Source organism: Tenrec ecaudatus, chromosome 18 (assembly GCF_050624435.1).
Source record: "Tenrec ecaudatus isolate mTenEca1 chromosome 18, mTenEca1.hap1, whole genome shotgun sequence".
NCBI lineage: Eukaryota > Metazoa > Chordata > Mammalia > Afrosoricida > Tenrecidae > Tenrec > Tenrec ecaudatus.
Genome location: NC_134547.1, coordinates 8,726,886 through 8,842,702, shown reverse-complemented (window position 1 = coordinate 8,842,702; position 115,817 = coordinate 8,726,886). Strand labels below are relative to the sequence as shown.

Here is a 115,817-nt window from a genome sequence, read left to right as displayed (position 1 = left end):
CCGTTCCAGCAGCGCTTCCAGACTGAAGAGAACGAAGGAGGATTTCGTCTGTCCGCGCGTTGGAGGAGGGAAGATGCTGAAGACCTTGGGCCTGTACCTGAAACATGATCAGACGCTGATCACGAACAGGAGCAGAACATTTGTCAGAGCAGCCGGAGGATGGGGAGACGCTAAAAAGAACAAACACCGGGTGCAGCAATGGGCTCAAGCCTCAGCGACTGTGAGGGTGGTGCAGGACCGGGCAGGGCTTTGTCTGACGGTGGGTTGGATTTGACTCGATGGTACCTAACAGAGCTCTCAGGGAAGGCTTTCTGTCAGTTCTGAGGAAAAGCCTTTGTCTCCTTTCAACATGTGGGGGCTCCTTGGAGATTCCCGTGTGTCTCGGGATCTGTCTTACCTTGGGTCTAGGAGGTGCTCAGCACACTGAACCTGGATCCACGCCCCCACTGTGCTCCAGGCTCCTCCTCCTGCGTGGCACTGTGTCCCCTCCCTCTCCACTTGTGGTAGACAAGGCTGGCTAGAGGAACAAATGCAGAGAGATTCATATGTGAGCGAGTGGACTTTATATCAAGACGTCATTGGACACCAGTAAAGCATCCCAGTCCAGATCAAACCCCTAAGTCTGATATTAGCCCATATGTCCTATACTAGTCAATAAATTCCTCTTCAGACTCATGCAGCACCTGTAATAATGCTGAATGCAGGAAGATCACAGGCAGGCCGGTGGGTGGAAAGTCTTGTGGATCCAGTGGCGGTGGGCGCATCTCCAGGGCTCTGGCTGCCATCGATGAGCGTGGCTGCGTGTGGCTTGTCAACAGGAAGGTGAAGCAGAGACAGAGTGAGAGAGTGGTCCGCCTCTTCCGGTGGCAGAAACAAGAGAGAAGTTCACAGAATCCTCATCAGACGGCCACGCCCACAAGGAAGCCTTCTATGAACTGATTGCCAGGCTAGATTCCACCCCTTCCTTCCTGTCTCAGGTTGACGTGAAATTGTGTAACCATCACTCACGCGAGCAGAGCTGTGCGCTGAGCCAGCTGTGGCTTCCCACCCTCATCCCTCACAACGGATCGAGTGATCACGTGATGGGATGGTTGATATCCTTACTCGGTCCAGTCCTTGTATAACAGGGACCCTGGACCAAACTATTGTTCACAGGAAGTCCTGGTTAAGTGTGGCTGATGGGGGTGCCCCATAAAGAAGCAGAAGACTGATGTGATGCCTCAGTGCCTGAACGACTCGGCCACCAACAGTGACCTATTAAAGAGCTAGGAGAACCCCCTCCAGCCAAGAAACTCAACTCCAACCAGGACAACCCCACCCTGCAGGCCCTCCTCTCCTCTCCCACTGGAGCCTTCTGCTTCTGAGCCCTCTCGCTGTTCACCGGGAGATCGCCCAGGACTCACCCGGGGTCCCAAGGCTGCTGGGGCTGGAGAAGCCCACCTTGCCGCCCCTGAAGAGGCATGTGCTGCACCCCCCACCCCATCCCTTTGACCTCTGATCTGACGGACATTTCTATACAGAAAATAAAAACAATTCCCTGTCCCCCCAAAAAAAATGTGGCTGAACCATCAGATCTTCTTTCACCTGCACACCTGTGGGGGGCCAGCAGCAAGTGCCAGAGCTGTGGCTTAGCAAGGACGTATTGATAACAGCAGCAAACAAGGACTTTCATTGAAATATTGTGACAGGGGCGTTACCCTGTCCTGAGGTGCCTTTGAGTCAGTTCAGGTTATACCGCCCCCTGTAGGACAGAACAGAAAGGCCTCACTCACTGACAGATCACATCAAAAGGGAGGATTAAATCATTAAAAAAAAATTCATGTGGAGGGAGGGTGGGTTGGAAAGGGGGAACCAATTACAATGATCTACATATCACCTCTTCCCTGCAGGACGGACAACAGAAAAGTGGGTGTAGGGAGACGTCGGACAGAGCAAGATATGACAAAATAATTTATAAATTATCAAGGGTTAATTAGGGAGGAGAGAGTGGGGAGGGAGGGAAAAAAAGAGCTGATGCCAGGGCCTTAAGTGGAGAGCAAATGTTTTGAGAATGAGGAGGGTAATGAATGTACAAATGTGCTTTACACAATTGATGTATGTATGGATTGTGATAAGAGTTGTACGAGCCCCTAATGATTTAAAAATTCATATGACAAAATAATTTATAAATTATCAATGATTTATGGGGGAGAGGGGAGTGGAGAGGGAGGGGGGAAACGAGCTGATACCAAGAGCTCAAATAGAAAGCAAATGTTTTGAGAATGATGGCAACAAATGTACAAAAGTGCTTGACACGATGGATGGATGGATGGATGGATGGATTGTGATAAGAGTTGTACGAGCCCCAATAAAATGTTTTTTTTTTAAAAGAATTCACTGCCCTGTGTCAGTGCCAACTCATAGTAACCCTATAGGGCCTGGTAGAACTGCCCCCTGTGGGTTTCTAAGACGAACACTTCACTGGAGTAGCAAGCCCATCTTGCTCCCAGGTCATCGCATAACTGACGCGGCAAAAAGAGCCTTGAGTGGAACGCATCCTGGGACCCCAGTGTCCCTGCACGGAGACCCTCCCAGACCAGTGGTTCTCAACCTTCCTAATGCTGCAACCCTTTGAGACAGGTCCTCGTGTGGTGGTGAGCCCGTATGTGGGTGAATCTGCATGTGGGCGGACCTGCCTGGAGACGGATAGAGGAGCAGCGGGGTGTCGGAAATACAGTCATAGGTGACCCCTGTGAAAGGGTCGTTTGACCCCCAGGTTGAGAAACCGCTGTCCTAGACCCAGGGGACGGTTGATACCAAAAACCTTCCTTGAGAGAAAGCAGAGAGAGAGAGAGAGAGAGCCTGGGGCTCACACCCTGGGTTTGGACGTCTAACCTCAACTGAGAAGATGCTTCTGCTGGTTGGGTTGAAACCATCTACTTGTGGTACTTTGTAGAGGAATAGGCCAGCATCCCACAACTAAGGTTTGGTAGGTGCAATTGTACGGATGAGATATATAAATATTATAATAAAGTCACAGAGAGCATGAGAGATAGAAGAGAGATTGAAATAAAGGAGTCAGACACTTTTCATGGTAGCACGCTCCCCTCAGCCCCACTTGGTGGTCCATGTGGAGAGAGGGTGAGGGGAAGAAGGACAAGGGGAAAGGGACCAGGGGAGCGAGGACAGTGGGTGAGGGGGGAGAGGGAGCCGACAAGAGGCCAAGGAGGTCTTTATTGCTAACCAAGGCTTATATACCTTTGGGGGGCTTGCAAACCCCCTAATTACAGGTAAAGACATATATCACAGGAAGGGGCTGCACTGTAGGTTATACAGTAATGAGAGGGGGACAATCGAGGGACACACATGCAATAGGAAGGGGAGGGATTGGGGGTATACATGTGACAAGAAGAGCGATTCCTAGATTCAAGATGGCAGCCTAACTTTGGATGTCACTGAGCAGGTTTGACCTGTTCTCTGAATCTCTCTAGAAACCATTATCAGTAGGGTGTAAATCCCACCTACAGGGGTTTACCAGATGGATGGTCCCAAGCCTTAAGAGAGAAGTAGCCCATTGTCCTTAACAGCAGGGAGTGGACCCCTCTTGTGGTGGGACCAGACAATAGTCTGGCAACTGACTGCCTTCAGGGAGGATCTCTAAGCATCTGATCTCCCACCATGTGCTGGCCAATAGCCTCTAATATTTGACATGTCTTTGGAGACAAAGCCTGGGGAAGACTCTAATCCCGCAGTCCTTCATGCCTCACAGCACAAGAGGACTGTTGAATAAGAATCTCAGCCCTAGTGACCATCATCGTCCTCAGTTTACGGATGAGACAATCCTTCTCCCAGGTCCCACAGCCAGTCACTAGCCGAGCTGGGATTTGAACGCAGGGAACCTAGATCCAAAGTTCAAGATGCTCACCCCCAAACCAAGTCAAGTCCAAGATGCTCACCCCCAAACCAAGTCAAGTCCAAGATGCTCACCCCAAACCAACTCAAGCCACAGAAAGACGCTTCGTGCCACCCCGCGTACATGGCGCGTTGAGAATAGGTGACATCAGAGAGAACAGTGTCCACTTATGGTTTTGGAAGGTGGGGGGCAGGGGGTAGGAGAGTCATTGCTTAGGGGACAGTGAGAGAGCTGCTGTTACCATCAGTTACCCTGAAGTCAACCTTGCTTCCTGGTCATCCCATGTGGGTCAGGAGAACTGTGTCCTATTAACTTTTCCAGTGGTTGAGTTTGGGGGTGCAGATGACCGTGGCCTCTCTTCTGAGGCTCCTCTGGGTGGATTCGAACCAATTTTTTGGTTCGTGGTCAAAGCACTGGCACCATTGGCACCCCACCCCAGCGTCTCCAGAGCTGCTGTTACGGACAATGGGAAACTGGAAACGGATAGCCACCGTGGTTGTGTGGGTCCTGGTTTTAGGAGCCATTGAGTTAGCTCCAGCTCATGGTGACCCTGTATGTGACAGACAACCCGTGCCACGCACAGGCCTGCGCCACCCCTGCACCTGAGCCCATCATTGCGCACCTGTGTCAACCACCTCCCTGAGGGCTTGCTTCCTTTTCTGTGCCACTCCACTTCCCCAAACATGTCCTTCTCCAGGGGCTGGTCTCTCCCGACAACCTGTCAGTGATAGTTTTTTTGGTGCCAACAGGACTCCTGGAGAGACATGTGGGCGGTGTTTAGCCTGTCAGGGAGGTTGCAGCTTGATCAGAGGACGACTGAGCTAAATGGCGCTGGTGCCTGGGATCGCTAATCTGTCTCTAACATATACTGTGTGAGGGAGTTAGTTTATTGTGCCAACCTGGCCAATAAACACATGTGGGACTAATTGAAGGGCAGAGGGATAAATGGCTCGGTGAACCTCGCCTTTCTAGTTCTCGGGGCTCTTGCTTTCTGATGGTCGGACCAGGGTGCAGCTGCCTTAGCCAGTTCCCTGCTTCAGCTGGCAAGGCTCCCTTCCTGCAAGGCATCCCTGAGAAGAAGCTGCATGGACCTACCCCGAAGCAGCCCTGGGTGCTGGAGCAGCTGTGTGGAGACCCCTGCCAGCGCTGAGATGCTTAACATTCACTGACTCAGCTTGCCCCCTGCAGTCGGCATCATTGCGTCTGTTTTGTGAGATGGAGTACTTTGTGGATTGGTGTCGGACATATGGGTTAATGCGTTAATGTTGGACTTGTGGGCTTGGGCAGCACTGGGTTGGGATGTTTTCTTGATGCATGCTTAAACTTTATATAAAATGCTCTCTTATACATGAGCTTCTGTAAATTTTTCTCTAAAGTACCCAGACTAATAATACACTGCACTACCTGTGGGCCAAGCCAACCCGTGGTCATGCTGCATCGTTGTTTCTTGATCGAGACCTCCTGGCTATGCTGCTGCTGCCGCCACCCTACTGACCTCTGCTACACAGTCACATGTCATCTTCCTGCTGTTGCCGCCCATCTTGCCGTGTCTGTCGCCTGTGGGCCAAGTCTGCTCATCTTGACTGCAAGCAGACTTCCACCTCCGGCCAGGCACTTCGCTGTCTGCTTCCTTGACCTTGGATCAGCAGTCGGCTTGAGTAGGAGAGACCTTCAGGACATTAACTGTCCCATAAAAGTGAGGTGGACCCCTCTAGACTGCTGTGTGGACTGAGTAGCTGTTGTATTCCTTCTTGCTATATATAAGCCAATCAATCTATCTATAAAATCCTCAGTGTCCTGTTTTCTTTCTCCAGAGAACACTGCCTAACACAGCGTCCAAAGTACGTAAGACGAAGTCTCACCATCCTTGCTTCTAAGGAGCACGCTGGTGGTACTTCTTCCAAGACAGATCGGCTTGTCCTTTATTTTGGAAAGCCCTGTTACTTTCAGTAGTCTTCTCCAGCTCCACAATTCACATCCACCGAGTCTTTGCGCTTCCTTATTCAACACCCAACTTTCACATGCACGTGAGGCAATTGATTCAGAGGAAGCCGTGGAGCAAGGAAGATCATGGCTGATGTCAGATGGATCTTGGCTGAAAACAGGTAACACCAAGAAAGATATTTACTTATGTCTTTTTTTTAAATCATTTGACTGGGGGCTTGTACAATTCTTATCACAATCCATACCTCCATCCATTGTGTCCAGTGCATTTGTACATTGTCGCCCTCATCATTCTCAAAACATCTGCTTTCACCTCAAGCCCGTATCAGTTCTTCATTTCCCCCCTCCTTCCCCATCCCCTCCTCCTGTATACTTGTGTTTTACCGACTATGCCAAGGCATTTGGCTGTGCGGATCATAGCAAACTGTGGGTACCCTTGAGAAGAATGGGGATCCCATATGCATGGGGGAGGGAGATGAATGGCAACTATGATACTCTCTCTGTCCATTGACCAGTCAGGCACCCTCAGAAAGGAGAGCAGAGAGTGTTGTTTTGGGGGCACAGACTACACGCTCCAAGAATGTGGGTCAACCAAGAAGTTAATGAAAAAATGCTCTCCCCTCTTTGCACCCTATGCCTTGCTCGGCTGACCATTTCTAGTTACCTTTGATTTCCTGAGTGTTTTCAAACACCTGAAGGTGCGTCTGCCCTCACCTCCTCCCACCTCTGTTTTGTGCTCCACCGCCCATGGGATGAGATCCTTGGCCTTGTTGGCGACTGGCCTCGTTGGCCTCTCTGGGTTTGTTTCTCCCGCCCCTCCACCCCACCCCCCATGCTGTGCTCCAGCCTCACAGCTTCTAAATGGATCCAACTCTCTCCTTCCTCCTTGGCTCCAGGACCTATTTCTTCTATGTCATAGGCCCTCTCCCTGACTTCTAGAACCAACCAAGACCCCTTGAGTTGACTCAGGCTCACGGCGACCCCGGCTGTGAGAAACCACCATGTCAATCGCTCTCAATATGCAGGAGGAGGAAGTGGATCGTGTGGCTGTGGGAAACTGAGAACCTGGATGAACATGTAAGCAGCCTAATCTTGACATGCGTGACCACAGGGCCTGGGAGACCGGCTCTAGTGAGAGAAGAGAAAAGAAAAGACTTTCACGGTGCTGAGATAAGAGATGAAACCTAATAACCTTCCTCCGGATAACAAAAGTTCTCGCCACTGATACCAAGGGCTCAAGTAGAAAGAAAATGTTTTGAGATTGATGAGGGCAACCTGTGTACCAATGTGCTTGGCCCAATGGATGGATGGATGGATTGTGATAAGAGCTGTAAGAACCCCCAATAAAATGATTGCAAAAAAAGAAAGAAAGAGTTCTCTCCACCACTGCCCTCCTTTAAGATGGCAATGGAAAGCTGTCTTTTATGGGGTGCTTGGCTCACCCCTACGGAGCTGAACGATTCCTATCTTTCAAAGCAGTCAAGCTCCAGGGGTCCCTACCATGCTAGGAGTCAACTTTCTCTTTGTCACTTAGTTGCCGGCTGCTTAGAGTGAAGTCCAGATACACTGTCTCCAGGAACTAGGTTCTACGAGAGTGGTCCTCAACCTTCCTCATGCCTCGAACCCTTTCAGACAGTTCCTCATGTGGTCGTGACCCCAAAACCATAAATTTCTTTCCGCGGCTATTTTCACCACTGTCATTTTGCTACTGTGATGATACGGGTGACCCCTGTGAAAGGATCGTTCAACAACCACCCCCCCAAGGGGGTCGTGACCCACAGGTTGAGAACCCCCGCTCTAGGACATGAGAAGCTGCCTCCTACACGGGTCTGGTTTCTCACACAGACCGTCAAGAGGACGCTAATCTCTGAAAGTATCCGATGCTGCCGTTCACTCTCCTGCCAGACACTTCCTCTGAGGAGTTCTGAAGGAACTCAGAATCTCTCAGGTTCACACTGTGCAGCCATCTGTGTGTGGGTACCTGGTCAAAGCTTGCGAGCCTCGCAGCTATACATGCTCTCCGTGAAATGAACGAGCTCTCTGCCTCTTGATTCCGACATTGGGAGGAGGAGCCCCAATCGCCCCGTCTTTTGGTCCTATTTATTCTCCTTAATGGAACAAGTGGCTCCGAAGGACCCCTTCAATTGTGGGGGCTGGATCCCACAAGTGGCTCTCTTCAGAAGCTGCCTCCTTTACCTTGAGACCAGAAGAACTAGATGGTGCCCCGTGACCATGACCAAGATGGTTTGTTTGGTTTGGGTTTTCTAAATCAAAGGTTCTGTAGAAGAATCCTGATCAAAGGAGGGAGAACAAGGAAAATAATTTTTCAACTGCTCATGGAATCCAGACATCCTGGAGCCACCGATCCTGGTGATAGTCTTTAAACCTTCAACCAACAAACTATCTTCTATAAACCAGACACGGGTTTAGCTAAGTCAGTAGAGACAGCCTGCCTTGAACATTTAAAGCACTTTTGAAGAGTTATGGGATCAGCAAATGACAACAGCAAATCGAAAGGTTGACTAGGACACCTAGTGGGCAGTGAGCTGACCTAACAAATGGAGAAGAACAATAGAGAAAATGGGGGGGGGGTGTTTGAGAATGGCTGGCAAAGTCTAGCATGTAGGCCATGGTACGTGGACAAACTTGAACTACTGCCTGTTTGGCTGTACACGTTATCAATAACCATTTTAAAAAAAATCTTTCACACAAAAAAATCTTTCGACCCATGGCACTACAGGGGACAGCACCGGAGACACAGTGTGGGAATTGCACCTGACCTGATCCCCCCACACCGAGGCAAAGCACTGGGGGAGTGCCGCGGAACAGCAAGGGAATGGAGCGGCAAGGTCCCCAGGGAATGCTGAAAGTGGACTTTGGGGCCAGGGCGTGGTGCCCCAACAGACTGGACTGGAAAACGCTCCTCAAGGCCAACAAACGATCCTTGAATTAACAAACAAAAAAATCTTTCAGGTGGCATTTTTTTTCATCATCTCACCTGTCCATCATCTTTCCTGACCCTCCCCCAGCTCCAGGTTAGTTTGGGAGCTCTTGTTTCTGTCGCTTTCCACTTGTGATTCACCTCTGGGTCTCCCGCATGACCCAGCACAGGGCCAGTATGGCAATTACATCATCTCCTGTCATAGTCAATGAGGCCTCCCTGTTGGCATGGCCTTCTCCTGAAGATTCTGGGAACTCCTGTGTTCCTCCCTGGAGGTGGGACACATACTCTCTCTGCTTCATCTTCCTGCTGACAAGCCACATGGAGCTATGCTGATGGAGCTCTGGAGCTGGAGGAGCCACGTGGAGACCCACACCAGCGCTGAGATGCTTCTACTGGATCCACAAGATATTCCACCCACTGGCCTGTGATCTTCCTGCATTCAGCAAGCGTCATTGCATGTGTTGTGTGTTGCCTGAGTCTAAAGAGGAATTCATAGACATGGGCTAATTTTGGACTTGATCTGAACTAGGCTGAGTTGTTTTCTCAATATACAATTGCTCTTTTATATAAAGCTCTTTCTTATACACGTATGAATATTCGAAATTGTGTCTCTAGTCAACCCACACTAACATACTTTCTTATTTTCTTCTTTTTCTTTCTTATTTACCATCCAAATTTCACAAGCATATGAGGTCATTGGAGATACCGTGGCTAAGTTCAGACGCACCTTAGTCCTCAACGTAACAACCTTGCTTTTCAACACCTTAAAGAAGTCAGAGATCATGTGCAGAGTGAAGGTGTGCTCTCCCATGTTCACGGCAGCACAGTTCACAGTAGCGAGAAACTAGAAGCAGCCCAGTGATGAGCACTAACCACATAGTGGGAAGGGATGCTAAACAGTGGGTGTAGGGAACCTCGGGGGGCAATGGGCCAGTTTTTATTTTCCCGGGTAGACACTACGACATTTATTCTACCCAACCTTCATGAACCACGCCACCGACTAAGAGTCATGATGATCATGGACGCTGGCCTTGCAGGCAGCAGGGCACAAGGCAGAGGCTACTCCAGGACTTAACACAGAGGCCCGGCTGAGTGAACCGACCCCTGCCTCGAAGCTGCCTGCACCCTTGCACTGAGGGCTGGGGTACTTGGACGGGAGAGGAAGAAGAGAGTGGCTCCCCCAGGACTGTGGACGTGGTGGTCACTGAATCCAGCGGGGATCCAGAGGACCCAGGATCATCATACACACCGAGCTTTGGTGCCCACCTTGCAGTGGCAAGACAGGTTCTGATCCGTTGAGCAGGGATCTGCATTTGGAAGAAGTGATCCAAGAAGGTCCCCTTCCCCCACCGGCATCAATCCCTCTACTTGGGGTCAACAGAGCCCAAGAGTTATGTAGGTCAAAAACTCGTGGGTTCTGGCACAAGGTGGAACGGGATCGGCATTGACTCCTCAGAGCGACAGGAACTGCAGTGCTGTGCATTTGGGAAATCTGATGACAGTAAAAGTGCAATCGATTCATACTCCAGGGTGATGATTGACAGTAGGGGTCTTTGCTTTCCTGCTTATAGCTGGTTTCTTTCTTTTTCTTTCTTTCTTTCTTTCTTTCTTTCTTTCTTTCTCTTTGTGTGTGTCGTCTGTTCGTTTGGTTGCTGCTTGGCGTATGGCTGCTCTTGATGCAGTGGGTCTTATGGGGTTTTGATTTTGTCACATTACGGTCGCCAGAGTACACCTGACCCGTGCAAACCCCATGGACAAGCAGATGGAGTCTGGGCTCCCACTCGATTCTAGCCCCGATTCACGAACAGTTCCGATAACATGACCCCGCTCCATACTCACCTTCATGAAATGATTACTGAAGATAAGGGTCTTACACCAAAGTGTGGTGAAGATAGTAGATGGTGCCCGGCTGTCAGGTCTTAAAGGCTTGCAATCAAACAAGCAGCCACCCAAGGGAGGAGTCAACTAAGTCCACATGGAAAAAGCACACCAGCTGGTGTGATCCACAGATGACAATGGCAACATTTGAATATGACAAAGGGAAGCATATCAGAGCTGAAGTTACAAACACCCAATTTGTAGAAGGCTATGGAGGACAGTGGGAGCCCAAAGCCCATCTGCAGAGCATCTCCTCAGACTGGCAGATCCTCTCTAGCCACAGGCAAGAGTCTTGAAGAGCCTTCCTATCAGACAGAGGCCATTGTCATCTTGATGGTGCTGGATTGAACTAGATACCTGGCCAGTTGACCTCCCTTGTGTTAGTCCAGGTTGACTAGAGAAACACGCATTGGTGTGTAAGAGAGAACTTTATATCAAAGAGCAATTGCATATTAAGAAAACATCCCAGCCCAGTTCAGATCAAGTCCATAAGTCCGACATTACCCCACATGTCGATACTAGTCCACAAATTCCTCTTTGGACTCAAGCAGCCATGCAATGATGCCGAATGCGGGAAGATCACAGGCCAGTGGATGGAAAGTCTTGTGGATCCAATGGTAGTGGAAGCATCTCAGCGCTGGCGTGGGTCTCCACGTGGCTCCTCCAGCTCCAGGGCTCTGGCTCCATCAGCGGAGCTCCAGGTGGCTTGTCAGCAGGAACATGAAGCAGAGAGAGTGTGTCCCACCTCCAGGGAGGAAGGCAGGAGTTCCCAGACTCCTCAGGAGAAGGCCACGCCCACACAGAGGCCTCATTGGCTATGACCTGATTGACAGGCCAGACTCCACCCCTTCACTCAAGTTGACAGGAGATGATGTCACTGCCATGATAGGTATTTATATGTATATTTCCTTTTTGTTTGTGCCATAGTTACAAAGAAAAATAGTGTAGGTGATTGCTCAGCCCAGCTCAACAAATCAAAACCAATGACAGCAATCCATTAACCTCCCCATGTGTGGCTCTTCTCTTTTCTTCCCCCCCCCCACTCCCAAGTTTATTGTCCCTTTCCGTCCCTCCTAGTCTTTAAAATCTTATCTGTCACATGTACACTGCTACAGACAAGAGCCCCAGCACAGGGAATCCAGGAGAGATAGACCCCCCAAGGGCCAATAAGGAGAGTAGAGATACATGAGGGGAGGGTGGAGGGAGAAAGCAAATTGATCACAAGGATCAGCCTAGCACCCCCTCTCAGGGGGATGAATGATGGAAAAGTGGGTGAGGGACAACGGAGGACGATGTAAGATATGGAAATAATAATCTATAACTTATCAAGGGTTCGTGAGGGAGGGAGCACCAGGGAGGGAGGGGGAAGAACGGGGAGCTGATATCAGGGGCTCAAGTGGGAAGAGAATGCTTTGAAAATGATGAAGGCGGCATATGGGCAAATGTGCTTGACACGTTGGAGAAATGTATGGATTGTGATAAGAGATGTCAGAGCTCCGAATAAAAGTATTTAAAAAAATCTTATCTGTCGGTATGGAAACCATTTTGCTTTTTCTTGATGTGTCAGAAAATATTCATCTTTTATGTGATCGACTGACTTCGCCAAGCGTAGTGTTCTCTGATTCCATCTTAGGGTGTTTAACTGATCAGTCCTTGTTTTGTTTTTTTTCATGCGTTTTCAAAACGTTTTGTTGAAGGATCATTAACCGATCACACAGTGCAATAGTTCCATCGTATTAAGAAGGCGTTCTGCATTCGTTACCCCCCCCCCCCCCATCAACTTTGGGACATGGTCTTCTTTCTCAGACGCCCCGCAGTGGACTCTCTACACCCCCCAGCCCCACCTCCACCTCCCCTTTTGTGTCTCCAGGTAATTATTAATCCAGTTGCTGTTTTCCTAGAGCCAGCCAACCCTGGATCCCCTTTACAGAAAAGCGTCCAAAACAAAGAACAAGTTCCAGATAGGACAGAGGGAAAACCTCAATGGAAAAGAAAGCAGAGAGCTTAGGAACACACTGGGGCAGATTAAAAACGGGGCGATCCAATGACAAGGCGTGACATTCCAGTCTAATCACAGCTGTGGAAATCCATTTCACAATGCTCTCTGTCGGATAACCAATCCGGGAACTGCTTGAAGCCCCCTCCCATCTATGTGACTGTCTTGGATAAATCCTCGCCAGGTGTGCTGTCCTGGGTCACCTGGGTCACCTCAGGTTCTCTGCTCTTTGATTCTTGTCTGGCTCTGGGCTGCTGTCACCCTCAGGGTTGTCCCCAGGGATGGAAGGTGCTGAGCCTGCCGGTTAGAAGAGACTGGCTGATATCAGTGACTTTTAAAATAAATTAAATCAAGTTCCCTGAAAATAGCTAGCTGATGGACTCTGGGGCCAATACACTATTGGCTGGCTTTCCATCCCGTCCCTTCCACTTTCTAGCTGTGAGAGTGTGGATCCAGTTTTGAACTTCTCGGGGCCCCCAACTCCTCCTTGGTACAGTGGGGCCGAAGAAACTCACAGGGTTGTCTTGAAGGTGCTAGATCACTGCCCTTGAGCACATTCTGATTCATAGGGCCCCTATAAGAGAAGGCAAAATGTCCCCCACTCCCCCACCCCATGGGTTTCCAAGATGGTAACTCTTCATGGAAGCAAAAGCCTCCTCTTTCTCACTTGAACCAGCTAGTGGTCTCAAACTGCCGACTTTGCCACAGCAGCTCATTGCGTCCTCCACTATGCTACCAGGACTCCTTTGGAAAGTGCCGGGCACAGGTAGCCCTGCATTTGGCCCGTGGTGCTTGTGAAGACTATTGAAAGGACCACAGACCATCCGAAGAACAAACACATCTGTCTCGGAGCCAGCACAGCCAGGATGCTCCTCGGGAGCGAGGATGGAGAGGCTTCACCTCATGTGCTTCGGACGTGTGCTCGGGAGAGGTCAGTCTCTGGAGGAAGACATCAGGGTTAAGGACAGACCCTCAAAGAGACAGAGCGACAGGGCGCCTGCAACAATGGGTTCCAACACAGGCACGATTGTGAGGATGGTGGACCACCGGGCCTCGTTTGGTTCAGGTGAACCGGGGCTGCTCTGAGTCAGAATCGACAGCACCTAGGAGTAACAACAGGAAGTTTTGCTAAACAGAGTCACCACCAGGACTGTACATCTTTCTAGAAGCCGCTGGCATGGCTTCTCAAAGCACACACCTTTTAATGAGCAGCCAAGCACTCCATCCCTATGCCATTGGAGCTCCTTTCCAACAGGTATAAAAGACCATAACGTTTCATGAGAGCAGACAGCCTCATCTTTCTCCCAGGGAGCAGCCGGTGGGTTGGAACTGCTGACCTCATAGTTAGCAGCCTACTGCTTAATCCACTAGACCACCAGGGGTTCCTTTGGCATCTTTTGTGTGCATAGAAATATATATCAATCAAAGAAACACTTCTGGATACAGGAAAACGTCTTTAACATAACAATGCAGTCAGAAGAATGAAAATAATGTCTTGTGTGTGTGTGGTTTTTTTTAATAATGTTTTGATGTGCATAGCACCCATCTGTAACAAAGAGTTCCATTCTGGGAGACCTAGGTTCTCCAGCAGATTGGATTCATTTGGTTTCTGTGAGTGCCTAGGTCTTATTTAAAGATCTGCAACCTGACAGACACAGACACTGGGCCTCTACTCAAGTACTCCCTCAACGCAAGAACACTTTGTTCTAATAACCTGGTGTTCCGTGATGCTTACCTTCCCAACATGATCGTTGAGGATAAAATGGGTACATGAGCAAATGTGCTGAAGAAAGCTGAAGGTGCCTGGCTATCAAAAGATATAGCGTCTGGGGTCTTGAAGATCAACAAGCAGCCTTCTAGCTGAGAAGCAACAAAGTCCACATGGAAGAAGCACACCAGCCTGCATGACCACAAGGTGTTGATGGGATCAGATATCGGGCATCAAAGAACAAAAAATCCTATCATTCTGAATGAGGGGGAGTGTGAAGTGGAGACCCAATGCCCATCTGTAGATAATCAGACATCCCCTAACAGAAGAGTGACAAGGAAGAGATGAGCCAGTCAGGCTGCAGTACAGCACCGATGAAACATACAACTTTCCTCTAGTTCTTTAATGCCCCCCCACCCCACTATCATGATCCCAATTTACCTTACAAATCCAGCTAGACCAGAGTATATACACGGGTACAGATAAGAGCTGGAAACACAGGGAATCCAGGACAGATAAACCCCTCAGGACCAATAGTGAGAGGAGCAATACCAGGAGGGTAAGGGGGTGGTGGGGGTAGAAATGGGGAACCAATCACAATGATCTACATTGAACTCCCGCCCTGGGGGACGGACAACAGAAAATTGGGTGAAGGGAGACATCAGTCCGTGTAAGACATGAAAAAATAATACCAACGTGTAAATTATCAAGGGTTCATGAGGAAGGGAGGGGGGAAATGAGGAGCCAGCGAACGGGGACTCTCCAATAAGAAGCAGCGTAGGGCGCGTGGGGGCGGAGCCTGTCCCCACCCCCTGGTGTGCGGGGCGTCCCGGCTTTCATTTGAGCGGCGCGGGCCGGTCCGAGGCTTGGGGACTTCTGGCGGTGGCGATGGCGCTGCGCTGGGGCATCGTGTCGGTTGGGCTCATATCCAGCGACTTCACGACCGTGCTGCGTGCGATGCCTCCTTCCGAGCATCAGGTCTGGGGGCCGAGGAGGCGAGAGGGGCTGCGTCCTGGGTCCGATGAAGTTTGGGGTTAGGGACCCTAATTGAGGCGTCCCGATTGGGTTCTGACATTTAGTAACCTCCTTACTGCTCCCCACTCTGTCCCGCAAGCACATGATCCTGAGGTTTGATCCCGCGAAGGTGACAGTGAAGAGAAACCACTTGACCCTAAAGACGGACTGTCCCCGAAACCCTAATCCGGGCCGCTCTGAGTCTGGCAGTGGGTTTGGGTTGGGGGCTTGGGTCCCCAGACCCACTGCTTACCAAGACCCAGATGTCCAACCCACTAGCCACCTCCTTTCCCCAGCCTCCCACCTTGAGAGATGGAAACGCAGCATCACTGCCCTGCCACCCACCTGCTTCCCATGCCTGCCCCACCCCAGCCCTGAAACCCGACCCTGATGCCAGTGTTCCCACAGGTGGTGGCGGTGGCGGCCAGAGACCTGAGCAGGGCGAAGGAATTTGCACGCAAGCATGAAATCCCCAAGGCTTACGGCTCCTACGAGGAGCTGGCCAAGGACCCGAACGTGGGTGAGTGGCAGACGCCGCGGGTCCAGTTCTTTCCAGGTTTCGGAAGACCTTTGGATGGGGGAGGCGGAGCTCTAACTAGAAATCTGCTTCGCCTGGAATGAGCTCCGAAACCGCGGTGACATTGCGGTTTACGAACCAGGCGTCTGCGCCCAGGGCTGGCGCTTGACTTTGCCAGGAAGCGGAGAGCGCCCCAACTCGCAAGGATTCGAGTGATAAATGCCCTGTGGGCAGGCTTGTGTGTCCTGGGGTGGCGGCGGGCAGGACTTCGCAATAGGCAAGACCCTGGCGCCGGCGTTCCGGAGCAAAAACGAACAAGTAAACCAACAGAACACCGCCGTCAAGCCGACACCAACGCATAGTGGGTTATGGAGCCCGGAATTGTTAAAGGCAGTAGAAAGCCCTGTCGTTCTCCAGGAGCAGGTTGCTGGTTTCCAGCAGCTGACAGTGCTGATCGCTGGCCAGAGGACAGGAGGGAGGCGCCTGCACTCCCATGTGCCAGTCTCGGTTCTCTCACCTGCTAATCGTGGGCGCCACGGCGTGGCGTGGTCGCTGGGTGGCGCCCGTGGCTAGGGAGAAAAGTCGGTGGTTAGAACTGGGTCCGGGCTTCCCGGGAGAGGCTCTAGCTGGAACCCAGTGAGGTACCACCGTTGGTCTCCGTGAGTCGAAACAGACTACCTGGTCTTGAGCCCTGATCCCCCGACGGCATTGGCATTGCTGCGTGGTTGAGTTTGAGAACTTGGCGACGTGGCCTCTGCGTTGGGCAGCTAACTACCAGGCCAGCAGTTTGACACCACCAGCCCCGTGCGCAGGAGAACGATGACGCTTTCTACTCTAGAAAATTGACTGTAAAGAATTACAGTTAAAAAAAGGGGTGGGGGTGCAGTCTCAGAAACCCACCGGATCTGAGGTCCTTGTCCTCTGGGGTCACTGTCAGCCAGAATCCACTCAACGGCAGTCAGTGTGGTTTGGGGAGACCATGGCAGAAAGCAGAGAAAGGTCAGAGGAGGCAGTCCCTGGTGAAATGAAAACAAACGAACACACATTTGCCCTCTAATTCACGGAGATCTCATGTATTAGAGTGAGTCCAAAAGAATCGCTCTTGGGTCCCAGTTCAAACGTTTTAAACGTGTCTGTGAGATCAGTGCGAGGCTGCAGACAGGTTCTCATTGATAACATAGCTTAGTCTCCTGAAACCAAACCAAACTCACCGCCATCGGGGCCATTCTGACCCATTGCTACCCTACAGGGCAGGGTAGAACTGCCCCCTGTGGGTTTCTGAGACTGTAACTCTTAAGGGAGTGGAAAGCCTCGTCTTTCTCCTGCTGAACTGGCTGATTGTCTCGGACACCGCTGACCTGATTAGCAGACAGATGTGTGAAAGGTACTATCCAAACAGTAGTTTCCTAAGGCATCTGCTGGGCCAGTTAAATTCCAAGCGGAGAAGTCAGTCCAGGGGGTTATGGTGACAGCTTCGGAAATTGCTGTCACTCTCTCCTTTGAAAAAGAAGTCCTTGGGAAGTCTTACCCCATCCCACTTACAGCCCTGACCTTACCCCATTTAGACTTCCTTTTGCTCCCCCATTTCAAAGAACATTTCAGAGGAAGACCATCTGAGCCCCTTGGGGATTCTCAAACAGCTGGTTCAACATGGCCCTAAGCTGAAAAGAGTAGGATTCTTTGGAAGACAAGTTGGAGAGCTGGCAACGCCACTTTCAGAAATGTGTGGACCTCAAAAACGAAACAATTCGCTGCCAAGTAGTGGATTCTGACTTCGGAGGCCCGGTGACAAGGCGTTCAGCACTTGGTGCTGATCCTCAAGGTCAGCAGTTCGAAACCACCAGCCACTCGGTGCAGCAGAAACCAAGTTTTCTACTCCTGTAGAGAGGGAGGGTGTGTGTGTGTGTGTGTGTGTGTGTGTGTGTGTGTGTGTGTGTGACTATGACTCCAGTTGGAGGTGTGGGGTGTTGGAAATTCTGGGGGTGTCATCTCCAGCGTGGGATCTGGGGTGGGCAGAGCTGGTAACGTCTTGGCCTGATTGTGTTTCCCCCGCTAGAGGTGGCCTACATTGGGACCCAGCACCCCCAGCATAAAGCCGCGGTGATGCTGTGCCTGGCGGGGGGAAAGGCCGTGTTGTGTGAGAAGCCCCTGGCAGTAAACGCCGCAGAAGTGCACGAGATGGTGGCCGAGGCCCGCTCCAGAGGCCTCTTCCTTATGGAGGTGACGTGCCGGGTGGGGTCGAGGGGCGCCTTCCAACATCCAACACGGGGGAGCCCACAGAGGACCAGAACTAGTGCCCCAAGCACCGTTGGTGGATTCAAACTTGCGCCCCTGCCGTGCTTCACCATGCTGCCAGGGCCCCTCAGCTTTCGTCCTAGGGAATATCATAGCGGGTACATGCCTTGGCAGAGTGGGCTCGGGGCCAGTTCTGCCCTGCCCTGTAGGGTCGCTGTGTGTCCGAATTGACTCGATGGCAGAGTTTGGTTCGGGTTTCAATTCCTCCTGGTAGGTTCTGCCAGTCAGGAGTCCCTGGTGGTACCACTGCGTACAGCACACACAAACCTGACAGTCAACTTCCAGGAAGATGAGCGGACCACCTTGGAAACCCTGCGGGCAGCCCTGCTCTGTCCTATGGGTGTCTGCGTCAGAATCCATCCACTGGCAAGCAGCCCGCTCGTTCCCCGGGCAGTAGGAAGGGGCTGCTGTGGGTTGTTCTCAAGGTCCTGCTCAAAGCTTCTAAACCAGTCTGCAAAATGTCCTATGTCGAAGCTTCGGAAAAACCAAGGTTGAGTGCGTTGTTTCCTGTTCCCACCGAAACAAACAAACATAAAGACCCTCAAATCCCTACGAGACAGGGTAGGACTGCCCCTGTGGGTTTCTGAGACAGAAACTCTTTTTTTTGTTTTTTTTATAGATCATTTTATTGAGAGCTCTTACAACTCTTGTTACAATCCATGCATCAGTTGTATCTGACATATTCGTACATCTGTTGCCATCGATCTTTTCTAGACATTTACTTTCTGTGGAGTCCTGTGATCAGCTCCTCTTTTTATTTCCCCTCTCCTCCCACCCTCGGAGCCCCTTGATAGATGATAGATTGTTACTATTTTCCTATCTCACACCGACCGCTGTCTCCCTTCCCCTCCGGTTTCTATTGTTCTTCCCCCTGGAGGGGGGCGTGTGGCTATGTGCCATTCATTGGATCGTCCCCCCTTCCTTCCCATCTCTCCCCCCTTCCCCCCTGCCCTTGATGGAAACCCTTTACAAAAGTAGAGAACGCTGTCTTTCTCCCCCAGTTGACCCCGCCAATCCCAGATTTTGATTACATTCCTGAAGTTGTTTTTAGGGACATTTCCGGGTGGTGCAGGGTATTCGATGTAGGGATGCTGACCACAAGGTTGCCGGTTCCAGTCTACCAGCAGCTCCATGTGAGACAGATGAGGCGGTCTGTTTCCCTACGGAGTTAGAGCCTGGGAAACCCACAAGGGAGGGGCAGTTCGACCCTCTCCTGCAGGGTCGCTGGGAGTTGGCCTTGACGCAGAGGCAGTGGGTTGGGTTTGGGTTTGGGTCAGGGGTTGAGGCATTCCAGGATCTATGTGGCCCTTGGAGTGGGCAGCCCCCATGCCTGGTTGGTGAGGCCTTTAGTGGACATAGCATGGGGCACCCCGGTCCGGGGGTCTCCAGGGAGGTTTCCTGCAGGTGGGGCAGAGTACCTGACACGGGCCAGTAGGGTCAGAGAGGAAAAGCCTAGGTAAGACTCACAGGCCACAGAGTACACGGATTGCTCAAATTCGGGCTGACCATGAGCTTGGACCACCCCAGCCTGGCTTTCTGGAGAATCCCATCCCTGACTTTCTCACCGCGTGGCGCGTGATTTCCCTGGACTGAAGCTCAGTTTTCTCCTCTATCCAGTAGACCTGGTGAGAGGCACCTGGCAGGGTTGGTGGCCAGACTCATTCAGGCCAAGCTTGGCCAGTGCTTTGCCCATACTGAAATCTCATTGCCACCGAGTTGATTTCAACTCTCCGGGACAGAGTTGAACTGCCCCCGTGGGGTTTCCAAGGCTGTATGCTATCTGGCAGCCGACTGCCTCATCTTCCTCCCACGGATCCATGCCGCAGCACCACCAGAGAGCCTTTGGCCCATGACACCTCGGTCCAGAAGTGATATCGGGCGATGGGGAGCCATAGACAGGCATTGAGCAGGGGTGGGACAGAGCCAGCTCTACAGAAGGAATGCTCCCTCTGAGGTCATGTGCGATGTGGGCTGGACGGGAGATGCTGGTGGCCCCCTGGAGGGAGACTGGGATAACGACCCAAGTGCAGCAGGTCAAGGGTCAAGTTAGAGCTGAGGTCAATGGAGAGGAGGGGGTCAGGGAGAGAGAGGCATTGGCAGGAGGGTGGCAACGTGGGAACCAGTGGGCTGCAGGGAGGAGGAATCTGGTGTGGAGACAGGGGCAGGTGTGCAAAGACTGAGTTCAGTGGTTCTCTGTGGGGTACAGAAGGATTTCTCCCAAACTGTCTCCCCCAAATATATGCCAGACAGCTGCTTGGGAATGACTATACTTGGAGGTCATCAGAAGTAGGTCAGGGGTTATTCTCCCTCAGAGCTATCAGCCATCTAGAGCAAGTAGTTACCACTGTTTATCCCACAACAAATAGGGCTCACTCCCTTCTAATAAGGATAGTAGTTGTCTGTTTCCTTGTAGGAGACCCCTGAGGTCAAACCCATACAAGGATGATCAAGGTTAGGTAGTCATCTTGAATCTAGGGTCCGCCCATCTTGTCACATGTATAACCCCAATCCCTCCCCTTCCTATTGTGTGTATGTCCCTAGACCACCCCTTCCCATTACTGTATTGCCTATAGTACAGCCCCTTCCTGTGACATATGTCCTCATCTGTAATTAGGGGGCTTGCATGTCCCCAGAGAATATAAAAGGGGCTGGGGCTACCATTAAACTCTCTCTCTCTCCCTCCACGTGGACCATCATGCGGGGCAGAGGTGAGCATGCTACCATGAATTGTGTCTGACTCTCATTTATTTCAATACTTCACTTCTATCTCTCATGCTCTCTATAACTTTACTATGATCTTTACTTATTATCGCTGTACAATTGCGCCTACCGGACCCGTAATGATGTGTTAGGGGCTGGCTTCCCCTGACAGTTCTCAACCGGGGGGGGGGTTGTGACCCCTTTTGGGGTCACCTGATTCATCACAGGAGCAAAATGATTTATAGTTGGGGGGTCACCACCACATTAGGAACTGTATGAAAGGGTCGTAGCATTAGGAAGGTTGAGAACCCCTGGCCTAGCTCATATTCCAAACCAAACTCACCACTCTGGAGTTATTGTGACCCTACAGGAGGATTTACAGCAGGCTTCTGAGTTTCCGAGGCTGCCAGTCATTAGAAGAGCACACAGCCTCATCTTTCTCTCAAGAAGCGGCTGGTGGGCTTGAACTGCTGACTTTGCCATTAACAGCGCCATGTATACCTCACTGTACCACCAGGGTTCCGTAGCCTCAATGTTGGGGCCCCAGAAGAAACCGAGCTGGGGAAAAGCTGAAACTTGACCCTTCCCCCTTCTCCTAACCTCTGCCCTCTGCCCTCTGCAGGCCATCTGGACACGATTCTTTCCAGCCTTAGAGGCTCTGAGGGACGTTCTGGCCCAGGGAACTCTGGGAGACCTTCGGGTGGCTCGAGCAGAGTTCGGGAAAGACCTTACCATTCTGCCCCGGGCCACTGACTGGGCTCAGGCTGGCGGGGGCCTGCTGGACATTGGCATCTACTGCATCCAGTTCATCTCCATGGTCTTCGGCAGGCAGAGGCCTGAGAAGATCTCTGCAGTCGGGCGGCGCCATGAAACCGGTAAGGTCTATCCTGGACCACTGAGGAGCGAGGAGCCTGGGGGGTGGGCTGCTAACCAAAGCATCCAAAGTTCACATCCAGCCAGGATGGGCTGGCCGTCTGCATCTAGAGAGATGTGATTCTGACTCACAGTGACTTGAAGCGCACAAGAGGAAACCCTGCCCGGTCCTGAGCCATCTTCACAGCTGTTGTGGGGTCTACGTCCATCGCTGCCGTCTCTGCGTTCACGTTCAGCCGTCTCCTTGATGGCCTTCACACAGTGGTTAGGCACTGGGCTGCCAAGACGGCAAAAGTGAGGAGTGTGAAACCACCAGCCCCTCCACAGGAGAGATGAGGCTTTCTACTCCTGTAAAGAGTTTCAGTCTTAGAAACCCACAGGGCCAACTCCACCCTGTCCTGTTTGGTTGTGATCAGTTGGAATTGACTCAGTGGTATTGAGTTTGTTTTTTGGAGGGTTTTTTTTTGTATTCTAAAGATTATAATCTATGCCAATAAAACTGAATTTAAAAAAAGAGATCACATCTAGAAAATCTAATGGGACAATTCCCCTCTGTGACTCAGTAGCAGGGTTTGTTTTTGTTCTTTTGAAACAACGTTTGTTTTTTTTTGTTGCAGGGTACAGAAAGTTTTTAAACCTTGGTGTGTTAGTCCAGGTTGAGCAGGAAAACCAATTCAGGGACACTCCTGTGTATATATGAGAGTTTTATTCTATTTTTTAAAGAGAGTTTTATATCAAGAAGTAATCATGTATCAAAAGAACATCCCAGCCCAGTCCAACATAAGTCCGATACTAGTCCACAAGTCCCTCTGCAGACTCACACAGCCACGTGCAATGATGCAGAATACAGGAGGATCACAGGCCGTGCGTGCAGAGTCATGCGGATCCAGTGGCAGTGGTCACATCGCAGGGCTCTGCCAGCCAGCAGGGTCAGCCAGCAGGAAGGTGAAGGCAGAGAGACAAGGGGAGGTTCCCAGGACCCTCTTTATGAGAGGGCCACGCCCAGAAGGAGGTGCCATCAGGCTGTGACAGGATTGACAGGTTGAATACCACACCTATCCTTTTCTGTAGCTTCCAGTTGACTTGAAACTATGTAGCCACCACTCTGGGAAATGTAGCCATCTGTTCTGGAGTCCTGGCATGGTTAAGAACTCCCCTGCTAACTGATAGGTCAGCAGTCCAAACCCCCCAGAGGTTCCCCTACCAATGGACAAGGTCCTTTGCTTCCATAACGATGCTCACCGTGGGAACCCCGGGGGGCAGTTCTGCTCTGTCCTAGAGTCGCTATGAGCCGGAATCCACTTGCCAACAACAGATACTTGATAGTGATAACATGGAGGTAGAAATTCTCCCGGGGAGTCAGGTTAGACAGCTGGAGGAACTTCCCACCGGAAGTTGTTGAGTAACCACTCTTTCTAATGGCTTTCATTGTGCAATCTTGGCCCAGGCCCTCAACATCTCTGAGCTGGAGTCTACCGGTGAAATGACAAAGCATAGCACTTCCATAAGGACATCACGACATGTCTGATGAAAGGGGAAGCCGTTAGTTTAATAAACTTGCTCCATTTTGAAGCTGTCTCAGTGATCCTTGACGACATAATAAACTACCCCAAAACTCAATGACTTAAAAGATAAAATCATTTCGTCGCGGGTGCTTCTGTGGGTTGGCGACTGAGGCAGGGCTTAACCTGACCGGTTCTCCTGCTGGGCTCAGTCACAGAGCTGCAGCCAACTGGACGTTGGCTGAGACTGGAGGGCCAAGGACTGCTTCGATCATATCTCTTAGAGGGAGCAGGCTATTGCTTGCAAGTCTCGGTTATAAATGTATAACCTCCAAAAAAACGAAACCCGGAATTTTCCCCCTAACAAAACAACTTTATCACCTTCAAAGTCCTCTCCATGACACTTAATACACTTGTCAAATCTGCAGTTCCACTCTTGGAAATATTTTTCAGACTCATCGTTTGGATGGCTGACAGCACCTCCCTAGTTTTTTTTTTCTTCACCTCTTCCTACATTGTCAAATCGCTGTCCTTTCATGCCCCTCTGCATGCTCAGAAACAGAAAGAAGTCGCAGGGAGCGAGGTCGGGTGAGTCAGGTGCATGGGAGTGAGGTAGGGTGAGTCAGGTGCATGGGAGTGAGGTAGGGTGAGTCAAGTATGTGAGACAAGAGAAGCATGTTGGCTTTTGCCAGTACTTGGTGCACTGAGATGGCTGCATGAGGCATTGTCCTGGAAGCAAAACCAGTCTCCGTCCTGGTCCCCGCCCGCTACCCATCAGACCTTTTATTGTTGCAAACTGTTGCACAATCTTTTAAGAACCTCTAAATAGAAAGCTGGATGAACAGTCTGACCTGGTGGAATGAACTCCAAATGCACCATCCCCCTCACATCAAAACAAACCAGCATCAATTTGTTTGTTTTTTGGGGGGGTGGGTGGGGGTATCCCTTTGTATACTTTGTTTCTTTCTATGGGTGAATCACAGGTGAGCTCTCCTGTTTTGGGGGGGGGCGGGGGGAGCAGGATGTGAGCCCCTGAGCCCAGCCCAGGCCCTGAGCACTGCCTTCCTTCCAGGTGTGGATGACACAGTCACTGTCCTGCTACAGTACCCGGGAGGGGTCCACGGCAGCTTCACCTGCAGCATCACTGCCGAGCTGAACAACACGGCCTTTGTGAGCGGTACCAAGGGCAAGGCCCTGGTAAGAAGGACAACCAGGGGCCGGGAATCGAGGTGCTCCACAAGGAGAGGAGGCTGTTTCCGGCTGACAGAGGGGGCAATAGTGAATCCCTCCTCCTCATGAACCAGGCCCAGAGTGTCCTTTGGGCCTCCAGGCACCCACCTGTGGGTAAACATTTTAGTTGCTCAAATACCTCTAGGTCAGAAGAGAAACCAGTCCTCAATAACCACGATTCCAGGGCTGTTAGGAGCCTTGAAGGAGCTTTCTGAGCAGTTCTGTTACCCAAGGTCACCTTCCTGGGCCCTCTTGCTACAAAGAAATATTGTAATATTGTAGCAAGCCCTATGGGATTCTGCAGTCAGGACTGCACACCGAGTTGGGTCTTGATTGATGTTCTGAGAGACCTCAATCCCTTAGGGCAGTGGTTCTCAACCTTCCTCGTGCTGCCACCCTTTCATACAGTTCCTCATGCGGTGGTGACCCACAACCATAAAATGATTCTCGTTGCTGCTTCATCGCTGTCATTTTGCTACTATTATGAACCGTCATGTAAATATCTGATATGCAGGATGTATTTCCATGGTTAAAAATCGAACATAAACAAAACAAAAGCATAGTGATTCATCACAAAACATGATGCAATTATATAGCGTGAAATATTTATGTGTTTTCCAATGCTCTTAGGCGACCCCTGTGAAAGGGGCCGTTCAATCCCCAAGGGGGTTGAGACCCACAGGTTGAGAACCGCTGCCTTAGGTCTTGTTTCTCTGGAGGAAAGGGAATTATACTTCCGTTCCTCGCTTGGGCCAAGCCTGGGTCGTCGGGGTAACTTAGGCTTCCCAAGAAGTCTCTCTGGCGATAGTCACCACATTCTTCATGTCAGAGGACAGGGCTGGGATGCCTGGGTGTCCTTCTCCCTAAGGAGATTCACCCAGGCACCCAAAGAAGCCACTGAGTCATGCAAACAGTTACACACCAGACTAACTGACTCAGGTTTGGGCTCCTCTCAGAGAGATGGCCCAGAAAACAGGCCTGGCAGTCTCCCTCAGAAGGGCGCTGCCCGGAATGCCCTATGGAGTAATACTAGACCACCTTCAGGCATGCCCTTGGGTGGGCACGAATGGGCATCCATTCCACCGCACCTGACAACAGAAACGACGACAACCACAAGCATGTCTCCTATCAGGTCTTCTTGTTTTGGGGTGCCCTCAACTTGGGGGGCCCTCACAGTGACCCCCATGTGACAGGACAGAAAAGCTCCAGACGCGTGGGGCTGTGCTCCCAATGGTTGGCAGTTCGAAACATCCAGCCACTCAGCCTAGGGAGAAAAGACAGAGCTTTCTACACCCCTCAAAGGTTCCCAGTGTTGGAAACTGGCAAGGGCCATTCCACCCTGTCCTCCAGGGTCGCTGTGAGTGGAATGGGCATCGACTCGATGGCAGGCACGTGTTTTGTTTATTGGTGTACCATAATCATGACCCAGAGGCATTTTTTATGTGGATTTTTAAAAAATCATTTTATCAGGGGCTCATACAACTCTTATCACAATCCATACATCCAGCCATCATGTCAAGCACATTGGTACATTTGTTGCCATCATCATTTGAGCCCTTGATATCAGCTCCTCATTTTTCCCCCTCCCTCCCCACACCCTTCCCTCAGGAGCCCTTGATAATTTATAAATTATTATTATTTTGTCATATCTTACACTGTCCGATGCCTTCCTTCACCCACTTTCCTGTTGTCTGTCCCCCAGGGAGGGGGTTATATGTAGATCCTTGTAATCGGTTCATTCTTTCTACCCCACCTTCCCTCCACCCTCCCAGTATCACCACTTAGAACTGGTCCTGAGGGGTTCATCCGTCCTGGATTCCCTGTGTTTTCAGTTCCTATCTGTACCAGTGTACATCGTCTGGTCTAGCCAGACTTTTAAGACAGAATTGAGGTCATGATAGTGGTGGGGAGGAAGCACTTAGGAACTAGAGGAAAGTTGTATGTTTCATTGTTGCTACACTGCACCCTGACTGGCTTATCTCCTCCCCATGACCCTTCTGTAAGGGGGTATCCATGTTTTGTTTTTTTTGTTTGTTTTTAATGGCAATGATTGCCAGGTCTTTCTTCTACAGAACCCCCCAGGTGAGTTCTAACCACCAATTTAGGGGGTGTAAGCATCCCAGTGCTTCACCATGGTGCCCCCAAGGATAATCTTTATTTATTTGTTTGTTTATGAAAAGATCCTTTGGCTCTCACAAACCTTATCACAATCCACACACAATTGTACCAAGCGTATTTGTACCTATTCTGCCATCATTATTTTCTAGGCATTTACTTCTACGTTTTAAAAATCATTTTCTTGTGGGCTCATACAACTCTTAACACAATCCATACACCCATCCATGGTGTCAAGCACATTTGTACCTTTGTTGCCATCATCAATCTCAAAACATGTACTTGCTATTGACCCCTTGATAGCAGCTCCTCTTTTCTCCCTCCTTCTCTACACCACCCCCCACCATGACCCCTTGATAAATGATTATTATTTTCATATAGGGCGAAGGTTTAGCTATCAGGTTAGAAAGGAATGTGCCCTGGGGGAGACAGACAGACAGAAGAATTCTTGTCAAACACCCTGGCGGATAAGGGATTCACGTAGTTCTCCTATCCACCCGTGAGGGACCTTCCTGGGGTTGGATGGGAGCAGGTGTGAGAGGAGACCCCCGGATGTCACCAAGCACCCCAGTTTGAGATTTTTTTAAATTAATCATTTTATTGTTGGGGAGCTCTCACAAATCACTTTGAGGATCTTACTTCCCTGCAGATCCCTGAGCCCTGCTGGTGCCCAACTGAGCTGGTGGTGAAGGGAGCATGCCAGGTGTTCCCACTGCCCACTACTCCCGAGAAGTTCAACTTTACCAACGGGGCCGGCATGACTTATGAGGCTCAGCATGTCAGAGAGTGCCTGCGCAAGGGTAAGGAAGTGGGGGCTTGGCGTTATGGGGGGGTTGGGCTTGGGGTAGGGGTCGGGAACCCCTCCCCACTGCCTCAGTGGCTCAGTAAGTTCTTTTGGAACTACATCTCCAAGCAACCTCTGGGGCACCCATCTGCCTGAGCCTCCCCTTGCTGTGTCTCAGGGGATTTGGGGAATGGTAGTTCTTTGTTCTCCTGGCAGCGGGAAGTGGTATGTGGCTGGGGGCCAAAGGGGGGGGTGATCTCTGACAGTACGATCCCCTAGGTCTGAAGGAGAGCCCTGTGATCCCCTTGGAGGAGAGTGAGCTCCTGGCTGAAATTCTGGAGGAGATAAGAAGAGCTATTGGCATCACCTACCCCCAGGATAAACATTGATGCCAATGTGAATCAATAAAGACATGGCTTCCATCATGATGTGACTGTGCTTTTTGAGAGCTGGAGGGGAGCTCACCATGAAAAGGGTGAGGATATTTTGAGGAGGAGCTTATGGGGAGAAGACAAGACTACCTTTTCTGCAAGCTCCGGGGTTTGTCTGACTGAGCCTCTCTGACCTTTGACACCCATTACCTGAGAAATTAAAACGCCATTAGTTCTCAACCTTCCTAATACCCCGACCCTATCATACAGTTCCTCATATGGTGGTGACCTCCCAACCATAAAATGATTGTCATTGCTACTTCATCACTGTCATGTTGCTACTGTGATGAATCGGGTGACTCCTATGAAAGGGTCTTTTGACCACCCCCCCCAAAGGGGTCATGACCCACAGGTTGAGAACTGCTGCTTCAGAGATCCTGTCTTTCTGGGTTCCTGAAAAATCCATCCTGCTTCCCTTATCAGCCAACACCTCATTGAATTCAGTGATGAAAGTTAGACTGTAGCTTCTGGCAGAGCTTGAGAAGGATTGGCGTTTCTTTTTCGTGAAGTGTTTGGTAACACTCACCAGCTGAGGCCACCTGGGCCTGATGTTCTCTGTTTCTGAAGGGAATTCACGGTAAGCCCCAATTTACTTCGCAGAGAGTAATCTATTAAGACGATCCATTTCTCCTTGTATACATTTTGGTCGGCTGTATTTCTCACGGAATGTGCCTGTTCCACCAAGGCGCTCCAATTTGTGGGCATAGGATGGCTTCCGGTTTTCTTTTTCTTCAATTTGATTTGGTTGTTGTTGAGAACCAGCACATTGGAACAGACACTGGCTCAGCCCTTCCTCCAGGTGCTGCTCAGTGGTCTTCACAACCATCCTCACCTGCCTTCTCCAAAGTGTCCCTCCCCCATTAAAATAAACTCACTAAGCTTCGTGGCCAAGCTTCCCTGGTACCACTGTCCATTTGATCCCATACAAATAGCTCTAAAGAGATCTTAATGCTCAATATAAGATGTTCATTACTCCCTGCCTGAACTACTATTTGGTTTAAGGAAGATTAAAGGATATATATATATATATATGTATATATTTGTTTCCGATTTAAAGAATACCTCGGGGCAGTTGTTTCAGTGATTCATCCAGCCTCGAGGATCCAAGAAAAATGTGGACTCCATGAGCTGTCCAATTTCTGACTGGCACTATCCCCCTTTTGATCAGGATTGAGCTGTAGAATCTTTTTTTTTTTTTTTTTAGAATCTTTGATCAATACACTCAATAATGAGAGTTCAGCATCATCCGGTTCTCCTGGTCTGATGGCCAAGGAGGCAATCAGCCACCCATTCTATTTCCTCCTCCAGTTCCTGGTTTTCCTTTTTCCTCTGTAGCTCCAGGGGTTATAAAGACGGGTGGTGTTCATTCTTCTTTAAATGATTGGTAGAATTCACCAGTGAAGTCACCAGGGCCTGGTGCTTTCTTCTTTTGGAAAGCTATGGACTTTGGATCTAAATTCTGTAATAGACATTAAACACAAACAAGCAAACCAAAACAAACTCCCTGCCACTGAGTCGAGTTTCCAATACTGTAAGTGTTTACTTGGAGTAGAAAGCCCCATTAAAAAAATCATTTTATTGGGGATTCATACAACTCTTATCACAATCCATACATACATCAGTTGTGTAAAGCATATTTCCACATTCATTGCCCTCATCATTCTCAAAACATTTGCTCTACACTTAAGCCCCTGACATCAGCTCCTCCATTTTGTTTTAAGCCCCATCTTTCTCCCAGGGAGCAGCTGGATGTTTCAAACTGCTGACCTTGCAGAAAGAAGCCCAACGTGGAAACATTATAGCACCAGGGCTCCTATAATAGGCATTATTAGCCTATTAAATGATCTATTTCTCCTCCCATGACTTTTAGAAGGTTGTGTTTTTTAAAGAATTTGCCCAGGCCAAGGAGGAACAGCCCCAGATGGCAAGTGGGCCTTTGCGTCTGCAGGGTTCCCTGGCACAGAGCATGGTGTGGGTGCCATTGGACTCAGTGGCCGTGCTTTTAATTTTTTTTTTTAAAAACACTTAAATAAAGAATCTTTTGGACTTCCAGGAAGATGGCGACAGAGTAACACATACCAGAAGGACTCCATAGAATTCAGTCCAGGAGAGTTGCTTAGAGGGAAAGTGAACATTTCTGGAGTCCAGGAGGAGTATCGTAAAGATAAGTAGGCACAGACCCACAAGGTTTTGAGGGGCTGGGGGCTTCTGGCTTACCACAGTGGAAGCTGGCTAGGGCTTGACCTTAGCCCAACCACTCTCTCTGCCGAAGCCAGTACCATTTGGAGCCCATGCAGGGGCCTTAATCTCAACACAGCCACAGCTTGCTGCTGCTTGCCTCGGGGCAGGGAATAAACCCTTGCAGCTCTATGGGCAGGGATCAGGGTTCAACTAAATTGTTACTTTTGTTTCCCTCTCTTCTCTATATCTCCCCACAGTCTCAGTGGGCTTACTTTTTTTAATGTATTTTCTCCTCTTTGTCTCTTTCCTGTTCTCTCACACTCCACAGCTGACCTCCAGACCACTCCCCTTAGCCTAGGGCACTTATGCCTGGGTCACACCCACCTAGGTGAGCTCCACCCTGTGTAGCTAGCCCAAGACTTGAGAAAGCCCTGCTGACCTCCACCAGGGGATACTCTGCCCAACTTCCTACCGGGAAATTCCTGCCTGTATGCCTGGGGGCCTAAGGAAGCTCGGCCAACACTCGTCAACGTTCCAAGCTGCTGCAGGAACCTCTTTCCAACCTCCACAACACCAAAGGAGGCAACTCACGAGCCTTCTGGGGCACTCCCCTGAGAGGAAAGCCACAGGAAGATAAAGTGGGAGGTTAATTCCACAGTGAAATTAGTTGTAGGCAGTTCGAAAAAGCATTCCTACAAGTCTCCCAGAGAGAGTCAGTGCTCTTCGACTCCCTGGAAAATGGCACCTGGCTCCTCTAAAACAAAAGGCAATGGCAAAAAATGTCCCAAACATAACAACATGCATAGAAGAAGCAGACATTGAGCTGCCACAGAAAGAAATTTTCAGAAAGCTGCTTGAAGTCATACAGGTTATGAGGGAAACAATACAGGAAAAGGATGAAATGATAGAGGAGATAAAAGCCATACACCAAAGGGAAATACAGGATCTTAGGAAGGAGATAACAAAAACCAGTAGCAGAAACACGAACCTCAAGAATCTACTGGAGGAAGCAGAGAACCACATCAGTGACTTGGAAGGCAGCCAAGCAGACTTTAACAAATGCGAACAAAAATCTAATGATATCATCAGAGAAGCTGAAGAAAACCTAAGAGCTATGTCTGATGCTAAGAAGCAGAAAAACATTAGAATTATTGGCTTCCCAGAGAAGACACAGCAAAGAAGTCATCTGCAACAATAGTGAGAGAATTCTTCGAGGAAAACTTCCCCAGCTTAATGAATGAAAACCAGGCAACCATTCAGGAGGCTGACAGAACACCAGCTAGACTGAATCCCAAGAAGTCACCAAGGCACATAATAGTTAAAATATCCAACTTTGAGGAAAAGGAGAAAATCATGAGAGCAGCTAGGGAAAAACAAGCAATCACATACAAAGGTTCCCAAATAAGAAGAATATGCTCAGACCTATCAGCAGAAACTAAGAATAAGAGGAGAGAGTGGAGTAACATATTCAAAAAACTGAAAGAAAACAACTGCAAACCCAAGAATACTCTACCCAGCCAAATTATTGATCAAGGTAGATGGAGAAGTGAGAGTCTTCCCAGACAAGGAAAAACTCAAAGAATACGTTAGAAGAAACCCAGCCCTACAAAAGATCCTTGCCAACCCAGTATGGGCAGAAGAACAACACTCACCAAGCATAAATAATAGACCACCACATAGAACAACCTCACCCAGAGAGCAACACAGAGAAAATAGACCCCAAGATAGCATTGGCTTAAGGATGGAAAGAAGTGAATGATACAAACACACACATACACATGCACTACATACTAATGAGAACGGAAAGTAGGAAAACACCCAATACAAAAGGTATAAGATGACATCACAGAGTCTGCAGATGAAGATAATAACCCTGAATATCAATGGCCTGAACTCAGGCATTAAAAGACTGAGACTAGCAGACTGGCTTAGAAAACACAACCCATCAATCTGCTGCCTACAGGAGACACATCTCAAAGCTACACACAAAAATAGGCTGATTTTCAAAGGCTGGAGAAAGGTATACCAAGCAAACAGCAAAGCAAAAACAGCAGGGTTTGCAATCCTAATCTCAGATAAAATTGACTTCAAAGTTCAAACCATAGAAAGAGATAAGGAGGGACACTATATAATGCTCAAGGGAATGGTAGACAACGAACCACTAAACATTGTACACATATATTCCCCGAATGAGAGACCCACTGAATATGTCAACCCAACACTCCAAAAGATGAAAAAAGAAATCTCAGCATCAACAATTATAGTGGGTGACTTCAATGCACCACTCTCTATGAAAGATAGATCACAGGAAAAGAAACTCAACAAGGAGACTAGACATCTAAACAATACAATTAGACAGTTTGACCTGATAGATATTTACAGAGTTTTTCATCTAAATATAAAAAATTCACATTCTTCTCAAGCTCACATGGCACATATTCGAAGATAGACCACACGCTGGGGCATAAGGCGAATCTACATAAGTTTAAGCACATTGATATCATACAGACCTCTCTCTGACCACTGTGCCATAAGGCTGGAACTCAACAAAAGGAAGACGAAGAAAACAAGAGCAAACAATTGGAAGATGAATAACTCTACTGCAAAAGGAGTGTGTACTGACACAGATCAGAGATAAAGCTAGTAAATTTCTAGAAACCAACAAAAATGAGCACACGACATACCAAAACTTTTGGGACACAGCAAAGGCAGTTATCAGAGGAAGTTTCATAGCAATACACGCACACCTGAGAAAGGAAGAGAGACTCATGATTGATATGCTGGCACAAAATTTACAACTAGAGCAGAGTCAGCAGGACAATCGTACTAAAAGCAAAAGAAAAGAAATAATAAAAATCAGGACTGAGATTCAGGAGAGGGAAAATTTTTAAATTTTGGAAAAAAAATAATGCTGCTAAAAGTTGGGTCTTTGAAAGGATAAACAGAATCGACAGACTGCTGGAAACCTAACCAAAGAAAGGTGGGAACAAATTTCAATATCAAGAATGAGGAACAAAAGAGGGGACAATATAACAGACCCTAATGAAATCAAAAGGATAATTACACAGTACTATTAAGGATTGTACTCCAATGAATTTAGCAACTTGGAAGACATGGACAAATTCTTGGGGGGAAAATATCCCTCCCTAGACTATCCTCGATGGACGTCATGAATCTCAACAGACCCATAGCAATAGAAGAAATAGACAAGGTTATCAAGGGATTACCAACAAAAATATCTCCTGGACCAGATGGCTTCACTGGAGAATTCTACCACGCATTTCGGGAAGAACTAACACCAATCCTACACAAACTCTTCCAGAACATAGAAAAATATGGCAACCCCCTGAACTCCTTCTATGAAGGTAGTGTAACTCTGACACCAAAACCAGGCAAGGATCCCACAAGAATCGAGAATGACAGACCAATATCCCTAATGAACATTGGTGCAAAAATCCTTAACAAAATATTGGTCAATAGAATTAAAAAGTATATAAAACAAATAATTCACCATGACCAAGTGGGATTCATACCAGGTATGCAGGGATGGTTCAACATACTAAAGAGCATTAATATCATCGGCCACATTGACATGAAAAACTGTAAGAACCACATGATATTGATAGATGCAGAAAAAGCATTCAACAACATCCAACACCAATTCCTGTTTAAGACACTTGAGAAGATAGAAATGGAAGGAAAATTACTCAATACAAGCTATATATGAAAAACCAACAGCCAACGTGGTAGTCAATGGAGAAAAGACTAACATAATCCCACTGAAAAAGGGGACCAGACAAGGATGCCCCTAGTCCCCACTCTTATTTAATATCATGCTGGAGGTTTTAGCTAACAGCATAATGCAAATAAAAGACATCAAAAGTATTCTTCTTGGGAAGGAAGAGGTGAAACTATCATTATTCACAGATGATATGATTTTATATATGGAAAATCCCAAAAGCTCCACAAGGGGAGTACTGGAAGCAATAGAGGAATTTGGCAGAGTGGCAGGATACAAGATCAACAAACAGAAGTCCATCGGACTTTTATACACATCGGATAATACCACAGAAGAGATCAAAAAGGTGGTACCCTTCACAATAGCCAAACACAAACTGAAATATCTAGGGATATACCTGACTAAAAGAACAAAAGATCTATATGGGGAAAACTGCAGAACACTATTACAAGAAATCAAGAGCAACTTCAACAAATGGAAGAACATCCCATGCTCATGAACTGGAAGACTCAATATGGTCAAGATGTCAATTCTGCCAAAAGCACTATATAAGTTTAATGCCATCCCGATACAATTACCCTCATCTTTCTTCAAAGAAATGGAAAAACTGATTACCAACTTCATATGGAGAGGGAAGAAGCTCAGAATTAGCAGAGAACTCCTCAAGAAGGACACAGTGGGAGGGCTTGCTTTACCTGACTTTAGCACATACTATGCAGCAACAGTGATGAATATCGCATGATATTGGTACAATGACAGATACTCAGACCAATGGAAAAGAACTGAAAACCCAGAAATAAAATCATCAGCATATAGACAATTGATCTTTGATAAGAACCCAGAAAATATCCAATAGGAAGAAAAAGCCCTCTTTGACAAGCAGTGGTGGGAAAAATGGATATTTACCTGCAGAAAAATGAAGCAAGACCCTTATCTCACTCCATGCACAAGAATAAACTCAAGGTGGATCACAGACCTTGAAGTTAAACTCCACACTATTAGGGCCACCAATGAGGGAATTGGGGCCAACTTGAGAACGTTGGCACAGGGAATACACAGGCTATCAGAAATAGGGAAGGACACAAACACAGAGAAGGCACAAATTGACAAATGGGATATACTGAAGATAGAACACTTGAGTACATCTAAAGAATTCACCAAGAGAGTAATAAGAGAGTCCATGGACTGGAAAAACATCTTTAGCAATGACACATCAGACAAAGACCTTATTACTAAACTCTACAATACCCTGCTAGCTTTCAAAAAGAAAAAACAAATTGCCCACTTGAGAGGTGGGCAAAGGACCTGAACAGAAGTTTCACAGGGGCAGAAATCCAAATGGCCAACAAACATATGAGAAAATGTTCCCGATCTTTAGCCATAAGAGAAATGCAAATTAAAACAACAATGAGGTACCACCGAACACCCTCAAAGATAGCCCAATTCAATAAATCAGAAAGCACCAAGTGTTGGAGGGGCTGTGGGGAGACAGGAACTCTCATCCACTACTGGTGGACCTGTAAGTATGCACAGCCATGATAGAAATCAATCTGGCCATATCTAAAACAGATGGAAATCGAGTTACCATACAATCCAGCAATCTCCCTACTGGGCATATACCCAGAGGAGGCAAGAAACAAACCACAGTCAGACATCCGTGCTCCAGTGTTCATTGAGGTACAGTTCACAATTGTGATGAGTTGGAAACAACCCAAATTTCCATCAACTGACGAGTTGATTAAAAAACTAAAAAGCAGTGATGAACGTATGAAGCACATTGCTGCATGTGAAGAACTGGAGGAAATCATGCTAAGCAAAGTAAGCCAAGCACAAAAGGACAAGTACAACATGAGTCCGCTGAGGTAAGCTTTAAAAAAAACTGTAAAGGGGCATAGGGAAAAAGCTACTGTATACAAACATTCTTGGGGTGAGGACCAGGTAGTATGGCAGGGACCAGACCAAATACAGGGATACATATGATGGACAACTAAAAAGGAGGTGGGGAAAGAAAAAAAAAATAAAAAGTAAATGGGTAGCAGGGCACAGGGCACTAACCCACCCAAGGGGAGGGTATTGTTTATATCTCCACAGAGAAAAAGGGACCAGACTTCAACCCAGTGCTCCAAGATGTGAATGCAACATGCCGGTGTGGAATAGGGAACCAGTGGAGAGGTCTGAGAGGTGGGCCCCAATCCCTACTACTCCGTGGATATCTGCCCCTCCCCCCAGAAGAATTTATTTCAAAGGACGGCATTGAATCTGCAGCTCCAGGAGAGGGACATATCTGATTGGAGCACACAGGAGCAGATGAAGGGGGAGGAGGAGAGAGTGGAGCACATCCTGGCCAACCAGGCCTTGAGGATGATGTTCCCGGTTAGAGCAGCCAGTCCACAGAGAGAACCACATGGCCTGCCCCACTATGAGACATGACATCCCTCACTGACCCATAGCCCTATTTGGATAACAGTGGTGACACAGTGTGGTAATTCCGCCCGATCTGATCCCACCACACCGAGGAAAAACACTAAGGGGGTACAACAGAACGGCAAGGGAATGGAGCGGCGAGGTCCCCAGGGGTTAGTGCTTAGTGCCCCATAGACTGGACTGGAAGACACTCCTAAAGGCCAACAGACAGTCCTTGAACTAACTACAAGCTTTTCTTTCTTGTTGTGTTTTGTTTCTGTCGTTGGTTTGTTGTTGTTTTGTTATATATTGTTGCTTGGCTTTGCTCGTTTTGTTTTGTGCATGTTATTATCTCCTCAGGTCTGTCTAAATAAGATCGACTGGATGAACAATTTGGAGGCGAAAACAATGGGGCCGACAGTTCCAGGGGGACATGGGAGAGGGGTAGGTGGGGGAAAGGTAGTGGTGTTAACAAACCCAGGGACAAGAGAACAACAAGTAATCCAAATCGGTAGTGAGGAGGGTGTAGCAGGCCTGGTAGGGCGTGATCAAGGGTAATGTAACCAAGAGGAATTACTGAAACCCAAATGAAGACAGAGCATGAGAGTGGGACAAGAGGAAAGTCAAAGGAAATAGAGGAAAGAGCTAGGAGACGAAGGGCATTTCTAGAAGTCTAAATAAAGGCATGTACATATGTAAATAGATTTATATATGAGGTTGGGGAAATAGATCTATGTGCATATATTTATAAGTTTAGTATCAAGGTAGCAGAAGGATATTGGCCCTCCGCTTGAGTACTCCCGCAATGCAAGAATACTTTCTTCTATTAAATTGGCATTCTATGATGCTCACCTTCCTGACACAACCACTGAAGACAAAGCGGGTGAATAAGCAAATGTGGTGAAGAAAGCTGTTGGTACCCAGCTATCAGACGATATAGCATCTGGGGTCTTAAAGGCTTAAAGGTAAATAAGCGACCATCTAGCTTAGAAACAACAAAGCCCACATGGAAGAAGCACACCACCCTGAGCGATCACGAGGTGTCAAAGGGATCAGGTATCAGGCATCATCAGAACAAGAAATCATATCATAGTGAATGAGAGGGGGAGTGCGGAGTGGAGACCCAAAGCCCATTTGTAGGCCACTGGACATCCCTTACAGAAGGGTCTCTGGGAAGAGACGAGCCAGTCAGGGTGTGATGTAGAAAAAATGAAAAGTACAATTTTCCTCTAGTTCCTAAATGCTTCCCCCACCCCCACTATCATGCTCCCAATTCTACCTTACAAATCTGGCTAGACCAGAGCATGTACACTGGTACAGATAGCAACTGGAGACACAAGGAATCCAGGCCAGATGATCCCTTCAGGACCAGTGGTGTCAGTGGCGATATTGGGAGGGTGGAGGGTAGGTTGGTTGGAAAGGGGGAACTGATTACAAGGATTTACATGTGACCTCCTCCCTGGGGGACGGACAACAAAAAAGTGGGTGAAAGGAGATGTAAGACGGTGCAAGATATGACAAAATAATAATATATAAATTATCAAGGGTTCATGAGGGAGGGGGAGGGGGGAGGGAGAGGAAAAATGAGGAGCTGGTGCCAGGGGCTTAGGTGAAGAGCAAATGTTTTGAGAATGATGAGGGCAATGAATATTCAAATGTGCTTTACACAATTGATGTATGTATAGATTGCGATAAGAGTTATATGAGCCTCTAATAAAACGATTAAAAAAGCAAAAACAAAATAATTGTCCCATTTCGTCTAACTTATCAAATGCCTCAGAAAAATGGTTCATGATGGGCTTTGTTAACCTTTCGGCATTCATGAGCTTGAGATTAGTTAAGTGTTCCTGGCCCTCTTTCATTTGAACATTAGTTATTTGTTTGAGTCTGTTTGTCCTGGGTCACCCTGGCTAGAGATGTATCCATTCTATTTATTCTTCCAGAGAACTAACTTTTGGTTTCATTGACTTTTCTCTGTTATTGATTTCCTGTTTTCAATCTCATAGGTCGACTTTCCTGTGTAAACCGCAGGCAAAAGTTGATGCTGACTCAAAGGAAGACAAGGGACCCTGAAAGACATGAAATAACAATAATCATCTCTAATTGACCAAGAATTCACAAGGGCGGCAGAGTTGGGGAGGGAGGGGGAAAGGGAGGAGCCGATACCAAGGACTCAAGGAGAAAGAGGATGTTTTGGAGATGAACATAGAAACATCTACACAAGTGTGCTTAATACAATTGAATGATGAATTGTTAGAAGATCCGTAAGAGCCCCCCCCCAATAAAATGATTAATTAAAAAAAGAGAAAGAGAGAGGAGCGGGGAGGAGGGGAAAAAACAGGACTTGCTGGAAAGGGCTTAAGTGGAGAGCAAATGCTTTGAAAATGATTAGGTCAAAGAATGTACAGATGTTTAAAAAAAAGAAGAATGTACAGATGTGCTTTATACAATTGATGTATGTATATATACGGATTGTGATAAGAGTTGTATGAGCCCCTAATAAAATGTTAAAAAAAATCAATCCAAGAGTAAGCAGAAGACAATAGAAACTAGAATAAAAAAGGAGTCAAAAAGTGAAACAAAGTATAATATGTCAAATTTTAACCTAACTATATCTGTACCAATTGCTTATTTGTAAGCTCAGGTTGAAGCTGAAGAAAATTAAAACAAGTCTACCTGAGGAAAAAAAAGAGAGAGAAAGAAATGGAGAACTACACAAGAGAAAAAATCCTGTAGGAAGGAGGCATAGCTGAGGAAATGAAGTTTCTTTTTTGGTTTGTTTGTTTTTTGTATGACTTGACTTTATTTCACACGAGGTGGTGGGCACAAGCAATCCCCCTCCAATAAAGTGGACAATCAGTTTCACTCAGAACATTTTTAATTTAAAAAATTAATCAATAAACAAGAACATGTGCAGGGCTGGATAGGACAGAGGTTGTACACTGGTACATATGAGGGCTGGAGGTACAGGGAATCCAGGGTGGATGATACCTTCAGGACCAAGGGTGTGAGGGGCGATGCTGGGAGAGCAGAGGGCTAGTGGGTTGGAAAGGGGGAACTGATTACAGGGGTCCACGTGTGACCTCACTGGGAGATGGACGGCAGAGAAGGGTGGGGAGGGAGACTCCAGATAGGGCAAGATATGACAAAATAACGATGTATAAATTACCAAGGGCACATGAGGGAGGGGGGAGCGGGGAGGGAGGGGAAAAAAAAGAGGACCTGATGCAAGGGGCTTAAGTGGAGAGCAAATGCTTTGAGAATGATTGGGGCAGGGAATGTATGGATGTGCTTTATACAATTGATGTATGTATATGTATGGATGGTGATAAGAGTTGTATGAGCCCCTAATAAAAGGTAAAAAAAGAAAAGAAAAAAAAAAGAATGACGAGGGCAACAAATGTATAAGGGTGCTTTGCTCCATTGATGTACGTATGGATTGTGATAAGAGTTGTATGAGCCCCAATAAAAATATTTATTAATTAAAAAAAACAAGAACATGTTTAATATTGCACGCTAAAAAAAAAAGAAAAAGAAAGTATCCATATTACAAAGCCTTTTGCAGACCTCTTTCCGAATGGGAGCGCCAAGGTCCCGCCGCGTGACGTCACCAAGCCCCGCCCACGGGGCGGGAAGAACAGACCACGTGCCCGGGGTGTCTCTGCGGGGCGCCGACGGCCACGGCCATATTGCGGGGCGGCCACGTGATGGACGCACGTTCAGCGGGGCGGTCACGTGACCGGGCGCGCTGCGGCCGGGGCCGAGCGGACCCGGCGAGAGGCTGCAGCGGCGGGAGCGGCGGTGATGGACGGGTCCGGGGAGCAGCCCAGAGGCGGGGGTGAGACGGGAGGCCGGCGGGCGGGAGGAGGGCGAGCCCCCCCTCGCCGGCCGGCCCCTGGATCCCTCCGACCGGCCGCGGGCTGTGCGCTGTCCAAGCACTCCGGGCGAGAAACTCCCTGGCCGGGCGCTGCCAGCCTCCAGCCCCCAGCCCCGTCCCCTCCGGGGACCCCCGGCCCCCGCGCCCCGATCCCTCTCGGCCCGGCGCCCTCCGACTCCGGAGAGCCTGTGGGCTCCAGCGTGCAAGCCTCGGGACAGGCCCGGGCTTGTCTGGGCATCACTTCCTGCCGCTGCCCCTGTGGGAGGGGCGCGTCCCGCCCCTGCCCCCTCAGGCCAGGGGTCTGGATGCTTGGAAGGGTCCCTCGGCCTCCTCGCTTGGAAATAAGTTCGCTTCAAGCCCAGGCTCTGGCCTCATTCTCCCTCAGGGACCCAGCTTTCTTGCCCCCCCGCCCCAGTTACTTTACCGACTACAGACCCCCGGGATCCCTAGCCCCTACCCTGTGCTCCTTGAAGAGCCATGAGCCTCCCCTGCCCTCTGGTTCTCCCAGGGACCCAGACTCCAGCCATCTCTTCCCTCCTTTCCCCTCCAGGGCCTACCAGCTCTGAGCAGATCATGAAGACAGGGGCCCTGTTGCTTCAGGGGTGAGTTGAAGGGCCGATTATCGGAGAGCGAATGTGAGACGGGGCACCCCGTTCTGATTCTGCACCCCTCACTCCATTCCTAGTTTCATCCAGGATCGAGCAAAGCGGATGGGAGGAGAGACGCCCGAGCTGGCCCTGGAACGGGGACCCCAGGACCCCTCCACCAAGAAGCTGAGCGAGTGTCTCAAGCGGATTGGGGATGAGCTGGACAGTAACTTGGAGTTACAGAGGTGTGACTGTTGGGACCCACGAGGCCACGCCCCTAGCCCCTCCCTCCTCTCTCAGAACCAGGCTCTCCCACCTCCATCCTCCTTGCTCAAATACTGCTGTTCCCTGAGACGCTCCCACCCTTCCCCCTCCTCCCTCACCCAGTGCTCAGCCCAGCCTTCTGGACTTTAAACCCTCTCCTCCTCTTCCTCCCTGTCATGATCCCGGGACTCACAGCACCACAATGTAGGGTGTCTGAAGCAGTATATCTTTATAGGGGCGGACAGCCTCTCCTTGTGCCCAAGGGGCGTCTGGTGGGCTTGAACTACCCACCTTGCGGTTAGCAGTTCAATGCTGTTTAATCCACCGCACCACTGGGGTTCCTTTGCTCTTCCCCTTCTTGTAAGGAAGGAACCCTAATGTTGGAGCGGTTGTGTGTTGGGCCGCTAACTGCGTGGTCAGCAGTTCGACACCAACAGCCGCTGCATAGGAGAAAGGGGGAGACTTTCGACTCCAGTAAAGAGTTGGAGCCTCAAAGTCCACTGGTTGGTTTGGAATCATACCCCCACCTGCCCCCATCTCCCATCTTGTCCCATCCCTGGCCTGGCTTGGGTTGCTGTCTCCTGTTTTGTGGTGGGAAGCAGGGGTCGGTCCTGGGCCTGGCGCCCCCAGCACGGCACCTCTCTTTCCCGCAGGATGATTTCTGCCGTCGACACGGACTCCCCCAGAGAAGTCTTCTTCCGAGTGGCCGCCGAGATGTTCTCTGACGGCAACTTCAACTGGGGCCGAGTGGTTGCCCTGTTCTACTTCGCCAGCAAGCTGGTGCTCAAGGTGGGCAAGCCTCGGGGTGCAGCCTGTCAACCCTGGGGAGCCTGGGCCCCGGTTGCTCAAGTCCTAAGTGGTCCCCGGAGGGAAGGGCCGGTGGCTGCTCCTTCACTTAGCTACTCATTCAACAAATATACTTCAGGCCGACTGTGTGCTCCAGGAGCGCAGCCGTGAACAAGAAAGGCTGAGTACCCCGTTTTCATGGGGCTCCCATTGTAGAAGGCAAATGAGGTGATGGGATTGAGAAAAAGGGGGGCTGGTGACCTCGTGCGTTCCAGTTGGGCTGCTAAATGTGAAACTGGTGGTTCCAAGCCACCAGCCACCCCTCGAGAGAAAGATGAGACATTCTACTCTCATGAGTTACAGTCTCAAAAAAAAAGTTGGTATCAAAATCCCAGGGGGGTGGTTCTACGCTGCCCCCCTAGGGTCACTATGAGTCAGCATGGCAGTGAGTTTGAGGGGCTTTATTCCTGGGGCGGGCAGCCCTGGGGTAAGGCCAACCTTGGTGTGTCCAGCAGCAGCTGGAAGGCCCGTGTGGCTGGGGCAGAGTGAGCCATAGGGAGTAGGCTGCAGGTGAGGGCAGGGTCGGTGAGGGGCAGATATTGAGTGGGGGCCTGTTGGACCCCTTTGTAAGGGTTTGAGTTTTATGTCGGGAGAGACATGAGTGGCTGGTTTTAAGCAGGTGGATAAGATGATGCGATAAGCGCAGCTAGAAGAGGAAGGGGCGGTGCAGATGCTTAAGCGCTCCTTCAAACTCACAGGCGCCTCAGAAGAGAAGCCTGGCAATCAGTTCCTTGAAAACCGCGCGGGCCCGCAGTTCTACTCTGCACCACACGAGGCCGCTGTGCCGCATGGTGGACTCTGGTAGCCCAGGGAGGAAGGTGTAAACTGGAATGCAGGTTGTCCATGAAATGGGAACTTCATGGAATTGCGTGTGTTTGCCCCAAGGGCCCTAGGGAGCCGCAGAAGGCTGTGGAACAGGGCTCCTGGTACTGGTATAATCCAGTCCATGGGAACTGCACTGGGATTGGGGGCAGGAAAGAGATCGCATGGGGACAGCACCCGGAAGGGACGCAGAGGTTCGGAGAGGAGGCTTGGGGCCTGCTGTTGTTGTCCCCCAACACCTGCCCACTCCCCACAGGCCCTCTGCACCAAGGTGCCAGAGCTGATCAGGACCATCATGGGCTGGACGCTGGACTTCCTGCGGGAGCGACTGCTGGGCTGGATCCAGGACCAGGGTGGTTGGGTGAGGCCTCCAATCCTCTTCCCCTCTGGCCTCGCCTCCTTTGAGACCCTACCTCCCCTCCCCACCGTCCAGCACCCCCCCCCCCACGAGGGTATCTCTCCATTCCCACTCCTCACAATGCCACCTAGCTCTTGACTCTGACCCATGACCTCCTGGTGACCTGTGACCTCCCCCCTCCCCACCAAGCCACTGGTGCCTCCTGACTTCTAGAATGCCCCAAGCTCATAGAACCCTCGAACCCCCAGCCCCGTAGCTCCTATTCATGTCAGGGCTGGAGCCCGGGGGTTCAGTGGTTAGAGCTCCTGCACGGTCAGCAAGTTTGAACCCCTACCAGCGGCTCCTGGGCACCTGAGCCTGTCCATCTGTCCCTCCCTCCCTAGAGCTTCCTTCACAGCCTCGGAAACCCCCTGGGGCTGTTCTGTCCTGTCCCCACCCATCTCCCAGAGACCCTAGAGCAGGGGGTAAATCTCAGCACTTCACCCCGCCCCCTGACCTCGCCTTGTCCAGCCCCCTGACCTCTCCTGGCCCGACCCCGCTCCCTCGCTGGAGTTTGCGGGAGGAGTGACTGCTGCCCTCACCCCAGGACGGCCTCCTCTCCTACTTCGGGACCCCCACGTGGCAGACGGTGACCATCTTCGTGGCCGGTGTGCTCACCGCCTCGCTCACCATCTGGAAGAAGCTGGGCTGAGACGGCCGGAGGCCTTGGACTGTGTCTTTTATGCATAAATTATAACCTTTGGGGGGGGCCGGGGGTGTGTGGGCATTTTTCTTACTTTTTTAATTATTGGGGTGGGTAGGTAGGGCGGCCTGGGGGCAGGCAATAAACCTCCTTTAGGTCTTATGTCTGAGGCTCCCATGCTGTCGCCCCCTGCGGGACCCCTTCCCTGGCTCTGGCTCAGGAACTAGTGCGCCCTGCCCACAGCCCCACCCTGTCCGCCTGGCGCGGAGCGTACTAGGTGCTCTGAGGGCCCAGATGGAGGGTTCCCAGCTCTACACTGACCTCCACCCATCTCTAGCCCCCTCCTTGGGCTCTGTCTCTGGGTATTTGTTCTTTCTCACTGGATCTCTCCCCACCCCCAGGTCTCTACCCTTCCCTCTCTGGTTTCTCTCTCTAGCTTTCTGTCCCCTTCTCTCTCTGAGGTTACCCCCTCCTCCTACATCTTGTTCCCTTCTCTCTCAGTCTCTTCTCTCACTGGGTCTCTGTCTCCCTCTCTCTGGGTCTCTGCCCCCCCCCCCGTCTCTGAGTCTCTGTCCCCACCCACCCCTCTCTGTGTCTCTGTCTTCCCTCTTTCTCTGAGTCTCTGATCCCCTCTCTTTCTGGGTCTCTATCCCCCTCTCTTTCTGGGTCTCTGTCCCCCATCTCTCTCTGGGTCTCTCCCTCTTTTTCTGGGTCTCTGCCCCCCCTCTCTCTGAGTCTCTGTCCCCACCCATCCCCTCTCTTTCTGGGTCTCTGCCCCATCTCTCTGGGTCTCTATCCCCCTCTCTTTCTGGGTCTCTGCCCCCCATCTCTCTCTGGGTCTCTGCTCCCCTCTCTCTGGGTCTCTGTCCCCACCCATCCCCTCTCTTTCTGGGTCTCTGCCCCATCTCTCTGGGTCTCTATCCCCCTCTCTTTCTGGGTCTCTGTCTCCCTTCTGAGTCTCCTCTCTCTGGGCCCCCCTACCCCACTCCAGGCTTCCATCCCTCGCACATGGATGTTTTTGTCCTGTCTGATTCCACCTCTCCACACCCTCTGCTCTCAGTCCCTCTCCTCATCCTCTTGCCCGCCCTTCCTCGGGCCCCACCCCCACCCCAGGGACATTTTCCAGGTGCCTTTGCTGCAGCTGTGGCTGTCTGAGGGCCAAAGGTCTCTAGGCTGAGGTTTGGCCATTGGTCAATTAGTAACTACAGGTCCTCCTGGCCAGGTGGCGGCCCCTCCTCCCTCCCCACAGGGCCTCTCCCTAAGTCCTTGAAGGCCACTAAGTCAGGTCCCAAGACCTAAGGAGTGGAGGCCCTGCCACTGACCCAGATAGGGAGCGGGGGAACACGAGGCGGCCTCAGTCAGGATCCATTCCTGGGGAAACGGAAAAGATTTTAGGTTGGTTTCCAAACCTGGGCCTATTAGAGGAAGTGGGGTGGTGGGGGCGGGGGGCACCGGCTTGGTTCCAAGGGCCCCGGGTCAGGCCAGGGTCAGACCAGCCCGCAGCCCCCACAGGATGAAGTCAGCAGCAGCCTCTCCCATCCTGGGTCCTGGGCCCCTTCCTCCCGAGCTGAGCTCACCATGACTCAGCACCATTGTGCCTGGCCCGGCACCAGCAGGCCCCTCACTGTCCGGTGTCAGCCAGGGGATTCTGCCAAGTCATCCTGACCACCCCAGCAGGACAGAGCTGCCCCACAGGGGTTTCCTTGACGGCAGCCTGGCCAGGCCTGTCCCCTTGAGCTGGGGTTTGAACTGCTGACCTGGCCCACAGTCTCCTGAAAGCCAAAGCCCAACCAACCGCATGCCCACCTCGTTGATTCTAATTCAGGGGGTCACCCCGTGGGACAGTAGAGCCGCCCCCACCAGCTTGGCTTTCCAAGGCTGCCCATTTTCACAGAAGCCGACTGCCTCCTCGCTGGGAGCTGCTGGCAGGTCCGAACTGCCCACCTTGTGGTGGTGGTCATGGTTGGTTGCTCTCCAGTCTGTTCCGACGTAGAGCAAACAGAACGATACACCGCCTGGCTCAGCCTGCACCGGCCTCACCATCTTAAATTCTTAAGTTAGCCCATTGTGGCCACCAGCCCCGTCTTAATCCACCTTGTCCAAGGCCTGCCTTCCTCTTCCTCGCCGCCCCGCCAACATTACTAAGGCACGGTGTCCTTCTCCAGAGACGGGTCTCTGCTGAGAACATGTCCAAAGTATGTGAGACCGACGTCTCCCTATCGTAGCCTCTAAGGAGCACTCTGGTCTTACGTCTTCCAAGACGGATCTGTTTGTTCTTTTGGTTAGTTACTCTGTAACTCAGAGCCACAGGATTGGTTCTGTCTCACAGCACCCCTACGTGGAGGAGTGGACCAGCCCCACGGGTTAAAATCTTGATGGAACTATAAGGCAACAATACTCCGAAAGTCAGCTGGTAGGCTTGAACTGCCAGCCTTTCAGTGCCCCACCCCCCGCCCCAGTGCCTAACTCAGAGCGCCCCTAGGGTCTCCTTTCACCCCTTCCCAGAAAACAACCCAGTGCCATTGAGTCCATTCCGACGCATAGGGGTCCTCAAACTTTTTCAACGGGGCCAGGTCACTGTCCCTCAGACCCATTGGAGGGCCGGACTATACTTAAAAAAAAAACAACTGAACAAATTCCTATGCATGGTGCACATATCTTATTTTGAAGTGAAAACCGAAACGGGGCAAAAACACCCGGAGGGCCAGATAAATGTCCTCGGCGGGCCACATGTGGCCCGCGGGCCGTAGTTTGAGGACCCCTGCTAAAGAGTTCCCCAAACTGTCCATCTTTGTGGAAGCAGTAGCCAGCATGGCTGGTGGGGTCGAACCAGTGACCTTGCACCTAGGAGGTCAATGCTGATCCCACCACCTGCACTCCGTTAGGGACACCCATGCACCAGCCCAGCCCTGGCTCCTGCAGATCCCCGGGTTGAAGGGTTACCCAATATGGTATGGGTGGGGGGCTGGGCTGCCAAGATGGAAGCAGGCCCGGCCCTCCCTCCCCTTGTGCCGACTGCTCCCCTGCCACCTGCGTGTCAAGCTGTCATCCTTGGGGCTCCTTCCTCCACCCAACAAGGAGCGATAGTTAAGTGGCACTCAGATGCCTCAGAAAGGTTGGTGCTTCAAACCCACCAGCAGCCCCGGGGGAGAGAGGACCTACCTTTGTAAAAATGCCAACCTGGAAACACCCGGAGAGCAGTGCTACTCTGTAACACAGGGTCACCATGAACGAGAAATTGATTTGCTGACACCCACAACAACAACCACCTGTGTACCCCAGGGGAGCTCCTTGAGAAGAGGTCCCGGTGGGAGCCAGCTCTGCCTGTGCCCCCCAGGCAAGGAGCCTGGCTCACAAATGCAACCCCACCACCACTGGAAAAAAAAAAAGGACTGAAACATGCAGTTTTTCCTCCTGGGTCCTCAGTTGCTCCTGGTTTCAAGACTCTGAAGCAGCTGCATTTACATTGGGGTAGGGCACCCGAAAGCACTGGGGGAGCATCCTTCAGGGCCAGAGAGAACCCAGCCTCTTGGGGCTGCCCACAAAACACAGAAATAAAAATCCCTCCTTGCTTTTGCATCCATTCCAACTCTGAGACTCGGGCGGGAGGGAACTGCCTCGAGGAGTTGGTTCCAAAGAGACAAAGCATTCTGGGAGCAGCTCCAGTTCTTCTTTGGTGGGGGGGGGGCTGTTGGTGGGCTTGACCCCCTGACCTAAGGCTCTTTGGCACCAAAATGTCCAGGAAATGGAAGCCAAGGGACACTTCTGTCCCCAAAGCTCTAATGATGTCATTCCACTCACCTCAATCTCCATTCCCAGGAGAGTACTAAAAGTGGAATCAATTAAAAACAAAACCAGAACCCAATGCCAAAGATCGCATCCTTTTGTTTGCCGGTGAGTCAGACGGAGTTGAACTGCTCCTTGGGGTTTCTTAAGATTACTCTGAGCTTTAGGGAGGAGGCCAATAGAGTAGGAGCTAAGCTTTAGGTTGCTAACTACAAGATCAGCAGTTCAAAAGCTTCCAGTTTCTCCGAGGGAGAAAGAGGAGTCCTTTCTACTCCCGGGAAGAGTTTCAGTCTTGGAAACTCACCGGGGCAGTCCCTGTACGGTTGCTGTGAGTGGCCTCCACTCCATGGCAGAGTAGGAGCCCACAGCCTCATCTTTCTCCCACAGAGTGGCTGGTTGGGTTCGAACCCCTGACTTTTCCGGTTAGTGGGCCACTGCTTAACCCACTGCACCACCAGGGCTCTTTAGGAAAACAGCCACCGTGTAGGTGGCTTCCTACAGGGAAGAACTGCCCCTGTGGGTTTCCCAGATGCTAACTCTTTAGAGCTTCATTGTTCTCCCCTGAATCAGCTGGCTGGTGGTTTCGATTGGCTAATTTGGGGTTAAGAGCCTCACCTGTAATCAATCCACTACACCACCAGGCCTCCAGCTACAGAAACTCATTCACTTTCGCTGCCAGTGAGTGGATTCCAACTCACAGGACAGGGCAGAACTGGCCCTGGGGGTTTCTGGGAGGTGACAACTCTTAGGGGAGTGGAAAACCTCATCTTTCTCTGGAGAGACTGCTGGTGGCTTCTTACTGCTGACCTTTCCATTAGCCAGCCTAATGCATAACCACTAGGCCACCAGCAGGGCTCCCTGCAGGAGTTCTTTAAAATAGCCTGAAGCCGAACCCATGACAATGGTCTACATGTAGTGTAATCCCTTCCCTGGGGGATGGACAACAGGAAAGTGGGTGAAGGGTGACCAGTCAGTATAAGACGTGAAAAAATAATAATTTATAAATTATCACGGGGTTCTTGTGGGAGGGAGGGGGGAAATGCGTTGATACCAAGGGCTCAAGTAGAAAGAAAATGTTTTGAGACTGATGGCAACAAAATGTACAACTGTGCTTGACGCAACGGATGTATGGACTGTGATAAGAGTTGTGTGAGTCCCCAATAAAGCGATTTTTTAAAAGTAATAAAATAAAATAGCTCTGAAGTGTCTTCGGGGCCCAGAAAACTTTTCCAGGCCTCTCCCCATCCCTACCCCCAATGCCGCTTCTCACGAAGGCCCCATGGTGGTAGTGGCTGGTGCTGCCCGATCTATTGAGACTCATGGAGTTTAGAACTGACCTATCAGGCTTTCTAGAATGTAACATTTTAGGGGGGAGGGGGGAGGCTTGGTGGCCCAGTGGTTAAGCACTGGGCTGTGAATCCAAAGGATGGCGGTGCAAACCCATGAGCTGCCCCCGTGCCATGAGAGAAAGATGAGACAGTTGGCTTTCCTAAAAGTCTTGGAAACTATGGGGCAGTTTTACCCTCCCTTTATAAAAGTTTCTAGGTGTCTCCACACACTCTACCTTCAACACTCCCATCTGCAAATTCAAGTGAAGGGCCTGGCAATGCCCACACTTCCAGGGTAGGCCTCTAAAGGAAATGCAGATTTTCCCAAATCCCACGCCTACCGCTCTGCCACTCTAAATCCCAGCGGGGTCCCCGGGGTGGGGGGTCGGGTTGGGGGCTCTCTGCTGGCCCAGCGACCTTCCAGATGCCCTGGAGTCACCCCGCTCCTTAAGTCCATGCTCTCAGAAACAAAAATGTTACTGATTTCCCTCAAACAGATCCAAGTCCCCAATATCAAATGCCACGTCTCTCAGTTCCCTCTAAGATCTCCCATTCTCCAAAAGTGTATTCCCAGAATCTACAGAATCCTCCTTATGAGCCCAGCACCCGCTGGCACCCCGGGAGCGGGCTAAGAACAACCTTTGCCCCGCTCCCCACCCCCCAGCCCCCTTGATTTCACAACAGCCTTGTGCTCCAGGCGCGTGACTCTACCCCCAGGGCGGAGGGGCGGGGGCGGGAGCGGGTGGGGGTGGGGAAATCCGGACGCCTATTTGCCTCTGATTGGTCACGCATGGGCTCAAATCCCGCCTCCCGCCGTCGCGGATTGGCCGATCGCTCGGCCTAAACGCCCCGCCTCCGGGGTCCGTCGTCTATAAAAGGCGCCGTCCTCCCGCCAGCCCCGCTAAGCTCGCCCGGAGGTCCCGAGGATCTGTGTCTTGCTTCAACAGTGTTTGAACGGATCAGGTCCGGGGACTCCCTGCCGCCAACCCTCCGCCACGCAACAGGTTTCTTTCCGCAAGTAACTTGGGGACCAGCTTCTCGGCCAGCCCCTCCTCTTGGGACCAGCGGACACTTTTATTTGGCGTGCAGTGACCTCCAAACCGACGCATCATGAGCTCTCAGATCCGTCAGAATTATTCCGCCGACGCGGAGGCCGGCGTCAACCGTCTGGTCAACCTGCACCTGCAGGCCTCTTACACCTACCTCTCTCTGGTAAGGGGCTCCTGGCCGCGCCCCGGCCCACGTTTCCCCCCCAGGTCTGCGCACTAACAGCGGCCTCTGCGCAGGCGCGGCTCTTTGTCTTGCAGGCCAGCGGGAGGGCGGGGTCCTTCAGGCCGGCCAGGCCTCCCGTTATCCTTTGTCCCTTCCCTCTCCCCGCAGGGCTTCTTTTTCGACCGCGACGATGTGGCCTTGGAAGGCGTGGGGCACTTCTTCCGCGAGCTGGCGAAGGAGAAGCGCGAGGGGGCCGAGCATCTCTTGAAGCTGCAGAACCAGCGCGGCGGCCGCGCCCTCTTCCAGGATGTGCAGGTTCGTAGCGAGTGGCCAGTAGGCCCGTCTCCCATCTCCCAGGCGGCCTTTGCGCAAGGGACCTCTTGACTTGGGTCTTACAGGAGTGCTGCACGTGTTCTTTGGGAAATCGAGTTCGGTTTTGTGCAGGATGCTTGCTTTGGGCTGGGAGTGGAGACGCTGCGTTATAAAGTGGCCGGCCCAGCTGCTAGGCTGGGAGACAAGAGTTGTGTGTGCGGGAAGGGGTGGGCTAGGGTATGGTGGGGAGGAAACTCAAAAGTTCCTAGCGGGTTAGATCCCTTAGCCCCAGGGAGTTCTGGGAAATGTAGGTGTAGGTCTTGGCCTGCCCATGGTCAAAGGCGAGTCGTCTCTTTGCACCTCCAGAAGCCGTCTCAAGATGAGTGGGGTCGAACCCTGGACGCCATGGAAGCTGCCCTAGCCCTGGAGAAAAAACTCAACCAGGCTCTTCTGGACCTGCATGCCGTGGGGTCCACTCACACCGACCCTCATGTAAGTGCCCGCCTCCTTCGCTTTAACCCCGCCCCTAGGGTTGAAGAGTAAGCGGGCCAGATTTCTTAAATTCCCTTCTCCCGCAGCTCTGTGACTTTCTGGAGAACCACTTCCTGGACAAGGAGGTGAAACTCCTCAAGAAGATGGGCGACCACCTGACCAACCTCCGCAGGGTGGCCAGCCCCCAGGCCGGCCTGGGCGAGTATCTCTTCGAGAGGCTCACTCTCAAAGACTAGGAACCTGCGGCACCAAGCCACCTGCCCGGGGCCCTCTGCCTCCCCACGGCCGGCCTTAGCCCCTCTGCCTGAACCCGTCCGCAGTGCCACCGCCCTGGAGCCCCTCCCCAGCTGGGGACCAAATGGAAACAATAAAGCTTTCTTTTGCAGCAGCCGCTTGTGTGTTGTGGAGTGTTACTGTTAATCCTAGGGTCTTATCTTTTAGCAGCATTGGCAGAGAAAACTCCCTGCCCTTCATTATCTGTGGTCCTTGGGTGTGGGTTGTGGCCTGTTCCCTACTCAGTGCCCTTCCAGGCTGGAGTTCTGGCTCCAGGGCCCTAGAACTGAGCCCCTGCGGTGGCAGCAGGAAGCAAGCTCCCTTGTGCTAGGGGGTGGGAACCTTTACAAAGGACCATCAAGGGGGGTGGGTCCTAACTTGCACCTCTAAAGGCTAGGGTAGAACTCCCCTTTGAGTTTCTGGGACCAAAAGCCCGAATGATGACCTTGAAATGCAGCCCAATGTTACCCACTACATCAGGGAGCAAAAGTCACCACAAAACAGGTGTTGCAATAGTGAGGAGGGGGGGGTGCCATCAAGCTCACAAAAGTTGTCTCTGGTTCTCAGAGGTAGGTGGAATAACTAGCCCCCTTAGCTGGGGAGCTTTATGGTGCAGTTAACAGTTCAGAGAAGGTGGTGGTTTTGAAAACAGCCCCCTACCCCACCTTTGGAAGACACTTGGTGATTTACCCTCCAAAGATGACAATCCCCAAGCATGCTGTGGAGCAGGATGCTGGCCCACCCAGCACAGAGGAGTCAGGACTGACGCCGTAACATGAACAAAATTCACTGCCAATGGACAGACCCTACAGGACAGAGACCTGCCCCTCTGGGTTTCCACGACTTAAATCTTTAGGGGAGATTTTCTGGTGGGTTCGAACCTGATTCTGGTTAGCCGTTCAAGGTATAGCCCACCTCTCCGTGGGACCTCTTTCCACAGCAACTAGCTAGCTATTGGACGGGGACTCTTGTGAAGGCTGACCGTAACCTGGTGCGCTCTGTAGACCAGGGCGCATGCTTTCTGAGCCGTGCTACGCCTAATACTAGGCACATCCTCGGTGGAAGCGCTATTCAAAGAGCGGATCTGTGCAGCTGGGGGTGCGTGATGCGCAAGAAGTGCTGGGTTCAGGGGTCTGGAGGCCTCAGTACAGAGATGGGGTATGAAACAGGGGGTCCAGCTTTCCTTTGGAGAAGTTACAAAACGGACTGATCAGCACTGACTCCACCGCTTCCCTGTTTTGTTTTCCTGGAAGAGGCATGTCAAGGAGGAAGTGACTGGCATTTTGTTTTGCTAGCTCAGCACAAACTCCTGCTTTGGTGGTCAAGCATGTGTTTTGGGGGACCGGTGACCACACAGGGTGGAGTCCAGCCAGAGAATTGCGCAGGAAGCCCAGTGAAGACTAGAGACCAGGGTAAAGGTTTTCCCCTCAACGTAGAGCCATCTAGTGGAGAGCATGGGAGTTACAGTCCTTAAAAAAATGGTGGGGTGGTCTTCAACTCCTGGCAGAGCAGAACTGCACCTCCGGATTCCCCAGGCTGTGACTCTTTACAGAAGCAGAAAGCCTTATCTTCTTCGCAGCGGCTGGTGGATTCCAACTGCCAATCATACGGGCAGCAGCCCAATGTGAAATCGACGCCAGCGGGACTCCTTACAGCCCTGAAAGCAGGCTCTAAATTGCACAGGATCCAATAGGATACACAGAACACGTGCACACGGCGCGTGATAATCCAAAGGTCTGCGGTTCGATCCCACCTGGAGGCTCCTTGGGAGATCTGCTTCTGTAAAACTCACAGCCTTGGAAACACCTTGGGACAGGTCTACCCCGTCCTGTGGGGTCGCGACGAGTCAGAAGGCACCGTGCTATGGAAGCACTGAATTGAAATAGAAAGCGCAGTCTTTGGGGTCCTCCTTCCTGTGAATCGTGTCTAAGAGCTAGAGCCAAATTTCTGTCAATTTTGAGTCAATTCCCAGCTAAGCAAGACAAAGAAATAACCTCTGAGATTTGGAAGTTATCCACTTAGCAGGTTGAGGTGGGTAGGTAATCAAAATCCAAGAAGAGGCAGGGGTCAAGGGGTGCCACGCCTCCATGTTGGACCAGACCTGAGATTCTTAAATATAGGTGTATTTCTTTTTTCATCTCTAGACACACTCCAGTCATACCCCTTCTGCCCTCCTCCTCCCAATTATAAACCGAGCAGTGCGCCTGACACTGCACACATCCCAGGGCCCCCCTCCCTGTTCCTGAAGCCAGGAGGCAGGGCGCAGCGCCTGTGTATTAAGAGCCATGAGGTCAATGTGGGAACCCAGTGGCGGGCTCCCTTCTAGATCAGGGTCAGGGGACCAGGATGCAGCATAGTGGTGAAGGTTCTAGATTCAGCAGCCGGGACCTAGAACCCAGTGGTTTCATGGTGGGAGTTGGCCATTCGGGCTTTAGCATCGGTGGAGTTTCCCTGGGCAGTGGGGGTGGGGTGGGGAGCAGGGCCTAGTCCCAAAAAAGGTCTACATCAAGTCCTTCGGCTCTCCAGGAAGAATGGAGAGCCATGTGGTTCCAGCACTTCATGCCTCGCCAAAGTGGGGGGGCGATGGGAGCTGGGTGGGCACTGGTCCAGGCCCGCAGGAGTGGATATAAGAGATTTCCCACCCCTTACCACTTACCAGGCCAAACAGGGCACACAGCCTGGGCGGGGTTGGAGTACACACCAGAGCGCACCCCCTCCTGGAGCCCAGGTTTGGGGGTTGAAACGGAGGACCTGCATTCCATTTAGTCGCCTAAAGGCTCAGGACTTGATTGTTCCATGCACAGGACACCACGCGGCGCCCCCTCCCTCCCTCCCAGGCCTGGCGATATACAAGCTGCAAAGGGCTTTAGATAGCCCAGCCTGGAAGGCAAACAGGACCTGGGGGCCCCACGGGGGTAAGGGGCAGGTCCTGGCCTCTGGGACCCTGGCCAGGCCTGGGGGACTCCAGGGCACAGAGGCTGCACCTGGACCCCGAGAAAGGCACGGTGTTGTCCACTCTGGAGTGTGGGGGCTCCTAGTGGGTGGCAGGAGGGGCTGGAGTGTATGCGGGGGCAGGGAGCGGAGCCCTTGGGAGGTGTGGGGCAGGGGGAGGGAGTGAAGTGGGAGGGCGGGCTTAATTGCGCTCCTCGCCCAGGGAGCTGGCAGGGCTGAGGGGCTCGCTGGGGCTGCTGAGCGAGCTGGAGGGCGCGGTGTCTACCGAGCTGCTGCGCTTGCTCCCAGGGGTGGCCGGGCAGGAGGCGCGGCGGGGCCACTCCGGGGCGCGGATGTTGCGCCGGTCCTTGGCGGCCTCCACGTCCTCATCATAGCGTTCGCCGTCCTCTTCCGGTGGCTCCTCCTGGGGCTCCTCTTCGTCCTCACTCTGGTGGGGGCTGGAGTGCCGTGACAGCGAGGGCGACGGGGGCACCGAGGCCGGCCGTGGGTAGCGGTAGCCCTGGGCCTGCGCACAGGAGGTAAGGGGGCCGGGGCGGGATAGTTGTGTGTGTGTGTACAGAGACCACACTGTGAGCCAAGAGGCCCTGCCGGAGAGGCTTGCCCAGGCATCCAACACTATGACGCCCCCAGACCGCTACTGCAAGATGGGGGGGGGGTCCCCCTCTCACCCCAGACCTTGAGCTCCCAGCCCCCCCAGCAACCGAGTTCACTCACCGCTTCCGCCTCATGGGGTTCGTAGGTGAAGTGATCCGGGAAGGCTTTGGCCAGGGCCATATGGCGTGCGGACATATAGTACTTGGGGGGGGAGGAGACAAGGAGAGGAGGGCTCAGGAGAGGCGTGGGGCCCGTTTCCAGGGGGTCTTGGCTCCACCTCTTCCCGGATGATTAGATTGCACCTCTGGTTTGCTCCTATGCAAATAACCTCAGGCCCCACCTTTATGCAGATGAACCCTGGTGGCTAGAGGTTGGTTACCCCTTGGACTGCAAGGTCAGCAGCTCTTAACCACCAGTCACTCCAAGGGAACAAGGTGGGGATTTCTATTCCCATAAAGAATGACCCCAAGGGCACATGAGGGAGGGGGGAAAGGGGAGAGAGGGGGAAAAAAAAGAGGACCTGATGCAAGGGGCTTAAGTGGAGATTAAATGCCTTGAGAATGATTGGGGCAGGGAATGTATGGATGTGCTTTATATAACTGATGTATGTATATGTATGGATTGTGATAAGAGTTGTATGAGTCCCTAATAAAATGTAAAAAAAGAAAAGAGAAAAAAATAATTAGGGCAAAGACTGTAAAAAAAAAGAATGACCCTGTCAGAAACCCCCAGGGCCCGTTCAGCCCTGTCCTATAGTCACTGTGAGTCACCAGTTTGCCCTGTGGTGAGGGGGGGAAAAACGGGACAATCTACTTTGGTGAAGATGGCAGCCTAATAAACCCGAAGGGGCAGATTGGTGGGGTCTTCTACCAAATTAAAACTCGCTGCCAATGAATCAATTCTGACTCATAGCGACCCTAGAAGACAAAGTAGAACTGCCCCCAAGGGCTTCTGAGATGTAAACCTATACTGGAGCAGATAGCCTCATCTTTCTGGTGAGGAGAAGCGAGTGGTTTCGAACTACAGACCTTGCCCATTAGAAGTTCAATACTCTAACTCACTGAGTCACCCAGCTCCTTTCTGCAGGGTCCTGCAGGGTCACTAAGAGAGAATCCACTCCCATGGCTGTAGGTTTGGTGGGTTGGCTTGTTCATTTACATACCAGGTGCCGTCTGCAGGAGCCTCCTCGCAGAGACGGAATTCCCAAAGTACCTCATGTATCACCAAACCCAACGCACTAACCTGGAGCCCCTTCTGACTGAGAGTAACTATGGGACAAAGCAGAAGGGCCACAGGGTTTCTAAAGGGGTCATCTTTTCGGAGACAGATGGCCACGCCTTTCTCCTGGGGAGCGATTGGTGGCATCAAACCCCAGTACACCAATAGCCTGGCAACCAGGGCCCCATCTCTGGCCACACCCCGTACGCTAATGAGAAGGCCTCCCCAACCAATGGAGGTCTGCCTGCAGGAGCTGGGTGATGCGCTTTTTAACGGGGCCGCTGGGGTGCAGGGTGCGCGCCCTACCCGGCCTAGGTATTTCCAATCCAGCAGGTCTGAGAGGCGCTCGGTGCGATTCCGCTGGATGATGCGCTGCCGCCGGCTCTGCTGGCAGAAGCTGTAGAGGAAGGAGGTGAGCTGCGAGCAGGAATCGTCCAAGCTGCGGAAGCGCCGGTCCAGAATGTAGATGCCTACGGGGGCCGGGACCGGTGGGGATGCTCAGAGGGGATGGACAGGGATAGGGGGGGGCTGGCTCTTCCAGAGGGCCGAGCATCCAGGCTGCCTTCCCCTCCTCTTCTCCCCAGTTTACCCCCTGGAGTCTGAGCTCTGGGTGGCCCTTTCCCAAGCCTGGGGTACTGACCGTAAGCTGAGGGGTCAGCGATGTGCTCTTCCATGAAGCAGCCAAAGCCGGACAGGTTGGTGGAAATACTGGGGATGCCCATGACGGTGCACTCGGCTGCAGGGAGGAGTGAGAGAGACCCCCTTAGCTCTCCCTTCCCCACCCCCAGGACAACCCGGAGGCGGCAGACTGTTAGCAGGGGTTGGGCTGTGGCCTGGAAGATCTGATTGATTCCCACGGGTGGTGCCGGTGGAGAGAGGGGAAGGCAGTCGGCTCCGTGGAAGACGGACAGTTTCAGAAGCCCAGCCGGGCAGTTCTACCTCTGTCCCTATGGGTCACCATCATGCAGACCACGGCGGCGGGTTGGGGGTTTGATTTCTTCCCCTAGGGCGTTAGGCTTAATAAAAACTCCATCCCGGCTGTTTACAGAGTGCCCGTATTGGACAGGCTAGAACTGCCTCTGTGGGACTGCAACACCGCAGAGCGGCTCGTGGTTTTGAATGACCTTGTGGTTTGCTGGCAACCCGATGTGTACCCACTGTGCCCCTACCGGGGCTTCCCCAGCCTTAGTAAGTGACAGGGCAGCAGCCAGCAGCAGGACGGTACCGACTTCGGTTTACAAACAGATGAAAAGTAGTTTGGTTGAAAAAAAGTGCTAGGGGACAAATCAGCCAGGGTACAGTGGAGCACAAGGGAAACACACATCATTCCTCTAGTTCTTTAATGTTACCCCCACCCCCACCCCACTATCATGACCCCAGTCCTCTCTGACACATCCGGCTAGACCGGAGCATGTACACTGGTACAGATGAGCGCTCAGGACACACGGAATCCAGGGCAGATAAACCCCTCAGGAGCAATAATGGGACTATCGATACCATGAGGGTAGGGGAAGGTGGGGGGCGAAGAGGGACTGATCACAATGATCCTAACCCTAGTCCCATCCCAGGGGGATGAACAACAGAGACAGAGACGTGGGTGAAGGGAGACAGTGGATGGTGTGGTGTAAGATATGAAAACAGGGGAGCGGGGAGGAAGGGGGAGGGAAAACAGGAAAATGAGCTGATTCCAGGAACCCAAGCAGAAGGTGAATTTTGAGGATGAGGGCAATGAATATATAAAGGTGCTTTACTCAACTGATGTTATGCATGGATTATGGTAAGAGTTGTATGAGCCCCAATAAAATGATTTTTTTAAAAGATATGAAAAAAATTAAAATTAAAAAGATATGAAAACTAATCATTTTAATTTATCAAGGAGTCATGAGGGTGGGAGGGGGTAGGGAGGTGAAAAATGAGAGCTGATACCAAGGGCTCAAGTAGAAAGGAAGTGTTTTGAAAACGATGATGGCAACCTATGTACAAATGTGCTTGATAGAATGGATGCATGGATTGTGATAAGAGCTGTACAAGCCCCCAATAAAACACGTGAGGATGGGTTGGCTGAATTGCACTGGGAAAACGTGCCCCCAACGAGGAAAACGTGAAGGGAGGCGGGCTGGACTCTGAGCACGTGGCCCTGGACAGCGGAGGTCATGGAATGGCTCCCTGGGTGACTTCCCAGCATGCCACTGTGCATCTGACTGCTGGGAGGGAGCAGAGCTAAGTAGAGTTGCCCTGAGCGGATGGGGGGGTGTCTAATGGCAAAACCCGGGCCCCCACCTCAGGGTGTGTGTGCGGTGTGTGTGTGTGTGTGTGTGTGTGTGTGTCCTTCCCAAAACAGACCACCAGCAGTTCCATCTTCCCAGGTGGATTCGAACCCGCCACTTTTTTGCAAGTGGTGGCGCACCACCCAGGAAGGAGAGGTTCACCTGTGGATGGGTTTGGGGAAAATCGGCCGTGGACCCTAACCTGACGCCGGGCTAGCTGAGCATCACCGGAGCTTCCTGGCCCAGGCATGGACCGCTGCTCCCTCCTACCAACTTAGCAAGGGGCCCATGGTCAGTCGGTCGCTGACTGCCCCTGTCAATTCCACTTCCGCCTCACAATGACCCCATGTGACAAAGAAGTGCCCCACCGGGTTTTCCAGACTGTTCTAATGAAGATGAGGAGCCCGGGTGGTGCCGTGGCAGCTAAGGCACTCGGCAGCCCATAGGATCGAGAGGTGGCAGTTGGTTTCGGGAATGCGGGCAGCCTTGGAGACTCTGTGCTTCCAGGACTCCCATGAGTTGGAAGGGACCAGTGGGCAAAATCTGTATGGGAACGGACCGCCGGGTCTTTCTCCCGTGGAGCTGCTGGGTGAGGGTTCGAACCGCTGACCTTCCAATTTTGCACAGGAGCCTGGGATTCAGCTGAGCTGAGCCCATGTGGCTGCCCACCCTTCCACCCACTTCCCAGCCACCTCCCACTGGCACTGGCCTCACTCACCTGGCGTGTAGCCCCAAGGCTCGTAGTAAGAGGGGAAGACCCCTAGATGGCAGCCTCGGACAAACTCCTCGTAGTCCACTGGCAGCAGAGGGCTGGTGGAGGAGAGGAACTCGGGGTGGAAAATCACCTGGAGAGCAGAGACACAGGCTCAGCGCTCCGCTCGGAGGGCTCAGCACAGCCTACGAGAGGCTGGCATCCCTGTCAAAGCTCACTTGGTCGGTCAGTCAGCCTGGGCAGGGCCGGGCTTTGAACCCCAGTCTCTGTGCCTCAGACAGCCAGGGTTTATTTATTTCCTTGTATATCGGACTTAATGTGGGTGGTGCTGGTGGGGTTGAGGTTATACACCAAGTTGATATATGGATCCTTTTTTGTTTGTTTTTCATATATATGGATTTTTTAAAATATATGTGGATTCTTATAAGAGTTGTAAGAGCCCCCAGTAAAAAGATCTTTTAATTAGGAAAAAAAACAAAAAAACAAACCAAACCCACGGCCACTGAGTCTATCCTTGCTCTCATCGGGCAGGGCAGGGCTGCCTCTGTGGGTTTCCCTGACCCTCGATGGGAATAGAAAGCCTCATCTTTCTCCCGGGGAGTGGCCGGTGGTTTCGAACCAAATGCGTCCATCACTCCGTCACTACCAGGGAGCCCAGAATACGCACGGCTTTGAAAAGTGAAAGAAAGAAAAGGAGGGAAAGAATTGGATGCCAAATAAATGTCGTTGTCCATACCCTAAAAGACTACCCAACAAAATGTACTGAAATCCCGGCTTCCACCTGGGCCGTCAGCACAGAGGGCCTCCGTGTTGTACGGCTAACTAGTCTCACCTCCTTCCCGGCATCAGTCCTCAGTCACTGCTATGGATGCTCCACCCCCTAAGCTCCCCAGCCAGTCTTTCAGGCTCTGCTCTCCATTGGATCCCACTGACTTTAAGAGACTGTCAGTTCTAGGTGGGCATTCCTTACCAGATGAGCTACAGGGCCGGCTGTTTTTGTTTGTTTTTAAATCAACGTCCGGGGATATTTTTTATTTAAAAATGGAAAGATGCACTTGAGGCAGTCAGTTCTGGAGAATTTGGAGCTCTGTTCTACATTTCCACCCCCCTTTGATCAGACGCCATCTGCGGAATTGTTTTCACAATGTCCCACAATGGTGGCCGGGCCGGGCACCCTCTAGTCGTTCTAGTCTCCTTGGCAAAGAAGGTGGTCTCTGCACCGTCACACATTCTGGGTCCTCTTCCCGTTCGAAGCTCTTCTTCTCCTTCTGTGGTGCCCGGCGAAGAGAGACCACTTGATGAACTGGGGGGTGGGTGGGGAGTTTGAGGCCTGCTGTCTGCCACTTCCAGCCATGCCCAACCGGCCCCTGGCCAGAGAGATCTTACCTTGACCCTGTCGGCACTGCTATTGAAGAGGCCGATTCGGCGGATGGTAGTCAGGATAGGGTCCGATGAGTCATCCAGCATGTTGTGGGTACACACTGGGGGGAAGGACTGCCTCTGTGGGGGCCGCAGGGGAGGTGAATGTTAGGGAAGGGACAGAGGGCTCCCTACCCCCCATGAACTGGCTGACTAGGTTGGAGGCCAGGAGTCCAAGAGGACCACCATTCCCACCATGGGCAGTAAGATCAACGGGTTGATGGGAGTTGTAGTTTCCTTGGCACATCTGTAGGAAGTTTTGTTTTGGCTTTTTAACCTCAGTCCATTACTGACCTAAGGTCCTAAAAGAAGGGGAGGGATTCCTAGAGCTTTGAGACAAAGTTGTAGTATTAGCAGACCCCCCCACCCTGGCGGTGGGAGTTCTAACTACTTAATTCTGTCCTCTCAGTTCTGTCATTAGAAAGAGGAAAAAGAACTACAACTCCTAGAATTCCATGGGGCCAAGGCTGCCACCATGGCAGCAAGTTCCTGAGACTTCTGGGAGTTGTAGTTTTCTTATGAGAACCCTGGTTCTCGGCAATTCCTGCTTTTCCATAGTCTCAATTCTGTAATTCCCATTACCCCCATCCCAAGAGTTTTTGAAGCCAGGCAGAGCTTGAGATAGGAAATCCAAGGGGCTTGAGATAGGAAACCCACACGGTTTCCAATGGCTGGTTTCTTTGAAAGAGATCACCAGTGGACCCAAACCTTCAACCTTTCAGGTAGGAATGAATTCTTTTTACACCTTGCTTGTGTCTCCGGGTTTCCATTCTCCAGCCACTGGCTCAACAGCCCTGACCACAGGAATGACAGGCCCTCAACCATCAAGCGTTAAAGAATCCTACTCCCAGAAGCCTCTGGGGTAAGGAGGGCGGCTCCCAGTGGCTGCTGGGCTTTGTCCTTCTAACTGTGTGGCTTGGGTGGAGTTTTCTCTCTAGAGTTTTCCATCCACTCAATTCCTAGGATTTAAAGAACCATCACCCTCACGGTTGTCTGTGGTTAAGGCAGCCAACGGGGTAGGAAACACCAAAGGTTGCATGGATTTTTCGATGTTCTTGTTTCCAAAGAACACTGGTGCAACAAAACTCCAACTCCCAGAAGTCTCCCAGGGCAGCGGTCTCTGAAACTGGTAGGCCGCAAGGCCCAAAGGCAGCTGGGAATTACAGTTCTCCTTTTGTGTCTGTCCTAACTTCCTTGAAAGGCCTGTCCCCTTTAGTCCACTGATCCCAGGGACCCAGAGAACCCGAAACAAAACACTCCTAGTGGGCTCTGTGATCAAACGAACCCCAGAACGCAGGCTTCCCCCAGGGGTTTTGGGAATCAATCGGAAGGTCTACCAAAGTCAGCTCCCACCTTTCCCGTGGCTTTATATTGACCCTCCAATCAGGGCCGCCCAATTAAGCAGTGCTCCGAGGGGCTTCTGGGGACAAAGGCCGCCTCGGAACTGCCTGCCATCTCTCCACTGCGTGGTCTCCACTCTACCTGCGTGGCGAAGATGGCTCTCTTCATGATGGTGAAGTCCTCCTTGTCCAACATCTTGCTCATGTCCGGGAGGCTCCCCCTGCAGCGCGGGTTGGGGAATGCATCTTGGAGTAAGGTGAGGAGAGGAGTGGGGGTGGGGGTGGGTCCCAAGTGAGCACTGGGCTGAAGGCGGGGGTAGGGGGTCACTCACACCAGCAAGGACTCATAAAGTTTCCTCCCGAATTTCTCCTTCACTGTGTTGGCCGTGTCCCTGGGAGGAACAGAACCACAGCGTCACCCACCCAGACAACCACCTGCCGTTGAGCACTGGGGGAAAACCCACGCCTGAGCGGGGAAGCCCAGACCTAGAGAACAGAGATCTCCTGACCCTCGACCCTCACCCCAATCCCCACTAGGGTCCAGCCCCCAGAGGGGTCAGATGGCTGTCCCTCTCTGACTCCAATGACTCATCCGGCAGACAGGGACCAGTAAAAATTAGAAATCGACCTCAGAGGTTTGTGGCCGGGATGGAAAGGACACGGTGGCAAGCACACCGCATGCTTTCCAGAAATGTCAGCTATTCTTAGGCCCCCGCAGTAGCCCAGGCGGTGCTGAGGCTAAGCCCCCTGTAGGGGGTGAAAAAGGGCAGAGAAAGTTCTGGGAGACATCTGGGTGAGGCTGGCTGAAGAACATCACCTTAGGTCCCCGTGGCCACTGCTCTGCGTGTGACACCCCCCCCCCCCGAGGCTCTGGCCTCCTTTCCCACCCAATCTCTTCCTTGGCTGGTTCGGCTCTGGCTACTCGTGTCTCCTTGCTGTTTTTCCAACAGGTGGTCATGCTATTGCACTGGCCAGGAACTGAACCCAGGTCTCGCGCAGGGAGAATGGGACTGGTACCCCAGTGCCACCCCACTGCCTTGCCCAACGACTGGTAGTCACCGGACGGTGCAGGAGGGAGTAGGTGTCATGTGTGAGATCTCGCCCAGCTTGCGATCAGAGGGCACAGTCCTCCGCTCTGCCCACCCCCCCCCCCCAGTGATTTCTCAATGAGCTCCTTCCCCTCCTGCAGGTGTGGACAGCAAGGGGCGCCGTGCTGTCACTTAGTGGGGGCAGGATTGTCACGTGAAAGATGATCAGTGACACCAGGTGTGACCTTGGGCACAGGCGGCAGGGCAGAGGGGGAGCTGGGCTGGAATCCTGGGCTGCGGAGGGCTACTGACCAAAGCTGCTTGCGGACGGCCTGGCCCTTGAGGGTCTCCACGTTGAAATTGTTGGTCCGAGCGGGCATGATGAAGAAGGTGACCACCGTCTGCTCACTGCCGTTCACCTGGGGCGTGGGGGCAGAGGAAGGTCAGCATCATGGGGGACGGTGGGGAAGCCCACGTACTCCTTCCCTGGCTGGGCCTCTTCCCATGAAAATTCCCATGAACAATTCTGGGACAGCAGCATCACGGTTATTTATGTCTTCCTCCCACAGTGGGACACCGGGCTTCCCCCGGGTCTTTGTGCCATCCTGCCCCATGAATATCCTTCCTCGCCCCTCCTGGTCTCTGTCATCTCCTGCCATGCACTGTGCACATGCAGGGGGCCTAAGAATTAGTGTCCGAGTCCCCAGAGAATAAGATGGGATATGCACGCACAGGGTGCCCGCCGCTGGCTGTGAGGACACACAGACTATGGCACGCGCGTACACACACAGTGGAATATCCGACAAGAAGGACAGACGGATCCATAAAAACCCCTTGGGACGCAGATGACCCTGGAGGAGGGCATCACGCAGGGGACAATGGGTCCATCTGCCAAAGGACGCCTGTGGCATGAGACCACACTTGGGAAGAGTCAGGAAATCAAATATTAAAAAAAAAAAAAAATTTTTTTTTAAAAATTAAAAAAAAAAAAAGTCAGGAAACCATCTTACAGGGAGAAAAAAACGTTTCTGGGTGGATACCAGGCGGTGCAGGTGGGGTGGGGGAGGGGTAAATCACTAAGTAAAGAACTCACTGCCATGCAGTCTGTCCTGAATCACAGCCACCCTCTAGGACAAAGCAGAACGGCCCGTGTGGGTTTCTGATGGCCACTCTCTACAGGAGTAGAAAGCCTTGTCTTTCTCCCATGGAGGGACTGCTTGCTGGTGGTTTCAAACTGCTGACCTTGCAGGGAGCAGCCCAATGGGTACCCACTACACCAAACAAACAAACAAGCAACAACCAACTCCCAGCCAAGGAGTCCACGCCAACTCATCACGACCCTATAGGACGGGGTAGAACTACCCCTGTGGGTTTCTGAGACTGTCATTCTTCCTGGGAGTAGAAAGCCTCTTCTTTCTCTCGCAGAGCGGCTGGTGGTTTCAAACTGCTGGCCTTGTGATTAGGGGCCCGGCGTATAACCCACTGGGAAAGGCACTCTTCAACGAGGGGTGTGGGGATGGGGCGGCAACCAACAGGACCGGTTGTGGGAAACGGAAGGATTTCTCCCAAGTTGTCTCCCCGACATATATGCCTAACATACATGCTTGCGAATGACTATACTAGATCAGGGGTCATTCTCCCCAAGAGCTATCAGCCATCTAGAGCAAGCAGACACCGCTGTTTATTCCACAAGTAGGGCCCACTCCCTTCTGATAAGGGTAGTAGTTGTCTGTTTCCTTGCAGGAGACCCCAGAGAGGTCAAACCTGCCCAAGGAAGACCAAGGTTAGGCCGCCACCATGAATCTAGGGTCTGCTCTTCTTATCACAGGTGTACCTCTAGTTCCTCCCCTTCCTGTCACGTGTACAGCCCTAGCTCATCCCCTTCCTGTTACACCTACGTCCATTGTACATCCCCTTCCTGTGATGTGTATGCCTATTGTACTGCCCCTTCCTGTGACGTGTGGTTACCTGTAATCAAACCCTCTGAAGGAGATATAACCCGTGGTTAGCAATAAGCGGGGTCCTCTAGCCTCCTGCCCGGTCTACACCCCACCTCGCCTCTGCCCACGCTGTGCGTGTACCTGGCTGGTAAGATCATGGCCATCCAAGAGGTGAGCATGCTACCGTGAAATGGTCTGACTCCATTATTTCTCTCTCTCATGTTCTTGATGACTTTATTGATAATATATATATATATATATATATATACACACACACACACCCCTCAACCGTACAATTGTGCCTATTGAACCCGTGATTAGTAGTGGGGGGCTGGCCCCCTTCCAACCACAACCAGTGGCAAAGGAAGGCCCTGGAAGGGACACAAGAAACTGATAGCATCAAAGGTCACTCGTATTGACACACGCCCCTGCAGGGACAGGGCCCACAGCCAACAGCTCCGGGTCGACACAGACATGGCCGAGCCTGCTGAACGGATGCGGGAGGCCAATGTGAGTCCGCCCAAGAGACCATCTGATTCGGCGGAGGAAATGGAGAGAGAAGAATCAGGAGCTGCAGAAAGCTAGCTCCTCTGAGGGGGCGGAAAAAGAGAACTTAATCAACGTGATTGAGGAATGATAAAACCAAAAGCCGTTTCTCTTGCACAAACGATACCCCCAGTGACTCTGATCTGGGGAGAGGGCGTATGTGAGATAAGAATGAACAGAAGGCATGGTTGCCTTGGGTTCCGCAGAGCTTCTAACATAGTGATCCTTAAGACTATAAACAACTTTATGGGCTGCCTAGGAAAACCTAAAACAAGAGGGACCGATTCCCAGAAAGATGGTTTGCCAAAACCAACTCAAGAAGAAATGGAGACTGAGGACTACCTGTGTAGGTCACAAATGCGTAACTTGATACTGCAGCAATAAATAAAGGAAGAAGAAACGGAAAGCCCAGAAACACCTCTCGGGGCGAGCCAACCAATGACTCATCGACTCACAAAAGCAAAGCGAAACAGGCCCGGACAGTGGAACAAGCAACTCTCACTCACACAAAACGTTGCAGCAAGCTTCCACAAAGCGGGGAGGGAAGCTCCTCGATTTATTTTTCTGTATCAAGCCTACTTGTACAGAGGTTGCCACATTCTTCCCTAAACACTTCCGTTCTATGGAGCCCTTGGGGTCAGCTCCTCTTTGCCCCCACCGCTCGTGACTCCTCGCTGAATTATAAATGATTATTTTGAGTCGATGTGCTGCCCAAGGGCGCGCATAAATTATTACTACATTCATAGCTTACATATGTAGCCCCACGGTTTCTGTGGGCTGTCCCCCTGAGGGTGTGTGTGGGTGTGGTTATGTGTCAATCATTGCGATCGGTTCCCCCTTCCTCCCTCCTCTCCCCACCTCTAGCGTTCTCACACCAGCCTCTCCCCGCAGGGTCTGTACGCACACCCTACTTCTGTGCAGTCTGTGACAAAGGGCCACGGGGGGCTCAGCCCAAGAGGAGACAGTGCTGACAGCGGCTGGTGCCAGAAGTGACAAAGCCGTGGCGGAGTGGACAGCTGGCTGGCCGGCCGACCTCCACCTCACAGGAACTGGTGGAGGGTGGATCCTGGTTCTTCCTCCGCCACCAGTTTACGCTAATTCCTGACACTACCTGCCACCCTCTCTCTGAGACTTCTCTCCCCACCCTGTTACATCAGGCACCTCCTGCCCTCCTGGCAGCCCCTGGCTGGTGTGGGGGGGTGACTTACTCTGAGCAGGTAGTTGAGTCTGGCCAGGGCCTCCAGGAAGACATCAGCCCCCTTGTTGGAGAACTCATAGCGACCAGCGATGAAGAAGTACAAGGTCTTGTCCAAGTTGAAGTCCAGGTGCCTGAAGAAGAAGCCAGGCAGAATGAGGCCCAGTTACCTCCCCTGCTGCCCCAGGGTCTCAGAAGTACTAATCCGGAGGTTACTGGGGGGCAGAGACCATCCCCGACGTGGTGCAGACACATCGTGGTGTCTGTTGAGATGTCTGGTGCTTTTCTCAGAAGGAAGTGGTTTCCTTGAATACCCAACCCATGGGGTCTGTCAGTCCAGAACTTAGGAGGCTGGGTCCCCGCTCTCTCCCAGGCCCCTCCCATCTCAGACCCAGGACGCTGGGCCCCCAGCCCCCTTCGTACCCATAGAAATGGCCGCGCACAAACTCCTGGATTCGAGCCTTGCTCTGGGCATGCAGGTTCTGGAATTCGTGCATGGCCGAGAATTTCTTCACGTTCAGTCCGTTGGGCGTCACGATATCTGGGGTGCGGGGAGGAAGGTCCCGTGCTTCATTCCTCCATCTATTCATCCATCTCAAGGGGGTTGAGTGGATCAATGGGGGAATGGGGAGTGGGGAGGGGAGACCTTCCTCTTGTAGCGTCTTTGTTTTTAAAACTCTTCTGCCAGGTCCTCTTTGTGACTCCCGCTACCCACCCATGTCAATGCTTCTATTCCAGCGGGTCTCAACCTATGGGTCACGACCCTTTGGGGGGGTCGAAAGACCCTTTCACAGGGGTCGCCCAATTCATCACAGTAGCAAAATGACAGTGATGAAGTAGCAACGAACATAATTTTATGGTTAGGGGGTCACCATCACATGAGGAATTGTATTAAAGGGGTACAGCATCAGGAAGGTTGAGAACCGCTGGTCTAGTCCATCCTGAGCGGGGGACGATGAAAGATCTCTAAAACCATGCTTCTCCCAGGATATACCATCTGCCTCTAAGCCTCTTTCAAAGGAGTCAGTCGCTTCCTCTCTTGACGTCAATGAAAAAACAAACAAAAAACCCACAATTCCCATCAGCTCTTAAAGCAAAGTCTCAGGAACATTAGAGCCTTCTGGGAACTGTAGTTAAAAACAAGAGTCCACCTGAGTCTCCATGCCCTTTTTCAAAAGATCGATCTCAACAGTGACCGATGACAACAGATGCCATTTTGTAAAATGGTTACCAGAGAAACTGCCCCGCCCATCAGCTTTCTGTGTATATAACCAGTCTGTTTCCTGTCCCCGGGTGTGGAAGTTGTATCGGAACTCCTTATGGTAAAAACATCGAGGGTGGCCTTGGTACTGGCCAGGGCATTTTCAATCTCCTCAATGGCAGTGAAGGTTGGTCAAGGATCAAGGCAGAGAAAGGACTTGGGGCGCATTTGCAGTCCAGGGTTTGGGAAGAATAGGGACTACGTCATGGGGTGCCGGAAGAACAAGCACACCAGTCTGGCAGGAAGTCAAGCCAGAATGTTCCTCAGAAGAAACATGGTTGGATTGTCTGGCTTACTTTGGCTACTTCCTCCGGAAGGGCACATTCTCTGAAGGACGTCATGCTTATGAAAGCAGAGTCAGCCTCTGCACCCCCCCCAACACCCCCCAAAAGGAAATAAAAAAGAGGAAGTCTCTCAAAGGGAAGGATGGACAGAGGAGGTGCCAAAAGAGCTCAATACAACCAACGACTCATCCAGAGGACCACGCTGAACAGGGCAGCCCAGCCCTCTATTACACGAAAGCTGTTGGGACCTGGAGCTGGCTCAACTGGCCATGGTCTCCGCTGAGACAGTGGGCTACCTCCCTCCTGTCTGGGGACCCTAGTCTGGGTCCTACCTGGCTTCCTCTTGAGCAGGTGCTGGGCCTCGATGGCGGTGATCTGGGACACGGTGGTGAAGACGTGGGCACAGTGGGCAGCAGCCCTCTCCATGCAGTAGCGGTGATAGATCTGGCGCTCCCCTGCTTCTTTGTCCACGTTGAACTGGGTGGGAAGGGAGCACTGGTCAGGTTGGGGGGACCGAGGAAGGGAAGTCTAGGGGCAGGGCAGCAGACTCCAGGGTCCCAGAGAAGGTAGTAGCTGGCAAGGAGTCTCCGGAATTTGAAGGAGCAAGTGGGGACAGGAGACCACAACTCCTGGGTCTAAGGGAGGAAAGGGCTGGAGGCTGGAACTCCTGTTTGGTGCAGAAGGTGGGGTTAGGGACCAGAACTCTTGGATCTGAGGGAGGAAGGGGCTAGGGATTGGCATTGCGGAGTCTGAGGGAGGAGGAGGCAGGGTGGTAGTGTCTGGACTCCTGAGACTGAGGAAAGAAGGGGTTAGGGACCTGGACTCCTGGGCCTGGAGATTTTCACTGTTGGGTCTGAGGGAGGAAGAGGGCTGGAGGTCAGGACTCCTGGTCTGAGGGAGGAGGAGGGCTGGGGGTCAGGACTCCTGGTCTGGAGAAGGAGAAGGGTTGGGGGGTCAGAACTCCTGGTCTGGAGGAGGAGGGCTGGGGGTCAGGACTCCTGGTCTGAGGGAGGAGGAGGGCTGGGGGTCAGGACTCCTGGTCTGAGGGAGGAGGAGGGCTGGGGGTCAGGACTCCTGGTCTGAGGGAGGAGGGCTGGGGGTCAGGACTCCTGGTCTGAGGGAGGAGGGTTGGGGGTCAGGACTCCTGGTCTGAGGGAGGATGAGGGCTGGGGGTCAGGACTCCTGGTCTGAGGGAGAAGGAGGGCTGGGGGTCAGGACTCCTGGTCTGAGGGAGGAGGGGCTGGGGGTCAGGACTCCTGGTCTGAGGGAGGAGGGCTGGGGGTCAGGACTCCTGATCTGAAGGAGGAGGAGGGCTGGGGGTCAGGACTCCTGGTCTGAGGGAGGAGGAGGGCTGGGGGTCAGGACTCCTGGTCTGAGGGAGGAGGGCTGGGGGGGTCAGGGCTCCGGGGTCTCAGGAGGAGATACAGCGTGCCCCCCTTGGGCCTACCAGTGTGTGTGGGAATCATTAGCTGCTGTCTCACCTCCACTTCCCCCCACCCACAGCCCGGCCTTCCTCTTCCCAGCTCACGTTCTCCAGGTTGTTGTAGAAGTCCACCGCGCCCGCACACAGGTAACGCCCCAGCAGCGTGGCGTGGGTGGTGAAGATGGTAGCCACGGGCAGCCGCCGCGCCCGGCACAGGCAGAGCCCGACGCCCGCCAGCCACTCATGAAAGTGTGCAACCACGTGCGGCTTCTCCTCGTCACTCTGAGCCAGGAACTGTGGGGACACGAGGACGGGGGACACCGTGTCTCCCTGCACGCTGTCCACCCCCAGCGCGGACAACAGAGCGGGGGAGAAAGGTGCACCCATCGGGGCTACCAGGTGGAGCGGGGAGCCGCCCACTGCGAGGAGGTCCCCATAGAACCCCTGTAAGGCCCCCCTTAGATGAGACACCCCCCCCCACTTGACCTGATGGGACCTCGCGCTCCTTTTAGGGGAAGCCGTCTAAGATCCGGTAGGCAGGTCTGCGTGGGAAAGACGGACCTTTGGGTGACGACAGCCCCCTACCCCACCCCCCAAGTCCTGGGCACAATTCTGTGACAGCCGGCATCGAGAAACAAGATTGACCTGCTCTGCGCAGGCAACACTGGGCAAAGGACTACAACTCCCAGAATGCCCTAGGAGCGGCCACTTCGAGGGCCCGGGCTGCATGTCCGTCTGTCTTCCGTTTATTGGAACGTATCCGGGCAGATGGAGTTTCTAGGCTGTTTTACGCACCCTAGAAGGGAGGAAGGATTCCAATCGTGGACTGGAGGCTGAGGGGGGTGTTTTCAGACCCCCCCGGAAGTCCCCTCTGAGCTCAGTGCACGCAAACTACAACCCCCAGCATGCCCTGCAGCACGGCCGGCTGTCACATGACTTCCGGTGTGTCGTCCTGGGACCGTGCACTGCTGCAGCCACTGGGTCAAGGCCAATCATTTCTGTCTTCTTTGTCGCCTTGTCGCCGACGCTCGATTTTATGACCCGGTCCTTCACGATAATCCAAAATTCCGAGAGGAAGTCGCCCGTCTCCTTGCTTCTAACGAGCTGTCTGGTGGTACAGCTTCCAAGACAGATTTTCAAAGAAATTTCCCCACAGTCCATGATATGCCTATTTAATGATTCCTTACCAACCTCCTAATTCAAAAGCCTCGATTCTTCGTCAGTCTTCCTTACCCATTGTTCCCCCCCTCCCCGCCCCCCACACACACTCTCAAAAGTTTTCTGGGCACGTAATTCACAATGCAGTTTCATCACACCAAGAAGAGCTGCAAACACTTTCCCATCCATTCTAAACATGTTCTTCCTTCTTTCCTGTTATCCGTTGGCTTTTTGGTTGGTTGGTTTTAAAGAACCATTTTACAGCGGTCTGTGCATCAGCTGTCCAAAGCACTACCGTCGTTTGACTTCTTGTCTGCTGCTGCCACGGATGTTGACAGTGGATCCAACGAAGCCGAAGGGCGTCCTTGACCACGCGGACATTTCTCTCTGTTGTCTGGTGACGCTGTGTTGAATTATGTCACAGCCGGTGGCGAGAATTTTGGTTTTCGTCGTATTTAGCTGTAATCCTTATAAGGTCACGAAAGGCTCAAGAATCCATACAATTGGAAGTCTGGTGGGAATGAGGTTGAGGGTGGGGGGGTTTCAAACTCAGAGGAAAGAAGCTAGTCTTCCGGATGTCCATGCCCTCCAAGGTCAAAGCTAAGCCTAAAATGACCAGACCTACAACTCCCAGAATGCCCTGGGGGAGGGACGGTCACCCAACCAACCTCCGGCCCAGGGGTTGATGGGAGTTTCGTTTCTGGGCAGAGATGGAAAGGCGTGAGATGGATGGGCAGTGGGGCCTACCTCACCCAGGAACCAGGTGGTGAGGAAGCCAAAGAGGACGGCGTCGTTGGCCTCCCGGTCGTACCAGGGCACCCCGATGTTGCAGGTGTCCCACAGCTCCCCCTTCCAGCGTTCCAGCGCCCAGGCTGAGGCCCCCACGTCCAGGAGCACCACCAGGGGGCCCCCCTCGATCAGCCAGCGTCCAAAATAAACCTGGGGAGACCCACAGAGTTTCAGGGCTTGTGTCACTCCAGACCACCCATGTGTGTGCCCCTCTCATGCGCTGTCTGATGTCTGCCCCTGCTGCCAGCCTCCGTCTTTCCCTTTGTTTCCATATCTGCTGCTACTTCTGATGCTGTGGCCCTATTTCTCCCCGCCTGCCTCACTTCTCTTATTAGCTGCTAGTGCTTCCCACTGGAATCTTTCCCATCCCAGGAGCAACCTCCTCCCCACTTCTTGGTTTTGCTTCTCTCCCGGCTACCCGTTTCTCTTCACAGGAGCCTCTTTCCCAAGTCCTGTCGCCCTGACCCCCAACTCTCCCCAAGAGCTCTCCTGCACCAGTGGGTTACGTGTGGGACTGCTAGCCGCGAGACCAGCAGTTCAAAACCACCAGCCGCTCCACGGGAGAAAGATGGGGCTTTCTACTCCTGTCAAGACTTACAGCCCAAGCAATAAATGATATATAATTGATCAAGGATGCACGAGGGTGGGGGAGGGAAGGGAAAAAGAGCTGATGATACCAAAATAGAAAGACTATGGATTAGAAATGGCAATGGCAAGATATGTACAAGTGTGCTTGATACTACTGAATGATGGGTTGTGATATTAGATTTGTAAGAGCCCTCCAATAAATTAATATTTTATATATATATGAAATATATATACACACACACACATATATATATGTATACACACACGCACACACAGCCTCAGAAACCCAGCAGGGCAGTTCTATCCTGGCCTATGGAGTTGGCTGTAAGTCAGAATTGATTAATGCCAGGGGGAAATCGTTTCTCCTAAAGCCCTGGGGTGGTGGGCATAATTGTCTCCTGAAGGCTGGGTGTTTGAGTCCCCGTAGAGGGTCCTCAGAAGAAAGGCCTGGCAAGCTACCTCTAAAAAGGCAACCACTGGGAACTCCAGGGATAGAGCTCTACTCTGGGGCCAGGGCTCCCCAGAAGGGCAGACTCAGGAGGCACAGGTTTGTTTTTCATTCACCATCTCTCCCACCCACTGTCAAGTTTCTCAGCTTGCTGCCGCACTTCTCTTGCCTACCTCTTGAATGATGAAGCCCTGGTTTGGTGCTTGGCCTATGCAGTGGGCTGCTGGGCACAAGGCAGGCAGTTCAAAACCACCACCCGCTCCTCGGGAGCGAAAGGCGAGGCTTTCTATTGCTGTGAAGAGTCTCAGCCTCAGAAGTCCCCGGGCGCAGGTCTATTCTGCTTCTGTGAGCACCGACTCGATGGCAGTGAAAACGGTTTGACTTGCTCTGGAGTAGATGCTGTGTGGTTCTGCATTGGGCTGCCAACCGCAAGGTCAGCAGTTCGAGACCACCATCCGTTTTGTGGCAGAAAGATGAGGCTGTTTGCTCACATAAAGACTAACAGTCCCTTGGACTATTTATAGGCTCTTCCATTTTTGTAAGTGGCTTTTTTTTTAAGGAGGCTTAATTATTTGTCATTTAAAAATCAATTTCCAAATGACTTTCCTGGCAAAAGGGGAATTAATTATTTAGCTTAGGACATCGTTCTAGTGGCTTTCTTTTTGTCATTGTTATTTTTTTTTGGTTGTGGTTATTGGTTTGTTGGTTTTGACTTCCTTTGTTGTTTTATTTGGCTGTGCCTGGTTTTTGCGCTTATTAACGTCTCTGCATGTCTATCTGGATAAGATAGGCGGATAAACAATTCTGAGATGAAAAAGAACAAGAGCAATGGCTCTGGGGGGATACGGGAGAAGGGGAGGTGAGAGAAAGGAAAAGGGGGTTAACTAACCAACCCAGGAACAAGGGAATGACAAGTGAACTACCATCAATGGAAGGAAGGTTGTAGAATGCCTAGTGGGGCTTAATCAAAGGCAACGTAGCAGCGAGGAATTACTAAACCTGAATGAAGGTCAAACATGATGGTGGAACTAGAGGAAAGTAAAAGGAAATAGAGGAAAGAACCAGGAGGCAAGGGACATTTATAGAGGCCGAAATACAGGTATGTACATACATAAATGCATCTATAATGAGGGGGGAATAGAACTATGTACTTATATCTATATGTTAAGAATTAAGGTTGCAGATGGACATTGGGCCTTGACTCAATTACTCCCTCAACACAAGAACACTTTGTTCTAACAATCCGGCATTCCATGATGCTCACCTTCCCAACATGATGGCTAAAGACAAAATGGGTGTAGAAGCAAATGTGGTGAAGAAAGCTGATGCCCGGCTATGAAAAGATATAGCATCTGGGGTCTTAAAAGCTTGAAGATAAACAAGCAGTCATCTAACTCAGAAGCAACAAAGCCCACATGGAAGAAGCACACCAGCCTGTGTGATCATGAAGTGTCAATGGGATCAGGTATCAGGCATCCAAGATGCAGAACAAATCCAAACCCAAGGTGAATGGGGAGGTGGAGGGAGTGGAGACCCAATGCCCATCTGTAGACAATTGGACATCCCCTCACAGAGAGGTCACAGAGAGGAGATGAGCCAGCCAGGGTGCAGTATAGCACTGCTGAAACACAACTTTCCTCTAGTTCTTTGGTGTTTCCTTCACGCACTATCATGACCTCAATTCTACCTTACAAATCGGGATTAGACCAGAACATGCACACTGCTACAGATAAGAGGCGGAAACACAGGGAATCCAGGATAGATAAACCCTCAGGGCCAATGAGAGTAGAGATACCAGCAGAATTAAGGGAGGGTGGGGGTCAAAAAGGGGAATCAATCACAAGGATCAACTATAACCCCCTCCCAGGGGAATGAATAATGCAAAAGTGGATGACAGAGGACAATGTAAAATATGGAAATAATAATCTATAACTTATCAAGGGTTCATAAGGCAGGGTGGGGCAGGGAGGGAGGGGCAAGAAATGGGGAGCTGATATCAGGGGCTCAGGTAGGAAGAGAATGCTTTGAAAATGATGATGGCGGCATATGTGCAAATGTGCTTGACACACTGGAGGAATGTACGGATTGTGATAAGAGATGTAAGAGTCCCCAATAAATTAAAAAGAAGAAAAAAAGACAGTCTCAGAAATGCTCAGCAACAGTTCTGCCCTGTCCCCCCCTCCCACCCACCGTCAATTCTGTTACTAGTGTCTTCTCCTGTACCGTCCTTGCGGCCACATTTCCTTTGCCCACCCCCAGCAGCCTTGATCAGCTATGACTCACCTTCTGCTTCTTCCCACACACAGGCCCATTTTGCTACCTCCGGCCATTATAATGAGCCTGAAGTGGCCAGTTTGTGGCCCAGGGCTGTGGGTGTCTTCCTGCCAGGTTTCTAATCCTGGTCATCTCATCTCAAGCCCTGCCACTCGTCCCCGGCCTGCCGCTTCCCTCCTGAGACCATGGTGGCCTTTGCTTTGGGCCTGCTGCCACGTATAGGTCACACTCCTCCAGAACCTGGCCTTTCCCTGCCTCCTGGGGGGGGGGGTAGCCTGACCCCAGGGCCCCTCCCCCTTCCAGCTGTTGGTTCTTTTCCTGGGCAGAGGGGGTGGAGTCTGGGGTGCGGTAGGGGGGTGTCTATTCTTAGGCCCCCAGCACGTGGAAAGCAGCTGCCCTGGAAGAGGGATGGGGCTGCCCTAGGGTCCCTTAGGGACGCAGTCTGGGCTGATTGGACCAGGAACCCCGTGCCAAACTGGGGAATGGGGATGAATGAAGGGAGGCATGGCTGTATTTGGCTCTCCCTGACCCTGTTCCGGTCTGTGTCTCCGTCTAGTCCTCCTATCTCAGGGGCGGTCCTGGAACGTTCTTTCTGGGTGCATCCCACAGTACACACCCCTGCTGGGGTTCTGGGCCTCTCCCCTCGTGCTCGTGAACCCCCGATGTCACCTCTCTGTCCATCCTACCTCTCCCGCTCCTTGAAGATCGGAGACTGTCTCTGAAAACAAACATCTTCTCAACTGCTTACTCTAGCCCCAGGGGCCCTGCCATCACTTCTTGGGACGCCCTGGCTTCTGTCCATCCGTCCATCCCAGCTTGCCAGCTTGGTTGTTTACAGAGAGGTTGCTGCTGCTGGTACTGCTAGCAATAAAAATACCCACTTCCAGGAAGTCCATTCCAACTGCTAGTCTCCTAGATAAGCGTTCTGGGGCGGTAAAATCTGCCCTGGAGCAGAGTTTCATTGTATGCCCTGGAGGCAGCTCCTGGGTTGGAACTCATGACCTTGCAGTTAGCAGCCCACAGCACCCCCCCACCCCACCCCTGGGCCGCCTAATGATAATAGCCAGGGTAATAAAAGCTCACGGGACCTCAAATGTGGTGCCAGCAATTTGGCTCTTTATGAGGTTCGGTCACCCTCCCAGCGGGCCTCTGAAGTAGATGCCCCTGGCAGGGCCATTAGCCACGTTCATGGTCAGGTAGCAGAAGAGCGGAATTGGAACTTCAGGCTCCAAGATCGAGGCTCCTGTCCACCTGTCTGATGTCGGTGGCCTCTGGCTGTCCAGGAAGGACTCGCTCGCACTCTCTCCCCCTCTGACATCATGGCCTCTTGGCTGCATCTCTCAGTCTGTCCAGTACCCACAGTCCCTCGGGTGTTCCTGTACCTGCCTGTCCATCAACCTGCCTGGGAACATTCCGGCTCATCCTGGGCCCCTGTCCCTCCCTCCTTGGTGCTGTCTAAGCCCTGCCCCTTCTCTGATCCCTGCATACCCCTCTCCCTGACTGGGGGGGCCACCACCCAACCCCCCCAACCCAACCTCCCCCCCACCCCCCCAACCCAACCTCCCCCCCCCACCCTTCTCGGAGAGACCATGGCCCACCTTGCAGCCTTTGCTGTTCATGGAATCCAGGGTCCTCTTCAGGGCCGGGGTGGGGGGTTCGAGCAGCTCCACCTGGGTCCTCACTCCCTGCTCGGTGTACGGCCCCACCAGGAAGTAGTTGTCACCCCATTCATCCCCTGTCACCTTGGCCTTCGTCTGCAGCACCGTGTAGATGCCACCCACTGTGGGTCCAAGACTGTGAGGGCAGGCGCCAGCCCACCCGGGACAGAGTGGGGTATGGGGACATGGGGGAGGGGGGAGGACCTGCACCCCGGGGGCCAGAGAAGAGGAGACTGGAAGGCCAGATTCCTGGGTCAGAGGAAGGAAGAGCCCGGGTTGGGGGGGCACTGACTCCTGGGTTTTATGGAGGAAGGGGTTTGGGGGTCCAGAGGGGGGGCTGGAGACCCAAAGGAACTCCCAGTTCTGAAAAGAAGGGGCTGGCTACTGAGGTGGAGGAAGGAGGGTTTTCCTGGCTTTGAGAGGACTTCTGGGGCGGAGAGGGGAGCCTGAACTACCAGGTGTGAGGGAGGGTGGGGCTGGGAGCCTGGGCTCTAAAGTCCTAGGGATGATGGAGATAAGGGCCTAGCCTCTTGCATCTCCAGGTGTTAGGACTTCAGGGATCTGAAGGCCTCCAGGATGTGGGTTTTTTGGAACTCCCAGGTCAGGAACTGGGTTTAAATTCTCAGGACGCTCCAGGGAGAGTCCCTCTTCCGGGCTCATCAGTCCAAGAGAAGCATGAATTGTCACACCCCACCCGCTAGGGAGCTAGTGTGACCTGTCTCCCAGTCTCCTTTCCCCCACTGGGGATCCAGGCACCGAAGGTCTAGCCCTTGGCCCTGACTTCATCCCAGACCCAGAGACCTGGCAGCCTCGGACTCCGTGTTCCCCGGATCCCTCCCATGGTGGGAGACCCCTCAGTCCCTCAAGACCTAGGCAGCCCCCTCCTCAATTTGGAGGAGCCTGCCCTCCCAGTTCCTAAGACTCCAGCCCCAGCTTTCTCCACACCCAAGAAGCTCTGGATGGAGAAATCCAAGCCCCCAGCCACTCCCATCCCAGGGCCCAGCCCCTGCCCAACTTAGGACTTCCCCACCGCCCCCAGTGGCAGTACGCATGTGCCCAGGCCCCAGGCCTCACTACTCCCAAGAACCCTCTGCACTGGACCCCAGGCCCCCACCACTCTCCCACCCTTGGACGTGAGAACTTGGCGACTCGGTTCTCAAGCGGCCAATTCCCCAGATGCGTCCGCCAAAATTCAGGCACCTTCCCAGCTACACAGCTCAGTCCCTCCCCTTCTGGTACTCAGGGGGTCTGAAACGCCCCCCCCCACTCACAAGTCCCTTTCCCACCCGACTCCCCATCCCCGTTCAGGTCTCTCAGACCCAACCCTTTCGAAACCTAGAGGCTTGGTCCTACAGCCTCTTCGCATCTAGCAATCAAGCGAACCAACTCTCCTCCCAAGGCCCAGGAGGAACACCCCAGCCTTTCCCCAAGGGCACAGGAGTCAAAGGATCCTTGCCCAGTACCCGGGAGTCACGTCACCCCTAACTCCGGCCCCCATTCGCGGCTGCTCTTCCCGTGGAGGGGCCCCCTCCCCCCACCTCCCTGGAGCCGGGTGCGCTCACCCTTGTTGGCCACCTCCCAGGCCACTTCGAAGAGCACCGTGTTCTCCAGGTCAAACTCATCCTCCCAATCCTCCAGTCCTGGCAGGGAGGACATGGACAAACTGCGGCTGAGTGGCATAGCTCGCGTGGGAAGGGGACTCCGGGGGCCACAGGTGGGGGCCCCGGAGGTGTCCGAGAAAGGAACCGAGCAGGACGCAGGGCTCCGGTAACCGGTGTCCTACGGGAAGCTTGCAATACTTTTGGCTTCCTATTGCATGACCGCACCCCCTCGCGCCGCAACGCTCGGACCGAGGTTGGCGGCGGCCGCAGCGTCACTGAGCACAGGGGCTCCGCTGCAATGAACGCTGGCGGCCGCCAGGAGGCGGTGCCCGCCCCCGGGCCACGCTATTGGCCCGTGTCCGGGGGCGGGGCTCCCGCGTCTCCTCATTGGTGGACCCGGTCTGGCTAGCTGGAGGCCTCCACGGGCTTAGCCGTGACATCATCGCCGGGGGCGGTGCTTAGCGCTGCGGCTAACGGGGGCGATTGGCCGCCGGGTCTGTCTGTCTGAAGTTGGACGCCCCAAAGTGAGGCGGAAGGGGCGGAGGGGCGGGGTGAAGAAAGGAGGGTGGGAAGGGAGGCGCCGGAGCGTGGGAGACGTGTGGTGGCGCTTAGTGGTGCCGAGGATTTTGCCGTCGCCTCAGAGGAGGGCTGGGTCTCCGGAGGAGGAGCCAGGAGGCGTTGGGGGCGGACCCACGAGTTCCAGACGCGCGTCCCCGAGCTCAGTCTCAGTGGGTGGGCGGGGCAGAAGCGTGATCCCACGCCCCCTCCAAGGGGCGTGTGCATATTGATGAGACACTACCGAGACCTCTGGAAGACCGGAAAGCCTAGAGAGGCCACGACGTCGCGTTCGTAGCGCGTTTCCGTTTCCGCTTCCGCCGGGGCTTTGGCGGTTAGTGAGCATCATGGCAACCGTGAGTGTTCGCGCTCGGCTTCTGGACCGCTGGGTCTGAGGGAGGAGGGGGTTGGGGGCCTGAGCCCCTGAGTTCGAGGGAAGAAAGGCCGAAGGCAAAGGCTCCTGGACCCAAGGAAGGAAGGGCGGGGGACCAGGACTCCTGGGTCTGAGGGAAGTGCTGCAGGCCTGCACCCCTGGATCTGAGGGAGGAGGGGACCGGGGCTGGGACCCTGGGCTCCTGGGTTGAAGTGGGCATCCGTGGGCTCATTGGTCAGATTTGACCGCGTCATTGCTGGGGGAACTCCAACTCCCAGAATCCCTTTGAAAGCATCCGCAGCCTGGGTAGCAGCCGCGGGCCCCAAAGTTTAATGCGCGTCGCGGTGTCCTGGGCTTCCATGCCTTCCGAGAACCTTGCTATTCTAAGGGAGACGCAGGAGCTGGGCTGGGGGGGGGGGACCTTTTCGGTGTGCAAGTCGCTTAGTGAGCCCTGAGCTGAACGAGAGGATGGGGACCCCGAGACTGGAGAGCTTCATAGGGAACTTGGGGGGCGGGGAGGCATGTGTTAGGTGAAGGTTTACATCGGTTTTACACTCGCAATTCATACATTTTCAACTTGCTGGAAGAAATCTGTTCCGTTACAGATCCCCCTTCCTCCTGTGTCCATTCCTCCTCCCGCACCCCTTAATCCCCTGACTTTGTGTAAATGCTGCCCGTTTGATTAAAAACAAACCGAAACAGCCCCTCCCAGCCCTCATGGCATAGCGGGTAAGCGTTGGGCTGCTATCCACAGGGCCAGTGATTGGAAACCACCAGCCGCTTGGCAAGAGAGAGATGAGACTCTACTGTGAAGTGTTAAGGTTTCAGAGCCCCACAGGGGCATTTCTGCCCTGTCCCATAGAGTTGCTGTGGGTCAGATGGCAGAGAGGGCTTGGTTTTTTTTTCTGTGAGTTGATTCCAGCCCACTGTGACCAGATAGGGCAGGGTAGAACTGCCCCTGTGAGTTCCCAAGACTGAGAATATCGCGATGTAGTCCACGCCTGTGCGATGGGGTAGGGCAAGTGAGAAACTCCACTCTCTTCTGGGGACTCCCCCGTGGGAGGGGCTGACAACTTGACCCTAGTGGGAGACGGTGGGGAGGGGGAGAGTGGCTGGCATGCCCAGGAAGTGGGGAGATGGGGTGGACAGAGGACAAAGACTCAGAGGTTTCACCCACCAGTCTTCTGACCTTCCTTTCAGGCGGCCACAACCAAGGTCCCAGAGATCCGAGATGTGACCAGGATTGAGCGCATTGGTGAGTGAGCTTGGCTGACTCAGGTGTCTCTGTCCACTGAGCAAATCCTCCAGGACTTCTGCCAGGGGGGGCAGCCTGCCCGCCCCCCTGTGCCCCATGAAATGGAGGTGCTCACAGGCCCCCCCACCCCAGGCCTCGTTGCTGCTGCACATGCCAAGTGTCCGGCATGGACTGCCCTTAGACCCTTGTAGGCCTGAGCTCTGTGGGTGTGGGAGAGGGGGCTGGCTGAGGCCCAGTTGAAACGCGCTAACTAACCACCGAACCCACCAGCATTAATGGGGGAAAGTGAGTGCCGCAGGCTGCCCACAGCTGTTCTCCCTTTCGGAGGAGGGGACTGAGCCTTAGCAGTCTTGGCTGTGTTCTCACAGAGGCAGAGGATGATCCGTAGGTCAGGCCATGCAGGGCCAGCAGGGGGCAGCCTTCAGAAGGGACTTGGCCTTCACTAGGCTCCTTAATTCATCTATCCTGAGTTTGTGCACCTGGCCCATTCATTCATCCTATGGCTCTAAGAAAGGCCAGCCAGGGGCTGGGTGTGAGTGTCCTGGAAGCACCCCCACAGTTCGAGGGCAGTCTACTGGGACCTGAGGGCTGGGTGCATGCGTCCTGCACAGTCGGGCCCTTGGCACTCACTGGCTAGCTCAAGTCGGCCAGACTTTCTGAAATGACCAGAGCCCATCCTCTCTGTGCTCTGGTCACTGCCAGGTGGCCAGCCAGGGCCCTTGCCACTTCAACTCCAAGTGACCCCCCCCAGCGACGGAGCAGAACTGGCCCCTCGGGCTTCCCTGCTTGTCGTTGGTTGGATGGAATCAGCAGGTCCTTTGTCCCAAGGAGCAGCTGAGACCCCTGACCTTTCAGTTAGCAGTTAAGCACTTAACCCTTGATCCACCAGACTCCCAAATCCCCATTTTATTGCCTGGGAGCCTAGGAGTTAAATCCAGCACCAGAGCGCCCCCATGTGACAGCATCAAATGTATCCTTTCCGTTGGTGGCCAAGTACTTAACTGTGGCGCCACCAACAGCCCTTTGTAGTTGGGCACTAGTAGCCATAGATGGTATGTCGGGATGCAGCCCTGTGCCCTGTAAACTCGTTCACTAGCATGAGTGGCTGGCCCTGGTGCTGTGGTTGACCAAGCCCTGGACTGAGACAAAGGGCCCTGGGGGCATGGCACTAACCACAAGGTCTGAAGTTAAGAGACCACCAGCCATCCTGTGGAGAAAGACGAGGCTTTCTGCTCCTATAAAAGTTTACAGCCTCAGAAACCTACAGGGGGCAGTTCTGTCTTGTCCTCTAGGGTCTCCATGAGTTGAAACTACCTGGGTTGGTTATTTGATTTGATTGACTGATTGTCTTACCACTTGCCTTATCAAGCAAAGGACCTGACCTCACGGAGCCCTTGTCCCCGAACCCCATCCATATTGCAGCATAGTGCAGTGGTTCTCAACCTTCCTAATGCCTCGACCCTTTCATACAGTTCCTCATGCTGCGGTGACCACCCCCCCAACCATCACATTATTTTCATTGCTACTTCATCACTGTCATTTTGCTACTGTGATGAATCAGGTCACCCCTGTGAAAGGGTCGTTCGACCCCCAGGTTGAGAAGCACGGAGTTAGAACATTCTCCTGCGAGCTGCTCCCATTTACTGAGTATTTATTGCTGTCAGCCTTCCTGCCTGCAACCTAGGAGGTGGGAGTCTGCTTCTCCTTCCCCACCTACTTCCACCCCGTCCCCAGCTGGTGGTCACCGTGTCCTGTTTTCCCCTCCAGGTGCACACTCCCACATCCGGGGGCTGGGCCTGGACGACGCTTTGGAGCCCCGGCAGGTAGAGCAAGAGGGGATGGGGCTTGAAGGCACCTTGGTGGGGATCCTCCGATTGGGGGTCCTAGGGAAATGGGTGTGGGGGGGACTGTTGTTGTGGCTTTCCAGACTTGGAACCACCTGGTTATAAAATCAGCCACAGGGAACGGCCAAAACCAACGCAGTAAACCTCTGGAGTCATTTTTGGCTCCAGTGACCCTCCTGTGTAGAGTAGAACTGCCTGTTGGCTTTTCTAAGGTGCTAAGCCTTTAGGGGGGGCGGGCAATCTCATCTTTCTCTCATGGAGTAACATGGAGTACCAAGCATGTGGGTAGCCACCCACCCACTGTGGAACCCACCGTGCCACTGTGATATTACAAAGTCAGGGTGGAGGAGATGAGATGGGGAGGTGGTACAGGTCTGCTTTCTGCCTATACTGTGGCTTTTGCTAGACGGCCCCACCAAGGGGCCCGTTTTCATCTTGGGCGGCCAGGGTGGAGCAGCGGGAAGGCAGCTTTTACCCCAGCCTGACATCAGTTCCATTCCTCGCACCCCTGTCCTTCCACAGGCCTCCCAGGGCATGGTGGGCCAGCTGGCAGCCCGGCGGGCAGCGGGCGTGGTGCTGGAGATGATCCGGGAAGGGAAGATTGCCGGCCGGGCAGTCCTCATCGCTGGGCAGCCTGGCACGGGGAAGACAGCCATCGCCATGGGTAAGGGACTGTGTGGGTGGGGCGCTCCTGGTTTCAGCCCAGGAATCCCGCCCCTGTAAATAAGTAAGGCAGGATCAAGGTCAGCTGCAGTTGACAGAGTCCCAAAGGTAATGGATATGACACAGAGGGTCGGGAAGCATCTGGAGCAGCATCTGGTACCAGTTTCCCCCACTTAACCAGGCCCCTTACCCCCAGGCATGGCCCAGGCACTGGGCCCCGACACCCCGTTCACGGCCATTGCGGGCAGCGAGATCTTCTCCTTGGAGATGAGCAGGACCGAGGCTCTGACACAGGCCTTCCGGAGGTCCATCGGCGTGCGCATCAAGTGAGCTGGAGCTGACTGGTGGGGGGCCAGGGGAGGGGGCGTGGAAGCAGCTGTCCCAGGTCGGGCTGCTGCCTGAGCTCTGCCATGTGTCCAGGGAAGAGACCGAGATCATCGAAGGGGAGGTGGTGGAGATCCAGATCGACCGGCCAGCCACGGGCACGGTGAGTCAGGGGCCCGGCCAACACTGCACAGGGCAGTGGGGGGGTAGTGAACATCCAGGCCTGGGGGGCCCCATCAGAGAGAAGGCCTGGGTACTCCAAAGGCCAACTCATTGCCACCCAGTCAAGTCCGACTCGGGAGCAACCCTGTAGGACAGGGTGGGCCTGCTCCTGTGGGTTTCTGAGACTAAAACTCTTTAAGGGAGCACAGGTCCCCCTCTTTCCCGCCAAGCAAACTGTTTCCCCCTCCAGGTGCCTAGGCCTGATGGCTTCTTAATTCTTCTGTGGGTTTGATCAGAGCCTTGGTGGCACAGTGGTTAAGCACTCAGCTGCTAACTAGACAGGTCAGCGAGTCGAAGCCACCAGCCAGTCAAAGGGAGAAACACGGCTGTCTGCTTCGCTGAAGGCTTACAGCCTTAGACGCCCCAGGGGGCAGTTCTGTGAGTCGGAACTGACTGATGGTAACGGGCTTGGTGGTTTTGTGGTCTCGTGGAGAGGTAGTGGCCGAGGGGTTCAGTTACTGGGCTGGTGAATCCAGGGGCGTCCTTTCCTGGCTCACACTCCTCAGGGCTCCAAAGTGGGCAAGCTGACTCTAAAGACCACAGAGATGGAGACCATCTATGACCTGGGCACCAAGATGATCGAGTCCCTGACAAAGGACAAGGTCCAGGCCGGGTGAGCAGAGGCTGGCTGCTGGGGGGAGGGAGGGACAGTGAGGCAGCTGGGGGCCCTGGCTTTGCTCATGCCCCCCGCCCTGCTCCCTCTCCTCCCGCAGAGACGTGATCACTATTGACAAAGCCACCGGCAAGATCTCCAAGCTGGGCCGCTCCTTCACCCGGGCACGAGACTATGATGCCATGGGCTCCCAGGTGTGTGGGGGAGGGGTGCTTGGTCCCTGGCAGGAGCTCCCAATACTTTGGGTCTTCCCAGTGGGAAGCCGCTTAACTGGACACTGTGACCCCCCAACCCAGGAGCCCAAGGCTCTTGTGCCATCTTGATCAACTTTGAGTGGAGGAGGGCGGGGAGAGGTTCTGGGTGACCCCGTCACACCGGCCCTGCTGAGCCCAGTCTCGCCCCGGCCCCCAGACGAAGTTCGTGCAGTGCCCGGACGGCGAGCTTCAGAAGCGCAAGGAGGTGGTGCACACTGTGTCCCTACACGAGATCGACGTCATCAACTCGCGCACGCAGGGCTTCCTGGCACTCTTCTCGGGTGAGCCCCGCCCCTCCTCCTGTGGGAGTATGATGTGTCCTGATGGCGGACTGGGTGACACATGGAGCTGTTGACTGCAAGTCAGCACTTCCGAACCACCAGTGCTGTGTGGAGAAAGACCAGGCTTTCTGTTTTCATAAATAAGGGGGTGGGAGGGGCAATTCTACCCTCCCCTCAACCTGCTCTAGGAATCAGCCTCTCGACTCGATGGCAGTGAAGCTTGGTGTTTGGTTTCCCTGGAGGATTGGCAGAGCCTGTGGTGGTCCCCGGGGGCATTGTGCCTGCCCTCTCTTCCGCCTGCCTCTGCGCTCCTTGCTGTCCTTGGATAGGGACACTCCAGACCCTGCCCACCGGCCCCTCTCACCCTGTCATGTCTCAGGCCCGTCGTCCCCCTCCCTCTGCCTTTGTTGGCTCTGTTCCTCCCACCTCCCTGATGCCTGCTCCCCACCTCCTGCAGGCGACACAGGAGAGATTAAGTCTGAAGTGCGCGAACAGATCAATGCCAAGGTGGCCGAGTGGCGCGAGGAGGGCAAGGCGGAGATCATCCCCGGGGTGAGAGGCAGGGGCCACAGTGGGGCAGGGACTGGGAGGGTCCTAGGGCGGACTCTGAGCCCCCTTGCCGCCCCAGGTGCTGTTCATCGATGAGGTGCACATGCTGGACATTGAGAGCTTCTCCTTCCTCAACCGAGCGCTGGAGAGCGACATGGCTCCTGTCCTCATCATGGCCACCAACCGCGGCATCACCCGGTGAGCCTATCCCCAGAGAGCCCTGAGCCAGAGCCCTGCAAGCAGTGGGGCCAAGCTACCCTGCTGCAGCTGTTCCTCCCAGGGTGCCACGGGGCCAAGCCAGGTTGACAGCAGCCCTCCCCTCCCAAGCTGTCTGCTGACCGTGGCCATTTACTGACCGGAAGGCCCCGGGATTCCAGGGACCTAGGGTTGGCTGTTATTCGCTGTACGGCCACCTTTCAGCTAGAGGTGGGCGGCAGAGGCCTGGGGCCCCGAGGTGTCACGTTGCAAGCCTGGCTATCTGCTGGGGACGGTCTGGGCTAAGGGCAATGAGCTCCAGCACTGCACCCCCATACCCCCCCGTCCAGTGTCATTACAGAGGCTGTAGGCACCCTCCCCCAGTTGGCCAGTCTGACTGCTGTCCACATTTCTAGGACTAGCTCCAGGGATCCATCTACAAAGGTGGGGGTGGGGGGATGGACAGAAGGGGGACACCAAGCTCTTGGAGCCCTGGGATAGGGCTGGTGGCGTGGAGTTGAAAGCTATGTGCCGTCCAGGCCCTGCAGATAAATGGCCAGCTCAGTCTTAGGATGCTCACGGGGCGGACCTGCTCTGTCCTCCGTAGTCGCTGTGGGTTAGAAGGGAGCGAGAGCTCTGGGCCTGGTTGGCGTGCACAATCACAGGCCACAGTGGAAGAAGAAGCCTTGGAGGACCCCTGGTTAGGTGCTCAGTTGCTGACCAAAAGCCAGGTTGGCGGTTCAAACCTGCCGACTAGTCTCCTTGGGAGGAAGGTGAGATTTGCACCCTGGAAAGGAAACCCTGCAGGGCTATCGCCCTGCAGCCTCGAGGCTCCCTGTGGGTGAGACTTGATTTGCAGGTAGTGACTTGGCCTCTCAGGACCGACGGCCCAGTGACCTCAGGCTGAGTGATGGGAGTGGCAGGGCAGCATTTGATTTTTCCCTAGCCCTGGCCTTGAGAGAGAGGCCAGACTGGGCACCTGCCGGTCAGTGGCCAAGGGTGAGGGCACGGGAACTACTCCAGGAGTCACTGGGGAAGAGGCTGCTGTCGCTCCTGAGCCCCACAGTGTGCCCCCACTCCCATCAAGCTGGTGTCAGGCCGCCTGTGACCTTGGAGTGGTAATCCTGCACCCTGGGAGCTAGGTGACAGCAGCTGGCCTGTGTGCCAAGCCTGGGGGTTGACGCAGGTGGCTGACAGAAGCCCTCACTGAAGGTTGAGAGGTTTGGGTGTTTGGCCCAGTGAGTGGGCGCCTCGGGTGCAGGGTGGGGGAAGAGGGGGAGTGGTTGGATGATTCAGAGCCAGGAGAGTGGGCCTCTCTCGACTGGCTTCCGGGGTTCCCCTGACTGTCCCCTCCCCTCCCCCAGCATCCGAGGCACCAGCTACCAGAGCCCGCATGGCATCCCCATCGACCTCCTGGACCGCTTGCTGATCGTCTCCACCGCCCCCTACAGCGAGAAGGACACAAAGCAGATCCTGCGCATCCGGTGCGGCCGGGACCCGGAGGGCTGGGTGGGGTTGCCCTCAGCATCAGCCAGGCCCATGGACATCCCTGACAGCCCCCAACCGACCGTGCAGGTGTGAGGAGGAGGATGTGGAGATGAGCGAGGATGCCTACACAGTGCTGACACGCATCGGCCTGGAGACCTCGCTGCGCTACGCCATCCAGCTCATCACTGCCGCCAGCCTGGTGTGCCGGAAACGCAAGGTCCGCCAGCGGCTGAGCGGCTTGACACGAGGCAGGGGGGGTGGACCAGGGGTAGCACTGGAGGCGGCACCCTAAAAGATGGGGGGTTTGCTTCTGCCACTTCATACCAGACTGGGCACCCAGAAGGCACAGTAAATGCCTAGCAAAGGCACTTCAGGGGTGGAGGTTAGGCCCCTTCTCCCAATGAACAGCAGACCAAAGGAGGGGGCGGGGCACCAGAGCTCACCAGCCAAGCTAGGTGATGGCGGAGCCACATTTGAACCCAGGTTACCTGACCTGCCGCCCTGTCCTCAGCTGTCATTCTGCTGCCTCGGGGGTGGGTACAAGGGGCGGCGCGCACCCATTAACGCCTGGCCTTCAACCTCCTCCCAGGGCACGGAGGTGCAGGTGGATGACATCAAGAGGGTGTACTCGCTCTTTCTGGACGAGTCACGCTCCACGCAGTACATGAAGGAGTACCAGGATTCCTTCCTGTTCAACGAGCTCAGTGAGCCCCGGCGAGGGAGGGCGGGGGGGGTCAGGGGGGGCATGTCCGCAGGTGGGCAGCTCTGACCCCGTGTGCACCCCCGCTTCTCCCCACAGAAGGCGAGACCATGGACACATCCTGAACTGACAGTCCCTCTCCCTCCCAACCCCGTTTTCTACCCAAGCTCGACACTGTGACTTTGTATAAAATGGTTCTACAACTGGGTGGCCCCGTATGGACGTGTGCGCTCCTGAGCCCACAGAGGAGAGAGACCCCATGAGAGCTGGTTGGAGAGCCTTTATTGGGCGGGGAGAGGGGGGCTATGCGGGGCTGAGGGTTCCCTAGAGGAAGAGGAGGCCTGGGAGGTGTGGGCGGTCACAGGTCCCTGGATGGGCCCTCGGGCCCCCACAGTCGGAACTGCTGAGGCGGCAGGGTCCACACCAGCAGCTGAGGGCCACAGGGAAGCTGACCATGGGGTCCACACCAGGCGGGCAGCCCGGCAGCTGGACAGAGGCGAAGCGAAGTTCACGGTAGGTGCACACAGGCTGGGGCACAGGTGGCAGAGCGGTTGGCAGCACCCGTACCTAGAGGCGGTGAGCAGGGTCACAGGTCCACGGGTATTTGAGGGGCCTCCGCGCGGGTCTGAGAATCCGTGCCACCCCCAGCACTGACCCTGTCGCCCAGGGTGCGGTCACCCACCCTACCCTCGCCCACTCACCATGCTGGGACAGTAGCCGGCACAGATGCTGGTGGTGAAGGTGATGCAGAAGGGGCAGGCCTCATTCTCCGCAACCAGGGTGGCATTGATGGGACGGCACAGAGGCCGCAGCGGTCCTCGAGATGCCCACACCCCGCCTGAGCCCAACAGCAGCCACAGCAACAACCCCTGGGGCAAGGAGACCTTGCCCTGAGTGCTTCCCAGTCAGTCCGCCAGTTCCCCATGCAGGCCCTGCCCCGTCCTACCCTCCTAGCTTCTGCCTAAGGGACCCCCGCCCCCAGGCAGGCCCAGCCTTTCCCTTCCCTCAAGAAACTGTCCCTCCCCTTCTTCAGGTCAGCACTCTCTTGTCCCAGGTGTGACCCCGCCACCTCACCTGCAGCATCTCCATCCTCAGTCTCTCCCCTGGGGCCTCGAGTTGGCCTTATACCTGTGGGCTGTGGGGGTGGCAAGGCCACCAAGTGCGAGATGCCAGGTAACCTGGACACTAATCCCGGCACCTCCCCCCAGGGCGAGAGGAGGACAAGGTCGGGCCGCAGCCAGCCCCCGCGGGGTGTGACACCTTTAGTGACGTGGGTCTCCCACTCGGCGGGCTTCAGAGGTGGCTGGGGGCACAGGAAGTGGGGGTGGGGACTGGGGAACTCTGAAGCCTGCCTGCAATCTGGACCCTCCAGGACTGCCAAGGAATTCCAGGAGCTTCAACCATGTTTCCTGCCCAAACCCAAAGGATGATTCTTGCTATGCCAGATGCACCGCCACCCCCTCACTCAAGCACCCAGGATATCAGGAGGGTCCCCAGACTCAGGCTTGGTTTAGCTATTTTAACTCCATCTTCCATCAGTAAGCCCCACCTCCTCCACAATAGGGGGCATGTCCTTTCACCTAGTCCCTGCTTCCAACTAGTTCCCCCAGCTCTTCCCTCACTGGCCAGAGGGTGTGCCCACCCCCTTGAGTGGCAGGCGTGTCCCAAGTCCACCTCTGCCCCTGGCGCTCAGACCAGGGCGGGCTTGAAGCTGCCATAGCGCGAGTACTCTGTGCGGTAGGCGTGGGGCGTGGAGTAGATGGCCGGCACGGGCTTCCAGTGGGGTCTGCCCCAGGGCACTTCCAGCGGGCAGAAGCGGTCGAGCCCGCAGAGCTGGTGAGATGGGCGGCCATAGGACTCCTGGGCCAGAGAGCGCGCTCCTCGGTGCGGCACCGCCGGGGGCGCACAGACCCGTGCTGGCTGGGGGGGTGGCTGTCCCAAGTTGGAGAAAGTCAGCGTGTCCTTACAAAGGTATCTGGACAACTCCTTCCTGGTGGGGTGTGCAGATAGAACTGTAGGTCCAGGAAGGCCCCTGAGCCAACTCCTACATGGCAAGGATTATTTGGGGGTCTAGGGAGGAAGGGGCTGGGGACCCACAGCTTTTGAAGCAGTAGGAAAAAGTAGCGAGGTGCCCAAGTGACTGAAGGGGGACCCGCTCCCAGACCCACACCCCATTCTGGGAATCTGTCCCTACGGCAGGCTCCTGTGGTTGACCCTATGGGAGCCTGGGTACTGGACAAGGTGGGGGTGGGGTCTGAATTTCTGGAGTAGAAAGCTGAGAGATGGGGGCATTCGGAGCCCAGGGGTGACCACTGAACTGGGGCTGGGTCCAGGCTCACTTCGGATAGGCGCGGAAATGGCGTGCCGAGGTGGTCAGGTAGGGCTGACAGTGGTTCAGGAGGGCCTGGTCAGATACTGTGAAAGGCTGACCGGCCAGCTCAGTGTTCCTCATCCAGGGGACCAGAGCCTGCGGATTAAATGGGGGTTGGGGAGGAGTGGAGAGCAAGAAAACGGCTTCATACTCCTTTCCATCCTGACTCTAGACTCGATCTTCCTACTGAAGCCCATATTGCTATACTTCAGCTCCAAACCCCGAATCAGAATTCCAACTAACCTCAGCCAGCCTGAAATTTAAACATTTCCCCCTTGGTCAGGGCGCTCAAAGCCAAGTCCTCAAACAAGCTGCCACCTGGTCTAGTTGAATTCTAATGACCCTGTGTAGCAGCACTTCTCAACCTGGGGGGCGAACGACCCTGTCCCGGTTGCCAAAGACCATTGGGAAACATTTGCAATGGGTTTATGAACGAGACCCTGCTCCACTGTCTCCAGCCGGTCTCCGCCCACACGCAGAGACATCCACCTAGGAGTCCCCAGCGAGAAGGCTGTGACTCGTGCTACACGGTGTTTAACGACAAAATTTCATTTGCCAGTGGAAATAAATATTTCACAATATATAATAACATTGATTTTGTGATTCGCTATGCTTTCATTTTGTTCAGTTGGTAACAATGAAAATATATCCTGCATGTCAGATTCATAACACTAGCAAAATTACAGTTAGGAAGTAGCAACGAAAATGATTTTATGGTTTGGGGTCATCACAACCTGAGGAAGCACTGCTCTATCGGGTCTCTGAGGCAGTAAACCTTTCCAGGAGAAGACAACTTGCTCTTTACTTTGCTGAGCAGGTTTGACCTGCCAGTGCCTGCCTCAGTGTCACCAGCTGCTCCTGAAGCCACAGTCCCCCACACACATACAAACCCTCTGGACCCCGCCCCTGACTCAAACCTTTCTAGCCCCATCCTGCAACAAAACAGCTTCTTAAAGCTCGGTGTGCAGAGAAACCCCGCCTCAGTGCCTCCTAGCATTCTAGTCCTGCTCCCAGATGCACCCGCTACCCAGCCCCAAGTCAGCCCACTGCACCACCAGCCTCCAACCTGTCCTAGTGACCCAGATTCTACTGATTAACCTCCAACCCAGCATCTGGATTTCCTGATGCAGTGGTTACAACCCCTTGCGGGAGCTAACCACAAGGTCAGCAGTTCAAAACCAGCAGCCCTCCTCTACCGCCCTAAAGAGTTACGGGCTCAAGTAGAAAGAAAATGTTTTGAATGTGATGATGGCAACCTATGGAGAGAGGTGCATGGATTGTGATAAGAGCTGTATGAGCCCCCAATAAAATTTTTTTTAAGTTACAGCCTCAGAAGCTGCCCTATAAGGGCAAAGATTCCAACTCATAGCAACTCTGTAGGTCACTAGGAGTCAGGATCAACGGCAGCAAATGTATAGGTTCGCCTTCTCACCTGGTCACCCGACCACACACGCACACGTGCGCCAAACCCAAGTTCTTTCCCAGCCTCTTAGGCCACATGTCTAGCAAAAAAGAAAGCCGTCTGGCTGCACCGTTAATCATGTAACTACCTCTCCCTGGCCCCAGAAGCCATCCAACCTTACTCAATCCAAACTCACTGCCATGGAGTCGAGTTGATCCTGGCTCACGGCCACCCAATAGGACAGGGTAGAACTGCCCCGGTGAATTTTCAACACTGCTGCTTTACGGGGGTAAAAGCCTCATCTTTCTCCCTTAGAGTGACTGGTGGTTTTGAACTGCTGACCTTGCGCATAGCACAACCACTACACTCCCAGGGCTTGGGGGATCCAGCCCTCCAAACTCTGCCTCCCTTCTCCACCGTCGCCCCAGCTGCAAGGGCTCGAGACCTGGGAAGGACCGCCGTGGTGGTGGTCCACCAGCTCTGGGGGCTGGGGCCCGGCGTCAAAGGTGGCGGGCGGGTTCAGCCCGGGCCAGCCGGAGAAGTTCTCCTTCGTCTCGCTGAGATAGTGCTCCTGGACCCGGATCCGAGGGAGACGCCAGGCGCAGTGTTTGAGCTGTGGGTAGGGAGGCGACAAGGAGACTCTTAAGGGAGTTGGGGGACTCCGACGCTATCTAAGGGGGTGGCCTAGAAAGGAGGCAGCACAACGCATCGCCCCCTAATATCTAGACGTCTGTCTTGAAATTGGAGGGGAGGTGCGCAATTGGAGATTGCCTGGGAGCCATTCCTCAGAGTCACGTGTCTCTTGCTGTCTTTTACCCTGTTCCCCCGGTTTCCCGAGCCCCAGAAACTTACCTTTTCCCCAAAATCCTTGATCCCCACAGTCCGCGTGGGATCCGCGGGCTCTGGGGCCTTGGGCTGCGCGCAGGGGCCGCTGTGGGTCTTGGGCACGAAAGCCGAGCCCGAGGTGGTCTCCCACCTGCTGATGACCTCATCGAAATCCCAGATGTGCTGGCCCTGCTTGGCGACCAGGGGCAGGGGCTCCGCGACCGTGGACTGGGAAGAAGCGCCGTATGTCAGCGGGGGTCGGGGGGACACACGTGGGGCTCATCCTGTCCTCTGAACTGCATCCAAGTTCTCTCCTCCCTCGGACAGGGACCCAAGGCGCATTCGTTTTCTCTCCTTCAGACAAGATCGTGTCCCTCGTCGTCCCCCCCCCCCCGTAGCACCCCCTGTGCCCCCAGCTGACGCAGCAGGGCCCCCTCTCACCTGGCCTTTGGGCAGCGTGAAGAACACAGGTGGGATAAAGTGGTGGCCGACACCGCTGCTGGTGAGCTGCCAGTTGGGCTCAGGTGCAGGCGCCTGGGTCCCAGAGATGGGGGGCCCCACCTGGCCATAGCGCAGAGATAGGGTCCTCCCGGCCATGGCCCTACCCCCACCCCCACGCAGTGGCCTAGTCGGATCTGGCTTGTTGTGGCTGTTGCCCTGGGTAACAGAACCCGCCTACCCCACATCTAACCAATGGAGGGAATGCCGGAATGCGGCTGTATCCCGAGAGAAAAGCGACCCCCGGGGCAGAGACTGGGACTCCATGGCAGGCAGAGAGGGAAAGTTAATGGGGAGGCTTAAAATAAAAAAGGACAAGACGCCGGGGGATGGGGGTGTAGGGACGGGGACCGGACATAGACTCAGGAGGATAGGGACCCAGAGATAGGCTAGGGACATAGAGGGAATTGGTAACTCGGAGAGAGGGGTCAGAGACTCAGAAAGGGTCAGCAGAGGACAAACCTGGGGGGTGGGCTCAGAGATTCTGAAATGGGAGGGGGACCCTTCACTCAAAGAATAAGCCACGCCATGAGGAACAACCCCCTTCCCTCCAGGCACGCCCCCACTCCACCCCCACCCCAATCACAGGCAGGCGGGAGTCCCAGCCGCCGGCTGGCTCGCCTCCACCCCCTGCCAGCCTGCCCCCTCTGGGGGTAACCATTTCCAGACTTCCCAGGGCTTCCAGACGAGCCGCGCTGGCTCGTCCGCCGCTCCTCCCGCCTCTTCTGCAGTGAGCGTGGCCCGCCCTGGCCCTGCCTGCCTTTGATTTGGTTGAAAACTTCCACCTGGGAATGGGGGTGGGTGACGAGGGAGACTCTCACAGAGAAATACTTAGGGGGGCGAGGGGGGGGGCAGTTCGAGGAGAAAGAGGAATAGCGTAGCGTGTGAGGAGAGACCAGAGAGAGGGAGCTAGCTCATGGCCCAGGGGAGAAACGGAGGCAGTGAGGGCTGGGATTATAAAAGGCAGAGATGGAGAAACTGAGGCAGCCAGATGCCTCCTAACCTCCCCCTGACCCCCTGACCTTTTACAAGGATCCAATCTATATTGATGTGTGCCAGGGGGAGGGAGTGTGGGGCAGGCGGGAAATGCCTATAATCTTAGTTCAAAGTGTCCCCTAAAAGCACGTGTGAAACAGGAGCCAAAGTGTCTGAGTGCTGCCTATGGGTTGCCTTAGACCACTAAGCTAAATGTTGGCGCTGGTGCCACGGAAGAAAGGCCTGGCATTCCTCTTCCCTAAAGATTACAGCAACAAAAAAAAGCCCCTTGGAGCAGCTCTATTTTGGAGTACATGAGGTCATCATACCTTGAAATTGACTATCCAGTGGATTTGTCTTGCGTTCTGGTGTGGAGTGTATGTGTGTATACATAGGTACTATGGGCAGGGCTATGGGGTGGTTATACATGTAGGGGTATCCTGGGCTTTTAGGGTCTGCCCTTGGCCCCTCCCATTTTTTAAAAGACTTTTTGTCACCCCTCCTCCCTCTTTTTAAAGCTTTTGCCCTCTTGGTTCCCATAATCTCATCTCTGCCCCCCCCCCCCAACCACCACCCCCGGGCCATTCTTCTAGCAGGGAAAAATCAAGGAGCTTCTCTGGTGGGATTTTCTGGTTTGGTCCTCCTCGAGACCTGTCAGTGTCCCAGTGAGTCCTTATCCCAGCCCAGTCCTTATCCCTTATCCCAACCCACCCCAACCCACCCCAACCCAACATATTAATCAGGTTGGACAATTTTAAGATCCGTTCTGTTCCCACCAAACCAACCTCACTGCCATCTAGTCGGTGGCAACGGATAGGGACCCTACAGGGCAGGCTAGAACTGCTTCCGCAAGTTACCAAGACTGTAACTCTGTACGGACATTGAGAGCTCCGTCCTTCTCCCATGGAGCAGCTGGTGGTTTCCAACTACTGACCTTGTGGATCCTAGCTGAACGCCTCCCCATAACCACTAGGCCACCAGGGCTCCTGTTCTTTCCCCAGTGTGGGGCGAAGGTTGAAGTGGAGATGGGAGACGTAGAAAGCTCCCTGCCAACGTCTCTAGCATCTTTACTTGCTGTCATGTGACCTTACGTGTACTCCTCCTGTGACGAGTGGACTACTACTTTTTGAGAGTTCCAAAAGTTCTAAGTCAATACTTGGTCCCCCTTTGACCAAGCACATTTTCTCACGGATGTCCCCTGTTCCCAAAGACTGAAAGGTCATTCCCTGAGGTCATGTGCTCAAAGCCTTCTGGCTGAGTCCAGGCTCTTTTAACCCCTGATTGCCATCTCTCCCCCTTTTTATCCCTCCCTCCAGGGTGGACCAGGTGGTGTCCTCTGAAAATGGTCAAGTTGACTACAGTTCTCTGGGGAGTTATGTATTAAGGCTGATGAACAGGAAACAGGAAATATTGATTACCATCGTCAAAGTTCTTCCAGTAGCACTCCCATTCATCAATCAGTACCCCACTGGGTTTTACCATTGGTCCTGTACAACAGAAAACTGGGTCCTGGCATCCACAAGTCTGCAAACCGAGTCCCCCAGTGCGGCCCGGCCTTGCCTCCAAGGTCCCTCTGGATCCAAGTGTCCTCTTCCATGGTCTGTCCAGTTCCCAGCCTCCCCTCAGGCCCGGCCAGTGCGGCTAAGGAGGGTGCAGACGCAGGCAGTGTCGATTCGAATCCATCTCCAGCCCACGCGGCCCTGGGCATCAGCGGTGAGCGCCCGCACATAGGACTGCTTGGCTTTACACTCGGACACCCAGTGTCGCCGGTCCACGCCCCTGCAGCCCGCGCCACCCCCTCCGGGGCTGCCTTCCCCAGCACCGTCAGCTTTACAACGCGTCTCGAAGAAGTACTGCCGCAGCGGGCCGCCCCCGGCTGCAGGCACCTCGCCCAGGACTTCCACCTCGCGCCCGCGCAGGTCTACAGCCGTCCGGCGGTCGGTCACCCAGCCGCTGACCGCGTCGCACACCGCTAGCTCGCCCCGGCGACTGGCCGGCGCCGTCTCGCTCACCCCACGGCGACTGCGGTTGGCCGGAGTGCCCACGGGTTCCCCAAATGCCCCGGCCTCCAAGAGGAAGAGGAGTGGGGGTCCCGCAGGAGCGCCCCGGGAGAGGGCAACTCGAGGGGATAGGAGGTCCCACTCTGGGGCTAAAAATGGGGGCAGTGGTGCGGGTGGGGGGCGGGGCTCCCCTGAGATGCTGGGGAGGAGGAAGAGGAGGAGAATGCGAAGGGAGTCTGAGGGCTGCGGGGGCATCTTGCGAACACCTGGAGGGAGAAAGGAGCGGGGCTGGGGTTAGAGAGGAATGCAGGAGCTTCAGGGCCTGCGCTTCAGAACCAGGACAGGGTAGAGGGCTTTGTTTTAGGGCAGTCTTTCCTAAAGTGGGCAATACTGCCTCCTGGGACCTGGGAGTCTGAGCCCCTGGTCTCCTTACTCCTTTAGATCCGGGAGTCAGGATTCTCCTGCCTCCTGCTTCCTCACACTAAGGGGTTCTACAAAATCAGATACTACACTTCATCCCTGGATTATTCTTACTGCTAAGGGAGCACTGTCTTCTTTTTTTTCACCCCCCTCCTCTGAAAAGAGGGTGGTCCAAATCAGTTTGGGAAGCTAAGTTGTAGAACTTTCTGGACCTTCTGTTGGGGGACTCTGGGGAATGTGCAGATTCTAGATAGATCCTCAATGATCGTTATTGTTAGTGATAATGAGGAGATGGTGGGTGGCAGTGCAGAGCTCCACTATTACCTGAAAGGTTCCCAAAACTCACTGCCATGAAGTCAACGCTGACTCACACCCTCCACCCCACCCTGTGGGGTTCCCAGACTGACACTGTTTACAGGAGTAGAAAGCCCAGTGTGTCTCCAGCAGAGCGGCTGGCGGTTTGGAACTGCCAACTAGGCATATCGCAGCCCAGCCGAGTAACCAGGACACCACTAGGGGCTGGATAGGAAGGTCTGGCAGTCTCCCCAAAACGTCATGCAGCCCTGTCTTAGTCGGAACTGATGGGGTGGCAACTGACCACCGCAGCCATGAAGGCGAACAAATGAGTACGTCTCAAAGAGGTGCGTGCAGGCAGTCAGGAAGTGGAAAATCCACTTGCTTGTCCTGCCTCTAGGACCCTGAGGAACCCCAAACCTAACAGCTTGGAGGAGGTGTAAGTATTTAAATTTAGGGGGAGACTCAAATCAAGGGTGGGGGGTAAGGGTGGGGACAGGGCGGGTAACTACACTTGCCCAGGGCAAGGCAAGACACACACCCCTCTCCGGAGGGGTGGGCAAAGGGAGAAGCTGGAGTGGGCATGGCTACTGCTGTTCCTCTATGGGCCCGGGTATCCTGGCGAGGGGTGTGTGAGAAGGGGGTGGTGGGGTGAGAAGAGTAGTGTAAGGTTACCAGACCTGTCAGCACCTCTTCGGACTTCGAGCTCCCGGGCTGGGGGCCCCCAGACTCCAGGGGGCCCCTGTGGGGGACACAGGTGGCCCCCTCCTCCCTGACATTTCAGGAGAGGGAGGGGGCAACCACCTAGAGAGAAAGAGGGAATAAGCAGGTGGGGGCAGGACTGAGACTGACACCTTGCCTTCCCCGGCTTTCGAACTCAGGACATGAGGTACCCCGAGCGGCACGCCCCTTTCCCAGAGGTCTTCTACAGGGCCCAGGTGATGGCTCCTGGCTGGACTGGGGAGCAGCTTGGCGGGGAAGGGAGAGGCAGGGTATGGAGGAGGCTGGAAAAGATTAGAACCTCCTCCCCGGCCCATTCATCTCCCAGACGCGCCGCGCCGGGGGCGGGGCGGGTCTGGACACTCGGTCCCGGAGGGCCCGAACTCCAGAAGGCCCTGGGTCCCCGAGGCAGCTTCCAGGAATGTTCCCCCACCACGGGACAGGCCAGGGCCCGCCCAAGATTTCTAGTGCACATACCTGGAGTGGTTGCTTGCTCTGGCGCAGAGGTGGGGGAAAGGGAGGGTGGGGTGCGCAGAGGCGCGGGTGTTGCCCCGACCGGGACTGGGAGGCCGGGGACCTGGGCTCCTTTCCTGAGGACCCAGGAGCCGGGGCACTCAGCCCCCGCCCCCATCAGACTCAGGAGTCCAGGCCCCCAGTCTCCTCTTCCTCCCTTAGACTCCGCGATCCAGGGCCCCCTGGTCCCTATCTCCCCCAAACTCAGGAATCTGGTCCCGGCTTGCTCTTGCTCAGACCCTGGAGTCCAGCCCCCAGGTGCCTCCTCCCTGGAGTCCCGGAGATTCAGGCCCCTAATTTCCCAGGTACTCAGATATGCTGCGCGCCCCCAGCTCCCTCTACCCCAAGACTACCCTCCCCGCTCCAGGTCCGGTGACCTGAGACCCCGCTAGGTGTGCTGGCTGGAGGTGTGGGACCCGTCCCTTCTGCCTCAGTTTCCTCCCCAAGCCCCGCCCCCGCCGGCCCCGCCCCCGCCCCTCCCTACCCGGGGGCAGGGCGACCCGGAGGTTGGCATCCCGCGGGCGGAGGCGGAGGCTCTTACCTGGGGCGCCCTCCTCGGCTTCCCCGCTGCCCCTGGCGCGGCTGCAGCGGCGGCGGCGGCTCCTCCTCCGGCTCCCAGTCTGCCTGGCCGCTGGGCCCGCCGGCTCGGCGCTGCTCGCGCTCGGGAGGGCCCGGGGCGGGGGCGGGGGCGGGGCGGGGGCGGGGCCCGGGGCGGACCTCTGTCCTGAGACCTAGGAGTCGGGGCGCCCGGCCCCTCCTCTCTCAAACCCGCGAGCCCGAGCCCGCTCCATCATCAGACATCGGAGCCTCAGCGAGCCCCGGCTAGGTTCTCCTGTACACCCTCAGTCCTGGGAGCCGGAGTCCACCTCTACCTTCAGGCTGGAGGGAGTCTGAGCCCCCTCGTCCCTCACACCTGGCCGTCCGATCCCATAGCCGCCGCCTCCTTTAGACCCGGGAATCAGGATTCCCCTGCCCTCTGCTTCCTCACACCGAGGAGAGGAATCCTGGTCACTGGCAAACTCTCTTCGCTCAGATCCAAGAGTCTGAGCCCCCTCCTCCCTTAGACCCTGGAGTCCTAGACCCTCCACCCTCAGCTCTGGGAGTCTCCCCCCCTCCTCCCTCCCCCAGCTCCCTGCGTCCTGGGAATCCTCCCAGGGAATCCCCTCCTCCCCAAGACCCAGGAGTTTGAGCCCCTAGACTCTTCCTCCTTCAGACCAGGGAAGCCCCCCTGCTCCCTCACACCCGTGGTCCCTGGCAACCCCCATCCCTGCGACCCAGGAAGGAGTCTGGCTGGCTGGCCCTCTCCTCCCTCCGGACCCCCGCAGTCTGGGCCCCCAGCCCCTTCCTCCCTCAAACAGAGCTGTCTGGGCACCCACCCTCCTCTTCCTTCAGGGAGAAGGGTCTGAGCCCCCAGCCCCTCCTCCCTGCAACCAGGAGTCAGCCCCCAGCCCCTCCTCCATCAGATCCCAGGGTCTGGGCTCCCAGATTCCTTGGTCTTCTTTTGCCAATTTCGTGTCAATCCTGGGGCAGATTCCCACCCTCTGCTCCCATCCCCACTTTCCCAGGAGCTTCATGCCAGACATTAACCAGCTGGACCTGGGGCAGTGATAAGACCCGAGGGCCTGGGGGGCAGCGAATGTAGGGGGATTCCCACAGGGTCTTCTCCCCTGGAATTTCCTGGGTGGGGACAGGGGAGAGGGTTTGCCCAGAGATCAGGCCAGAGGGATTCCAGGTAGTCTAGAGGGCAGTGCGGGGCGGAGCCCTGTGTGAGGAATGGAAGGGCTTTCAGAGAGACAGACTGCACAGTGACTGATGACAGGAGCACGGGGTGGGGGGGTAATGGGGGTGCGCCAAGGAGGACACATGACAAAGAGAAGAACAGGGATCCAGAGAAAAGGGGACCCAGAAACAGAGGGGGACAGAGACCCAGAAAGAGAGGGAGAGGGGGACAGAGACCCAGAGAGAGAGGGGGACAGAGACCCAGAGAGAGAGGGGGACAGAGACCCAGAGAGAGAGGGGGACAGAGACCCAGAGAGAGAGAGGGGGCAGAGACCCAGAGAGAGGGGGACAGAGACCCAGAGAGAGGGGGGCAGAGACCCAGAGAGAGGGAGGTAGAGACCCAGAGAGAGGGAGGTAGAGACCCAGAGAGAGGGAGGTAGAGACCCAGAGAGAGGGGGGCAGAGACCCAGAGAGAGGGAGGTAGAGACCCAGAGAGAGGGGGGCAGAGACCAGAGAGAGAGGGGGACAGAGACCCAGAGAGAGGGAGGTAGAGACCCAGAGAGAGGGGGACAGAGACCCAGAGAGAGGGGGGAACAGAGACCCAGAGACAGAGGGGGGCAGAGACCCAGAGAGAGGGGAGACAGAGACCCAGAGAGAGAATAGAGACCCAGAGAGAGGTGGGGGGAGAGACCCAGAGAGAGAGGGGGGCAGAGACCCAGAGAGAGAGGGGGACAGAGACCCAGAGAGAGGGGGGGGACAGAGACCCAGAGAGAGAGGGGGGGACAGAGACCCAGAGAGAGAATAGAGACCCAGAGAGAGAGGGGGGCAGAGACCCAGAGAGAGGGGGGGGACAGAGACACTGAAAGGGGAAGACAGACCCAGAGAGAGGGAGAGGGACAGAGAGCCAGGGAAAGAGGCGAAAGAGACCTAGCTGCGGAAGACCTGAGGGGGACAGAGACACAGAGAGAGGGAGACAGAGATCCAAGGAGGGAGCGTGAGCTTCCCAGAAAGGCCGAGCTGGAGCTGTGGGGAGGACCCAGGGCAATGCACACCACAGGCTGGTCACCGTGTCACACCTCCACCCCAGGACTCCCCTCCCCTCCCCCTGAGCTATTTTCAGGAGGAAAGCTGACACCCACCTTGGGGGGTCACCCCATACCCCTCCCCCACCCTAAATATAGCAATGGCAAGGTGGTAGGAAGGGTGTCCCCGGGTTAGGGTGTTCCCTCTCCACCCCCCACCCCCCAGCCAAGAGGTGACAGCAGTTGTTTATTGGGCTGGGGGAGGAGTGCTGTGGCAGTCTTTCCTGTCTACTTGGGTCACCTCCGTGACCTCGATGCCCTCTCTCCCTGTTCCACCTGCTACCAGGCAGGCTCTGCTTAAAGTGAAAGGCTGGCTTATCCAGAAAGAGGAACAGAAATCATGGGAGGGTCTCCTCTAGTCACTCCTCCACCCGGGGTCTCCATCCCCTTTCTCAGGGGCCCTGTCCTGTCCCCAGAGACCCTCTCTTTGGGTCTTTATCTCTGAGTCTCTGCTCCCCCTCCTGGATCTGTGTCCACCTGCTGGTTCTCTGTCCCCCTTCCTCAATTTGGGTCTCTTGCCTTCCATCTCTTGAGTCTCTGTCCTTACCTTTAGATCTCTGTTCCCTTTCTCTTCCCCCCTCCTCTCTGCATCTATGTCCCCATTACCTGAGTGTCTGTCCCCCCTGCATCTCTGTGCCCTGAGTCTCTGTCCCCGTGTCTATCCCAAGTTTCTGTCCCACGCTCTCTGCATCTCTGGCCCCACCTGTCTGTCCCCCTCTCTCTGTGTCTGTGTCCTGAGTCTCTGTCCCCCTCTCTGCATCTGTCCCCCCCTCAGTCTCTGTCACCCTTTCTGTCTCTGTCCATCCCTTCTGCATCTGTGTCCTGAGTCTGTCCCCCTCTCTGCATCTCTGTGTCCTCTGAGTCTCTGTCCCCCTCTCTGCATCTCTGTGTCCTGAGTCTCTGTCCCCGTGTCCTCTGAGTCTTTGTTCACTTCTCTCTGCATCTCTGTGTCTTGAGTCCGTCCCCCTCTCTCTGCCTCTCTTTGTCCTCTGAGTCTCTGTCCACCTCTCTCTGCATCTGTGTCCTCTGAGTCTGTCCCCCTCTCTCTGCATCTGTGTCCTCTGAGTCTCTGTCCCCCTCTCTGCATCTCTGTGTCCTCTGACTCTGTTCCCCTCTCTCTGCATCTCTGTGTCCTCTGAGCCTGTCCCCCTCTCTACATCTCTGTGTCCTCTGAGTCTCTGTCCCCCTTTTGCTCCCCTTGAAGCATTGTCTTCTCTGCAGCTTCCAGACTCTGCATCATCTCCACCCACTGTGATCCCTGTTCTGGAGTCTGCACACTATGTCTCTGCTTGTCCCTGCCCGTCAGGGACTCTGAATCCTTTCTCGTCTCTTGACGTGACTTCTTGGCTATTGAAGCAAGAAGTGGTCATCTAACTCACTGTCGTCCACTCAGTTCCGACTCACAGCGGCCCTACAGGGCAGGGTCGAACTGCCCCTTTGAGTTTCCGAGACTGGATCTCTTTATAGGAGTAGAAAGTCCAGTCTTTTTCCTGTGGGGCGGCTGGTGGATTTGAAGTGCAGACCTTGTGGGGAGCAGCCCACTGCACAACCACTTTGTGCAGTATAATTCATGCCTTTCCCCAACTTTTCCCACTAGCTCTATCTTCCCCTCGCGATTGGGGGTTAAAATGGTTGGAAAAAGAAAGAAAAAAAACAAACGAAAAAAGAATGGTTGATTAAATCAGTCATTTCCAAACAAAATTTCTTAGTTGCGATGTAAGTTGCCAAGAACTGGTAAGGAGGCAACTTCCTTCCACACCAGGTCTCCCCTGACCCCACCATGCCTCTAAATAAGATGTCATTTGACCCCACCAAACATTTATTCTTCAAGGAAGGGAGAAGAGTATGGGAGCTGTAGCTAAAAACACCACCACCACTCTGCCAACCACCGGATGCCTTTAATAAATGAACACAGTCCTTGCTGAGGCTGGGATGCAGGAGGCCCTAGGTGTATTGGCGAGACAACCGTCACCAGTCACCACCGTCGCTGTCATCCTCGGCATGCCCTTTGGGAGCTCTGAAAAAAACATGGCTTCGTGTCCTTGGCTAGCACCCTGCTTTCTCAGTCCCAGGGTCCTGGTTTTGCAAGGCATGAGGCTGCTGAATTGAGAAGGAGTGGGTGTTCCTGGTGGATGATGGCGGCACCGGGCACGCGGAGGCAGGTTGCCTGTCACAGGTCCTGGCCCCCCTCGACTTTCTCGGTGACCTTGGGGAGCCTCTGCTTTCCTGGAGGGAGGGGGGAGCTGATGGCTCCCTTGAAGCTCTGGCTAATTCTGTAGCTGCTGTGTCTCTCTTGGGCTCAGGAGTGTTGACCTTTTTCGGTCTATATTTCATGTGGGTCTCTTTCTCTGGGCCTTTTTGGTCTCGGTTAGTGTACCTAACTCTGGGTGCACTGACACTCACCCTCTGGGTCTCTCCCCACCCCCACACACTAGGTCTCCTCTCTCTCTCTCTCTTTCTGGATCCTCCTTCTCCCTAGGTCTCTGTCCCCCTCTCTCTCTGGGTCTCTGTCTTCCTCTCCTTGTCTTTGTGGCTCCCTGCCCCTGCTCTGGGTTTTGGTGCTTCTGTGGCATCTGGACAGAGTACTAATGTGTTCTCTCTGCTCCCTCTCCCCTTTTCCTCCCTTCTCCATGCCTGAGAGCAAAGTGCAGAGAAGGACAGATGGAGAAGGGGCAAAAGCAAGCAGGCGTAGGTGAGTAAAAGATGTGTCTGTGCCTCCCTAGTTCACTGAGCCCCCTCACAACGAACCACCAACTTCTCAGACACCAAAGCCAACCCTGCTTCCTTAAACACTGCTCAAGACAGTTGGGACATCTTCCCAGGGCCCAGAACACCATGCCTACTCCCTGTTCCATAACTGCTTGCTTTCAGTACCCCTAAGCCCCAAACAGCCCAATACAGCCCTCCAGGGCTCCCACATACACTGTAACTCTACCTAGCATCCCTCTGGGACTCACACAAGGAGGCAATTCAATGGGATTCAACTCAGTCATCCGACCCAGCAGGACCGGCCCGACAAAGACTCCTGTGGTCTCGCAGCTTCACGCAGCATCTCGTGAAGGAGGCCCTGCAGGCCTTCCAGCCACCCATGTCTACAAGACTCCACCCAAGAGAACCCTAAGAGACTCGTGAGGACACACCTGCCAACCCCACTTAGTCCAGGATGATCTGGCAAGTGGCTGCCCTGTCACTTGCCTCTTCCTGTGTTGTCCTGTCTTCTCAGAGCCCGAGGAGCATCACAGAGCCACACAAGGCCCAACACATCGTCCACCCAACTCAACAACGCCATGCACGACCCGCTATCAGTCCCAATGGTGCCATATGGGTGGCCAGCTAAGATGGCCCTAGGGGCTCACAAAACCACAGCATCCTGCACAGTGCAGTTTAATAAGACTCACTTAGACGCACAAGTAAAGCCAACCTAGGAGACCCATGCCACCATATGATGATGACCACAGGTATCTCAGATCAGCCCCATAAGCCTTGCCTAACCCGGTGAAATACAAAGCATTGAGCCCCACTGGGCAGTGGTGTCAAGCCTCAGCTCAACACCACCTGTTGTCATGTGTTGTCACTTCCAGGTGCTCCCCTTGAGGACGACCAACTGCACACTCAAGACCCAAGCACAATCTGGGTGCCCCCCTTCCTGCTCGACACCAACCTAACCTAGTTCTTCCTAAGCCCGACCTGCCTGCTGGCTTTTCCCTGGTCTCCTTCCTCCCTCCCTTTAAGAGGAGTGAGATCCTGCAGACCTCAACTCTCCCCCTCTCCCACCTCCCACCCTTCACACTTCAGTGACCAGGTGTTTCCCCGGAGGGGACCAGAGTGGAGGTGGCAGCTCAGGCACCTCTCCATCCACCAACCCGCCATTGATCTTGCCCTCTAGGGTGCCACAGGGCTGTGTGTCCACATGGCTGTACATGCCTTCCTCTTCGCCCTCTGTCTCCCTGTGGTAAAAGTAGCTGAAGTTGGAGACAATGACAGGCACGGGCAGGGAAATGGTTAGCACGCCAGCGATGGCGCACAGGGAGCCCACGATCTTGCCGCCCACGGTGACGGGCGCCATGTCTCCATAGCCGACGGTGGTCATGGTGACCACTGCCCACCAGAAGGACTCGGGGATGCTGGTGAAATAGGTGTCCGGCCGGTCGACCTCGGCAAAGTAGACAGCGCTGGAGAAGAGGACCACCCCAATGAAGAGGAAGAAGATGAGGAGGCCTAACTCTCGCATGGAGGCCCGTAGAGTCTGCCCCAAGATCTGCAGGCCCTTGGAGTGGCGGGAAAGCTTGAAGATGCGGAAGACGCGCACCAAGCGGATGACTCGCAGGATGGCCAGCGACATGGCCGGCTGGGCGACCCCTCGCTGCCGGGCCAGCTCTGTGCCCAGTGCCACAAAGTAAGGCAAGATGGCCACAAAATCGATGAGGTTCATCACGTTCTTGAAGAAGATCGCCTTGCTCGGGCAGGCCACCAGGCGCACCAGCAGCTCGAAGGAGAACCAACAGATACACAGTGTCTCCACGACAAAGAAGGGATCGTCGAAAGGTGTCCGAGGCGGGGGTACAGGCACTGGGCTGGAGCCGTTGAGACGAGCAGGAAACTGCAGAGGGGGGGCGGGAGGAGGAGAGAGGAGTTCAGGAAAGACCCGGCCAGGGCTGGCCCCCTACACTGGGATATTCCTATTGGATGCCAGCGTCTCCGACTGCGTTTCTAGGGACCAGTCAACAGCTTCTGCTTCGAGGACTTCAGACAATCCTATGGCCTAGATGCCACTCCAGGACCTGGGAGGGGAATCCACGTCAGATTTTACCTGGTGTGGCTGGGAAGGTTCCCTTCCAGGAAGCCCGAATGAATGAGGCTACTCCACACCTCTTCCAAAGCCCCGCCCCAGCACCGAATTTCTCGGGGGTGGGGGGCTGAGTCCTGGCCCAGCCTCATCCTGGTGCCCTGCCTTTCCTGCCCCTTCCCAGCCCATATTATAAGGATGAAAGACTCTGTAGGCCATGCCTTAGAACCGCCTCTCATAACCCTGAACTGATGCTCCTTTGAAATCCATGTCTCCTGTCTCATCCCTCTGCCTCAAGCTCCCTCGTGGCAGGAAGCTCACCAGCAGACTATCCTTCCCAATTGGTCAATGGGTCGCTGCCAGCCCCACAGATCCCCATTGGCAGGCCCTTCTTCGCTCCCCAAGTTCAAGTCCTTCCAAGTTTTTGTCCACCTGCTCTGCAGCGAACCTGCACCTAAGCCCCGCCCCCTGTAGCTTTGTTTCTCACCTACCTCAACCCCGCTTCCTGATAGGTCAGATCCTCCTCCTCCTCCTCCTCCTCCTCCTTGCATCTCCAGGTTAATCCCCTTCTGCTCTACCTTCCCTGCCCCCTCTCCAGCTTTCAGATGCCAAGACCCTTTTCCAAGGCCTGTCCCTGGATTGCCCACTTCTGGAAAACCCTCTGCGTGGCCACGTGATGGGCCCCTTCTGCCCCGCCCACCTCCCCCTCCCTGTCTCGCTTGAGGATTGGTCAGGTATTCCCGCCACCCCACCCTCGGACTCCGCCCAGCTCCTTGCGGGCCCCGCCCCAGATCGCCCCGCCCACATACCCTCCCTGTCTCGTTTGAGGATTGGTCAGGTCTTCCCGCCACCCCACCCTTGAACTCCGCCCAGCTCTTGCAGGCCCCGCCCCAGATCGCCCCGCCCACCTCCCACCTCTGTCTCGCTTGAGGATTGGTCAGGGCCTCCCGCCACTCCGCCCTTGGACTCCGCCCAGCTCCTTGCAGGCCCCGCCCCTCACCGGGCCGGCTGAGGCGAGCCCCGGGTCGTCGTCACGGTCGTCGCGGAAGTCCGGCAGCGTCTCGAGGCAGAAGACGACGATGGAAACGAGGATGACGAGCACGGAGACGACGGCCAGCACGCGCGCGGCCTGCGAGCTCTCGGGGAACTCGAAGAGCAGCCAGAGCTGGCGCGCGAAGGCGCGGCGGGGCAGGGGCCGCTCGGGCGGCGCGGCGCAGCCCTCGTCCTCGCGCAGGCGCGCCAGCGCCGCGGCGCCCAGCCCGTAGAAGGCCACCTCCTCCAGGAAGACGTCGAGCGGCACGTGCGCCGGCCGCCGCAGCCGCCCGCCCGACTGGTAGTAGTAGAGCACGGCGTCGAAGCTGCCCCGGTGGCGGTCAAAGAAGTACTCGCGGCGCGCGCCGTCGTAGAAGCGGCCGCGGCGCGCGGGGTCGCCCAGCAGCGTGTCCGGGAAGCGGCCCAGCGTGCGCGCGCGCGTCTCGAAGCGCAGCCCCGCCACGTTGAGCACCAGCCGCTCGCAGCAGCCGCACGGCGGCGGCGGGCAGCCCGGCTCCATGGCGCGCGCAGCCCCAGCGACCCGTGGACGGACGTGTGGCCCAGACACCCGGCCCGGCCCCGCCGCGGCCGCCGCCCCAGCCCGGTGTCCGGTGTCCGAGCGTAAAAATAGCCCGGCCGGCCGCCTGGCCCGCCAGGGCGCCGGGGAGGGGGCGCCGTGACCCCGCGGGGCAGAGGGCGCCCGGGCGCCCCCTACCGGGCCGCTGCACGCGGGCGCCCGCTCGCCCCGGCCAGCGGCCCTGGGCTCCAGCCCCTGGGCGGTTCTCCGTGTGTCTTGTCCCTTGGCGTCTCGAGGAGCATCCGAGTCCCATTGCATGACCCACCCATTTCCCCCTTTCGCACTGTGTCTCTCTGCATCTCCATCTAGGCCTCCCCTTTATCGTAGACTCGTGTTGCTTTGCCCCTCTCTGCGTTTCCATGTCTCTGTCTCCCTAGAGGTCTCTGGAGCCCTGAATTATCTCTTTGTCTCCGTTGGCCTCCAGCTGTTTCGCTCATCTCTGACTCTTCATGATCTCTCTGGTTCACGGGGGTCTCCCCCTCCCCCCGCCCCTTTTAGCTCTGAATTACTGCGGACTTTGGTCTTCTAGCCTCTGTTGGTCTTGGGTGTTGGGGTCAGATTCCCAATCAGTATCTGATTATTACTCCAGGTGCATGTGGGGGGTAGGGTGAGGGGAGCCTTCTCTATCTCTCTGAATATCGTCTTGGTCTCTGCCTTATATTTCCCACCACACCGGCTCTTATTGAAAGGGCAGCGACTGCTGTGGTGGCTGTCCATTCAGGGCATCTGGACATGCACCGCCCTGTGTCCTGTCTCTGGGGTGGGGTGGTAGTGGTCTCCAACTAGTGACACTTTCAGACCTTCCAGGGACTCGGTGCGTGCGAGAGGAAGCCAGGCCTCTCAGGAAGTGAGCCGTGGAAACACCACAGGGTCACTCGTAGGGACCGAAGGGCAGACAGACGATGGCCTTCCAGCCACGGGTATCTGGTGACATCGCATGCATAAAAATAGCCAGATCTGTGGAGCTAGGGGCAGGGGGGTGGGCGGGGACATGGCAAAGTGGGACGTGCTTATCCAGGGCTTCTGGGCTACCAGAAAGGGTGCCCTGCATGCCCTCTGCTGGCTGAATGGCGAAACATGGCCATGAGTCTGTTCTGGCTCATAGCAACCCTATAGGGCAGAGTAGAACTACCCTGTGGGTTTCTGAGGCTGGGAGTCTTTCCAGGAGCAGAATGGAGTAGCTGATGATCTTGATATGCTGGCCTTGTGCTTAGCTCAGCTCAACCCACTACACCTCCCAGGCTCAAAACTCACCTTCCTAGAGTCAATGTGAACTCAGCCACCCTTTAGGACAGGGTAGAACTTCCCCTTTGAGTTTCCGAGACTAACCTTTTATGGAAGTAGAAAGCGTTGTCTTTCTCCAGTGGAGCAGCTGGTGGTTTCAAACTGCTGACCTTATGGATCACAGCCAGTCTCCACTTAAGTTTTCTGCTTAAGGCTCCTCCTGACTCCTACAGCTACAGGAGCTGACGAACAGGAAGCAGGAGGACGACAGGCTGGTGGATACTGAACTGAATGGATCCAAGCTCCATGGTGTACTGATGGCTCCTGGGATTGGCAGGAGATAGGAATTAGTTCAAGTTTATTGTGCCAACCTGGCTGATAAACACATGTGGGGCTAATTGAAAATTGGAGCGATAAATAGCTCAGTGAGTCTCACCTTTCTAGTTCTCAGGTCTCTTGCTTTCTGATGGTTGGACCAGGGTGCAGCTGCCTTAGCCAGTTCCCTGCTTCAGCTGGCAAGGCTCACTTCCTGCAAAAAGTCCCTGAGAAGCCACAAGGACCTATCCGATGCAGCCCTGGGTGCCGGAGGAGCCATGTGGAGATCCCTGCCATGGCTAAGATGCTTACACATTCACTGATTCGGCTTTCTTCCTGCAGTCAGCATCATTGCGTGTCTTTTGTGAGATTGAGGAGGACTTTGTGGATTGGTTTCAGACATATGGGCTAATGTTGGAATTGTGGGCTTGGACAGCACTGGGTTGTGGTTTTCTTGATGTGCACATACCCTTTATATAAAACTCTCTTTTATACATATGGGTTTCTGTGGATTTGTTTCTGTAATGTACCCAGACTAAAACAAGCTAGAACAGGGATATGACAAACCAGATGCAGGATCTGGATCCAGCAGTGGACGTCAGCTCGCTTCCACATTGTCAGTTTCTCCAGCCTGAATGAAACCTCCCTCAATTGTACCAAGGTAGCCAATCGATTAAGGAAGTCTGTCCCACCTACTACGGAACCTAGTGGCTTAGTAGTTAACAGATTTGGTTTGCTAACGGCAAGGTCAGCAGTTTGAAGCCCCCGCCCCTACCCCCATGACTCCTCGGAAGAAAGATGGGACTTTCTACTCCCATAAAGAGGTACAATATGGGAAACCCACAGGGACAGTTCTACCCTGCCCTATAGGGTTGCTATGAGTTGGCATCGACTGGATGGAAAGTGAATTGGTTTTTCTATTCTTCCCACCACTGCTTGGCAGCTTCGCAGAAGGTCTCATCTTGGAGATCATGAAGTTGGTGATAACTCAGTCAATCATATCATGAGCGAACCCGGGGCCATCCAAGTTGACTTAAAACCTAACAATCCTAATCAGAAAAGAGCCCAGGTGGCAAAGTGGATACACATTAGCCTGCACTAACTGCAAAGTCAGCAGTTCGAAACCACCAGCCTCTCTTTGGGAGAAAGATGAGGCTTTCTACTCCCATAAAGAGTTTGTCTCTGAGACTCAAAGGGCCAGTTCTGCCCTGTCCTATGGGGTCACTATGAATCATAAGCATGGTTTGGGGTATCACAATTCGACAGATTCCTACAGTGACTGCACGAATGGGCTCAAACATCAAGACGATGGCACAGGGCTAAGCAGTATTTCATTCTGTGGTTTGTAAGGGCAACTAAGAGTGGGGGTCGACCTGATAGTACCTCACAGGTATTGGACTCTGTGGGTCATAACCAACACTAGATCGCTCCAGAACAGTCCATTGCCCTCAGGAAGAACATGAACACAGATCACCTGGTGGTTGTAACAAACAAGGGACCAATAGGTGACAGGATAAACAGAAAAGATTGAAGTTGTCAAGGACCGCATCTTACCTGGGTCTGCAATCAATGCTCATGGAAGCAATGTCAAGATCAAGTGTGGGAGGGAGCATAGAACTTATGTGTATACAACTCTAAAAAATGTTTTAGGGCCAGGAAAAATGAGCTGATGTTAAGGGCTCAAGTAGAAAGCAAATGTTTTGAGAATGATGAGGGCAACAAATGTACAAATGTGCTTGACACGATGTATGTATGGATTGTAAGAATTGTAGCCAACAAAGGATCCTTGAACTAACTACAAGCTTTTCTTTCTTGTTGTGTTTTGTTGTATATTGCTGCTTGGTTTTGCTCTGTCTTGTTTTTGTGCATGTTATTATCTCCGCAGGTCTGTCTAAATAAGACAGGTTGGATGAACAATCCAGAGGAAAAACAACAGGACCGACAGTTCCATGGGGAAATGGGATCGGGGGAGGTGGGGAGTAAGGAAGTGGTGTTAACAAACTCAGGGACAAGGGAACAATAAGTGATCCAAATTGGTGATGAGGTGGGTGTGAGAGGCCTGGTAGGACATGATCAAGGGTAATGTAATGAAGAGGTATTGCTGAAACCCAGGTGGGGACAGAGCATGATAATGGGACAGGAGGAAAGTCAAGGGAAATAGAGGAAAGAGCTGGGAGGCAAAGAGCATTTATAGAGGTCTAGACAAAGACATGTACATATGCAAATATATATATGAGGATGGGGAAATAGATCTATGTGCCTATATTTATAGATTTAGTATTAAGGTGGTGGAAGGACATTGAGCCTCCACACAAGCACTCCCTCAATGCAGGAATACTTTCTTCTATTAAATTGGCATTCTGTGATGCTCACTCTCCTGACACAACCGCTGAAGACAAAGAGGGTGAATAAGCAAATGTGGTGAAGTAAGCTGATGATACTTGGCTTTCAAAAGATATAGCGTCTGGGGTCTTAAAGGCTTGAAGATAAACAAGCGGCCATTTAGTTCAGAAGCAACAAAGCCCACATGGAAGAACACACCAGCCTGTGTGATCACGAGGTGTCGAAGGGATCAGGTATAAGGCATCATCAGAACGAAAAAAAATCTTACCATAGTGAATGAAGGGGGAAGTACAAAGTGGAGACCCAAAGCCCATTTGTCAGCCTCTGGAGAGCCCTTTGCAGAGAGGTCTAGGGGAGGAGATGAGTCAGTCAGGGTGTGATGTAGCACTGATGAAGAATACAGCATTCCTCTAGTTCCTAAATGCTTCCTCCCCCACCCCACCACTATCATGATCCGAATTCTACCTTGCAAGTCTGGCTAGAACAGAGGATGTACACTGGTGTAGATGCGAGCTTCAGGCACAGGGAATCGAGGGTGGATGATACCTTCAGGACCAGGGGTGTGAGTGGCAATACTGGGAGGGTAGAGGGAGAGTAGGTTGGAAAGGGAACCGATTACAGGGATCTGCATGTGACCTCCTCCCTGGGGGATGGACAACAGACAAGGGGGTGAAGGGAGATGTCGGACAGGGCAGGATGTGACAAAATGATTTATAAATTATCAAGGGCTCATGAGGGAGGGGGAAAAAAGAGGACCCGATGCCCAGGGTTTAAGTGGAGAGCAAATGCTTTGAAAATGATGAGGGCAATGTATGTACAGATGTGATTTACACAATTGATGTATGGATGGATTGTGATAAGAGTTGTATGAGCCCCTAATAAAACGTTAAAAAAATTGTATGAGTCCCCAATTAAATGATTAAAAAAAATAAGTGATCTAAAAAAAAGTGATTTAACCATAGAAGTGTGTGATATGTGATTACTATATTAAGAAAATGACAGTACTTCAAAAAACTTGACCAACCATAGGTGAAGGAGAGTTGTTGAGTTTATGTTACTGTGGTGGATGGTACCTACACCCCCAAAGAAAAACAATAACGGAATGTTTTCCAAAGTTATGTATTTAAGTTTTTTTTGACAAAACAACCTTATCATCTTCAAAGTGTTCTCTAATACAGTTGTCAAATCTACGAATTTTTCAAATTCATCTGTTTGGATGGCTGACAGCACCTCCATTGTTTTTTTTTTCTACACTTCTTTTACGTTGTCAAAGTGCTGTCTGTAGGAAACAGAACTGGGAAGAGAGTGTCTGAGGACACTCAGCGCTATACGTGAAGGGGCCTGGGAGGCCCGGGCTGCTGTGGGGGAGACCTTCATGTTAGCAAGTCTGAGATGTGTTCCAGTCACATTCTCATAAGAAAAAGTCATTTCCCTCAACGTCCCCCCTGATGCCAATTTTAAGGTGCTGTTTGCAAACACTATACTCTTGAAGGTCAACTGCTTGAAGGCTATCTGACTAATGGTTATCTGCCATTGAAAGCAATCAGACCATCCAACCCTAAGTACCACCACTACCTTCTAATAAAGATCATGGATTGTACCCCTGGAGAAGAGCTCGAAGACATCTGAGGCTAATGCAACTTAGGAACGAGCATGGTTAGCTGCCATCTGGACCCTAGAACCTGCCTATCTTAGATGTTACATATGTACCTTCATGTCACATGTATGCCTCACATGTATGCCCCTGCCTACTGTGTGTATGCCCCTAGCTCAATCCCCTTGTGTTCCATGCACCCCTCTAGTACAACCCCTTCCTGTTAGGTATATGCTTCCTGGGGCTTGCATGACTGAGGTTACATCAGCTGGTGAGAGAATACATTATATGCTCTCTGCTCTGACCTGCTCCTGAGGTGGTGGCGGAGGTGAGCCCTTACATCTCTTGTCTTGTGTTGCCTTAATTTACCCTTCAGTTATACAACCGCCCCCTTGGACACATTTGGTTGTAGAGGTTGGTCCCTCACAGCTGTCCTTTCATGTTCCTCTTCAACCTCAGAAAAGAGAGTTGCACGGAGCGAGGTCAGGTGGGTAAGCTGCGGGGGGCAAGAGAGGCATGCTGTTTTTTTTGTCAAAAACTGGCGCACTGAGATGGCCGCGTGAGCAGGTGTGTGCTCATATCAAAATCAGTCCCCTGTCTGCCACAAATCAGACCTCCCCCCTCCCCCTTAAACCATTGTTTATCGGCAGTGAGCTGGCAAGGGTCATGGAGTTAGCATACACAGACAACACCGCACACCACGGTCACAAGGGCGGTGAGAGAGAGAGGAAAGCGTGGCCTGGAGCCCAGGGGCGCCCTCCCATCAAGAGGTGGGCCTGGGAGGGGATGGGGGCCTGGAGTGTTGAGGGGGCAGCCTCCACCACCTCCATTTTGTGGGCATGGATAGAGACAGACGAAGAGGGACTCGCTGGTTGCGGCCCCAGCCTGAGCACTTGGGAGTGTACTTCCCTTGGCAGGCGAGGCTGTTGGCCAGGCTCACTCGATGGCCTTCTCCTGGGCCGCCTTTGTGTTCTCCTTCCTGCCACCCCAGGCCTTCAGGGCAGAGGCCTGCAAGGCTCGCCCGCAGGAGAAGGTCAGGGCCCATGGCTTCAGCAGGAGGCATTTATTGATGGCATTGAGGTTGATGGACGCCTCCTCCTCACTCTGGCCTCCGGACAGGAAGGTGACCCTGGTAACATCAGGGGGCATAGTTGCCATGGCAATCTCCTCATGGGAAAACTGCAGTCATGGCCAGTGGGGCGGGGGGGGGGGGGTGTTTGACCATATTAGGCTTCAGCAAGGTGCCTTCCAGGTAGATGTTGTGGTCACTCAAGGCCTTGTAGACAGCAGCCAGCACCTTCTCAGTGACATAATGGCAGTGCTTCAGGTCATGGTCACCATCGGGGAGGATCTTGGGCTCCACAATGGGCACAATGCCATTCTACTGGCAGATGCTGGCATAACAGTCCAGCATGTTGGCATTTTTCATGATGGCGAGGGCTGAAGGGCTATGTTCTCCAATCTTCAGCACACAGCACCACTCGGCAAAGTCAGCGCCATCTTTCTTGTACTGGGCACAGCGCTCAAGACAGCCCAGCCCGTCCAGCCCTTGGGTGGTGGTCTTGCCGCTCGTTCCTGCCAGAGGCACCACACCCTGTCGACCTTGATGCCCACGGTCCCGCCCTTGATTTGATAACTTGGGGGAAGGGGCGTCCATCATCCACCTTCTGGTAGAGAGGCTCATGGAAGAGGATGACGCCCCAATGCAGGGGTTCACCCGGTCATCAGCAGCAGCTGGCAGTAGAAGCAGCGATTCTCTTCAGCGTTCTTGGTCCCAATGGATGGCAGCCACTTGGCAATGCTTCCGGTGGACTCATCTGCAGCCAGGATGCCATTGCCTGGAGCCACAATGCGATGGGCAATGTCCGACAGCTCCTTCTGCTCTGGGGTGAGTGCTGGGTATGGATAGGGCATGTTGGCCAGTTCCTTCCTGGAGGCTGAAGGAGCGGCAGCCGGTGAAACCAGCAGCGAGTGAGTCAAATCGGACCCTGTTTTGTCGCACACAGTTACGCAATCTTTCCAGAACCTCTAAATAGAAAGCTTGATGAACAGTCTGACCTGGTGGAACAAACTCCAGATGCACTTCGAGTCTCCATATTCGTCCTTTTGGGAAGCTGACGGACGTACAGACAAGGTTTGTCATCAATCGACAGTTCACCTTTTCTGAAATGAGAAAACCACTTGTACGCTTGAGTTTTGTTTTCCCCTAGCACTGTCCTTGTAAGCTGTGCTCAACATCAGAACAGTTGCTGCAGCATTTCTCCAAGAAGGAAACAGTGTCACAGCTGATGCTGTTCTCTTAAATCGGCCATCACAAAAAACGAGGTTTGAGTGAAACTGCTTTTATTACAAGGATCCACATGTGACCTCCTCCCTGGGAGGTGGACGGCAGAGAAGGGGGGGAAGGGAGACTCCGGATAGGGCAAGATATGATGAAATAACAATGTATAAATTACCAAGGGCACATGAGGGAGGGGGAGCGGAGAGGGAGGGGGGAAAAAAGAGGACCTGATGCAAAGGGCTTAAGTGGAGAGCAAATGCTTTGCGAATGATTGGGGCAAAGAATGTACAGATGTGCTTTATACAATTGATGTATGTATATGTGTGGATTGTGATAAGAGTTGTATGAGCCCCTAATTAAATGTTTTAAAAAAATTCACTGTGAACAGAGAGACGCTTTCCAGGTGACACCACTGGGTGCACTAACTCAGAGCGAGTTTCTCATTGCTGGCCTAACGGGAAAAATATGTACTAGGAAGCTCTGCTTTGTCTAGCACAATTCCAGTGTTTTTTTTGGGGGCCCTCATAATTTGGAAAAGGATATCAGTAATGGTTGTACAAGATGAAGAGTATAATCAGGGGCACTGAATCGTCCATGTAGAAACTGTGGAATTGGAGAAGGAGTGTCTTTTTCACAGAATTAGAAAATAATTATGTGAATAATAATGACTACAAGGAAGGAGAAAATGCCCTAGAATCGCACATGGTGATAATTGGACAACGCTTTGAAATCACTCAATTACTGCATTGTATGACATGTTGATGAAGTGCTAATAAAACCATTTACAAAAAAATAAGCCAAATGATGCCTCGCATTGGGTAAATCTGCTGCACAAGACCTCTTTAGAGTGCTGACAAGCAGGGAGGTTATTTTGAAGCCTAAGGTGTCCCTGATCCAAGCCATGCTATTTAAAATTGCCCCCCGATGCACGTGAAGGTTGGATTTGGAATACGGAAGACTGAAGAACTATCGATGCATTTGAACTATGGTTCTGCCAAAAGAACCAGGACATCTGGGTTGGCTGAAGTGCAGCCAGAGTCCTCCTGAGAAGAAAAGATGGGGAGAGTTCCTCTCCTGTCCTTTGGACGTGTTGTCAGGAAAGACCAGTCCCTGGAGAAGGACATCATTCTTGGGAAAGTAGAGGGGCAACAAAAAAGAGGAAGACCGGCCGCAGGATGATACAACATGATGATGGCACCAATAGGCTCAGACATAAAAACAGTTGTGAGGATGGTGCAGGACACGGTGGTTGCCAGCAGTGGTGGCTGGGCACCATCTAGTTCTTCTGGTCCCAAGGTCCTGGAGGCTGGAGTTCATATGGTCCCTTCTTCCTTTGGACTAACTGTTGTCAGGGGAGCCAGCCCCTAACCCATCATCACGGGGGCCGGTAGGCACAATTGTACAGCGATAATATGTAGGGGTTATAGTAAAGTCATAGAGAAGAAGAGAGATTGAAATAATGGAGTCAGACACATTTCATGGTAGCATGCTCACCTCAGCCCTACTTGGTGGTCCGCATCAGGATGTGGAAGATGGGAATTGCAGGAGAGAGAGGGATTTTTAAAAAAAACATTTTATTAGGGGCTCATACAACTCTTATCACAATCTATACATACACATATATCAATTGTATAAAGCACACCTGTACATTCTTTGCCCCAATCATTTTCTTTCTTATTTTTTTCTTTTCTTTTTTAATATTTTATTAGGGACTCATACAACACTTATCACAATCCACACATATACATACATCAATTGTATAAAGCACATCCGTACATTCCTTGCCCTGGTCACTCTCAAAGCATTTGCTCTCCACTTAAGCCCTCCGCATCAGGTCGAGAGAGAGGGAT

The 115,817-nt window shown here is 53.6% G+C and overlaps 9 protein-coding genes and 1 pseudogene across 10 annotated transcripts; 4 read left to right on the top strand and 6 right to left on the bottom strand.

The window, feature by feature from the left end:
- The first annotated feature begins 15,250 nt into the window (after positions 1-15,250).
- DHDH (dihydrodiol dehydrogenase) lies at positions 15,251-27,781 on the top strand. The gene is made up of 7 exons (XM_075538036.1): positions 15,251-15,340; positions 15,785-15,896; positions 17,950-18,113; positions 21,511-21,763; positions 24,336-24,460; positions 27,258-27,408; positions 27,672-27,781. The coding sequence occupies exons 1-7, from the start codon at positions 15,251-15,253 to the stop codon at positions 27,779-27,781; spliced, it is 1,005 nt and encodes a 334-aa protein (XP_075394151.1).
- Positions 27,782-39,829: 12,048 nt separating this feature from the next.
- Positions 39,830-43,680, top strand: BAX (BCL2 associated X, apoptosis regulator). 2 transcript variants are annotated; one of them, XM_075538038.1, is made up of 7 exons: positions 39,830-39,984; positions 40,574-40,625; positions 40,709-40,855; positions 41,528-41,663; positions 42,799-42,903; positions 43,362-43,386; positions 43,463-43,680. In XM_075538038.1, exons 1-7 carry the CDS (start codon positions 39,951-39,953, stop codon positions 43,627-43,629), a joined length of 666 nt encoding a protein of 221 aa, XP_075394153.1. In that variant the 5' UTR covers positions 39,830-39,950; the 3' UTR covers positions 43,630-43,680. The 2 variants fall into 2 exon arrangements, with proteins under 2 accessions (XP_075394153.1, XP_075394152.1); XM_075538037.1 differs by lacking the exon at positions 43,362-43,386 and having other exon boundaries at positions 39,831-39,984; positions 43,487-43,677.
- A 5,903-nt stretch (positions 43,681-49,583) lies between these two features.
- On the top strand, positions 49,584-51,100 carry FTL (ferritin light chain). Its single transcript, XM_075537058.1, has 4 exons — positions 49,584-49,908; positions 50,077-50,223; positions 50,587-50,712; positions 50,799-51,100. Exons 1-4 carry the CDS (start codon positions 49,807-49,809, stop codon positions 50,946-50,948), a joined length of 525 nt encoding a protein of 174 aa, XP_075393173.1. The 5' UTR covers positions 49,584-49,806; the 3' UTR covers positions 50,949-51,100.
- Positions 51,101-53,092: 1,992 nt separating this feature from the next.
- Positions 53,093-77,961, bottom strand: GYS1 (glycogen synthase 1). Its single transcript, XM_075536287.1, has 16 exons — positions 77,642-77,961; positions 76,020-76,201; positions 71,070-71,261; positions 69,270-69,458; positions 68,074-68,218; positions 66,620-66,737; positions 66,210-66,330; positions 62,828-62,934; positions 61,820-61,879; positions 61,630-61,708; positions 60,115-60,228; positions 58,735-58,861; positions 56,390-56,485; positions 56,056-56,219; positions 54,652-54,732; positions 53,093-54,442 (listed from the first exon to the last, which is right to left on the bottom strand). Exons 1-16 carry the CDS (start codon positions 77,757-77,759, stop codon positions 54,119-54,121), a joined length of 2,217 nt encoding a protein of 738 aa, XP_075392402.1. The 5' UTR covers positions 77,760-77,961; the 3' UTR covers positions 53,093-54,118.
- A 541-nt stretch (positions 77,962-78,502) lies between these two features.
- RUVBL2 (RuvB like AAA ATPase 2) lies at positions 78,503-88,272 on the top strand. The gene is made up of 15 exons (XM_075537039.1): positions 78,503-78,591; positions 79,809-79,863; positions 81,631-81,686; positions 82,230-82,371; positions 82,567-82,696; positions 82,791-82,857; positions 83,423-83,529; positions 83,630-83,723; positions 83,941-84,064; positions 84,522-84,616; positions 84,693-84,811; positions 86,173-86,292; positions 86,384-86,513; positions 86,886-87,000; positions 87,096-88,272. Exons 1-15 carry the CDS (start codon positions 78,583-78,585, stop codon positions 87,119-87,121), a joined length of 1,389 nt encoding a protein of 462 aa, XP_075393154.1. The 5' UTR covers positions 78,503-78,582; the 3' UTR covers positions 87,122-88,272.
- LHB (luteinizing hormone subunit beta) lies at positions 87,321-88,566 on the bottom strand. The gene is made up of 4 exons (XM_075537905.1): positions 88,546-88,566; positions 88,195-88,299; positions 87,698-87,865; positions 87,321-87,563 (listed from the first exon to the last, which is right to left on the bottom strand). Exons 1-4 carry the CDS (start codon positions 88,564-88,566, stop codon positions 87,321-87,323), a joined length of 537 nt encoding a protein of 178 aa, XP_075394020.1.
- A 119-nt stretch (positions 88,567-88,685) lies between these two features.
- Positions 88,686-92,191, bottom strand: SAXO3 (stabilizer of axonemal microtubules 3). Its single transcript, XM_075537904.1, has 5 exons — positions 92,036-92,191; positions 91,622-91,822; positions 91,215-91,382; positions 89,336-89,463; positions 88,686-88,986 (listed from the first exon to the last, which is right to left on the bottom strand). The coding sequence occupies exons 1-5, from the start codon at positions 92,189-92,191 to the stop codon at positions 88,686-88,688; spliced, it is 954 nt and encodes a 317-aa protein (XP_075394019.1).
- Positions 92,192-94,442: 2,251 nt separating this feature from the next.
- NTF4 (neurotrophin 4) lies at positions 94,443-97,669 on the bottom strand. Its single transcript, XM_075537074.1, has 3 exons — positions 97,556-97,669; positions 96,462-96,585; positions 94,443-95,333 (listed from the first exon to the last, which is right to left on the bottom strand). Exon 3 carries the CDS (start codon positions 95,320-95,322, stop codon positions 94,690-94,692), a length of 633 nt encoding a protein of 210 aa, XP_075393189.1. The 5' UTR covers positions 95,323-95,333; positions 96,462-96,585; positions 97,556-97,669; the 3' UTR covers positions 94,443-94,689.
- A 5,930-nt stretch (positions 97,670-103,599) lies between these two features.
- On the bottom strand, positions 103,600-106,192 carry KCNA7 (potassium voltage-gated channel subfamily A member 7). The gene is made up of 2 exons (XM_075536990.1): positions 105,602-106,192; positions 103,600-104,415 (listed from the first exon to the last, which is right to left on the bottom strand). The coding sequence occupies exons 1-2, from the start codon at positions 106,151-106,153 to the stop codon at positions 103,600-103,602; spliced, it is 1,368 nt and encodes a 455-aa protein (XP_075393105.1). The 5' UTR covers positions 106,154-106,192.
- Positions 106,193-112,358: 6,166 nt separating this feature from the next.
- On the bottom strand, positions 112,359-113,600 carry LOC142432681 (fructose-bisphosphate aldolase A pseudogene; annotated as a pseudogene).
- Positions 113,601-115,817: the final 2,217 nt, after the last annotated feature.

Bases quoted from the DNA above. Each gene is read 5' to 3' on its own strand.
- LHB (XM_075537905.1), bottom strand. From the start codon at position 88,566: ATGCCCCCTATTGTGGAGGAG. The intron at 88,300-88,545 runs GTGGGGCTTACT...CTGTGCCCCCAG, and splicing joins TGCCCCCTATTGTGGAGGAG to CCACCTCTGAAGCCCGCCGA. The intron at 87,564-87,697 runs GTGAGTGGGCGA...CACCGCCTCTAG, and splicing joins CCGGCTACTGTCCCAGCATG to GTACGGGTGCTGCCAACCGC.
- FTL (XM_075537058.1), top strand. From the start codon at position 49,807: ATGAGCTCTCAGATCCGTCAGAATTATTCCGCCGACGCGGAGGCCGGC. The intron at 49,909-50,076 runs GTAAGGGGCTCC...CTCTCCCCGCAG, and splicing joins CTTACACCTACCTCTCTCTG to GGCTTCTTTTTCGACCGCGA. The intron at 50,713-50,798 runs GTAAGTGCCCGC...CTTCTCCCGCAG, and splicing joins CCACTCACACCGACCCTCAT to CTCTGTGACTTTCTGGAGAA.
- RUVBL2 (XM_075537039.1), top strand. The intron at 81,687-82,229 runs GTAGAGCAAGAG...GTCCTTCCACAG, and splicing joins ACGCTTTGGAGCCCCGGCAG to GCCTCCCAGGGCATGGTGGG. The intron at 84,812-86,172 runs GTGAGCCTATCC...CCCCTCCCCCAG, and splicing joins ACCAACCGCGGCATCACCCG to CATCCGAGGCACCAGCTACC.
- DHDH (XM_075538036.1), top strand. From the start codon at position 15,251: ATGGCGCTGCGCTGGGGCATCGTGTCGGTTGGGCTCATATCCAGCGAC. The intron at 15,341-15,784 runs GTCTGGGGGCCG...GTGTTCCCACAG, and splicing joins TGCCTCCTTCCGAGCATCAG to GTGGTGGCGGTGGCGGCCAG. The intron at 24,461-27,257 runs GTAAGAAGGACA...ACTTCCCTGCAG, and splicing joins GTACCAAGGGCAAGGCCCTG to ATCCCTGAGCCCTGCTGGTG.
- SAXO3 (XM_075537904.1), bottom strand. From the start codon at position 92,191: ATGGCCGGGAGGACCCTATCTCTGCGCTATGGCCAGGTGGGGCCCCCC. The intron at 91,823-92,035 runs GTGAGAGGGGGC...GCTTCTTCCCAG, and splicing joins TCACGCTGCCCAAAGGCCAG to TCCACGGTCGCGGAGCCCCT. The intron at 91,383-91,621 runs GTAAGTTTCTGG...CCCTACCCACAG, and splicing joins TCAAGGATTTTGGGGAAAAG to CTCAAACACTGCGCCTGGCG.
- BAX (XM_075538038.1), top strand. From the start codon at position 39,951: ATGGACGGGTCCGGGGAGCAGCCCAGAGGCGGGG. The intron at 42,904-43,361 runs GTGAGGCCTCCA...ACCCTAGAGCAG, and splicing joins TCCAGGACCAGGGTGGTTGG to GGGGTAAATCTCAGCACTTC. The intron at 43,387-43,462 runs GCCCCCTGACCT...AGTTTGCGGGAG, and splicing joins AAATCTCAGCACTTCACCCC to GAGTGACTGCTGCCCTCACC.
- GYS1 (XM_075536287.1), bottom strand. From the start codon at position 77,759: ATGCCACTCAGCCGCAGTTTGTCCATGTCCTCCCTGCCAGGACTGGAG. The intron at 69,459-71,069 runs GTAGGCCCCACT...GTGTCCCCACAG, and splicing joins CCACCTGGTTCCTGGGTGAG to TTCCTGGCTCAGAGTGACGA. The intron at 61,709-61,819 runs GTGAGTGACCCC...CCCGCGCTGCAG, and splicing joins CTTTATGAGTCCTTGCTGGT to GGGGAGCCTCCCGGACATGA.
- NTF4 (XM_075537074.1), bottom strand. From the start codon at position 95,322: ATGCCCCCGCAGCCCTCAGACTCCCTTCGCATTCTCCTCCTCTTCCTC.
- KCNA7 (XM_075536990.1), bottom strand. From the start codon at position 106,153: ATGGAGCCGGGCTGCCCGCCGCCGCCGTGCGGCTGCTGCGAGCGGCTG. The intron at 104,416-105,601 runs GTGAGGGGCGGG...CCCCCTCTGCAG, and splicing joins GGCTCGCCTCAGCCGGCCCG to TTTCCTGCTCGTCTCAACGG.